The sequence below is a fragment of the Bactrocera tryoni genome, chromosome 5 (assembly GCF_016617805.1).
Source record: "Bactrocera tryoni isolate S06 chromosome 5, CSIRO_BtryS06_freeze2, whole genome shotgun sequence".
NCBI classification, from domain to species: Eukaryota; Metazoa; Arthropoda; class Insecta; order Diptera; family Tephritidae; genus Bactrocera; species Bactrocera tryoni.
Window position 1 is genome coordinate 1103648 of NC_052503.1, and position 142719 is coordinate 1246366.

General features: G+C 35.2%; 21 protein-coding genes and 2 pseudogenes across 25 annotated transcripts in view; 11 read left to right on the forward strand and 12 right to left on the reverse strand.

Annotated features, from left to right (window-relative positions):
• The window catches only part of LOC120778092 (DNA-binding protein D-ETS-3), an 87844-nt gene extending 83146 nt beyond the window's left edge, over window positions 1-4698 (forward strand). For 3 of the 4 annotated variants that reach the window (XM_040109791.1, XM_040109790.1, XM_040109788.1), the window contains 2 exons: window positions 4056-4264; window positions 4458-4616. In XM_040109791.1, coding sequence (XP_039965725.1) covers window positions 4056-4264; window positions 4458-4594 — 346 coding nt within the window. In that variant the 3' untranslated portion in view covers window positions 4595-4616. Of the gene's footprint in view, window positions 1-4055; window positions 4265-4457 lie in introns of all 4 variants that reach the window. The other variant, XM_040109792.1, reaches the window with a different exon arrangement.
• Window positions 4699-4708: 10 nt separating this feature from the next.
• LOC120776889 (keratin, type I cytoskeletal 9-like) lies at window positions 4709-5365 on the forward strand. The gene has a single exon (XM_040107947.1). It carries the CDS (start codon window positions 4709-4711, stop codon window positions 5363-5365), a length of 657 nt encoding a protein of 218 aa, XP_039963881.1.
• Window positions 5366-8383: 3018 nt separating this feature from the next.
• On the reverse strand, window positions 8384-20553 carry LOC120777792 (protein lethal(3)malignant blood neoplasm 1). 2 transcript variants are annotated; one of them, XM_040109323.1, is made up of 6 exons: window positions 20089-20553; window positions 19906-20014; window positions 10511-10648; window positions 10206-10439; window positions 9348-9440; window positions 8384-9269 (listed from the first exon to the last, which is right to left on the reverse strand). In XM_040109323.1, the coding sequence occupies exons 1-6, from the start codon at window positions 20128-20130 to the stop codon at window positions 8524-8526; spliced, it is 1362 nt and encodes a 453-aa protein (XP_039965257.1). In that variant the 5' UTR covers window positions 20131-20553; the 3' UTR covers window positions 8384-8523. The 2 variants fall into 2 exon arrangements, with proteins under 2 accessions (XP_039965257.1, XP_039965256.1); XM_040109322.1 differs by having other exon boundaries at window positions 9558-10439.
• Window positions 20554-31313: 10760 nt separating this feature from the next.
• On the reverse strand, window positions 31314-31725 carry LOC120777782 (larval cuticle protein 65Ag1-like). The gene is made up of 2 exons (XM_040109302.1): window positions 31604-31725; window positions 31314-31512 (listed from the first exon to the last, which is right to left on the reverse strand). Exons 1-2 carry the CDS (start codon window positions 31723-31725, stop codon window positions 31314-31316), a joined length of 321 nt encoding a protein of 106 aa, XP_039965236.1.
• A 3420-nt stretch (window positions 31726-35145) lies between these two features.
• Window positions 35146-35558, reverse strand: LOC120777802 (larval cuticle protein 65Ag1-like). Its single transcript, XM_040109335.1, has 2 exons — window positions 35434-35558; window positions 35146-35344 (listed from the first exon to the last, which is right to left on the reverse strand). Exons 1-2 carry the CDS (start codon window positions 35556-35558, stop codon window positions 35146-35148), a joined length of 324 nt encoding a protein of 107 aa, XP_039965269.1.
• Window positions 35559-43235: 7677 nt separating this feature from the next.
• LOC120777654 (endocuticle structural glycoprotein SgAbd-5) lies at window positions 43236-43620 on the reverse strand. Its single transcript, XM_040109105.1, has 2 exons — window positions 43481-43620; window positions 43236-43416 (listed from the first exon to the last, which is right to left on the reverse strand). The coding sequence occupies exons 1-2, from the start codon at window positions 43618-43620 to the stop codon at window positions 43236-43238; spliced, it is 321 nt and encodes a 106-aa protein (XP_039965039.1).
• A 3060-nt stretch (window positions 43621-46680) lies between these two features.
• On the reverse strand, window positions 46681-48417 carry LOC120777652 (endocuticle structural protein SgAbd-6). Its single transcript, XM_040109104.1, has 2 exons — window positions 48201-48417; window positions 46681-46882 (listed from the first exon to the last, which is right to left on the reverse strand). The coding sequence occupies exons 1-2, from the start codon at window positions 48332-48334 to the stop codon at window positions 46693-46695; spliced, it is 324 nt and encodes a 107-aa protein (XP_039965038.1). The 5' UTR covers window positions 48335-48417; the 3' UTR covers window positions 46681-46692.
• Window positions 48418-60204: 11787 nt separating this feature from the next.
• Window positions 60205-60718, forward strand: LOC120778849 (endocuticle structural protein SgAbd-6-like). The gene is made up of 2 exons (XM_040110875.1): window positions 60205-60395; window positions 60526-60718. The coding sequence occupies exons 1-2, from the start codon at window positions 60205-60207 to the stop codon at window positions 60716-60718; spliced, it is 384 nt and encodes a 127-aa protein (XP_039966809.1).
• A 4729-nt stretch (window positions 60719-65447) lies between these two features.
• Window positions 65448-66496, forward strand: LOC120777549 (larval cuticle protein 65Ag1-like). Its single transcript, XM_040108938.1, has 2 exons — window positions 65448-65790; window positions 66072-66496. The coding sequence occupies exons 1-2, from the start codon at window positions 65666-65668 to the stop codon at window positions 66259-66261; spliced, it is 315 nt and encodes a 104-aa protein (XP_039964872.1). The 5' UTR covers window positions 65448-65665; the 3' UTR covers window positions 66262-66496.
• A 1939-nt stretch (window positions 66497-68435) lies between these two features.
• On the reverse strand, window positions 68436-68834 carry LOC120777833 (larval cuticle protein 65Ag1-like). Its single transcript, XM_040109370.1, has 2 exons — window positions 68719-68834; window positions 68436-68625 (listed from the first exon to the last, which is right to left on the reverse strand). The coding sequence occupies exons 1-2, from the start codon at window positions 68832-68834 to the stop codon at window positions 68436-68438; spliced, it is 306 nt and encodes a 101-aa protein (XP_039965304.1).
• Window positions 68835-70396: 1562 nt separating this feature from the next.
• LOC120777929 (larval cuticle protein 65Ag1-like) lies at window positions 70397-70781 on the forward strand. The gene is made up of 2 exons (XM_040109512.1): window positions 70397-70512; window positions 70592-70781. Exons 1-2 carry the CDS (start codon window positions 70397-70399, stop codon window positions 70779-70781), a joined length of 306 nt encoding a protein of 101 aa, XP_039965446.1.
• Window positions 70782-74458: 3677 nt separating this feature from the next.
• LOC120777894 (larval cuticle protein 65Ag1-like) lies at window positions 74459-74850 on the forward strand. The gene is made up of 2 exons (XM_040109465.1): window positions 74459-74574; window positions 74661-74850. The coding sequence occupies exons 1-2, from the start codon at window positions 74459-74461 to the stop codon at window positions 74848-74850; spliced, it is 306 nt and encodes a 101-aa protein (XP_039965399.1).
• Window positions 74851-77384: 2534 nt separating this feature from the next.
• On the forward strand, window positions 77385-78086 carry LOC120777489 (larval cuticle protein 65Ag1-like). Its single transcript, XM_040108830.1, has 2 exons — window positions 77385-77617; window positions 77703-78086. Exons 1-2 carry the CDS (start codon window positions 77490-77492, stop codon window positions 77899-77901), a joined length of 327 nt encoding a protein of 108 aa, XP_039964764.1. The 5' UTR covers window positions 77385-77489; the 3' UTR covers window positions 77902-78086.
• Window positions 78087-79475: 1389 nt separating this feature from the next.
• LOC120778544 (larval cuticle protein 65Ab1-like) lies at window positions 79476-79871 on the reverse strand. Its single transcript, XM_040110393.1, has 2 exons — window positions 79762-79871; window positions 79476-79701 (listed from the first exon to the last, which is right to left on the reverse strand). Exons 1-2 carry the CDS (start codon window positions 79869-79871, stop codon window positions 79494-79496), a joined length of 318 nt encoding a protein of 105 aa, XP_039966327.1. The 3' UTR covers window positions 79476-79493.
• Window positions 79872-81708: 1837 nt separating this feature from the next.
• Window positions 81709-82107, reverse strand: LOC120778109 (larval cuticle protein 65Ab1-like). The gene is given in 1 exon segment (XM_040109812.1): window positions 81709-82107. A coding segment is annotated over 1 exon segment (399 nt).
• A 7038-nt stretch (window positions 82108-89145) lies between these two features.
• On the reverse strand, window positions 89146-89539 carry LOC120778147 (annotated as a pseudogene).
• A 3668-nt stretch (window positions 89540-93207) lies between these two features.
• Window positions 93208-93585, forward strand: LOC120777907 (larval cuticle protein 65Ab1-like). The gene has a single exon (XM_040109488.1). It carries the CDS (start codon window positions 93208-93210, stop codon window positions 93583-93585), a length of 378 nt encoding a protein of 125 aa, XP_039965422.1.
• Window positions 93586-95072: 1487 nt separating this feature from the next.
• LOC120777724 (larval cuticle protein 65Ag1-like) lies at window positions 95073-95516 on the forward strand. The gene is made up of 2 exons (XM_040109215.1): window positions 95073-95191; window positions 95318-95516. Exons 1-2 carry the CDS (start codon window positions 95073-95075, stop codon window positions 95514-95516), a joined length of 318 nt encoding a protein of 105 aa, XP_039965149.1.
• Window positions 95517-99443: 3927 nt separating this feature from the next.
• LOC120777274 (larval cuticle protein 65Ag1-like) lies at window positions 99444-99752 on the forward strand. The gene has a single exon (XM_040108478.1). The coding sequence runs from the start codon at window positions 99444-99446 to the stop codon at window positions 99750-99752; it is 309 nt and encodes a 102-aa protein (XP_039964412.1).
• Window positions 99753-102076: 2324 nt separating this feature from the next.
• Window positions 102077-102523, reverse strand: LOC120777275 (larval cuticle protein 65Ag1-like). The gene is made up of 2 exons (XM_040108479.1): window positions 102396-102523; window positions 102077-102275 (listed from the first exon to the last, which is right to left on the reverse strand). The coding sequence occupies exons 1-2, from the start codon at window positions 102512-102514 to the stop codon at window positions 102077-102079; spliced, it is 318 nt and encodes a 105-aa protein (XP_039964413.1). The 5' UTR covers window positions 102515-102523.
• Window positions 102524-104887: 2364 nt separating this feature from the next.
• Window positions 104888-105330, reverse strand: LOC120777771 (larval cuticle protein 65Ag1-like). The gene is made up of 2 exons (XM_040109285.1): window positions 105212-105330; window positions 104888-105086 (listed from the first exon to the last, which is right to left on the reverse strand). The coding sequence occupies exons 1-2, from the start codon at window positions 105328-105330 to the stop codon at window positions 104888-104890; spliced, it is 318 nt and encodes a 105-aa protein (XP_039965219.1).
• A 6628-nt stretch (window positions 105331-111958) lies between these two features.
• LOC120776890 lies at window positions 111959-117134 on the reverse strand (annotated as a pseudogene).
• LOC120777232 (larval cuticle protein 65Ag1-like) lies at window positions 114993-115423 on the forward strand. Its single transcript, XM_040108414.1, has one exon. It carries the CDS (start codon window positions 115041-115043, stop codon window positions 115362-115364), a length of 324 nt encoding a protein of 107 aa, XP_039964348.1. The 5' UTR covers window positions 114993-115040; the 3' UTR covers window positions 115365-115423.
• Window positions 117135-142719: the final 25585 nt, after the last annotated feature.

Consider the following 142719-nt stretch of genomic DNA (forward strand, 5'->3'; position numbering starts at 1 on the left):
AAAAGAAAAAAAATATTAACGAAGTTATAATACACTTTACAGGTGCATTTCTTATAGCACGAAAGTGTATAAAAAGATCTTTAAAGTCGTGTTCGACAATAGTTCATTTTAAATTTTATGAAAATAACTTGTCAAAGAAAAAAACTTTTCCATACAAGGACTTGAGTTTGAACACTCTGTTTGTATGGGAGCTTTGTCCTATTGTAGTCCATATTCGACAAATGAGCAGTTTCTTGAAATGAAAAGGATGTAGGCAAAAAAACAAAAAAAAGGGTGTCCGCAGTTTCCTTTTTGTTGTTACTTCGTGGCAAACTTAATATACTACGTCAGGGTATAAAACAGTGACTTTAAATATGACCAAAATACGTAGGTTGCCTTTTATATTTCGTGAAAAAACATAATCATAAATCGCTTTACAGTTTTTTAAAAATATTCTCCTTTGAGACTCAAAACACTGAAAAAATTTGCTTACAATCAAATCCTCAAAGAATATTGATTGTTTCACTAAATTCGTCTTGGAGGGATCTACGACCTCGATTGAATTAACCACTGTTCCTGAGATAGTCCTAGTCGATAGTTGCTAAAATAATTCGCTCGAAAATTCTCCTGTTTCAGTTCCATTTTTACCGAGATGAGCTTTTTAATTTACTGTAATTGTAATACAAATAGCGCTCGTATGTCAATATGTTCTGAGTACGCCAGAGGGCTACCAAATCCCGAAATATAAAAGGCAACTTACGTATTCAAAAATCTTAACAATAGATCATTCAAGTAAACTTAATCTTAAATTATCTTTTATGTATCGATTAACTAATTTCACTAAATATAGTTACCACGTGATATCAAAAGTTGTATTTAAGGTTACTATACGAAAAAAGAACAAAGGACGAAATAGACAAATTGTTTTCCATATTTTTTGTTGCCTTCGTGGGACGCCATTTGATTGCATTTTAACACCCTCTAGCAATTACAGAGAATTTTTATTACATTTCGTATTTGCAAAAACAATATTTACATAGTAACGGGATATGTGTGTGTAGAGATGAATGTGCTTGTGTGCACAGTAGTAATCTCGGTGACTTAATTACTTCGCACAAAAGTCAAGCAAATAAATTTGAAAATGGCCAAGGACGAGCCGCAGCGCACAAAAAGAGCGCAACTACATATGAAGAAAGGGGAGGCGTACAATTTTGCAATCAACAAAGGAATAGACATTTCCAAATATGTATAGATCCATTTATATGTGTATGTATATAATCATAAACATTATAGGAATATGTGAATGTAGAGAATAATATGGGACATAATACAGTCCCAGATACAAAGGGATGCATGCACATATTTATATAGATTACAAGATATACAAGTATAAATATTTAAATGTTATAAAAGTAACTAAGATTACGTAATTTTATAGCATTTTAAGTTTTTTTTATAATTACTTACTTTGGAAGAAAAGTGGTTTCATATTCTAATACGAAAGACGTTGATCGACACTCTCATTTTAGTCACCTTATTATTGGATAGCCGTCTTAGGCAGTGTTTTAGTTCGATATTTCAAATAATGATATTGCACAAACCAAACTGATAGATAAAATATTGAATAACTACTTATAGTATTGTGCAGAAAATATGGGAGGGGTGATGGAGTATAAAAAGCCAAATTTATTTCTTTTATATATGTAACTTAGTATATATTATACAACTTCTTCCGAAAACAACTCACGAAAATTGAAAGGTTCAAACAGTAAATAGCCACAATTCTTTTTGAAAATTAAAGGGTTTTATAACGGTATTAAAAATATTAGTCCTAATTTTTGTTAAAGGAAAACACACATAAAGATTTGTTTGTATGTCCAATAAAAGTATGAAAGTATGCAAACTTTCTTAAAAAATTTTTCTCAACATACTGGATTTTCAACTTTTGTTTTCTTATCAAATCAGATTTGAATAATTAATTAACATCACATTGTCTACATGCTACGCACACTACGTCTCGCCTTGCTTTATGCTAAACATCATATTTTTGCATAAAAGCTTATGTAAATTTTCGCAACAATTTATGTTTGGTCCACACTGCACGTTTTCGAAAAACAAAGTTGGAAATATTCTACCACTCCAGCTCTCGCTAATTAATTCTTAATTTCAATTAATTTTTTCCAGTTTTTGATTTTTTCCTGTTATACATATACTACATACATACTACGGCTCTTAAAATTATTCGAATAACCTCAAACCCGGTTATTCAAACATCCTGTTTGTAACCGTTCGTATGAATATAAACCGGTGGCATACTTTGAAGGAATTATTAGAGCAAAGTTGTATCTCGTTATATTAACTACTTCTTGATTTGTGTACCAGAAAGTGAAAGAATCAAGAGGATTTTAAAATTGTGTTATATGGGAAGTAGGCGTGGTTGTTGTCCGATGTCGCCAATTTTCACACTGTGACATAGGAATATGAGTGAAATGTTAAGTACTAACTTTAATCGAAATCGGTCGGTCGGGTTCCTCTCATACCATCTCGGAGGTAGAATTTTATGTCTCTGGCGTATTTAGTTATTGATTTATTGCGCTTTTAGTAGTTGTGAACAGTACCATTATATGAGGAGTGAGAGGGGTTATCTTCCGACTTCATTCATTTCCACACTGTCGCTAGGGGTTCTTATAATATTTGAGCTGAACAAGTTTGGTTGTTGAAGCTTTAGTAGCTTAGGAGATATATTGTATACATTAAACTTATTGGAGAGCGCGGCCACGCCTACTTTTTCGAAATTACTACAGGTGCCCCTTGCTACTGCGATCCCTTGTACTAAATTACAGCTTTATACAACCGTTAAGTGAACAAAACTATTATACTCGGTAGCAGCAGGTTGCAAGAGTATAAAAATGTGTAGAAGTCGAACACTTACTATTGGAATAGTCGACAACGAACGGTTAACCATGATTATTCGGATACCGCAAACCGAATATTAATATTCGAATAATGCTCTATCCGGTTAGTCGATTAGTCAAATACCAAGAGCTCTAGTACACACATAGTATATGTATGTAAGTATATGTACGTGTTCATATGTAAATTTATAACCAATTTTCGGCATTTTTAAATGGTTCGACAGGATTGTAGGTTGTAAACAGGTTTTGTCAAACTGAACTTGTAAGCGTGCCAAGCTGTGAAGGGTCACAAACCTTATATTTTAGTGACAATAAAAAGTTCGAAATTTGCCAAGAGCGAATTGTGGGAATTTTGTTAAGGTGTTTGAGCTAGAAATGATAGAAGAAGGCGCAAATATTCAAATATACAGAATATATTTATTAGGCGTGCGTCTGCAATTTAATTTTCTTAAAAAATTTCTACCACAAAAAGTTGTTTGTTCGTTTGAGAGGTCAATATGGAATTTGATGCACAACTGCAGGAGATTCCATATACGAATATTTTATTATTCTATTACAATCATACTGAAGGTATTGATGCTAATATTTAAACTTGGATGTCTTTATTTAATTTGAACAATTATTCAATAGTCGTTTTTCGTTCTGAATCCGCTCATATTTATCATAACTTAATCCAAATATCGGTGAGTCGTCAAAAGTTTCTAAAGTCATCAGGTTGTTAATAGTATCAGTTGGTGTTAACTTCTAAGTCACGTGTACTTATTCATTGAATAGTAAATATATTTCTTTTCAAGCAGATTACCTTGATTACCAAATTCGAATATCATAAACAGATCATAACTAGAGCTGCCACAGCTTCCCTTGCGACGAAATATTTCCTGTAGAAATAAATTCGATTTTATGTGAATGATTGAAAAATTAATATTCTCTGCCTTGTTAGTGAGTGAACCAGTTTAGTTTTAGCACTTTATTATGCGGAGGTAAGATTTTTAAAAGCGGCTCCCGCCTTAATTGGCTAAACGTTTATGAATCGATTAAATGAATATTAAACACGCCAAATAGTATAGTTTTTTATTATTGCAGCCTTGAGCATAACTCTAACACATACCGTTATAATGTTTTAGCATTACTAAATATAATACATTCTTATCTCACCAACAGATATTACTATGACAAGAATATTATGACAAAAGTGCATGGCAAACGTTATGCGTACAAGTTCGACTTTCAAGGCTTGGCCGCCGCCACACAACCCGCCGCCAGCGATCCCACCTACAAGTACCAGAGCGACTTGTTCATGACACCATATCATCATAGCGCCAAACTGAGCTCATTTATGAGTCCGCATCATGGTATGACATCGTCATCAGGTATTTTACACGCTTTACTTTCCTTCTCATTTTCCCAGCACCAATTATTGTTTACGTCTTTATTTTATTGCCTTTGAAATCGTAAACTTTTTATTACACTATACTGTTAGCAGAAGTTTTTTATAACCCCACTGATTTGAATTTCTAATAACACATACCCACTTCTCTATTTCTCTTTATTTCTCTATTACAGCATCGATATTCCCATCGGCCGCTTCGTGGGGCAATTGGGGCAACCCGGCCACAAATCTCTATCAGCCGCACTCGATGGGCCATGTGACGCCGTCGCATGTTGCGCCTCACCTCAGCTCCTATCCGCATTATGCATGACCATCATCGTCCGGCGGTGGCTTCTAATATGAGAGCAACGCCATCGTTAGCGGCAGCAGCGCCCATGCTGCCCACGCCGCGCATGCAGCTGCCACAGCCAGCAGTGTTGGTTCGATGAGTGGTGGAGGTGGCGGAGGCGTTAGTGTGGGCATCAGCAGCGGCAGTGGTAGCGGCAGCAGTAGTAGCAGCGCGGCTGCCATCAATGCCGCTGCCACATTGCATTGTCTCACCTCAGTGGGCAGTAGTCATAGCAGTGGCGGCAGCGGTAGCATTAATGGCAGTGGCAGCAGTGGTGGTGGTGGCGCCGGTGGCGTCGGCATTGGCGCTAGCAGTGGTGGCAGCGGTCTGGGTGGCGCTGGTGGTGTACATGCAAGTATAGGACTCACGGCGATGGGCATGGCAGCGGGCTGCGGCGGTGGTGGCGGTGGATTGAGTGCTTTCGGTAGTGGTGCTGGCAGTTTAGCGGCGTTTGGTGGCAGTGGCGCTAGTAGCAGCAGTTCCAATGGTAGTGGCGCAAATCATCACCATCATCATCACAATAGTGTAGTTGGTGGCATTGGCGGTGGCGGCAATAATTTGAATATAGCAACTGCAACCCTAACGGCTGCTCCAACGCATAGCGTCGGCGCGAGCAGTGGCTTTGGCAGTTTGGGCGGCATTAGTGTGGGTGTGGGTGTCGGTATGGGCATGGGTATGGGCGGTGGCAACCTCAACTCTCTTGTTGTTGGTAATCGATTAATGAACACAGGCTTACCGACGATATTGAAATGATGCCATTTCAATGCGGAAAGTTTTGCATAACGATGAGGCGAGCAGCGCGCCCAACCTGCCAGGCGTCGTCCCAACAAATGTGCGCAACAACAATGCTTATGCTCGTATACCGACCAGTAGGAATTGGAAGAAACAATGGCAAGCAAGCCACAGCTAACCGACCAGCAACCCCAATTCGCTTACCCCATATGTATGTGGGTGTATCTATATACAAGTATTATATTTATAAATCACAAACTGGAGACCCAATACCATTACACCATTTTACATTCATTTCGAGTACAAAACAAAAATCGTTCATGCTTAGATTAGCGGAAGAAGAAATATGTAAAATACGAACATTGAAAGTATTATCGTTAAGAAGAAGAAGGTAAAAACGAACAAGCAACAGATGTTAATAGTCTTTGATGTGTAAATGTTTCTACACATGCGACAAAAATATATAATCTACTGAATTTTTTTGCAAAATATTTTTTTATATGAGCATCCCTCTTTTGTCGTTAAGCTTCTTTAGCGCCATTATCATTGAAATATACCCCGATTTAAAGTTATATCAGAAACTATTAGATTTACTCGTGATTCGAATACTTTCATCATTCTTCGGCTTTGAAGCATATTTGAGAATACTTTAAGCATTAACCCCTGAAACAATGAAATTTGTTTTCCTATGGTAATTACTATAGAATTCCTTGAGAATGTAAATTTTGGCATACATTTTCAATAAATATTTGTACGTATGTATGCTTCGTGTATTTTCAGCAATATTAATTTCATTAAACGAAATTTATAAGCACAGTTTCTCGTGTGCTATTTTATTAATGAAGAATAGTTAAACAATAGCTGTAAGAAACCTTTAGCGTAAAAGACGCTTTTTAAAAATAAATACATTTGCCCATAGGTAATTTTAAGTTTAAAATTAACGAAAAATTTAAAAATTATTATAAAATGTAAATATGTTTGTAATGAGAAAAAGAGTTATGTAAAGTATTAATATTTTTTTATTATTTTCTGATTCCATTATGATATTAAAATGAATTCTTTTTTTCAATATTTCGTTGTAACGTTTGAGAAAAAATGTTTCAAAAATAATCAAACTAAGTATATATTTCAATAGCGATTTCTTTCAGAACACAGAGTCTGTCAATTTTAAAAATTTCCTCCTCAAAAGCAAAGTTTCTATAAAACACTTGGCGCAATTTTGCCAGATAGGCGGGTTTTTCTGGACGTCCGGGTCTTTCGATCCTGCAACAGGTTATGAGAATTTAAATCCGAAGTTTATGACAAAGATATTGAACCGATGTCGTTTTATATAGATCTCTCTACTCCAATGATTTCCCGTCGATGCACAGATTCACAGCAGCTTGGAGAGAATTCACTTTAGTGGTGTAAACTCTTTTTTAATCACTATATTATTTTTCTATGCTATTTGATTTGTATTAGTTGTTTGATCGATTCGCCACTTTCCAAGGGGTTGGGTACATTTTTTAAAGCTGTTGATCACATCAAGAATTGTTAAAAGGCAGGTTACTGTTTCAACTCCCGAGTTTTTTCTAACGCCATCAATAATTTCACTTTCACAAATCACTTACCAACGGTTGAGTTTTCGGAATTCTTAAATACAAGTTTCACAAAATATTGTTTAAATATATATCTCTGATATACTAAATTGTATAAATAAAATATATGATTATATAAATTGAACAAGGAAAAAACTCGTGTTTGAACCTCTGAAACCCAACTAACCTTTTAATAGTTTTGAATTTGAAAACAAAAATGGTCTGTTTAATTTTCAAATGTTGATGTTTTCCGTTTCTTTACTTTTTCGCTGCCAATTTTCGCATTCCTCTTCTTCCTGATTTCTAGCAGCTACTACTTAGCATTTCAGAAATAAACCTACTAAAGTTATAAGGCAGTGTGTGAGCTTCGATTGCCACTATGATAATTAATAATTTAAGGTTATTCAAATTGTATAACATTTTAGAACTTTTCGAAATAGTTTTTTCTCAATCAAAAACGATTATTTTGGTTGAAGAACTTTTAAAAACTACCTATTTACATAATTCTAATTACAAGTGTGTGCTTGTGTGTAGCTGTTAAATAAAAATATGTGTATACAGTATTTCATGTTTGTCTTAAAATGGTGGACTGTGATAGATGAATATGTACAGTTTAAATATAAATAAGTAAAAATAAAAAGTATTTTATTGATTTTAACAGACGAAAATGAACAAATAAAAGAAAAAAAAATATATATATATATAAATAAACAAAATCACGAAAAATATTACATATGTACTTTAAATGTATATTTAAAAATTAATGTTTAACGGTACTCATAAGTCTTAAAGAAAATAGAAAAGGAAGAGCATTAAGATTTCTGTGTGTATTAAATGTCTGTTCATATCTTGGTGTATGATATTATATGAAATAAATTATGATAACAGTAAATAACATGTATATCTACGTATGTGTGCGTCTAAGTGTATGTACAATTGACGGTAAAAAGAAAAATGTCAAAAAGCCACTTGCATTCTAATTAATTACTGTGTATTTGTCAATGTTGCAATTAAGAAATCGAATCGGATATGACAGCTGCATAAACAAAAACAAAATAAATGTATAAAATAATGAAAATGAAGTAAAAAGGCCAGTACTACAAATGTAGAAAAGAAATAAAGATTAGTAGCAATTCGCAGTAACATTTCTCTAATTGTATGTATTTACAAATTAATAACATTCATTATTATAAAAAATGTAATTTTAAAGTCATCTCGATGTGTATAAATGAATTAACGGAACTCCTCACATTTATTATACAAACGTAAGATTTAAAAAATGAAATAAACATAAATGTGCAAATTACCATTGATTGCAGTGTATTTGGAAAATTAAGTTTTAGTGTGATTAAGAAAGCAAAATAAATTATAAAGTAAATGAAGTTACAAAAATAATTAAAAATATATAAAAAATCAGAGTGGAAATAAAACGATTTCAAAATTCGAAATACGCTCTCTTTTTCATTGCATTTATTGAGTATTCTCTTTCAGCTGCCACTCCGCTCATACGCTCGCTGCTGCAACAGCAACTTCAGCATAAATAAATTAAACAAAAACAAGAATGTAATTATAAATTATTTAGCGACATCATTGTTCTGGCGCTTATGCCTTTTTGAACCACACGAACTCGTAATCTTTCAGCGTATTCTCTTTTGCTTGCACAGGCGCGTCCAATTTACGGAAACGCACACGCGGCTGGTAGCCGAATTCATTCGCGATATACTCAATGGTGCGTTCCACATTGTCATCGCCAATGGCGTAGAAGCTACCTTCCTTATTGCCACTATGCGAGCCGGTTTCCCGGTGACCATTGTAGTCCAGCAGATATTTGAAGCGGTACAAATCTCCCGCTTCGCCTAAAGCACTGTCAGATTTACTGCCAGCTGGACCGCCAACAAGGCCTGCAGCGCTGCCAGTTTTACTGCCAATCGAACTGCCGCCAAAACCTGCAGCACCACCAGCTTTACTGCCAGTTGAACCGCCACCAAAGCCGGCAGCGTTGCCAGCTTGGTTTCCAGGAGAACCGCCAGCAAAACCTGCAGCGCTGCCTGCTTTACCTCCAGGCACACCGCTGCCAAAACCAGCGGTACCACCTGCTTTAATGCCTGCAGCCCCTTTTGCTGCGCCGCTTCCACTATTTCCGCCAAAGTTATTGGCTCCACCAAAGCCGCTATTTCCACCATTAGCACCACCGATACCTGTACTTGCGCCGCCTGCGTTGCCTTTTCCGCCGCCAGTGCTGCCAGCATTGATCGCCGGAGCCGTAATTTGTGTGTTAGGGGTTGAAATACTACTGGTTGCACCCTTAACGCCGCCAGAGGGTTGATTGCTGGGAGCTTTGGGAGCTGCTGCGGTTGTAGAAATAGAAAATTTCAAGAATTTATAGCAAACAGAAATTACTGGTGTGTGCTCTTCACTATACTTACCGTTTGTACCGGTTTTACCGGGTGCTTGTGGTGCATTTGCGCCGGTGGTTGAGGTCTTCGCTTTTCCGGCATTTAAAGCGGTACCAGGTGGTGCTGTAAAAACAGCAATATTATAGTAACAATAATTCATCTAAAAAGTATTTTTGTAGCGAAAACGACGAAAATGCAACTCTGTGTATTGAAATATAAAGTTTGTTCTTGTGTACTCACTTGCTACGTTCGGCGCAATGACAGGGCTCAAATGGTTTGCGTTTGTGCTAAATGTTTCTAATGGTTTTGGCACTTTTATCTGAGCTTGTGTCGCGGGTGTTTTAGTATTTTGCGGAATTGCGACTGCCGAAGGAATTTTGGGTGCTTTGTTCTGTACAAAAGCCGGGTTCAAATGATGGCCGTTAGTGTTTAGTGTTTCTAACGGTTTGATTTGTGTTTGTGTCACGAGTGCTGAATTGTGTTGCGCAGGTTTTGAACCCTGTACTTTTTGTGTTGTTGTTAGTTGGGGTTTTCGTGTGATTGTGTGTGCATTGTCTGAAAGATTCAGGTGGTTAGTGTTTGTGCTAAGTCCTGCAATTGGCTTTCCGGCATTTATATTATTTGTTTGTGCCGTAAGTGGGGCAGCGGATTGTGAAGTTGGTGTTGTCTGTGCTTTGATTGTTGTTAGCTGAGGTTCCAGAAATCCAGTGTGTACTTTTTGTGTTGTTTGTTGTTGTCTATTCTTTTCTGATAATGCCAAATTAATAGCTGAGGTTATACCTGCAGTTACCCTAGGTACCACATTTGTGGTTGTTTGTTTCAATCTTGTTTCGACTAGTTGTACCTCTTGTATCACTTGCGGCAAAACTTGCGAAACAGTTTGCTTACCAATAAGAGGTGTCCCTTCTGGTGCAAGCGGCTTTGATAGGAGACTTATGTCATACTTTTTATCTTCAGGCTTTTGTGTTGTTTTTGGTGCGTTATTTTTAATAAAACAGCCGGAACAACCTTGTACACTGAAATTGTGTTTTTCGAAAGGTTTTGGTTTGGCGCGCTCTGTTGTCGTGCTAGGGGAAGGTGTAGTCGGCTTAGCCTTCGGCCGCACCACCATTTCGATTGTCTCTGTGAAAATAACACAAGTATATAGTTGTATTTCTAAAGATTGTTTGTGTACTTTAATCTTAAATACTCACTTGGATTCTCCTCATAGGGATAACTGCGCATAGCTAATATGCGAAATTTGCCCTCCTCATCAGTTGCATAGACTGTCACGTGATAAATGCCGTCGGCGGTTATGAAACCAAACTCTCCCATAACAATACCGCGCTCATCTAGTTGAATTTGATCATATTAAAGTTGGTGAAGCATTTAAAAATATGTATATTTGGGGTACTCACAACGTGTCATAAAGCATCGTAAAATCATAAAATCATAATTTTTTATACTAGTTTAAAAAATTTGTTGTTGGATTGCATACTAAAATAAGTTCACGCAAATACAACTCTGAACGCTATGTTTTCGGATCGTTATAACTTATAACTTTATGAGACTATGTGAAACCCCTAATTAAAATAAAATTAGGGTTGTGGCGGCTATTAGAATAAAGTCTACCTTTTTAAATTCCACTTTCGAATGCCAGCTTTTTTAGTTTCCAATAATGGTAATGGGCCAAAAGGCGAAAATTTTTTGCGTGAGAACTTGCGGAGAATACTAAAGGGTCTCAGAAATGTACTCAGTTGGATACAATCGGCGAAGATTTGAAGAGAATTTTTCTAGAGAAGGATGGATGGATTTAAACTAAGTTTGCTGCTTCTAGAGAAATATATGCTTTGAAAACCAAAGAAATGGAAAGTCTTATTGACTGCTTGACAGACAGATTGAAAGGCCTTTGGGATAACGACAACGTTGTGCGACGTTTGAAGCTCAAAGGTGAATTTGAATATTGGCAGTGTCATTGGGAGCAGAATCAAAAGTCAAAAGACAGCAAGTTATCGACTACTATTATAGTAGTGTTGCAGAACTGCGATGTAACCCTATATCTCATAATTCATAGTTTTATTCGCATATTCTGCACATCCTGTGACGAATGCGAGCTCTTAATGCTCTTTTTCGACACTTCGCCGCATGAAAACGTGACTGAGGACGCATATGCTTCAAGATAGATTGATCAGCATGGCCTTACATCGCACGCAAAATGACATTGAAGTCACTGCAGAAGAAGTTCTCGGAAGATTCTCAAAAGTTGGCCCACATCGTTTTGTTTTGTGAAATTTTTCTATTCAATAGACGAATTGATTACAGTATTATATATTGCAATAAAGTATGTCATCCGCACGTCTATGATTTATAATGTTTTTTTTTTTTAATTTAGTAGAATTTGATATTAGAAGGTCTATTAGAAATTTTTCCACCATATTAATATAAGAATCTTCATGTTTCAAGTAAATGTTTAATAACCAAATTAGGTTTAAACAAAATGTGTTTGATTTATTTCAAACGAAAGTCGTTAATAACATAATGCTAAATATTCAAATCAAATATGAATTGATATTTATTTTCAAGTTAAAAGAGAAGTAATAAATAATCTTATCAAATCTTTTCAAATATCCTCTATCAGATCTTCATAACCTATTGCAGCTTGAATGTTTACAAAAATGTCACACACCAAGGTACAAAGCAAATGGCATAGTTCTTCAATACGAGATTTTTGTACTACTTCCTTTTGCAATTTAGAAGTATGTCTATTATACCCAATATCAAAATACAGGAATGGAACTTGTTCAACAGCTACATGTTATCATATTTTTTATGTGTATATTATTATCGCATTATTTGCATTTATTATTTTTTGTTTTGTGTTCTGAGTATTTCGGTTCTGCAAAGTTTTGATGTTTCGCCTAATTAGCAATAGTCTGCTATTCATTGGAAATAAAGTGCTATTGTTCCTTGTTCAACTTGATTTTTGGACATGCGCAGATAGAAAGCCGTAGAAAACAGCGTCGATATTTATTACATAATAAGAGACTTTGTATGGATTGTGTTAAAAAGCACTTTCGCTGACAAATTTTGTGCATTTTGACTAGCGAATTCGGGTATCTAGTTTCTACTGTCGTGCATCAAGTTTATGCTGTTATACCAAACTATTTGCTTATGAAATTAACAATCAAAATTTTTTCTCTTATATCCAAATTACATATATACATACATGTGTATATCCAGAAGAGAACTTATCTTTAATACTACTTTTAGGTCCCGTCGGTGCTCACCATAACTTCAAAACTACAGCACCGATTGCTTTGCAACACTATTTCTATACAAAATTTTGGAGGTAATTGGAGAGTGTTTTTTAATTGGTTAATCTTTTTTATTTTATAGTAATCTTTTTGCAAAAAATCGCGTTTTCCCTTCAAAGTTCCCAAAGAGTAAAAAAATTTAAATCGAAACCCCTTTCTTCGACGTATTTTGAACAAAAACGATTATCTAACGATATAATATCGATTTCTTGATTTCAGATGATCCAGCACCGAGTTATGAGTGGCACTACAATTCAACTTTTTTCTGAGACGATCCAGATAATGGCTTCCATTGCCGTATTTTTTTTAAATATTTCTCCAAGAAAATTCAGCAGGATATTTTTCAAATTATGCATAATTAACGGATCATGACTGTTTCATAAAAAACCATTAATATGGGCGTTCCTTCACACGAATTAATCCTAGCTTTACTTTACGCCTACTTACCACAGAATACAATTTTAATTTCCATGTGGTTCATTTAGTTTTTAGCGTACAAATCAAGAACCAATCAATATATCCAGATAAAACTTTGTACAATTATTACCTATGGAATGTGTCTGAATGACTAAAAATTGTTCAAATCAAAGTATAACTATTCAAGCCCCAAAGAGGTTGGCTGACTTTTGCCGTAAATGTCGGCCAATATGTGAATTATCTTAATGTTAATAAAAGGTAGAAATGTCCAAAATAGATAACATCGAATCAACACTACATTTATATCCCTTATACCTATTAAACTAGACTTTCAATCTTCCGGGTGGCCTTATACCGTATATATGTATGTATTGTCAATTCCGATCTTCCTTGTTGACGTTTTGCATATTAACTCAATATACAAGTATTAAAATACAGTTATTAAACTACCAAATAAAAGTACCAAATTTGATTACAATTCGATCCGAATTCGATTTACTCGAATAATTAATATTGAATTATTAATACGGACGGAGACGTAAAAATGAAAAAAATATGAAAAAGGGTCGTCTTTCTTTTTGAATATATCTCATTAGAATTCAGAGGTAAACGACATTAAGATATTTGTTGCAATAACCGCTTTGTCTTCTGTTCTGAAACTAATAGCGTAATTATTAATTTGAATGTCTTTTTTAAAAATCTGTAAAGGCCGACAATATAAATTGGGCAATCGCTCTCTATATGACATATCAATTACTTAAAGGGCTTTGATAAAAAGCGTTTCCTTTATTGTTGAACCATAAACATTTCAATTTCATTAAAGTAAAATACTTGTAATATTTTTTTGTCGCACTGTTATGGCGCAGATAATCCAATTGTAGCGATTTCGTCAGCTGCTAATTTTAGATGTCAATATCTTTGAAAAAAATAAACACCGCAAACACCTGTTTCGATATAATGCAGTTACGCTTCTGATCGCATGTCCAGATTTTAGATTATTTTCTACTTGATATTCACAAATTTCACCAGCCAAAATGTCAACACCTCAAGATGATGGTGTGTTATCTAGCATTCTGCGTCTTGCTAATTGAATTCCCAATAATTGCGGCGTATGCCTGAAAGATCTATAACAATAACTGGTTTCGGAAATAATACAAAAACCAATTTATAGCGATACAATTTCATTTATGAGCGGCGCATTCGCAAATCCATATTTACTTTCCTCATACGCCATAAAAGGCTGTCTACTATTGATTTAATTAAAGAAAACGCGATGAGTTGTGCGTGAGCTAAATTTATTTGTATTATCTTTATTATTTAAAATTAAAATTTAATTCAAACTAGACATGCATAATTTTTTTTAATAAACGAATTAAAATGAGAAAAGATTAACCTTGTTTGCACTTAATTATTTGACACTAAATAATAAATTACGTCGAGAATTCAATTGTTCACAAATCTGCTACTTAGTGTCAATTGACAGTTCTTTAGCACAGCGAACGTCTTTCAAGCGCCAGTAATAATAAAATTTATCAATCAATCGGCAATTAAAAGGTGATTTATTGACACTCTCAAATTAGCCAAGTCAGTTTCATTACCGCCCAATTTGTCTATGGACGCCAAGTGTTGGAATGCTTACTGGTTTTTGCCGATTTTTGTGTGGAACGAAATGGTTTTATGCAAATTTCAATTCTAATCTGGGCATGAATTATTCGAAAAGCCAAATAAGTACGCAATTTGTTCATGTTTTTGTATAGCTTGTCGTTTGATTGTTTAATTGACAAATTTTGCAAAAGACAATAGCACACAAGTTGTAAATTTCATTCTTAAATAGAAAACATCTGCACAAAAAAGAGCATACAAATGATTTCAAAAATTTGTTAGACGAATTTGTCGGGTCTTCTTGACAAAATCCAAGAAGGGTAAAAGAGAGTTACATATACTTAAAAGGTAATCAATCTAGGTTGTTAAGTGCGCGTAAGTGATTTTCTTGAAACTGTGTTTTCACGGTCGGTTGTCAAGATTTTTTAAAGCCACTCAACCAATCTTATTGAAATACAAGTCACCGAGATATAATTTAGCAGGTATTGAATGAATAAATTTTTAATTACAACTATTTAAAAGGAAAGTCGAGAAATTTTCACCAAACTTTTGTAAAAACGCCTGCCAAAAAAAATGTTCACTGTTTTTCCTTCAACCAATTCTTACATATATTTGACAAAATCTTTGTAAAATACGTGTATTTGCAATAATACAAGTTTTGAATAAAACATTTCATTTTATATTTGAAAAAAAAAAAAAAAAATTATTGAAAATAGTAACCCCATGTAATCCATTAATGCAACTGCAGGAAGTTTTAGAAATGATCATTAAAATCTGCAGGCTTTAAATTTTTTCTATATAAAAAAAGTGATGCCGAAGAGTAACCTAGTAGCCTCCATTTTGCATCAAAATATCTATACAAAAAGTATTTTATACACTCAAATACATGTTTAAAGCGACATGAAAGAAATAAAATGCTTCTTCTTTCCATACTCTCAGAAAGAAGTAGCAACTTTAGGCGTTTTAAGCTCTCTAGATTGGCCCCTTATTTCTATGTACTATTACAATTTTTATTACAATAAGGTAAGCTGCCAACAGATGTTTAATATTAGCTTAACTATTGTCCAATTGAAATATTAAAGAAAGAAGTTTTTGAAGTTATATTAGTTCTATTTACAACTAATTGCTCTTCATATAAATTTGGTTTGTTTTGAAAGCAACCACTATGGTTTAAGTTATTGTATTTTCAAAAACTTTCAATACACAATTTTTTAATCCAAAAGTTTTCTTGAAAATTCTACTGAACGAGCTTAAAAATATGGCAGAGACTCCTAAAATATACAGTCAAACCTGGATAAGCGTGAGTTCAAGGGAGCACAATCTCATTTTAGCTTATAGAGGTTTCTCACTAGCCCAAACTTCTCGCTAATGCAGTTACATGGGTAGCGTTTCTCTATCACAGAGGTACGCAGTAATAACAAGCCACAGCAAGTACGAATGTAGTAAATGTGTAATATGTTAAAATTATGTGCTTAATATGCACAACATTTATTATGTACATTTTTATACTCTCGCAACAATGTTGCTAAGGAGAGTATTATAGTTTTGTTCACATAACGGTTGTTTGTAAGTCCTAAAACTAAAAGAGTCAGATATAGGGTTATATATACCAAAATGATCAGGGTGACGAGTAGAGTCGAAATCCGGATGTCTGTCTGTCCGTCCGTCCGTCTGTCCGTCCGTCCGTCCGTCCGTGCAAGCTGTAACTTGAGTAAAAATTGAGATATCATGATGAAACTTGGTACACGTATTTCTTGGTTCCATAAGAAGGTTAAGTTCGAAGATGGGCAAAATCGGCCCACTGCCACGCCCACAAAATGGCGGAAACCGAAAACCTATAAAGTGTCATAATTAAGCCACAAATAAAGATATTAAAGTGAAATTTGGCACAAAGGATCGCATTAAGGAGGGGCATATTTGGACGCAATTTTTTTGGAAAAGTGGGCGTGGCCTCGCCCCCTACTAAGTTTGTTGTACATATCTCGGAAACTACTATAGCTATCTCAACCAAACTCTACAGAGTCGTTTTTTTCAGGCATTTCCATATACAGTTCAAAAATGGAAGAAATCGGATAATAACCACGCCCACCTCCCATACAAAAGTTATGTTGAATCACTAAAAGTGCGTTAACCGACTAACAAAAAACGTCAGAAACACTAAATTTTACGGAAGAAATTGCAGAAGGAAGCTACACCCTGGCTTTTTTTTTAAATTGAAATGGGCGTGGCCTCGCCCACTTATGGACCAAAAACCATATCTCAGGAACTACTCGACCGATTTCAATGAAATTCGGTATATAATATTTTCTTAACACCCTGATGACATGTACGAAATATGGGTGAAATCGGTTTACAACCACGCCTTCTTCCAATATAACGCTATTTTGAATTCCATCTGATGCCTTTTCTGTATAATATATATGTACATTAGGAACCAATGATGATAGCGGTATAAAACTTTACAAAAATACGATATTTGAAAAATATGTAAATGACGTATAATGAAATCTCGATTATCACTTTATCATGCGAGAGTATAAAATGTTCGGTGACACCCGAACTTTGCCCTTCCTTACTTGTTTAATAGTGTGTATATGTTTTATGTATCTATGTATTTTATTGGAGCTATAGTTCTTCCTAAAAAATATACATAAATAAATAAAGCTCGACTGTCGCTCGTAGAGGTGTAGATAAGTTGCAGTCTCAATTAAGGACGTCCATGAGAGAAAAATGACTCTCTCTTGCAGTGGTTTCTGTTTCTCGCTAATAGAGGTTTTGTTAGGTTAAAATGACTGGTCCTGACTATTACTCTCACTTATAGAGTTTTCTCACTTATCCAGTTCTCACTTACCCAGGTTTGACTGTATACATATGTATATCTTTTTATGTACATCAAATTAAGCTTTTAAGAAACATTGATATCAATAAATATTTATCTGAGAAAATATGTATAAGTTTGTTAATATTACGCTATTATGTAGAAGATGTATTTCTGGATTATATTTTCTTTTTATATTCCTCATAAAGCCAATTTTGTAAATTTTTGTTAAGAAATCTTCAAGTCGAACTACTTTAACACCTTTAAAAAAAAATAGCAATTAATTGTAAGAGAATTCTCATTACAGTGTTACAGGGCAATGCTTCCTTTAAGTACAATAGCAACCTTAGCAGATTTTTTTATGGGGATAAATCTCATTGCGTTGAAACTAAAATCTATAACATGAATATTTTCATCTTTCGTTAACACCAATACGTGTAACTTAAAAACATGTATCTATTATGTAAAATAAAGAAAATTATGAATATGCATAAAAACACAAAACTTGGAAATTTCTGTGTCCTTTTTGGTAAGATCAGCTCTTCGTCTTATAAATAACCGGTAATCATTTCAAAATTTGCATTTAGTTTTTTATCGTACCAGTTTTTTATGGCGTTATTTCTTCGGTTTGTTTGCTCGTTCTTTGTAGTTCAAAATGTTGTATAAGGCTTTCGAAATGCTATAAAATTTCATGCCATAAATTACACCAACCTCCATGTTGCATAATGCCATTTCTAAATATTCTACACATTTTACTGACCTTTCAGCACTATTCTGAGCATAATGAGGCAATTAGTGTGCGCTCATACACGTACGTACACGTTTTTGACACCCACACACAGGCATAAGCAACCAACGAGATTGACTAACTGGTGTCTTTATAATGTTTTCAAGCTGACATCTCTGTGAATTATTGTTTGTCGTTTAAGCTTAGCGGTGTCGACTATACTTAGCCATAAGAAGATTGATGCTTTTCAAATGCACACATGCGAACGTATGTCGTTGTTTGTTGGTTTACTGCTGCAACAATTGTTGATTGCTGCATCGACAGACACAATGATGAGTTGCTAAATACTCGACCGCGTCGGTATCGAAAGGTTATCTAACTGCAAAAGTGCAAGTGCACGAATCCATACATATGTATATAGAATATATATAATATATGCGTGGCTATCTATTATACGAGTATTTTCATATAATGCATGTTTTTAAGAGTAACATGAATATAAGCGCAAACAGCTCACCGAGGTAATATTCCAAAATCATAAAGTTTTACACAATCAGCACTTTTATTAGTGGCATTTTACTAGCTAATTCGTAGTCACGGGCGTGCACATACAGACATACAAGTATACTTATATACTTACTGGAATGCATAAATATATGTAGTCAAGAGAGCTTACTTTAGCATCTAGAAATGATTTAAGCCATCATTTCAATATGACTTTGTGTTTATTTATATTGCTTAGTTATCTTTGTAACATTCAATCTATTGAAGTAAGATAAATATGTGACTAGCTGTAATTTTTATTTACACTTTTGTTGTAAAGAAGACATATAATATTTGTTCTTAGTCAGGACTGAACTTCGAAAGCATGTCGATGTGAGTTTACTCAGCGAAAAGCTAAAACAGCCGTGGGGAGAAAATACGAAAGAAATTTCCTTTGGAACAGGAGTCGTAAGCTTGTGCATTGGAAAATTCTAACTAAAAAACTTCTAGAATAGGGTGATTTAACTGTATAGCGTCTAAATCTGCTCAGGCCATTTATTTCTGGACCTGTGGGAAGTGTGAATAGTATTATCACTAAGTCGTTGATGATACCTACCTTGTCTTAATAAAAGACTTCTTTCGAATAACTGAAGACCCTCAAAAGAAGAGAACACCATAACTATGGTTGCACGGAAGCTAATACTTTTAACAACTGCTTTTTTTATGGGGATTATAGCATTATGTTTGGCAATAATCTATACCAAATTTCGTAAAGATATATTGTCAAATCAAAAACTTTTCCATACAATTATTTAATTTTGATCGATCAGTTTGTAAGCCAGCAGTACATTATAGTGGTTCTATATCGGCGTGTTCAGTAGGGTCTCCGAAGTTTCCCTCTTGTTTCCACAAACTCCATGACAAACTTAATATACCTTGTTCAGGGTATAAAAAATATAGAAGAACCGATTGCTCTAATTAACTCCAACTTTTGAATGTTCTTTTAAATGGTGTTTACTGTATGTATGTTAACAGTTAATATTATTATCTACATTGAAACTGTAAATTATGTCCAAAAAAAAAGTATCATACTTGAGGTTTGACTACTACTTTGAAAATTTTTAAGCAACTGAACTTTCTATCGCCTAGTTAACTACCACCAAAAAGTAGTAAACGAAGTAGAACACATTGCAACAACAAAACAATAGCGGCGCCACATCTTTAGCATGCCACCATTGTAATACGCACCTTTTTTCTCGTGACGATGCTGCTGCTTCTCGATTGTGAAACCAAACTCGTAAGGTCGTTGAGTTGAGGCAGCCTCTGTGCTGGGTAAGTAACCAAGCAGTACCGTTAACTTTAAGCAAAATAAAAATAAACATATTTAGTGCCAAAAAGTGCCAAAACTCGATGGGTGAAGAAACAACTTACGACCACCGCGCCAAGCAATGTCGACACTAAAGGCAACTGCATTTTTTCGGCTCGTCAATATTGATGAGCAGACAAGTGAACTATTGCGTAACGGTAATTATGTACGCACAAGTTAATTTATTTCTCTTATTTCAATATTGCAAGCAATAATTTAGCTTTTCTTACAACCTATTTATTTTTTTGCACACAAACTCAAATTATTTATTAAGATTTTGGCACACTTTAAGGTTAGGTACACTTGTTTAATTATTATGAATTAAATTTTTGTTGTGATTTTCTATATTTTTTGTGGACACGCACTGCACTGCACTCAGCCGACAATAGCACTTTGCTGCACTTCGTTCTACGCCTGCGCGTTCGTAACTATTGGCGCGTTCAATTGGGTGCTCGGTTTTGAATATTGTGTGTGAAGACGTTTTTAGCGAGTTTAGCAATAGCTGCGCGCCTGCCTGTCTGTACGCTTACTTAGAGCAACGTGTCTGGCCGCCGTTTTGAAACACACCTCGTTGTGTTCTGAGCGAAATTGACAAAGTTAATAATATTAAATAAATATTATAAAACATTAGAACAGCACAAACGAATGCGCAGCCGCAGACGCAACTTTATGATCTTCACTTGCCCTGGTGTTGGTGTTGGTGCTGATGCTGTTGCTTCCTTTCTTGCTTTGCTATAACCACCAACACACACAGGGATAGTAATGCTAGTAGACTTTACTTTACGCCTACTACATGGCGTGTGTGTATATGTAGATGTCACCTGCTCACATAGAACGCCAGCGACAGCGGCACTTTTACTCGCGCTGGCGGTGTTGGGTGGTTGCGCTCACAGACACAATGCAAAAACAACGTGCATGAGAACCTGTCATCTATTGTGAATGCGTCGCACGTGCCAAACGAAGCAATTCATTGAATTACTGTAAGCTCTCGGTGAGCATTTATATGTATGTGTTTGTGTGTGGCTACGTTTGTGAAGCTGCTTACTCAAAAGTCTGTGTTATCTTTTATCAGCATTTTTTAGCTTAGTGGTGCGAAGGTAAAACGTGCTTGTTTGCGGAACCGCAATTTGTTGTGCGCTTTTGAAAGCAAAAACAAAATAAATAATTAAAAAATTTAAATTGTTTGGCTTAGCAAACGTCTTAGTTCTCGCATTGTTAGTGTAAATTCATTATTTTATTGTAATGAATCATCTCGTCATATCTTGCGCCTTATGGGTGCTATCGGATGTGAACACAACCTTTTCGGTATTCTTGTTCGATGTAGGGAGAAGTGATTTTATTCGTCTCAAAACGTCAGTTATTTTTCTAATATATCACGAGATTTTTTAATTTTCTATTTTCTAAGTAATTTTTGTTTTATCTTAAGGGTCTCGAATTGTTCATATGATTTTCCCATGCGAGTTGTCCATTCACCTCTGACAGCAAACATAAAAGTAAGTCTAGCAAGGGTGCTCCTTATGGATCGAATGCAAATTATTTGTTTCTTTCTCTATAAGTCCGATATTCCGTAATTATTTCTTGCTCTTAAATATTCTGCCTGGGAAACATCCCTTTCATCGATTTAAATCGCCGAAAAGATAATTTGTGGTACTTAGTGGTACCAGTGTCTTGGCTTTTGAATTGATAAATATTGACAAGTTTGATTTGCAGCAGACGGAGAGGATAATAAAGATTTTTAGGTGTTGAAAAACTGAAAAGGCTTCAACCTCAATATTGCAAAGGATGGACAAAGAAGGATAAAGTGCTTAGTTGTTTCCACCTCAGTTTCCTTCATTAAACTTTGACAGTTAGCTTCCGACAAAATTTTAGTAAAGTAGTAAACCACTGCGGCAAGATGAATCCTATTGAATAGGAGTCTATACTTGAGAGAGAGCTCCTTACAGATATGGAGCACCGTAACGCTAAATGACTTTCGGTTTTCACGGCCTTAGGCTCCTACGGATTTTTCGATAATGCTCTCGTCAAATTGAATTTTGAATAAAAATGAATAAATGTGATTTTACAACAACAGCAATCAAATTACAGCAGCTAATATAATAATGTATTAGGCAAACATGAGAAAATAATTTTAAATAGCTGCAACATATGCTTAGCTCCTGTTGATTTTCCTCAAAAGAAGACACAATATATTGTGAAATCTGAAAGTCTGAGAACCAAAAGGCAAAAAGTGAGAATGGCATGTTTTTTATTTTGCTTTTTAATGTAAATACATGCATAAAACCTGCTTTTAAGATATGTTTTTGATAAACAATTAAGCTTTATTCTTCATTCAATTCAAACCATTTGCTGTAACAGTAAACTCTTTTCATATGAATAAGTCATTAGTTCTGATCAGACGTACTAAATGGCAACTATCTTTTACACTTAAAAATCATGAGAAAAATAGTTCTTATTCTTTCTCCTCTTCTTTTAATGCCGTCTGCTCATTCCCATATAAAGACTATAGAACATTGCAATATTGCCATTAAATTACAAAGCACACCACATAAATCTTTAGAATGTAAATAGTAAATTGGCGCCAAAGACAGATGTTGCAGATAATATGTTGTTGCGCAAGCGAAGTTGCCACATTGGTCATACTTTACAAGTAAATACCGGCGACTTGGTTCTACCTTAATTGGAAGTACAATCGGTACTCATACAATTATGCAAGTGGCTATTATAATTTGATTTTATAAATATATTTATTGTATATAAGCAATATTTTATATGTATCTATATAAATAATGTAAATTGTTATGTTAATTAATACATCCGCATTTTAAATGCATCATTGTAAAGAAATAATAAAATAATTTATAAGAAAAAGTAAAATACACTATCTACCACTATAGCATGCTGGACATGCTAGTATTTGAACTTACTTGAAAACGAAAGCATCGAATCAAAGACCTCTTCTGTACTAATTCATATGCAGAAACCATATTACTAGACTCTCAGTAGACAACTCGCTAAATATCATCAGGAACACAATTTCCCTAAGCTACTTCAAGGGTTGGACCCTTGGAACTCTGGATGAACCCCTCAGGCCTTGGAACACTAGCAACACATATGCCCCACAAAGGTATTTTGGGGTAGTGTTGCTAGTGGAGAGACAAAAAGCTCCTACTACATATTAGGCTTTTTAGTAATATTGAAGAAGTCATCACAGGCCACGTATTCATAAGATCTTACTTTCGAAAATTCTTAAAGTAGATTCGGCGACAACAAAGCATGTCTTTGCGAATGACCCGCCTAAACCCGGCCGAAGGGAATATCTTCCACGTCTCTCAATGCTTCGACTTAAGAGACATCAGGTATTTTAGTAAATTCACTTCGATAACGTTTATTTTTTTGTTTTTTATTAAGTTTAGAACACTTTTGGAGTTACCTATCAGTGCCCCTCTTTCAGTTTATTAAGATTCTATATTGATTATAAGTTTATAAGAAACTAGATATCGAAAAGACGAGGAAAACAACCGGTACCATTAATTTAATAGTGACCTAGTTTCCAACAATCTTTAAGTCAAACCGAAATTTCAACAGTAGAGAGAGACTAGTTTTGAACTCAAGCCAGATATTCGGCCTTCAGCCATTACCTGCGCAATTGCAACCGTTCTAAATGATTATTTGTTGTATTTCCTATGCAATTGTCTACAATAGTTTTGTCTGTGGAAATCCGCTAAGACTGGTGCACCTGTACTTTGGCAATTTATTTAAATAATTTCATTTAGCAGATTCTTTTCTGTACAAATGTTATTGCAGCATTTTGTGTTCACCTAAAAAGCAACCTGTCTTACAAGGCTACAAATGGCTTAAACACTGTCCTCACAACGGCTTAAAGGAAATTATTTTGTAATAGACTTTTAATCGCACTGCCCATCAACGAAGCAACAGCTAACTGCATTTAAAGCCGGATTGCCATTTTGCCACACCAACATACATACATACACAGCAGCCACATTTAAGTGCCATAAAATCAACGGCTTCAAAACTTCTGCTAAATGTTGTCGATATTAACATTGATTACTTTTTATTTGGTCAATGGCATTGGCGGTGTTGCTTGCGACTGACGATGCCCAAAATGCATTAACTGCATTATTCTCTTATGTCCGTCTATGAATATTTCATACGATTATGCACATTTAGCGAGTATCCATCGATTTAGCTGCGATATTATTTATTCTTTATTTTCTGTTTTGACTAACCCAACCGTGTCTTCAATTTACTTATGAATTAAAATATTTTGCTTGGATATATTACTGGGAGGTCGTGTCGATAATTGATATCGTAGCTAAATGACAATTATTGGCACATATAAGTAGATGTTAACAGACTGGTAAGTTAACATACTATAAATATAAATACACGAATTTGTCGATAATTTAATGGCAAAAAACACTTTTAGTAACACAAATAAGATACCCCAAGCTACTTAATTTTAGTTCGTCTTCAATATCACAAGGGTGTAACAAGAAAGATTTTTATGATGTCGATATAATATTAAATTTATACAGGGTTTTCCAATAAGAGTGATATTATTTCTTTTCAAAAACAGAAAATAGCATAATTGGAAATTCAAACGTTTTTTATTTGATACAATTTGAGTACAGTTTTCGACCACCTTTTCTACTAAATCAGATTGTATGCCATGAATAGCACATTCAATATTGACTTCTAAACCTTGAAGAGAGTCTAGTTTATTGCTAAACACCTAAATAACTCCACAAGAAGTAGTCAAACCGTATTAAATCAGAATTTCTTAGAGACCATTCAATGTCACAATTTCTTGAAATAAGCGAATCGCCAAACTTTTCTCGCAATAATGCGGTTATTGCACGTGCTGTGTGGCACGTTGTTCCTTCGTTTATCTTTCCATGATGAACTTATGAACATTACTGAATACAATAAAATATTACAGATCATGACATATTAAAAATCTTTACACTATCAAAAAAGACCAATGATTCCAAGTGGAATAGTCCCCCTTGTGCCAGCGCTTCTTCCAATCATCGAAACATTTCTGAAACTCGATTTTTGTGATAGCCTTTAGATCTTTCAGCGATTTTCATGAAACTTGTAAACCGACGGCCTCTTAAGATTCATATTGAATTTCTGGCTCTCATCTTTTACTTGTCAAGAATTTGTATGTAAAAAATGTTTTTGTATTAAAGTTTTTATATAAAATAGAGGCTTATTGATCTGAATTCTGAATCGTCTTTTTCAAGAGGACCTCGACTGGCAATTGGAACTACTGCGATCTGAAATATAATAAAAATATGATATTGTATATTTAAGGCTTGCTATTCATATACATACATACGTATGTTTTAATGTAATGCATCAAACTATTTATTAAAAGAAGTTGCAATAATAACCAAAAATCGAATTACACACAAGATAATGCTACTGACTACATTACAAACCTCAAGTGGATATGGGTAGTTTCCGAGTACGGTCGGAGCCCGATTTGAATAACCCGTTTTGAGAATCACGTGCTGCGACTGAAGTTGCCTGACCCGAAAGCTTTAACATTATAGCGGATTGGACAAGGAATTTTTTTGTAAAGGGACAGTAAAGATTACTTCATTGCCAAAAAAATTAACACATACACATATAAATTGGATGTATCTATGCAACGGGTATCCATTGAATATACTTGTAGTTAACATCCTCACCGTGTATGCGGGCTTAAGACGATTGAGTAACGATCCTCCGTTATTATATACCCCTTAAAAGCAACTATTCCGATCAAAATCATTCGGCATTAGCGCAAGTCGAGAATTGGAATGGTTATTTCGATTAACTGTTCTTTAAAAGTACAAGACTTCTTGTAATGGCGTTATATTTATATTTTTGGCCGCAGAACGAGCCATATAAGCTACGGGCCCAAATATGTTAGTCCCCGAGTTATCCCTCTATAAACTCTTAATTTCAAGGAAGAGCGTTTATTCATAGTTTAGTAAAAAATAGACACATCTGATTACATTTTCACATACATCATTCCTCCGCTAATTCACGAACCTTCACAACAGACGCTTCTGGTATTGCTCATTTTGTACTTCCTAATTCCAAGTGACGAGTCATTTTTGATAACATCAATATTTAGACATCATGACACCAACAACCGAAGCCATATCTCAAAATCACTTGCCCAATTACACTAATCCACGCAATATCGCAATAGACATACGAGTACTTAGCATTTGCGCATGCACAAAACAAGAATGCAGGAAATTCATTGAAAGAAACACGATTTGTCAAAAATGTTGTTTTCCTCCACGAATCTCTCACGACTCGTAAGTATACTCAAAGTTTGATGAGAGAAGTAAAGAAAAAACTTCACATGTGTGTAATTTTGCATTACTTTGCTAGTTACAAGCAAAAACTTATGAATGTGTGTGTGCGCAGATGCAGATACGAGCATGTTTGTATGTATGTATAGGTGTGAGGTAGTGATGAGCATATTTGTTTTCATATCAGCGAATAAGTTGATTTATGCAAAGCAAAATGCTGCCAGAGCGATTAACCAAACATTGTCGTTTGTCAATCGAACAGCAGAACGAGATGAGCCGGTGCGAAATCAAGTGGCAAGCTAAGCCAATGTGTCAATGGGCAAACATAAGCGAGCCGGATGCGCAAATAATTATAAAGTATAATATGTGAGAAGCACAAGTTTATGGTCATATGTGAGCGCATATGTGCTTCTCTTTTCATAGATGTATACTTAAACACATACGTGTATCTACATAGTGATAGCTGCAACAGGCAAGCAAAAAAAAATGTTGTGTAATAATTATGATGTAAACACTTTGCAGCTTTGCATATTAATTAAAAAGCTTGTGTTTAATTTAATGGCGACACATTGCCAGAAATAGAATATATTTTTTTTGATAATGGTAAACACTTTGAAATACCACAATTATGAAGAATCCCAGCTGTGATGAGGTAATGTCATATTTATTTTTCCCTTTTCGACCTGGCAATTTTCCAATACTGGTCCTGATGTTGCTGACAGTGCGCACAAGGTTAATAGAGGACTGTCTGACCTCTTTAGCAATAGCATCAAGTCACTTCGTTATCATCGCTAGAAACTTAATGAACTCGCACGAAAGGGCACTTAGGCTAATCTTATCCGGCTGAGAATCAGTCTCCGCTAGTAGATCTGTTGAGCATGTGTGAGTCGGTAAGGTTTAAGATTTTGAAGATTGCAAATTATCAAAGTTGTATGGAAGAAGGGGAGGTGGAAACATCAAAAGCACTTTTCTTCCACTGTCCATTTGAGAGCATGTCGGTAGTCATACCTTCTGCAAACCAAGTAAGATGGCTGAAATTAAATTATGTGACATAATGTAACTTTCCGACTACTTGCCAACCAGTCCACTTGGTTACAACCTCATTTAAATCTGCGGTTGAATGCATTTCATTGGCATTTTGAATTATCGCTGTTGCAATGACCTCGCAAAACAATTGCTTGTTCTTAACGTTCCGATCAAAATGCGATAACAATTGATTCGTCTCTGATTAATGTCGCTGTTTTGTATATAATTATGTATGTATGTTCGTATGCTAATTTAACAATGCTGTCAAGATGCAAAAACAACTGCAAGGAGATGTGTGCTTAAGTTTATGCTTATATCTAAATTATAGATATATTTTATTTTATTACTTAGTTATTACATAATAATAACAATACTTTTTAGCGATGCTTCTGCTACTCGATGTTATGAATGTAATCAGATATATTTTTCTCTGTCGTTTGCCGCAGGGCAACTGTAGTTGACTTTAATGTCATTGCAGCGCTTAAAATCCACGCGGTTGCAATTACCTTACAACTTTATCAAGCATAAATCCGTTATTCAAATGCATGTGCCACAGCATAAATATTTCCTGGTGTCAGTTTTCAAATGTTGACAGCTTGGGAAATGCAAATTAATAATAAATCTAACTGTAATTTAATAAGTGTTGTTGATGCAGATAATTGCTATTGATTGATGAGTACACTAATTTAACGTCGCTGTTGCCGTATACTGGTGAATATGTTTAAAATAAAAAATGTGCATAATAAGAATGCATACAACGGCAACGGCACTGTTTATAATCTTTTTCGGCTTCCTTGCTCTTTGATACTATTTGCAGATTTCTTTACATTTTATTTAAAGCCCCAGTTGAGTTTATAAATAAAAATTTTTTGGCTTTAAAGACCTAAGTCTAGTAATATATACATCCGCATAATAACGCTTCTATTAATATCAAAAACGAGAGCACTTATTTCTGTTATACTAAAAATACAGTATTATATCTGTATACGGTTTTTTGTATGAGACCTTTGAGCTTCAAAACTAAGTATTTGGAAAATTGTTTACATTTGTACCAAATAATACTTAGGTCTTAAGATGAAATTGTTAATCGCTATCTTTATTTTAAAATCTAAAATCTGTGTTCAATGGTATAAATACAATGGCTGTTCCTAAGAAGAGAAGATAAAGAGATATTGTGACTGCAAAGTACCCGGAAATTGTAATTTAACGTAAACTATTTCATTATTCATGAATTCCCACCAAATGTAATTCACTTATGCCAACGATTTTTCCAGTTCTCGAAACACTTTTCATAAGCACTTTTTGAATGGCCTTCAGCTCTTTCCGCGAATTTTGTGTATGGTATTCAGTGCATTTGTGGCTTTAAATTTAGTCGCAATCGTGGCTCAATGCAAAACAAAATCACTTTTATCGGGACGAGTGGACATTTTCATTAGTTGAAGAAGTCGAATGTCGTCTAGAACGAGACATGTCTTCAACGATCTCTCGACGGTCTTCGAAGGTTTTGTGCTATTCGTAGGCTTGTGTTTCTGATAAAACTGAGCCCTTAAGTCTTTTCGAACATTCGAAACGATTGCGCACACGAAATTTGGTTAGAAATACAAAATTTGAGAGAAATTCTTTGTTCGATATTTCACTCCATTCTAAAAATCACAATGCCCTACTGAGGTGTACCGACTTAAGCAGCTGCTGTAAACAAACTGGCTGACAGATCGCACTAATATTTGGCATACTAATTAAGGAAAGCCCTACCGGGCTTAGGAAAACATTTTTTTGAAATATCGTTTAGCCGGGGAATTTAATTACAATTTACGGGTGGTTTTTTGTCACAAGTATGAAGAAGACGGAAGAAGACTAGAAGAATTTATATACACATTTTTGGTTATTTTGGGATCCTTAAATTATAATTTAATCAAAAAATTGGTTTTCCGCCCTAGATTTGGTTTCTAGAAACAGTATATATCAAGCCAAGGTACGATGGTACTCGGAGTATATGGAAAGAATTCATAATAAAGTTATGCCTGCTTTTAAGGTATTACGGACCTAAACACTTAAAATAAAAGTTAAGTTAAGTTAGAAAAATGTTAAGCTAATAATATGAGCTTAACATTTTTCTAATTTACATTTTTTATTTTGTTGAAAATTAAAAACTTTCTCCAGTAATTACCGTTGATCAATTAAGAAAAAAATAAAATTAAATTGCGTTTGATAGGTCTGGTCTTTCTTTCGTTGTCTACTTTACTCCATTCGTATATAAATACTTCTTGACAACAATTAAATCCCTATACGAATTCTATTTAGTTTGTTAGTATAAAATAAGTATTTTTTTAAGTGTATATTTCACTAATCACAGCTTCAAGCTTTATAATGCCTAAATGTATACTATGATTCTACAGCTCCTGCTGTACAGTGAAACTTTTTGAAATCGTCACCCATGTATATGCCGCAAAGCTGTTTTCAGTTGTCTAAATTTGATTTCTATAGGCATAAAGCTGTTTTTATTTATGTAGTTGTATTAATTTCAAAGTTGATTGCGTAAATTTCACTATGATTTAATATACATACATACATATGTATGTATGTAAGTAGGTATAATCATATTTGATTTAAGTAAATATTAGAAATAAACCTCAAATTATAACTGTTTAGCTGAAATATTCTCGTTGTTGATAAGCATTTTTTTTCAAGACTTGGTACATATGAATAACAAAAAGCATGGAATAGACTATGCAAATAATTGTGCAATATGTACTAGTTAGACGAAGCTGGTTGAGCCATATACTCGGTATGAAGTCAACCAAAAGTTTGCAAATTCTTATATTGAGTATGTGCTAACCAGAGGAAGAAATCAATCGATTTCCTCTCATTTCGAATACCAGCTTAAGAATTTCTATACTTATTATTATGACTCGCCTGTTATTCCACATCTTTATATCAAGTTGGAATTGGCAGAGTTCTTGCTGAGGTATGAATGTCATATAAAAGTGAGCGCACCACAGTTGGTGACAATTTTTTATATGGGTTCTTATATAAGATTAGAATAGTTTTTGCACTTAACGGTTATTTGAATCACTTAAAACTAATCGAAATAGATATACGGTATTTATATAAATGATCAGGATGACGAGACGAGTAGAAATTCGAGTGACTGTCTGCAGTCCGACACGGCGATGACTTTAGTAAAAATTGAGATATAGCGATGAAACTTGGTACATATGTATGTTCCTTGGCACCCACGGAGGGTTGGTATTGCAGATGGGCGCGTTCAAAGTGACCTAACTAAGCACTAAATTAAGATACAATACTGTAATTTCATCCAGAGGAGAGGACATTTTTTCACATTTAGATATTACCCCATATCTGGCAATCTGTTCGGCCAATTTTAATAAAATGTGATACATATTTTGACCTTCCTATATTACACGCCTACTTTCTATACATATAACAAAAATTTAAGTTCCTTCGGACACGGAATGAATGCATCGAAACATAACTTTGCACGAAAGTTCCTTTAAGATGTGTCGCCTAATTTCCAAAAATTGCAAATATTGGGTTACAACAATACTTGCTCCCTGATACCGTATATGTGGTCCCCAATTTCTATTTAACCAAAATGCTATGTTAGGCATAGCCATTTCTCAAAATTTAAGTATCCCTTGCATTGTTTACAATAAAAAGTAAGTTTTTTTGGTGTAACTATTTTCTTTACTCTTGTTTTTTGTTTTGGTAGCTTACTCTAAGAACTAACAACTGATCACACTGACCCCATAGCGTTTAACAATAACAACACCTTGTTAATTGCAATCAGGGCAGTTGTTAGGGTAGGACGACTAGGATCAGGATTACAAGGAAGGGAAAAACAATAATTTTGGGAATTTGTACGGATTTGTAAAAAAAAATTAAACAATTGGTTTTAAATATTTAGCAACTTAAGCTTCTGGGGCAACGGGCAAATGAGCACCTTGGGGTTGGAAGCCGTTCTCATCAGCGATGTAGTTGACGGTGTAGGTTTGACCATCATCACCGACGAAAGAGTATGAGCCTTGGACAGAGATGGCTTCGGCATCTGAGCCTTCGTTCAAGAGCTTAGCTTGAGCTTGTTCGTTAATACCGTTGCTGGTCTCGTATCTGCAATGAAAAAATAAATATTGATAATTAGAAGCTTCATTGACTAAAAGATCATTTGATCCTTTCAGCTGACTTGGATAAATAAACTTACGCGTAGTTGAATCCATTGGGCTGCACGTCAGAGTCGAAACGCAAAACTTGGGCATCACCATCACCACCGGGGGCGGCGAAAGCAACAGCGAAGAGAGCAGCGAAAACAATGACGAATTTCATTTTGATTTTGATTTGAGGACTCTGCTCTTTGAGACTAGCAAATTGCGAATGTTGACATAGTGAGGGCGATTGTTACAATTTATACTGTTTTGGCCGCAACTATCTCGAATCATAGCAAAAACTAGTTAGTTAGTTTAAGTTTTTTCCTTTTAATCTAAAATGCAAATGTTCAACGCCTGTTCCATCACAACTCTGTTCACAAACAACAAAGCTTCTTTATTGTTATAGTATAATCAAAGCATTAAACTAACAAATTAACCAAAAAATGAATTAAAGATACGGTCGACATTAGTGAATATTTCTTGTTAGTTGAAGAGCTTAATAAGAATCGGCCAAAAACCGAAAAAACTCGAATATGGAAATCAACGCAACGATTTACGCACTCAAAAACATATACTTATGTATATCATTAAAGCATAAAGAAGACGGAACAGCGCTGGCTGTAGCTGTAGTTTGACCCCAATGATGTATGAAACGTAGGTGCTAAGTTGCCAAGCTTGGGGATCGAGAGCGAATCGAATCAAAGCAGAGGCGCATGTGGAAAACAAGCTATGACGGTCGTCAGTAAATCAACTAATTAAAGTTTTTTCTTTGTTGTTTAAGTACAAACCTGTGATACATTTTTTCGTTAGAATATTAAACTACAAGCATTTATATATTTAAACTCAATATTCAGATACTTGTAATGTGCGGATAAATTTATCCAGTGTACATAAACATAATTGCACATATCGACAACATAAATTTAAATATATAATGAGTATCATAAAGGGCTTGCAGAACTTTGAACAGCCCAAGAGTCGCGGTATATTTTTTATATGAAGCCAAGCGGATGTTTGAAAATCCAGATATTAGATATATGGGGTCTATTCTATTGTGATAACTCACAACTTTGCCGATGTATGCAGTATAAAGTTAGTCGGAACTTCGAAAATATTTCTAATCTGATCTGATTTATCCAATTTTTGACATATTCGAATTTTTATAGTATATCTCAAGGATTGAACTATATTTTCGGTAAAAAGTTAGGAATAGGAACTGGAGGGTATTTAAAATTGTGTTATATAGGAAGTAAGCGCAGTTTTTATCTGATTTCACCCAATTTCGACCTGAAATGATGGAACATAAGAATTTAGTTGAAATAGGTAGAGAAGGTCCAGATATATAGGCTTTAACCAAAACGTGATTTCCTGATTCTGACCTGATCGAATTTAGTTGTTGTATCTTAAATATAGCCATGCCCATTCCCTTGCGTCAAATTGCAGTTTTGTGTCCTAATTTATTGCTTAGTTATAACACTTTATAAGTTTTCTTCTATGGGTGGTCCGCAGACGTCAATCTAAGAACTTCAAACTCGTTATATCTTTTTTGTCGAAAAACCCTTGTGACAAGTTTCATTACGGTGTCTCAATTTTTTACTCATTTTATAGTTTGCGTAGACAGGCGGTTTGTATATATCCAAAAAATATACAAATATAAATTATCAGGATATGCAAACAACCGTTATGTGAACAAAACTATTATACCCCGTAGCAACACTCCATTGGGGAAAAACTGGCGCACCCTAGCACAACTCTCCACCCCTGAGAACAACATGCACTCATACTTCACACCAGGAATAATGGGATGCCCAACTTATTCCAGTGTGAGAGCGCCTCAAAATAAGCGTTTTTTATAACATTTTCCATTATGGCCAGATCGAACAAAATAACATTTTTTGGGCATTTATTAACCCATTACCCAACATTTAGTACGAATATAAATTACTAAACAGTGGTTATTTATTATATGGAGAAACTATTTAAATCTTTTTAAAGAATATTATAACAACTGACTTTTGTCCTTTCAATACCCAATAATAAGATTTAAGGTTTTTAGCTCTCAATCATTAAAAGTTTTTAATAATTTTCAATTGAAAATAATACTATGATGTTTCAAATTACAAAACATTTCATCAAATACCTTTAAATTTCACAAATTTATTTAATTTTCATTGTTTTGCATTTTTGATAAGAGGTCTTGAACGATGCAACAAATCCCTCCGTTTATATATTTCTTTGGTAAGATTTCAATCTGGCCATCGCTCGTTTCCAACTGCTAAACGTCAAAACCTCCCCAATCCAGTCAACTGTCAAAGTTTAGGTGGTTTTGACGTTTAGCAATTGTTCTCTCACTTCCAGCGAGAGAGGAGTTGGGCATCCCATTATTCCTGCTTCACACACAGGGCAACACTGCACACCTCAACATCGCGCATGTACACCACTTCACATAACAAAAGGGTGTAGATAATAGCCGCTACTCTACAATCGACCCTACGCGGCGCCACATTAATTTTGGTATTTTCGGTGTCGGCTCATATTCCTAAGATAAATTTCCCGACCTTCACTGAATGCTTAAATGGTCCACTCCAGGTGGAATGTAAATGCATAAATCACAAATTTGTTTCTGAAATTTTTACATCTAATACAGTAGTTTTCTCAACCAACAATAGTTTAGATATTTAACGATTTTGGCTTGTGAAAATCTTTTAAGAAAAAGTGAAAGGCTTCTCTTCAAATATCTTCGATGTTTAGAATCGAAGAGTAGATTAACGATCTATCATCTAGTAGAAGTATATGACGGCTAAATAAACCGAAAATTGTGTGAAACTGGGTTTTAAACTTATTATAATCCACATTTTTCATGTTTTGAAATTATGTTAATAATAAAGATGTAAATTATATTTTTTAGATATGTATATCTATAATCAAGACAACATTCCATTAAAATTCTACAGAAACTATAGCACAGTATACATTCCCTCCACTTGCCAAGTTACCAATTCAGTCTCGCATACTTAAAGCTGATCATTTCATCTTTCCGTTACTTTTAGTTTTTTTTCCGCTTTTAGAAAATGCTAGCATGACCCCTAGCAAAGTCTCAGTAGACGTGTACATCCAAATACAGTTTGTTTATATATGTATTATTTATATAGTTTTAGATGGAGTTAAACTCGATCGTCCGATCGTCTGAACGCAATTTGACTCTACGTTATACCAAAGCTATTCGCCAAGTAATTTGCAAGGGTTTGAAAATATGAACTTCAGGCTCTCTTAAGGAGTTAAGTAGATCACTAGCTCGAACTGGTATTATCACAAGCAAATATTCTTAAATGCCTTCGGCGTTTGCAGAACAGAACAATATAATCTTAACACTATTGGCCACTTTTTGAAATTAGAAGTTCTCAGATTAATATTTACAAATAAAAACATTTATCGGGTTATTTGTTGTTTCTCATTAATATTTTACATTTATTAAACCTCGATTACTTAAACAATTAACTAAGAATTGAATGAGGATTACTGGAGATGGACAACAATTCATTTTTCCTTTTTCGTTTTGTAAAATAACAATAAATTAGTCAGACATCAGATTAACAACTTAAGCTTCTGGGGCAACGGGCAAATGAGCACCTTGGGGTTGGAAACCGTTCTCATCGGCGATGTAGTTGACGGTGTAGGTTTGACCATCATCACCGACGAAAGAGTATGAACCTTGGACAGAGATGGCTTCGGCATCTGAACCTTCGTTCAAGAGCTTAGCTTGAGCTTGTTCGCTAATACCGTTGCTGGTCTCGTAGCTGCAATGAAAAATTATATATTGTTAATTAGAAGCTTCATTTACTAAAAGATCATGGGATCCTTTGAGGTGGCAGGAATAAGTACTTACGCGTAGTTGAATCCATTGGGCTGCACGTCGGAGTCGAAACGCAAAACCTGAGCTTCACCATCGATGTTGCCGGGAGCTGCGAGAGCAACGGCGAAGAGAGCAGCGAAAACAATGACGAATTTCATTATGGTTTTTTTTTAAGTTGAGGATTTACGCGTTGAGACGAGGACTAGCGAACTGCGAATGATGACATAGTGAGGGCGATTGTTACAATTTATACTATTTTGCCGCAACTATCGCAACTAACTAACTCGAATGATAGTAAAACTAGTTAGACGCCAATTTTTCCTGCATGCCGAAAAATTCAAATCAAAACTGTTTTTTTATTATTATGTTATTGTTTATACCCGTTTAAAATCATAATAGCGAGAATATAAAAATGGCTGATAACAAATCGACGGTCTAGGCCAATGAATATTTATTACTAGCGAACAGGTTTGGAAATATTAGGCCAAAGTTATGTTTAAGAAAATTAATGCATTTCCTAAGGCGCTAGAAAATATATGCGAGATATTTGCCATCAAAACTTTGCAATTTCTTCAGTCGCTAAAACCGCACTCGCGCCAAGTTTGTTCGCGTTTAAGCGTGTGTGGCGAGTATATGTTCATCATCTTCACAAGTTTTGTTTTGAATATGGTGTTTGTGCATAAATGAGTATAAAGATTTTTGATTGATTGTCTTACACAAGCATCATGAGGTTAAGCTCATAAATTTGTACCAGGGTTCTCTATTTTCCAAATTTACCGGGCCGTTTAAGCATATATGCCTGCTATTAAGAAAAATATGTAACGCGGTTAATATTTGCAGAACCAATAAATTTCTATTTAAGAAGCAATAAATTTCTTAAGTTCTAAAATATTTATCTCTAAATAAATATAGATTTTTATGCGTAAATATAATTTTGAAAAGAAATATATATAAAAAATGTATCAATTTAATTGTTGTATGATAAGCATAAATATTTTCTCTCCTGTGTGCAGTCGCATAATAAAAAACCCACGGCTTTACCTCCACCCACTCAAGCAATGCGTGGGCCCTCATGCCGGTACTTCAATACATATGTACCTATGTACATACATAAACAACACTGCAGTGTACATAAGTTCCGAAGTTATTGTATGTACATATGTATATACTTAATTAACATATGAAATATAACCAACAACAAAACATCGATTATAATACACTAACGCTAATACGTATAGCAACAAGAAGCCACAAGAAAATCAAAAGCAACTATACCACATGAAAACGCTTAAGAAAGACGTGTGTTTGTGCAGAGCATCTGCTTCTACCTATATTCATACAATGGCCTTCAAAATATCTACGTCGACCGCAGTTTGTGTGGCATCATTTTTTACTCCGCTGACGTCTTGGTCTTCGACTTTTTTCTCATCACTTTCGATAGTTACCCTTGAATTTATTTATTTATAAATGAATTTTTTTATCATCTTGTATTTTATATCTTCTCGTTTTTGTCGTTTTTATTTCTTTTATTTATTATTGTTGTTTTTGTTTTAGTTTTGCTTTATACAAAGATGACTTTTTACATATTCATATTAGCAGATTAGCAGCATGCCTGCCTTAATGTTTATAAATTTAATTTAAATATTATATTCTACACTGAGCAAAAATTTCACAGAAAAAAATTAAACTAAAACAGAAAAAACGTTAGGTTCAGCTACACCGTAGCTATATATTGTGATAAAAAGGTATAAAAAGATCGTTGTCTTGATTTTGTGCGGTCAGTCTGTATGGCACCTACATGCTGTAGTAGTCCCTTCAGAAACATTTCTTCGGAAACGTTATTGTTAAATTGAACGGTAATCCATAACAAATTTCGTGAAGATAATTTATCAAATAAAAAATTGTCCACACAAGGGCTGACTTTGATATGTTAGTTTGTATGGCAGCTATATGCTATAGTGGTCCAATTGGCGATTCTGACAAATGATCAGATTCTTTGGAAGAAAATAATTTGTGCAAAGCTTTAGATCGATATCTCAAAAACTGAAGGTCTGATTTGCGTAAGTATTCCGTAGGCAAACAAACGTCCATGACTAAATCGACCATTTACATATATATCTGGGCTATTTGCTATAGTGGCCCCTTCTGGGTATAATGAGACCATTAAGGAAAAGTGGGGATAGCGTGCAAGTTTCTAATATTAATTTAATTTTATTTTCTAACGGTTTGACCTTTCCTTTTAGTGGCGACTTCTGATGTCCCATATAATGTTATCCAAAAACCACTAGATATCATTTTGGAAATTTTATTAATATCTAAACATAATTAATAAAAACATTAAAATTTTCCAAGTTCCAAGTACCCGATTTCGGCCTTCCTCGTGAACGAGAACTAAAATACTACTAAAAAATTTCACTAGATTATATTTTCCCCAAAATACCCGAAGGTGGAAAAAATCAATAATTGACAAAATCTCTGCGTTTAAGCGTTTGAGGTATTGATTTAAAACTGTATAATATTATTTATAAAGGTATATCTCATCGAAGTGTAAAAAAAGGCGATTTCTTTTAATTTTCACACCCCTTAAACCTATTGCAGATGGAAGCTATTTTCACTTTTCAAAAATCACGCCAACTCGTGACCGCTTTATGTATATTTTAGTTATAAAGCAGATCAAACAGCATTAGTTGCAAAGAAATATTTACTCTGCTGAAACATTTTACGGCAGTACAAAAATAACTGTTTAGGAATGTGTTCATATTAAATATCACTAAATAGCCGAATCATTAGTAGAAATAAATATCTGCCCAAAAATACATTATTTTTGAATTTCTGTTTTTGTATTTTTTAACAACTTTTTCAATAATGAAAATAAAAATAAAAACTCAGATATAAAAAAATATTTTACATGAATAAAATAAAAATTGGCTAACTGAAGGTTGATCTGTTTCAGATTTAACCATAAATTGCCAACACATAAAAGCAAAAAAAAACAAAGGATGAAATGATCATGAAAAAAATTATTGGCAATAAAAAATTTGTTTTTGTTTTTTTTTTCACTGCATAGTTGATAATTCACGACATTTTGTTGTTTAAACAACAATTTTTGCTTCATCTTTCAGCTGTGCGCAGCAGCCGCTCTCATACACACACTCTCTTTCTTGCGCTTATGATCTGTCCTGCAGTTGTGTGCGTGGATTTGGCACACGCACTCGCCAACAGTTGGCAGTGACACAATTTTCGCGATGTTTTTTGGTACCTTACTTACTGTGTTTGAGATTTTAGTTTGTGTTTTATTGCCTCCCCAAATTCCATGCGGATGAGCTCACTTTCTGCCCTAATGCATAATTAAGGTTTCCAGTTATGCGCCACCCCGAGCATATAAAATGTATTTGCGGCAAATTTTATGCGCATTGCCAATCTAGCGGTGTTTCGAAATATAACTTGTTAGACTCGTGCCTATTGTTAATTGTAATAATTAATGGCGTGCCCACCGGTGATTATGCAATTATTGGAATTAGCTAACTGTTGTTTTTGCAATATTAGCTTGCACTTCAGCGAGCTGTTGTGTCACCCTTTATAATTCATCATTTGCATTTGTGGAATTTAGAATAATTAAATTACTGCCAATTATTTCATATCTTGGTTTTCTTAGTATTAGATGCCACAATGCCACTTAATCTTCAAAGATTCAACTATAAATTGACTATAAGTTAACAGATTTTCTAATAGAGATAATATGATAACTAAGTGTCGCTTCGGCCATTCTATTATGCATGTATGATCTGTAATTTTCTAATTGTATTCAGTAATGTTTACAATTTCATCATGGATAGATATACGCAAGAACAATTATTGAATTCTTCAATCATCTTCTCCGCTGAAGCTCACTTTCATCTGTGTGGTGCGGTAAATAAACAAAACTGTCGATTCTGGTGCGAAGAAAACCCACAAATTATTCATGAGCAAATATTAGATTCATCTAAAGTGACATTCACCTAAGTAATTCTTGTGGGGTTGTTTGAAGTCATAGGTCTTTAGTAATAAAGCAGACTCTCTTCAAGTTTAAGAAGTAAATATTGAACGGGCTTTTCATGACATATAACTGGATTTAGTGGAAAAGGTACTCGAATATTTGCTTCATTGAATTCGTTTCGGCAAAGAAGTCGTGGAAGCCATTTGTAAATATTTTTAAATGTATTCTAAAATATATAGTACTCGTATTTGCTTCCACAAGGCATACAACTGTCTGAAGAGCCAAAACTAGAGCCAAATTTAAGAATAAAGAAATATTCTCAGCTCAATTTGGGTATCAATTTTTAAACACTGAACACTGTTTAGTAAGTGTGCCACGAAGTAACACCGAGAAGGAAAATTCGGAGACCACACACTTTATATAAATAAATGACCAAAGTGACCAGTGGAGTCGATGAAGGCAGGTCCGTCTGTCTGAATATACACGAACTAATTCCTAAATACCACGATCTGAAATTTTGCACACGTCGCAAGCTTAAGCTTGCTCGCCGATTTTAATGCTAAACAACTAATCTTTAAATGAGGCTTAATGAAAGAGATCTTTCGTTGTTTTATGTAATAAAAAATAAATATAAATTTTCGGGACAAATGGCAGATGTCGCTGTTGAAGTTAAAGAAAATATTCCCGGAATTATTATCAAACGACTCAAGACAGGAACTTGATTACAAGACTCCAACGTTCGTTGTATTTAATTTTTGTTTTACTGAATGAGACGAGTAAAATAGCAAATTTCAAATTAAATTCTACTAAAAATGATACAAATAACCAGTAAAAAAAGAGCTAAATTTGGGTGCAACCGAACATTTGATACTCTTGCAACTTGCAGAAATCAAAGCCAGGGAAATACCTCAAGATGTAAAACATCAACCCTAGAGTCGGAATCTAAGCAATTTATATATATATATGTACACATACTATACATATAGTATACACTGACCTATTTATTCTCATGCCAAATTGTTATTTTTTGGGGCTAGATCAAGTTTTAACCCAATTGAATCCACATTAGGAACGGTGATATACTGTTATGATATATGTTATGAGTAAAATATGTTTTGAAATTTTCATTAAAATAACTCAAATATTAACCGCTATATCCAGCATAAAGTCACTAGGAAGTACGAAAATCTTTATATTAAATATATCTGGGCTCAGGGAAGTATTGACCCGATTCAACCCATTTTTGATACACAGAATCACTATTGTTAGGAAAGTATTCTGCCTGAATTTCATTTCTATCATGCTTAGTTTTAGGTGAACAAAACAATAATACGAGTACTATGTAGCAGCAGGTTGCAAGAGTATAAATATATGGAATAATTAGGGGCATGACCATGCGCAATTTTAAGTTTTGACGTCGATTAAATCTGCAAAGTAATAGGCATAATTTGCTTAATGAATTTAATATTTTATATTAATGGAATATTTACTAATTATGTGTGTGTTAGCTTCTAACTTCCGTTACTTCTTTGAGTTACCGTCATTTAATACATACATATGTTCATGTCAACTAATACTTAATGCGTTGCATGTGTTACAAAGTAGCTGCCCACCGAGCAGGAGTACTTTGCATCTTCGAAAATTGTGAAGCTTCTTTTTGCTTAGGATAGACATTTTCATTTTCTGTCAAAGTAAAATAAACATGTTTTTGGTTAGTTATTGGTGAGCATACCGGTTTCACTTTAGAGCTGAATTATTGACTAACATTTTTTTGGTGCGAATATGGACGTGTATTAAATCAAAGGAATATGCAAATCGCAAACGGTTGTTAAATAACTTTATGTTGCTTTATAAGTCATTATATTCCGTAGCTTTTTGCTAATATGCTGAAACTGAAGAAATATTATTATATTTTCGTTCTAATATTTAAAAAGAGTTGTGGTGCGGTCGTGACTTGCGCCTGACTGGTGTGAACTACCCAAAACTAGCCTAAGCTTCGCTTTTGTCCAAGAACAATGCAAGTCATCAATGAATTTAAGCGAATAAATCAAAAGATGTACAGAGCTGGGATGGAAAAGTGTACAAAACGGTTAATATAAGCGGAAATATGAGGCGAACAAAATACTTTTTCTTTCCACCCTTGCATCATGCATATTCTTCCACTTAAAAAAATCTCATGGCATGCAGCTAAGTAAGGATTGAATTGCGATTTCTCAAGCATACTGATTTAATGTGCAACGTGTTTTGTATAACTGAGTACATAAGCGTGTCAACAGTTATTTCAATTGAAATATTAAGTGTTGCTAACTGCATTAATCCAGATAATCCAAAATTTATTAAATTATGCATGAATGCAAATTTAAGAACGAGAAAGTTTAAAAAGAATAGAAGAAAACCAAACCGCATTTTATATGTTAAGAATTTGCTAAGTAATAGAAATTAATTAAACAACGAATATATTCAAATATAATATTTCGCTTACGTTAGATTGTTTTCCTTTACACTAACTTCAAGTCGATAGTGATAAGTACTATATGAAAACTTTAATATTAAGAAAAAGCTCTTATAATAGCATACAGATGACCTTGATAGGCATCCTCTATCATTTTTTGTACTGCATTAAGATATGCCTTGACCTTTAATTCTCTATTTCACTACTATTTGTGCATTACGCTAGAAAAAATTAAGCCATAAGCCAGCTACCAGAGTTTCATTGAGTTCACGTATTTTTTTTCCTAAAGACGCTTTGAAAATAAATTAAAAATTTGATCAAATGAGATTAGGCCATATCATCCCATAAGTTCAGTATAAGAAATTAAGTGTTTTCCGCCTATTTTTAACCTATATATGTATGTATACATTAAGGTGGGTCAAAAAGAGCGATTGTTTTTTTTCACCTGGTACTCTGCAAAATTGGTTGACAGACACCTCCAAGAAATGCTCTCCAAGTATGAGCTCCGCCTAAAGGCTTTCTATATTTTTCTTATTATCAGATAGAAAACTTTGTATCTCGCTTCCAACTGCTTGAAAAAGTATTTTGTTTTATGAATTTTGTTGGAAATCGATTGCTCTTCAAAAAAAGTCTATAATGATTTTTCGGAAACCGAACCGTTTAAAAGAATTAATGGTAAAAACTTGATTATTATAAACATTTTTTTTCTTATGAATTTTTTAACTCAATGAAAAAGTAATAATTTTAAATTGTAGAGCTCATAATCTTGTAGGAAATTATTTTGCTCTAGAAAACAAAGAATATGTAAATTTTCTTCAATTAAGCGATTACGAATAACTCGTAAAAGTCAGCGAAATATAAAAAATAAATATAAAAGTTTAAAAACACATAAAAATATAAAAAGTCAGTGGCCGTTTTTGTAGAGCAGAAAATTTCCTACAAAACAAAGAGTTATCAGGTTAGTATTATTTTCTTTCGAATTGCAAAAGAAGCTCGCTCCTGTTCCTAATTTATTTTACTGTATTATCGAATGAAAATGTTGTGTTTGATTCCTCAAGGACCTCCGTTTTCAGTCGCATTGCCAATTTAGCATATTTCCAGTATATACCACGCCTTTAATGACGCTGACTCTGGCTCCAATGGCCTAAATCCATCATACTTCACTTGAATATTTATTAGCTGGTTATCCAGAACAACCTCCAGAGCCTTTGTTGTGGTACAAACAGCTCAAATCAAAATATTGCTACCACCACGAAAGCATAAAAAATAAAACACACACATTTATATTTTCATATATGCATGCAATTTGATATTTATTCATATTCGAATATATTTACTAGGTACAATTTAAACACAGTTCCGGCGGCGAAATTTGCACAGTAAAGCTAAGTAACATAGGGTTATAATTTAGCTGACTAGTTTAATTGAGGGATGGTAGCCGAGTTCATCGGCTGTGAAAACAAGTTCGAATTTCTTGCCGTCCGGTGCCGTCCAAGAAGTAGAGCCATGGACAACGATGGCCGCATTATCGTCGATGGTCTTGAGTTCGCCTTCTTCGGTGCGTGAAATACCGTTGCTGGTATCGTAGCTGAAATGTGTAAGTAAAACCCCAAATACAATATCCCTCCTCTACATATGTCAGGTAAACTTACGCAAAGGAGTATTTATCGACGCCATTATTCTCGGCTTCCAGGCGCAGTGTCTCTGCCTTCTCATCAGCTTCATCGGGACGTGGCGCAGCCAAGCAGACAGCGGCAAAGCAAGCAAACAACAAAACTACTTGATATTTCATTTCGATATAAAATTAGTGATTCTCTGTAATTCCTGTAAAAGCCGAAGATATTGAATTAATCCTTAGTAATTGGTTGGTTGCACTGTGTAAGCACTAGCTGTACTGATATTGCACAAATCCACGCAAAGCCTTTTATACCAAATGGAAAGCTGAAGAAGAAGATCCGCTACACTTATTTTACGACGATTATTTCATTTTTATTATTATTAACTTTTTTTTTCAATTTTTGTGGTACACTCACCAATCGTAGGTAGTGTAAAAAATGAAACAAACATATTTAAAATGTCCTCATCGCAAAAAAATCCACTTGTACACACACACACATGCCTTTGTATGTATGCATATGTATAGCCACATCTTTGTTGAGCCGATGGACAGGCCGGTCGTTAATTCACAAAGCGGAACTTTGCGCCGCCACTCCTGCCTCACCATGTACCAATTGTCAAAAACTCTTTTAATTACACATTAACACACAATTTTTTCTTTTTCAATCTTTTCTACGCTTGTGGCCACAGTGAGTTATTTGTTTGCATCACTTTTTCAAAATCATTTTTTTTTTATTTTTTTTTCAAAAGATCTATGCATCATGTGTTTGTTTTCCCCCTGCTTTAGCTGAAGTATGTATTTCTACACTTGACTTGCATTTCGGCGTTGGCGTCTCCGAAATTTCTTTGTCCGGCTTCTGTTCAACATAGCCATGTCAAAAATTAATTAATGCTTTATTAAAGCATTTGTTCATAATACAATACCATATATTAATTAGTATTTTAGCGCAAAAATGATATTGATAGATGATGATGCCAGCAATTAGAAGCTCGGCGAGCGAAACAAGAACAAACACAATACAAATATTCACACATACATATGTATGTTTACATGCAAGAATATTGCATGCAGTTCTTATATATTTGGTCCGGTCGTAAGATTCTTTTTTTGGCATGACATCCTACTAAATTTATAGAAATGATCAAGATGAGTAGACCGGAATTTCTTTTTTTGTCGCTTGATACGTCTCGGCAATGATTTAATATAATTGATAGATAAAATAACATATACCATAAATAACAGAATTCGTTTAATGACAGTAATGTGTTACTCATCAGTGGTTTCGGTGCAGCACAGCACGCTTTTGAGAGCGTTACCGCCGACAGAAATTTTTTCTATTAAAACTATAATATAAATATCTGCTGAAATTACTGAAATTTTAAAGCTATGAAAGTTTGAAAGAAGCTAGAAAATTAGTCTCAAAATCGAGCGGAAAAACTAATGAAAGGAAGCAAAGAAACCAAATATATACATATATGTATGTACACACACAAACTACCACCAGGCTTTAACGTATCATCTTTTGTTGATTAAGAGCGGCACTGAAACAAATATAGAGATATTTAAAGACAGATAATTCTAACCGAAATCCCTCTTAAGACACAAAATTAGCCATTATGAAAGTATATTTCAAAATATCGGATAAAATGTGCATTTCTATTTTTATTAGAAGACATTTTTTGACTTTCCTGAGTTTTTAAAAAATAGTGAAAAAATTGCAACTTATATAAGCCTATAGCGGGTAGTCGAAAAAGTCTTTTCGTATATTGTCCATAGATGTCGTTGTAGTCGCATATCTCCAGTACTACCAATCACATTATGTCATACCATAAAGTGTTGGAATAGTGAGATTTTGGGCTTCATTTAATCAAAACTTAAATTCGGGGAAGTTACAAAAAAGTTACAGCTGTTCAAAAATGTGTGAAAGTAATGAAGAAATTCGCTATATATTGACGCATGTTTCGCTCGCTTCCGTTTTGGAAATTTCGATGTGAAAGATGCACCTCGCTCTAGTCGTCTGGTCTGGTGTTGAACAAGTAGATGAAATTATGGAAAAGATTGACCAGGATAGTCATATAAGCAATGTTATCGCTAAGGAACTTAGCGTTCATCATCAAATGGTTTTGAAGCATTTATAAAAGGCTGCCTTCAAAAAAAAGCTCTATGTTTGGATACCAGACCATTTTCTGTTCCCATATACCCATAGAATTAATGTAGAAACCCACTTTACCATTGGAAGGTTTCGAAAATGGCCCAAAAATTATAATACCGCTCGACGTTCGGAGCGCTCGGAGTGCACACCTCAAACCTTAAACGCGTTTTTCTCAAAACACACTTTTTTAAACTGGCGGACATGATTCCCGTCGAACTACGTTCACAAAACGCTTGGCTATCGTCCCTACTAGATTCATAATTTTTTATAATTTATTGACAATGTTATGACAAAATTTATGTAAAAAAACATGGGGAGAAATTAAAAAAAAAAAACGATAATTACTTTTTTCCCTCCCTCGTTTTTTCATGATTCTAGTAGGGACGATAACCATTTACGTTCTTTTTATGAATAAATCGGGTTTTGTGTTTCAGATGATCCAAACATGAGAAATCGTGTCCGCCAATGACAAAACGCATCTCTCAGTCACCCAGTCATTTCTCCAACAGATGTCATCAAAAAATTCCAAAAAAATTTGTTTATACACTCCACGATATACCTCATGATATGTGAAAAACTTAAATTTGACCTTATCTTTGAAATTCACTTCAGAAGAGTGAGCAAAAACTGAAGACTTAAGCAACGAACTTGAACATTTTTACTTATTTGTTGACTTTAAATATAGTATGCTTTTAATATTTTTTATAAGAGAATAGCTTGAAATGAGCTCACGGAGAATTTATTCTATATTGAAGCAATCGAACGTAATAAAAGATATATATTTTCCACAAAATTCTTAGTGCTTAACATTCGGTTAAAATTAAGTTAGAATTTTTAACTATAGCTATTAAAACACATGTCATTTAAACCATAACTCTAAAATCTTTAAGGTTCTAAATACAAACACGAACATTTTTTTTTCAACATTTTCACTATATAATCAAATAAAAGTAAAGTATTGAAGAATTGTAATAAGCCAATTTAATACTGTTTCTTTCTTATATAACAATTCATATTTTTGTATATTTACACTATAACTACAAGCATATATGTATAAACGATTAATTTCAAAGTATCTCCTCTACAGCGCAACATTAAACATGCGGCAAATGATCGCCCTGTGGTTGGAAACCGTTCTCATCGGCGATATAATTTAATGTGTATGTCTGTCCGTCTGGTGCCACCCAACTGACTGATCCGCGCACTGAAATGGCCTCCTGTTCGGTGCCGGCGTTCTTTAGTTCAGCCTCCTCCTGGCGTGACACACCATCACTAGTCTCATAGCTGTAAATTGGTATATTACAATTTAATTTTTGTTTGATAATAATTATTTTTTAGAAATAATATTATAGAATAACTTTGGAAAAAGAAATTTTAATGCAATGAACGTACAGAAATAGCGGAGATAGAAGACGAATCTGCTGAGTTAGTTTGAAAATGAGTGAGCTATTTGAATAATAATAAGTCAATAATATTTTCTGAACCACGTTTTTCTGGTGAAGGAGGACTGAGAATACTAGGATTGAACACAACAATTAAAATTTTTTGGCAATATATGTACATTCCAGCAAAAAACCGTCGAGTATTCGAAAGTTTTATATAAAATGTCTTCAAGGATATAAAGTTACTTTAAGAATATATCTGAAGTTCAATCGTGACCGTTATATATTTGTAGTATTAGTGATAAGACATCCTAAAATAGAATAATTTATCACCAAAAACAACTTATTGCAGTGTAGCCTTTTTTCAAACCAATAACCTCATAAAATTAGAATCGTTTAGATGTACTTAATAATGTTGAACCCTGAAAGTTTAAAAAGATTTATATTCGAAGTAGACAAACGATAAGCATCTTTTTTCTACAAAATTTCTCCTTGTAAATCTTCAAATCTTTCTATAGTTTGTAGTTTGCAAAGTTTATAGTTTTTGGCATTTAATAATTGATCTAACGTAATGCCACTAAGATTAGAAAAAAAATTTAATAGCTCACAACTGTAAATAGCTTGCAGCTTTAATAAAAATATTTTACCATATATAGGAATAATTATTAAGGTGTTGAAAAAAAAAATCAATTAAAACACATAAGGTGTTTCCGAGCTCAAAGAAGTCTAGAGCAATATTTTGTAGAAGCAGAAAAATTTTGAAGTTTCTATAATGAGATCAGCAGGGTAAACCTGGAAAATTTCTTAATTCTTATATTTACGCAATTTTCGGAAAACGTATAGAAATAATAGATAAGATATAAGTTAGTTTTAAATTCCCAGCAATTTATAAAATGTAAATTGGTATAATATATTTTCAAGCTAAAATAAAAGTCTTTGATTTTTCTGGGAAAGGACCTTAAAATATAAACAAATAATATTGAAGCAAAAACAGCTTTGCCTCACTGCTTATTTTATTAAATAGATGATCAAATTTTCCATTTCCTTATTTGAAATATTAAAAAGTAATTACTTTACTACACGCCATCGTATGTTTTGTAAATTCAATTTTCGTTCGAAATTGCGAAAAACACATTTTTTGATTCTTCTATTTGTATCATAACCTCAACTTCTCACGCAAATGAAACACTTTTGATTTCACTTTTTTTTTACGAACTCACCCGAATTTGTAACCATCAGCGGCGTTCTCGTTATCATAGCGTAGAATCTGGGCAGTAGCTGGGTCATCGAGCGGCGCAGCACAGGCGAAGGCGATTAATCCACACAGTGCCAGGATGCTCAAAGTAAACTTCATTTTGGTGAGAGATTTTGTATATTTTACTTTCTGAGATAATATTTTTAATATTTCTTGAACTTCAGCTGCTGCTGCCGCGCTTGTCGTTATCCCAATTACGTTTGCTAACTAATGCAGTGTAATTACCAAAGTCAGTCGCTATTTATACGTATGTCTTACAGAAAATCCAATAAAGTACAATAATGAGCATGGTTATACGCACTTGCTGAGAGTACCTACATACTTACATACCCACATATTTACCTATTAATGTGCGAAGTATGCGCTTTGCGCTGTGCATTACGCTCATAGGCAAATAAATTAACACAAGTAAACTAATAATAATTGCGCCAACAACAATAGCAATAAAGCGATAAAAGAGCATGATGAGTGTGTACTTCATTTGTACATCCAGGCACACCATATGCAACATATGGTTACAAGCATGCCAGTGTATGTATGTAAGTGTGCGTAAGTGCTTGCGAAGGTAAATACGAGGGAGATATCAATAAAACATTCTTCGAATGAAACTGAAAATCCAAATAGTTAGAGAGCGCATTGCAGCATCCATCAATAAAATCGAAAAATGGCAATAATGAACTGCCAAACACATTCAACATAACCGCCTGCAAATCATTTTAGGCAAGCATGCACGCACATATGTACATACATTCATATTTCAGCGCAACTACGAGCATGCGTACATAACGGCTGAATAATGAAACGCAAATTATGTAATTCAACGGATTATCTAGGTTTTGGAGATCATCACTTCGACTCGGGTGTATGTGTGTGCGTTGCATATGCTCGTTGCGGTCATTAACCGCAAGACAGCACAAACCCATTAACAGCACTGACGTTTTGAACTTCACCACGCTGCTGATTAGCGTTTGACAATTGAGCTATGCCGATTCGCCTTGCCTTGTTGCTATTATTGTTTTTTTTACTTTGCCAAAGCGCATCTAAGTGCTTCCATTCAATGTTACACCACGCACACACACACACGCAAGCGTTTGTACTTTTGAGTAGGTGCTTGAATTGAGTTTCTGTGTTGTTGATAATTTGTGTGAAAGCAATTGATCTTCAATGGTTGTTAGAAAATTTGTGGTGTAATTTATGAGCTACTCGGTGCGTTTTGGCAAATGTGTGAAGTGGCCAACACGTTGAATTTCAACTTCTATGCGCTCTGGCCCCCTTTGTGTTGACCATTTTTCTATTGTTCTACAGAAAACCATTCAATTTAAAAAACTTTTAAACACTTTTTGTGAGAGTGCTTTGTTAGACATTGGATGGTAATAGAAGTTGGACACTCGTTGCTGTATATGTAATAATAATTTCAGATATTTTAAAGGATTAACAGCATTCCACATCCAGGTATTATCAAATCCTTAATGTAAACTAAAAGCCCAATTATTAATTTTCCCTGTACCTTTATTTACAGTGAAAACTCCCATAATCTTCTTTTGAATATCATATCGGTCGAATTGTTCACTACTTTTGTCATATGACTAATTAGTAGATCTTTTTTATACTCTTACAACAGGTTTCACAGATAATTAGAGCTTCGTTCTCATAATGGTTTTCTTAGTCTAGAATTTAGATAACTTAATTCAGTTTTCCGTAATTACTATGCCAAATATGAGCGCGATCTCTGAACCAGTATGTTTACAGCAGCTGTCGTTGCGATTTTTACAATGTATAAAATTATCGAACAAAGACTTTGTCTCAAATTTTGTATTTCTAACCAGATTTAGTATGCGGAATTGCTTCGAATGTTCGAAAAAACTTTCGATTATTAATTTTCCTTCGAGAGATCGTGGAAGATGCCTCGTTCTGGATGGCCTTCTACCTCTTCAACTGATGAAAATATTAAAAACGTAAAGAATATGGTTAGTAATGTTAGAAAGATAGCAAGTGAACTCGTTGCTGAGTCGCCGTTACAATCTCAAAAAGTCCCTTTTTGGTGTGAAATCTTTAACGAGCACATTATCTCGTGTCGTAAGTATCCAAAATCGTTCAATTTAACACCCCTAGAACGTTTTTAGGCAGAAAAGCTCGAGACGATTGATACCTTCAAAGAGCCTTGTTGCTGAGATACGGACCCAATCTGCAAAAAATGGTTCAAAATTAACCCTCTCGGCTCGGAGGTCACTTGCCCAAAATTATTTTTTTAACATAATAGCAAACTCTTATCTTTATAATAAAATTAAATTCTTGGCCATCACATTAAAATATATGAGTTTCACTTTTTCTTGGAAACCACAGGTCTGAAAAAGACATAAAGGATATTGTTCGGTCAACGTGTTAATCATATACATATATCATAATTAGGTGTAAGCATTTCCTAGAGCATACCTTCTTGAGGACAATGAGATATTGAGCCAAACATGAATGGAATTGGTTTAGATCCTTCTCGATACTATAATATAACCCATTCTGGGTGCAAGAAAGATTGAAAATTTGTTCAGTATTTGAAAAATTTTAGGCATATTTTTTGGTATACCCTAAAAAGATTTAGGCATGTTCACCTGTTTGTAAATAAGCAAACTAGCACCTCAGTTTTTAAAATATGAGTTTTTAGTCGTTTCTCTTAAAGAAGCTCCTCATTTGTCGGATTGCCAAATGATATAGCTTTCATACAAACAGACAGATAAAGATCATAGTCATTGTATGGAAAATTGTTCATTTGTCTATATACCTTCACGCGATTTGGCATAGACTAGCATCACTATGTATAATCTCAGAACGAATTGTTCAGATCAGACCACTATAACATATAGCTGTCATTCTAATCAAAATCCAGATAAAGATCTTACCAAAAGATATTTTTTCTTTATTTACTACTTTAACCTTGTTTATATCGAACAAGGTGACTGAAAAGAGAAATCAAACCTTTAACAATGGATACAAACCGCTGACAGCTTCGGTGCTTGTGAAGTAAGTATTTTTTCTTGTTTTACACACCCACTAATCCAAAAATCGCCACCCATAACACCCTATACTCACATAAGTACATACATATAAAAAATACAAGTTTAAAAGTCACTAATGTTAATCTTTCCACTAAACATACATATTTCTGACTTCCCACTTCGCGTGAAATTTCGAAGTTACTGCTAAAGTACACTGAAACATACAACACCTTAAATGCCTACCTTTCTGGCGTTCCTCGTCATGCGGTATTGATTTCAATGATGTTTTTGTTAACCTCGAAAATCACGACAGTTTTGTCTGTGCCTTTATTAATTGATGTTCCTGAAGAACTACAGCTGCAATATACATACACATATACAAAAGTATGTGAAGTTTAGATTAATATGAATAAATTAACCGAAAATCAAGCATGGATGTAATGCAAGAGTAGCTTAAAATTAATTAATTAAAAAGAAACAGCATTGAAGCCGTGAATGGTAATAAAGAATTCCGCCCTTTTATCGTGGTAGTAGTTGTCATTGTACAAGTAAATATGTACAGTGTATTATTTAGTACTATTTGCGAGCGTATCTCGGTATCTCATCCACTTCACACTTGAACTCGCACCTTAAAAAAATATACGAATGCTGTTGATGGCATAAAAGATTTGCTCGCAAATAAGAAACTACTTGCTTCCTTCTTGGCAATGAGTTGTGATAGATATGGGCAACAACAAAAACAAAATGCGTGTCTTAGGCAACTCAAGACGCCAACGCTTAAGAAGTTAACAGCTCAATTTGTTGGTGCACTGCTCGCAAGCATCAATTTCGGTTAGCGGCAATTTGTTGCTGCTTTAGTTTTCTTACTAAAACGGCTGATCATAGCGTGCTGATGACCTTAGTAAATAGCGTATGGAAGTTGAAATGTTTAATTTGGTTGAAGAAAAATCTTAATGAACAGAAGATGAGCTGTACTATATCATTGTTAACGGCAGAATTAAGCAAAATTAAAAAAAAAAATTGTCGATATTTACGAGCGACAGCTCGAGGCTTTTATCTTTAAGCGAACACTTCATAAACATTTCAATTAATATCGATTTTCTTAAATATTTGTATAAGCACGTATGCACTAAATTGGCCAGTGAATTAACACCTCCGATGATGATCGAGAGCACTGCTTCTCGAACTGGAATGATTAAAAGTTTTTAAAAGTAATTAAAACAAGAAAAAGTGAGGAATGGCAAAATTCGGGTGCAACCGAATATTTATATCTTCAGGTGTTGGCAATGTTGGAAAATGTAGTGAACGGGTTCTAAAATCTTCCTCAATCGATTTTATACAAAATAATCAAATGCTCTCTGGGTTTCATTAAGATACCTCATATACCATCAACAATCTATATGGAGTAAAGTCAGCCGGAAATTCTCTTATTAGTTATACATATAGGGGCAAGGTTAAGTTTCCACTCGGTTTATACATTTTAGGCACAAAGGTATACGGGAAGGGCTAAGGGAAGTACTGACTCGATTCAGTTGATGATAATTAGACATATTGTTATCAGGAAAGATATATCACATATTGATCAATATTTTCTGTAAAACGTCAACTACAGGCACTGGAGTACACATATTGGATACTTAGGGGATTGAACAGTTTCGGTCATAAAGTGGCACCCTGGAAGGAAAATTAAAATTTTGTTACAGGGGAAATAGATAGTCCCCTATTTTTGTGCTCGACCGTAGGAATACTAGAAGAATGTAATGTACCGAATTCTGGTTGGTATTAAATGTAGGCGAGGCCACACCTATAAAGCCTTCTTGTGCCATTATGGGTGTAAGATTTCATGTATCCGATGCATTTAGTTATTGATTTATTGCACTTTTAGTTTAGTTTTCAAGAAATCATCAGTCAGTAGGCTTTATGTAGGTTGAAATCTGTACTTTCTTTCTAAAAAATATTTCTCAGAAAAAGTTAAAAAAAAAATACTCTAAAAAGGAACATTAGGTCAAATAAAAAAAAACAGCTTTGAACTTTTTATTGACTTTCGGACTGAAATGCTTTTTTAGAATCCCTCAGTCACAGACAATCTATTGTTCATTTAACAACACCTGGCAACACTGTTTTACTCCCCTTGGAGATGATTTCCACCGCTGTTAAGCTTGTCAGCGCTGCAGCTAGTAATGGAAGCAACACTTTGGTTAGTAAACGTTTGCGGCTTTAATGGAGAATATAGGTATAATACATACACACAAATATGTAAAGATATAATTACTTATTGTTTTGCAGCTCTGCAGGAGGCTCGATCTCAGTAGGTGTTCAATGAATTTGACTAAAACAAGTGCTGGTCTTTAATTGTTTAAATTAATTTCTCATTTTGAACTTTATTATTCATTAATAAATTTATTTTAATTTTATTTTAAATTATTAAGAGTATTAGTTTTAATTTGTTTAACAACTTAGTTGTTAAAAAAGTTCTTTAAAAATTTTCCTCTGCTCTTATAACCTGATTTCAGCTTTAGAATGAAATATGTATTATAAATAAACATAAAGTGCCGTTCTGCATACATTTATTTATATAAATGTGCATAAATCTTCTTCATATGTATGGTATCAATATACAATATATAAGTTTGAGTTAAAATAGTTTCTCAAACTCAAAAACAGCTGAGCGCTTCATCATTTCAACTTCCGCAGCGGTTTCAAAATACCGCAAAGTGCATTATTCATTATCAACATTCCGTGTACTCATCGCCCCTCTGCCATTGGAACATCAGTTCACAATTTTAAACAGCTATGGGCGTTTGTTTGTACTTTTGGTTGTTTATTATTTGATTGCCATATTACAGATGCATCAAGGTGAGTCAACTAATTATGTAGTTTATACGTCCGCAAACATACATTTACTTATATATATATATATACCGAAAATATATATAAATATATGTATGTGCAATAGGTAAACACATATAGCAATAGATATATGTATTAACTTACCGGTTTTATATTCATTATTTCATATATTTTTTTGTTTTATCATATTATTATTAAAATAGTTTTAAGAAAAATCGGAAATTCCTATGGCAAAGCAAATTTATCTACGTGATGTATGTATGCTTTACCCTATCACATACTCACCCTGCACTAAAACATCAAAAAACTCGGAAAAATATCAGTTTACTACTATAATTTTCTGACTTATACCGACCTGGTTAAAGAGTCAATCCTTCTGCATCTCAAATCTCTTTGATTTCACTAACTTATATTGTTCTGCAACTATTTTTCAGAAACTCGATGGTTTTCGCATGTTTTCGAAACAAAAATCTTCAGATGAGCCCGTGCAGAGGGTCTCGGCTATAATCGCGTAAGCGGTGTCTACGCCAATTAAGAAGAAGAAGAGCCCGTGCAGGATAGTGGCTTCTTGTATCTCTAATTTAGCGTAATCTGATGGTGAGCCTAAGTAAATATTGTTCTGTTTGTAAGAAATAAAAAGCAAGATAAAATTTGGCTTTATTTTTTAAAGATATCGATTTTCCATTATGTTTTCAAAATTATTTCGGGCAAGTAAACAAATCAGCTGGCTCGTAGAAATTCCGGCCAAAAAACCCAATTTTCAACTAATTTTTCACAATTGGGGCTTGAGACCTCCCAGGCGTAAATCATTCCGTGGTTATTTTGCGTAAACAAGCGACTTCACATAAGATCACAAAAAATAGTCCATGGGTGTTAAATCGCATGATCTTGCAGGTTATGGCATAGGCCCACGCCGCGAAATAATGTGTTTTCCAAATTCTTTCCTTAAATTTAATGTTGGCTCTATGACATCTTGCGTCAAAGACGCAAAAATGGCACAAAAAATAATTCCATAGCGTGCCATTGATGGTAGCACAATAGCCTTCTTGAATTCCGAAAAAAGTAGTCCCTCATTGAAAACCACACTTTAAAAAAAGAAGACCCTTTAGAACGACCTCAAATTCCATAAGACTAAAACTTATTTAGAAAGAGCTCGGAACAGGAAGCATTAAAAAAATATGTTAAAAAACGCAAAATTAACTAACTGCTAGGAAGTCATCCATAAGTAGAATGGCCACGTTGATTGTAAAGAAAAAGGCAGTCGACTGAACTGCTAGTTGCTCTGCAGTTATACTATGCAATATTTACTAGTTTAAGTAAGTGTTTTGCTGTAATAACTAATATTCATGTTTTTCATACGAAGGTACTATCTTTTGCTCCATTTTAAAACGTTTTAAGTTTTCTCTAACAATTTTTATACTCTCGCAACAATGTTGCAATGTTTGTTCACATAACGGTTGTTTGTAAGTCCTAAAACTAAAAGAGTCAGATATAGGGTTATATATACCAAAGTGATCAGGGTGACGAGTAGAGTCGAAATCCGGATGTCTGTCTGTCCGTCCGTCCATCTGTCCGTCCGTGCAAGCTGTAACTTGAGTAAAAATTGAGATATCATTATGAAACTTGGTACACGTATTTCTTGGCTCTATAAGAAGGTTAAGTTCGAAGATGGGCAAAATCGGCTAACTGCCACGCCCACAAAATGGTGAAAACCGAAAACCTATAAAGTGTCATAACTAAGCCATAAATAAAGATATTAAAGTGAAATTTGGCACAAAGGATCACATTAGGGAGGGGCATATTTCGACGTAATTTTTTTGGAAAAGTGGGTGTGGCACCGCCCCCTACTAAGTTTTTTGTACATATCTCGGAAAATACTATAGCTACATATGTCAACCAAACCCTATAGAGTCGTTTCCTTCAGACATTATCACATACAGTTCAAAAATGGAAGAAATCGGATAATAACCACGCCCACCTCCCATACAAAGGTTATGTTGAAAATCACTAAAAGTGCGTTAACCGACTAACAAAAAGCGTCTGAAACACTACATTTTACGGAAGAAATGGCAGAAGGAAGCTGCACCCAGGCTTTTTTTAAAAATTGAAAATGGGCGTGGCCTCGCCCACTTATGGACCAAAAACCATATCTCAGGAACTACTAGACCGATTTCAATGAAATTCGGTACATAATATTTTCTTAACACCCTGATGACATGTACGAAATATGGGTGAAATCGGTTGACAACTACGCCTTCTTCCAATATAACGCTATTTTGAATTCCATCTGATGCCTTTTCTATATAATACGAGTATATACATTAGGAACCAATGATGATAGCGGAATAAAACTTTACAAAAATACGGTATTTGAAAAATATGTAAATGACTGATAATGGAGTCTCGATTATCACTTTATCATGCGAGAGTATAAAATGTTCGGTGACACCCGAACTTAGTCCTTCCCTACTTGTTTTACTACTGTTTATTTCTTGCAAATTAATAACTTGCCATCTTCTAAATAAAGTAGTAAACAGTGCCCATACACATATGATGATATGCTAAACTTAAAACTAACTGCTCGAATTAACATTTTTTCATTCTTTTCTGCCTGCGGTATCAACTGCTATAGTTTTAATGGTATTATTGACCTTAAGAAGTCATAAGAGTTCGCATTGATTAACAATATTGCATAACAAATTTATGTAAACAAATCTTAAACCGTTAATATACTGTTGCGTGCATGCTTGTCGATCATAGGAAACGCTTGTGCGAAAATCTTCGCATTAGTTGGTGAGCTTGTAGATTGGAGTTGGCTAAAATTAGCAAAGTAGCCTTAAAATTGTCTGACGTCAAAAATACAACTTTACTCATATATATCAATAACAAATAAGATAAACTATAACAGATTTTAATGACTTGCGATAGTGTTGCCTGACAAATTTATTCTTGCAAAATGCATTTTGCTAAACAAGTTGGTTAAGCAAAGGAGAATATATGGAAAAATAAAATCAATAACGCTTGCTTCCTTTCATCAAATACAAAAATTATTTCGCATGTACCTTGAATTTTACAACAAATTAATCAAACGTGAATAACGCACTAATCATCTTCTAATTAATCATTACACAATTACTCCGAGGAATGTGTGTTAGTATGCCAATCGGAAATCATTAGCACGAGAGTAAAAGATAATTGAGCTGTGGCACTAAATGAATGTGTTCGTAAGCAAACTCGTTAATGCACATGCGCACACACACATGCATGGATATAAAATCGTGATCACGTTTAAGCGTTTGCTTGTAATTAAGTTGATATTATAAAATCTGTTATGAAGTACTAGGTGCACAACTATGTATATATCTGAGAGTTTGTATTGGTTGGTGATATATCAAATTTAATTAACATTTGGCACACTCCGCTTGGCAGCAATCAATGCAATAACTGTAGCCAGTATGACATATATACGTATAAAAGGGAAGTACGATTATCATCAGATCAAATTCGACTCCTCCGACATAAAATGACATTTTCACATATATTAATAAAAATTAATATAATCATCCTCAAAATAGGCTTCTAAGCCAATACAAGCATGCCACCGGTCAATGCCGGTCAGGACCAGCGGTGGATGGACGGCTCGCATGAGGCCAGTTTTCGATGACTTCACGACCTTCACCGAATGCTATGCGCCATATTTGATTAACATATGTTCGTGATTAAGTAGACAGCCCAAAACTCTTCTGCAATGATTCCTTAGCTTTGTTCGGGTCAAATCTGCTCAGATATACATATGTATATAAAGTTCGATCTAATGGCAGCTTAAAATGAATTATGTTTTTCTTATTCCCCAGGTAGAACAAGATCCTCCTGCATTCATTTGAATTAATTTCGAAACATTTTGTCGAATGAGAAAACTTCAGATCGTTGCATGCAACCGTTATTTATTCTTCATATGAATCTGAGATCTGAAAATTTAAAGTCAGAGAATGTTTTTATTACCTTAGTAAAAAATAATTATTTTTCTGCTTTTGTTCCTCTTGTGGATTTCGCCACATATTCGATACTCAAATAGTTATGTACTCTATAGAATTAACTGCTTTATGTTTCTCAACTCTCTGAAAATCCAAGTGACTAATTACCTCTTCAGCTTCGGCAACGAACATTTGAATATATGTAGCTTGCAGCATTCTATTTGACTTCAAACCGTGAGTCATGATTCTCACCTTTTTAGGTATTAGGTATGTTTTTCTTATTATTTGAAATAAACTACTGAAATTATATAACAGTTGATTCTAGTTGTTTAGCATGCTGGACTTTTTACTGTCGGCGGTCATTTCGACGGAAGTGCACAGATCAAGTTAAAAAGAATTTTGTTTGACTATGTGGTTCAGGATACTTTTATGATCTTCAATAACGTGAAAAGGTATTCCAACTTTTCTAGAGTACTTGTAAGTAAAGGAAAATAATTTTCTATATTTCGAACACTATTTAAATATCCAACTATAAAAGGCCAACTATTAGACGCATTCACAATATCAATATTCTTTTTTCAATATTTTTCCTCACAAATGTAACCTAAAACAAGAAAAAATGTTAACTTCGGCTGCACCGAAGCTAATATACTCTTCACATGTGCATTTCTTTTAGTAATTATGTGTTCAGTTTGTATGGAGGCTGTATGCTATAGTAATCCGATCTGAACAATTTTTTCGGAGATTACATTGTTATTAGATTAGAAAATAATCCATACCAAATTTTGTGAATATATCTTGTCAAATATGAAAGTTTTCCATACAAGAACTTGATCCCGATCGTTCAATTTATATGGCAGCTATATGTTATAGTAGTCCGATATCGGCATTTGTCGGAAATGAGCAGCTTCTTGAAGAGAAAATGACGTTTGTAAAATTAAAAACGATATCTTAAAAACTGAGGGACTAGTTCGTATATATACAGAAGGACGGACGTGGCTAAATCGACTCAGCTCAACATACTGATCATTTATATATATACTTTATTGAGTTCCGACGCTTAGTTCTGGGTGTTACAAACTTCGTGGCAAACTTAATATACTCTGTTCAGGGTATAAAAATCTATAAAAAGTATAAATCGCGTCAAAAGAAAATTTCTTTCGATATATTTTTCCGGTGTATTCTCTGTTATTTTCGTTGGACTTCATATGTAGCGTCTGTATCAGAACGACACAAGAAGGCTAGTAAAATTTAGTCTTTACCTTCAACTTTCATTTTCGTCATTCTTGCTGCTCTTGCTGGCTTGTCGTTTTATTTGCTCCAGTCCTCGGTGACTTTTTTATTGCCTCGCTTTTGGTGAGCTAAACGCATTCGCACAGCAGCCGGCACAACGGCAAAAACCCCGCAGCAGAGCCAACCTACACACTGCAAAACAATAAACATCAACATCACCTTGTGTCACAGCAGCTACGCGAGACAAGAAACAGCGGCGGTGACAGCAACAACAAGCCAACTGTTGATTCGTGTGTGATTTGCTTTTGATCGACTTCAAAACAAACGTTACTCGACTTGATGCTAAATTAGTTTGGATCTAAATTTCAATTGCGGCTATTCTAGCGTTTTAATATATTAGCAGCTCGAAGCCGTACGATTGTTGCTATTGTTGTTTATTTGATTTCATGTTATATTCATGTTATTGCTGTTGCTTTTTTGGCTTTTTGGTTTTTATTAGATGCTCTTATTTGCGTATTTTATTGTACACGTCTACAAATTGTCGGCTATTTTGGGACAAAAGTTAGAAAACTTCTTTCTTCTCCCATGAATCGTGTGTGTTTCAAGAGTGGCTGGCATTGTTTGTGTATTACCATTTAGTAGTATATAAAGCTATTGCGCAGCGCATTTGGTTGCGCAGTTGTCGGCTTTGAACAGTCCCGAAAAAACGTTTGCACCGGTTTCGTGTACTGGTAGACAGGTCGACAGACCGGCCGAAAACACGAGATCAAGAGTTTAGACGAGACGACGCGACCAACCAACTTTATAGGAGCGTAAAATACAAAAGACTTAAGCGACAAACTTCATTTAAAAGTCATAAATCAAAGCTAGAGCCCAACTAACGCTAGTCGTGTACTATTATCAGGCGCGCGCTTACCGTGAAATGATACGCTTTGGTGTGCTGTTGGCGCTGCTGTGCGCTGGCGCATGCGTGATCAACGCCAGCCCTGTGCCAGATTCCACACCCGCCACAACACCAACAACAGCAGCCACAACGACAACATACAGTGATGACGATGTGCAGATTGTTAACTATTCCAATGATAATGTCGGCGCCAATGGCTATAACTTTGCGTATGTATTTGATAAATTATATTTTAAACGCTTGATTAACTATATATTATACTTTTTCAACTCATTTCCACCAACTCACCACTTCACACGCACTCTCTCTCTCACTCTCTTCTTGGCACACTTCAAACAGCTTTGAGACCAGTGATGGCGTGTCACGCAAGGAAACGGCCACGGTGAAGCATGCTGGCGCGATATCGGTCGAGGGCACAGTCAGCTGGACGGGGCCGGATGGTGTGCAATATACACTCAATTATGTCGCCGATGAGCATGGCTTCCAGGCACAAGGCACACATCTGCCCGTGGGCCCCGAGCCAGCATCATAAGTGTTTATTTTTTTAGGTTATGAGCGTCTATAACTAGATTCGGCAGCAGAATATGGTTTTATTAGTTGTACGTGTATTGTGATGTTAAATTTTAGTTCAATTGTATATATTTTCTAAGCTAATGAAGCAATTTACGAGTATTGTACGAATTATGTGGATAGTCTAGTCGTTGTTGATACTGTTAATAAATAGCGCTGCATCGAAGTAAAGTGTTTTATTGAATTCTGTACAATCACACCAGGCTTAGACTTTTTAGCTTTACTCTTTTGCATGTGTGTCATTCGTAGCAGTAATAGCGGATTAACTTCATTTAGATTTTAATTCGCCCATTACTTTTATGCGCATGCGTCATACTCCATTGAATGTATTTTAAGATTCAAGTTTATAATTTTGCCTTCATGCTAGTTTGTTTACTTTTGTAGAATATAGAACTGCAAAGCTCACAAGCATGCGATCGTTTTTAATTTCAAAAAATAAATGTAAATTAAAATCGATCAATTATTTCTAAAATTACTATTTATTCAGAAGTTTTTGATGTATAGAAAGTCTTATTGAACCAGTCACTTTGTATACAATTTTCACATATCAAAACGAATATAATTGAAACTCAGAGAGACTCCTTTCCTAAACTAAATGGTCCCTATTTAAAGATTTTCGAACTTTCGGGTAACTTTATATCGCATAAATCGGCCAATATGTGAGTTATGTTAATGAAAATGAGAGAGCGTGTTTTTCTTATAACGGGGCATAGAACCCTAATGACTAACAAGCCTTATGTACCTGAAGGTATTTCCCTGGCTTTAATCCTTGAAAGTTGCTCGGTTATACCCGAACTTAGCTCTTTCCTTACTAATTCTCCTAATGTTTGCTATTTTGTATTTAATTTCCGTTGACTTTTATCATGCTAAGATTTTTTATTTGTTTTGAAAAATTATTTCAAATCAGCTTTTTCACTGGATTCATTCACTAGGTCTTATCAAATGCTTGCTTCGCCGTGACACCATAACCCTGATCAAACCTTTTTTTTACAACCAGATATTTCTTATAAATACATACATGAAATTCTTTCCATTTTTATAAATCTGTTATCCAACATATAATAAATTGTTCAAAAGCTTTGTATATGAGTTTATAAATTTGTCTTTTGGAGGTAGTATTTAACTAAAGGTCACTATCATAGAAACTTTTCAGCACGCCTGCTACCATTGAACCAACCATTAAAATAACTATAGTAAATATTCATAAAGCATGAAAAGCATATTTCGGACTGAACACCGTTATTTCTGCAAGTTCTCACAAATTTCACCAAAACAATAAGTGGTATCTTCCACGAATGATGATACCTAAAGCATAAAGCCACTAACATTAAAAGTTTGACAAAGTTAAAATGTATGAAAATGTGTGAATGTATGTATGTATGAATATAGATGTTTCAAAACAGCCTGCAAAAATCACAACGTGGATTACAAACTTAACCGAACGTAACAACCCACGTACAAGCACTTATAAATCGGTAAGTACGTACATATGTATGTACGTACAAGTATGTAAGTGCACTCGCAATAAGCGTGAGCATGACACGCATACACACACATACAAATATATACAAAGTAAATGAACAAATAGTTACATACAAGTAAGTAAACTTGCGATTATGAGCTTGAGCATGCAAATTTCAACTTCTACGCACATACATACAAACATTCAAACAAGATATGTATATATGTATGTGCCTATCTTGTATTCGTATGATAGAAGTAGGTTAGCGTGCAATGGGATGCTGCTATTGTGACTATCGCCGGTGGCCTGTCTGGCCTGCCTGAATGACTAACTGACTGACACCTCAAGATTAGTGCCGCAAAGTAGCAATCGAAGACATAAACAAACAAACTAAACTAAAACGAAACAAAACTTTATATTCGACCAATTGGCTCAGCAGTCAGCAGGCTGAGTGACCGTCCGCTGCCGTTGAGGTTGCCGATGGTGCTGATGATGTGGATGATGCTGCTGCTGCCCAACCTATTTGACCGCCACAAATACGCCAATTCACTTCGCGCATTTGCCAACGTTCGCCTCGGTATGGCTAGGAATGTATGTAGGTTTGCGTTCAATCACTCATCAAGTGCAAACAATAATTTGGCCTTTTGACATCTGGCAAATAAATAGATAAAGGCATGCGAATGCATGTATATGCATGTGTAGCAGCATTACATGATTTTGATGATCTATGTATATATGTATTGTCGGTTAATGTGTGTGCCGCGACCATCACACTTTCGATGCTGCATTTGAGTATTTCAAAGTTTAAGTAGTGCTACGCTATGCTGACGTCAAGATTATGGCAATCATTTTTTCGGGGATCGTAGATAATATTTTCTTGTTTACGTTTTAGTTAGGATACGGCTGCCATGTACATAAAAAATTAAATGGTGGCAAGAATTTGGTCAGATTACTACAAGAGTGGGCAGATTAACGTTTAGAATATTTAAGTGTTCGTGGTACCTCCAATATCAATAAAGTATAGTACAATATACATAAGTATTAGGTGCGCAACTAAGGTACCGCTGTTTGTCAATAAATGGCTCCAGCTGTTAGTGGTGATCGATTTGGATTTATTCGAAACATAATAAATTTAACATAGTCATTTGAAAAATAAACTGCATTTCCACATTAGTGTCTCTGTTTATGTGACGACGATTTCGATGTTAACCACCGTCTATGTGAAGGAAGACCAAACACCTTCGACGAAGGTTAGTAGACGTTGTTCCATGAGTCATCCTTCAAGCCATTTCAAAGTGACTGCATGCACTGGAAATGACTCAGAAATAAGAAACTTGGGTTCCTTATGACCTCAATACCAAGAGAAGCACGAAAAAGTGATTTTGCTGCATAATAACGCTCGGCCACACGTTGCCAAGCTCATTCGAATTTTCAAAGCACTTTTGCCTCACTGATTGAGGTTTATTCAAAATATGTGTTCTGAGAGCGTCAACCGACTCTTCAGGTGTCGTAAAACGTTAACCTCTTAATTTATCTTTTACCTACTGGAAAAGAAATCATGCGGTATCAAGTCAGGACTATACGATGTATGTCTCATCAAATTGATGTTTTGAGTACTTAAAAATGCAGTTGTCAGTCAATTTGTGAGAGTTTGCATTGTCGTGGTGAAGAGTGATCCATCTTCGGCAGTTTGTTTTATTTATTTATAGAAAAACTACTGCATTCGAATTTTGTCAATATTTCTCCCGACAAAACGACTAGAGCTTATTTTTTTGGACGATCAACAAACTGTGTGGGGTCCAACGTGAAAAAAATTACAGCGAAATATTCATGCAATATCTACTGGTGCCTTTATCTCATCTGGCAATATCACTTTGCGCAGAGCATTAATAGTTTCCGTAACAACAACTGATTTTGGACGACCTTCACCAAATCCGTCTTTGAGTGATCTACGACCTCGACTGAATGCACCATACCTACGATGAACACTAGCCCTTGATGGAGCTTCGTCGCCAAAAGCATAATTAAGTATATCGATGCACCGTTACTGACATAATCTACGTCGAAAGTTGTAAAAATTAACCGCTCGAAAATTTCCGCGATTTCATTTAATTTTTTGGCCTAGATGAATATTTCAAGTTACTGTAAGCAACACAAAAGCTGTAATGTGTCAAAAATTTCTGAGTATATATAACATCAAAAATGTCGGACTTTACGATAAAGTTGTGATTTGCCGGATTGAAACATTAGGGCTGTCAAATCCCTAAATATAAAAGCAATATTCGAGTTTTGCCAGAAAGATGGGAAAAAGTTGTCAGTTAGGCTATACTTAGAATAATTCATTCCTAACCATTTCCTCACAATAAAATTGGATTCTCATCACAAAAAAGCGAGAACTTAGTCGCACGTCTTATACGTAAGGAGCAAGTTATTCTGACCTTCAGGGAAACATCAATTTTATAGACCGACAGCCTTAGGAAAAGCAAACATGCATTTCCTAAAATATAAGTGATAAAATTATACTAAAACTAAGGCAACTCAAATATTCTAGCAATAAAAAAATACTGAAAAATTAGCCAATCCGCAAAATTCAAAATGTGACCCACGTAAAATTTAGGCAGTGTGAAAAATTTGCATACGAAACTTCAATGAAAAGCAAAATTGGATGGACTAAAGAAATGCCAACCATTTCTTACACATATGAGGCAGCAAAGGTTCGGTCAGAGCGTGTAGTCCCAAGTGTCGTGCAGCCACAACGTGCTTTAGTACACTTATGCCAGCAATTTTTTTTTTGCTTAAGAAACAGGAAAACAAGTTTTCGAAATTTTTTCTACATTTCAATAAATTCGCGTGAATGTTCCTGCTGCTGCTGCGGCCGCCGCTGTGGAAAATTGCAAAATTCACACACCTCAAAAAACAGCAACAACACACGATTGCATCTTCTTTGCGACGCTTTAAGCAGTGGCGTCCGCTGGGTGCTACACACATACCTATACGTGACCGTTTGTATGTTTATATTTATGTAAGTAAGTGCATATATTTTTACAATTAGCTGTAAGTATTGTCAGTTTGCTTGTTGACGCTTCGTCTGTATTGCCAGCGTATCGAGTATCGAGCTGCCATCCATTACGAATAGGAGTACTTACAGTTATGAGTATTTCGCCGGTCTTTAAAACGTGCACACGCGACGAGTATAAAATGTCTGTAATAAAAGGTTGTGGCAAGCATTAATTGTTCAGTACTTCGACGAGTCGCAACTAACCGAGCGGCCAGTCCCACCAAGAAACCAACCATCCATCCAGCATCGCAAAACGAATCCGCTAGGTCGCCAACTAAAAAAACGTTACTCAACCCGTGATATACGCGTGTGTTTGTGTGAAGTAAGAAGCAGCAGCTTGAAACCGTGTCCCATTTACACCAAAAAGATTGCATAATCTCTCATTAAAGATGAAGTTTGTTATTGTATTTGTTGTTGTTTGCATTGTCTCCGTCATGGCTGCGCCAGCACCTCAGCAAGAAGTACAGGTTTTACGATACGATTCCGATGTGGAGCCTGAGGGATATAAATTTCTGTAAGTGTTAATGAACATGAACGTCTGGTATATTCATACATACATACACACACATAATGGAAAGTGTGCATATGTATCGCATACATGCGTGCTAAATTGGCTGCCATTCACTTGCGTTCGCGTCAGGTCGCAAGGTCAACCGCTTGCATAATTCCACGACGATTAAACCCAAACACTTACCCAAAATTGTTTTTGTTCTTTTTCATTTTCTCCTTCACACTACTTCCTTGGCGTTGTGCCGCTGACCCACATATCGGTACCGGTAACTGCAACGGTTCCAGTGTTGAGACCAGCGATGGTAAATTACACGAGGAGGAGGGTAAACTGAAGGACGTCGGCACCGATCATGAGGCAATAGTTGTACGTGGTTCCTTCTCTTATGTCGGCGATGATGGTCAAACCTACACTGTCAATTACATAGCTGATGAGAATGGCTTCCAGCCGGAGGGCGCTCATTTGCCACGTGTCTGAGACGGTTGCATTGTTCGTAGGCGTTCCTTTTCTATCACAAATCCCATCTGATCTGTACGAGTACTGAGTTTCAAACGAGCGGGCATATCCAGCGATTTTATATTCATTGTGTTAACTAGGTTTAAGCTACATACACACAGATACTATTTACATAAGTGAACAAAAAGAACACAAAACATTGAAGTGCGAGCATGAGCAAATAAATACGAGTACACAATGTTAATGACTTCAAATATCTGAACTTGGTGTTAATTTTCACGGCAAAAAAAATTTCATAAAATTACAGCAAAAGGTTCTATGGTTAAGTCGAACAAGTTTTATTACTTCGATTCCACCAAGCATTTTTATCTAACCCGAAGAAAACCTGAGAAAAGAAAGCTATTTCATTTTTCATGACTCTGGAAAGGAATCAACCCGGAAATAACAGTGGAACAGCTGACCTCTGCCATAAAAAACTAACAAGTGAGAAATGCGTGGATCGCTTTGGGTTACACAAAACGGGTCTTCGAGCCTTCAGCTCTTAAGAATAAATACACGAGTCAAGAATCCAGTATTTAAGTGTTAAAATATGCGCATAGTACATCTTCATGTGCATAGAAAAGCAGTCAGCTGTATGAGATAAAGATAAAAATTGGTATGCAATGAGTTTTTGTTATTGCTCTGCTAATACTTAACCGTTTATATCGATGTTTCTTAGAGTCCATGAGAAAGACATGCTTAAAATATGACTTTCCGATTGCCAAAGTTTTATCTAACACAAACAATTACGAAAAAAGAATTGGTTTTCATATGTATGACACTATATAATTTAGAAGATTCATATGGCTTTATTTTATTTCATCTCCGGCACCACTTGCTCGATAAATATTGTTTTACCTGTAAAGGTAAAGGGTCTAACTATGAACTAGAAATAAAATGGCAAATATGGTTATTTTTTGGGAATTTTTCCTTTTTTAGAAATTAAAATTAGAACACGTGTTTGATCATAACTCGGACTCTTCTCGTCGAATAGCAAAAAAATATTTTGACTCTGAACATGTCTTCAGATTTATTACATATTTGTATAGATGATTTTTAGAAATCTTAAAAGATGAATGTATATAAATCATATCTGAACTAGAATAGGTTAGCTTGGTCTGGTAGGCTAGTGAGATACGCGTAGATCAGTTTTGATCCTTTGCAATGCCAAATGCAGTGCTGTTACATAATTCATGACAATTTTTAAAAGATATTGCGGCCTTACTATCGATACTTTTTCAGCGTCTCATAGCGTGGGGCTCCAGATGCTTGAAGTTTTGCCTTGCTAAACAGGACAAGGGCAAACAGATTCTCCATTGTTTCCTTTGTGCTTTCCCTGTAGTCATCTCGATCTGTTAGCTCTATTCAGCAGACGTGTGCCGCCACCAGACTGTGACCAGTAAATATTCCAATCATGTTCCTACCGTCCCTTCTATCAAGAATGAGTACGAACTTTGTGTATTTTTGAACTACCGCTTTGTACATGACTTTTGCAGTTTTGCACTCCGGTAGATTATTCCATCACGTTTTAACCTTCCTTTTCTTGATATTGTCCAGATCGTCGTAAAGACAATAGATGTATTAACCAATGTCTACGTTTTCCGGTACGAACCTGCCATTCAGTAGAAGGGACGTCCCTTCTGACGAAATCTCGATTTCTGCCCAGCTTCTCAATACACTTCTGACCCTGCTGCTTGGCCGTCTGCGCAGATGTTAACTCTGGAGTTTGCTGCTGTTATATTAGAGGCTCTGTGGTCTCCCAATATTTTAGAATTAAATATTATTATAGTAATCGTACGCATTATATATGTATATCGAGTTCATTATATCGAACTAACCAATTATTTCCAACTCTTTCTTCTCTACCTACCCTTTGTAAAATTACTACAAAGGTTTGAACCTTTATGCCTTCAGGCGAGTGCAATTACCATAAATAGGATAGTTTTCTTTTAGTTCTCCAACTGCTTTGATATGTTTTATTGGTAGGAACGTCGATAATATTCAAAATTGCTCATATTTTCTAAGCCACTTAAAAAGTTGTTAATAAAAAATATGTTTCTTTGGTTTTTCTTAACAATCGATTATTTTATATTTATTTTTTCAACTATTTACAACTAGGCAACAACGTGTCAGCTTTTTGCTAATTTTGAAACAAATTAAGCAACTGGAATATGGGCACCTTGGGGTTGGAAACCGTTCTCATCAGCGATGTAGTTGACGGTGTAAACTTGACCATCATCACCGGTGTAAGAGTATGAGCCTTGGACGGAGATAGCTTCCTGTTCGGTGCCCAAGTTCTTGATCTTTCCAGATTCTTCTGATCTGATGCCATTGCTGGTTTCTTGGCTGCAATAAGCAATACAATTTGTTTATTAATGATTGTTCTTACATAAGTAGAACACAATTACAAAACAAAAATATTTTCTTAGTTCAACTTACGCATATTCGTAGTTCAGTGGCTCTACATTCGAGTCCAAACGCACGATCTGGGCATCTTGGTCGGAGTTGGCCATGGCGACGGCGAAGAGAGCAACGAAAACAATGACGAATTTCATTTTGGCAAAAGATAAATGTGGAGCGATTTGAAGAGCTACTAAAACGCTGTTGACTGCTGGTAAGCTAATAATGACAATTTGATGATGTGACAGAGTATTTATAACAGCCCAAAGCCACGTACGGTCTTCTGCATTGTTGTTATACGATTTGGTCTTGTTTTAGTTTCATTTGGTTTATTTGTGGATCTTGAATATCGCAGCGGACATTGCAACAATTTTCTGGGTGTTGTTAATTTTATTTATCATTTTGTCTTTCTAGTAGTTTTACTAATTTTTGTTGTTTTCATTTTAAATCGAGGCATTTTGTCTTCGCTTTGGCTGGACACTGCTTTAAGGGCGTTCCGTTGCAGCTTCATATGTGCGGAATGTTGAAATGCATTAACTGGCCGCGACTAAAGGTGACGTTCATCTTTTGGGAACCCGTTTTCTTATGCGCTCATTTCCTTTTGTTCAATAACAATACCGTTTTCGTAACCAACAACCTACTCCAACAAAGTAAACACACACACATACTCACGCATTTAAACAGGCACACAAACGAGTAAGGCAGCAATGCTAATGCCGGCACTTCAAAGGTTGAGCTGAGGGCAGGCATGGCAGAGCATGAAATTCGCAAATTACAAATGTTTTGTGCATGTGTGTGTACCCGATCTTATGTTGGCCATATATTACATAAATATGTATGTACCATCGATGTTTCAAATACATATGTAGGTGTGGTATTACAACTCAAAGCTGATGTGGTTAGTTAATATGCGAATAATTAATTATATATAAATAAATTAAACTGAATGTGGGTGATTAGTTAACACACAACATGCATATAAATTAGTTTTGATAAGTTAAGTGCATAATTTTATTTCGCCAAACTTCGCATTTTCGCAGAATTTCTTTATTACAACAAATTTATAGGTAAACAAACATAACTGTAGTTCTGGCTGCTGTAATACCCTTCAAAGGCGTATTTCTTAAAATCAGGGACTAGTTTGCGTCTATACAGACGGACGGTTAGACAAATGGTCGGTGTTAAACCGACTCAGCTCGTCACGTTTATCATTTATATATGATATATACCTATAGGATCTCCGGCGCTTACTGTTATTTGTTACAAACTTTTTCAATAAGAATTTTTCGGAAGAATTACTTTTAAGCCTTTGAACCTATTACTGGTCCGTAAGAAATTATGTTATTATTTTCCTTAAACTACTCTTCTCCAGCAGCATATTTTGGATCGCACAACAATATAAAATATTCCGGCCATTACCTCGTCACATAATCACCTTTCATATGGATATATGTATTTAAAGTAATTTATATGTATACAAGTAACAATTCAAATTTTGTTTTATCGCAGAAAGCTTAAGCAGCATTGCCGGTAGTATGGGTCTTTCTTTATTTAGTTTGTCGAACAAATTTGCATGACGTATCTCTCTCAACTCCTACCACAAATATTTGATTTTTGCAGTTCGATCACGATTATAAAACTAGCGCTTGCAGACGCATTTTATTCATTCACAAACTCAACGTTGTTTATAGCGCTCAGCATTCACACATCAGATAAGATGAAATTCGTTATTGTGTTTTTCGCTTTATTCGCTATTGCCTTCGCAGCTCCACAAAAGGATGCCGAGACATTGCGTTATGACTCGCAGGTCGAACCATTGAACTACCAATACAAGTAAGTCACGAACTTCTTCTGAAACACAATTTGCAAATATTCATATTCTCCTCTTTTTCTTTCTTCTTTAACTATAAAGCGTTGAGACCAGTGATGGAAAAGCTGCCCAAGAACAGGGTGTAGTGCAAGATTTGGGCTCTGAAGACGAGGCTATCGCTGTCCGCGGCTTCTACTCGTACATCGGAGATGATGGTCAGACCTACAGAGTGGACTACATTGCCGACAAAAATGGTTTCCAACCTCAAGGCGCCCATATCCCTGTTGCCTAAATGACTGTGATGAAACTACTTATTGTTCCTTGTTAACTAGTTTTAGCTAGTATTAAAAAAAACACCAAAAAAACATTCGTCAAAAAATGTATTTGATTTCTTCAATATTTGCTGTGAATGTGGGATATATTTGGCTTAACTCTTTTAGTTTTGTTGGGCCAGCTGAACTTTCTTCTTGTGAATTTGTTACACTTGTACATATATCTTGAGTAATTCGATGACGTTGGATTATTATTTCGAATGAGGCTCTAATAACTGTAACAGTGCTTTTTGTATCATATAATCACATAACATCTCACAATACCAATGCTACCGCTACCCTTCGAACTTTAGAACAAATACGATTTCTACAAAGCATAAGGTTTCCGGTGCTATTTCCATCAACTAAAAAACCCTGCGCTCAAATGCAATGTCAATATCCGAACATATTCTGCAATGAAAGAAGCTATTCAATGAAAACAATAGCGCTTCGAAGTGGACTTAACAATTGTAGCTCCCTCCATTTCTTAAATATTATCAAGGCACACTTAATAAACGACAAAATAATCTTCTTTAAAATTAAATGTCTGATAATAATTGACTATCAAAACTGTAGGAAGTTAAATTCTTTGAGGTATAGATTTTCTTCAGGTTACGTAATTTATAGTAATACTAAAAAGAAAGATTAAACCAGCAGGGTAAAGAGAGAGAGAGAGAGAGAAAAAAGCCATTCAACTCAATACAATCTGATGCAGTGTGAGAAAGTGATCACACATGGAATTCTTTTGTCGGCCAAATAGGTTTTTAGTAGACGAGGACAAGTGAAGAGACCGTGCCTCGCAAGCTTGGGAGAGGGGCACTCTTTGTAATATTGTTCGTAACAGATCTCTGCTCCGCAATTCGACATCCCCTTTCATTTTAAAAATATTTTCGTGGTTGCAATAGCGCTCGGTTTCAAATGAATATTAACATTATATTTTTTTTGTTATTGAAATATGAAATAACGCTTTCTATAAAAAACTATTTTAGTAAAAGATCAATAAGAACAAAAATTACTTATTCAAAAGTATATTTGTCCACCGCGCACAAAAATTTGACAATTTGAAATGAAAAATATGCAAAATATTGGGCGTCTAAAGTAATCGGACTAGTGTCGCTCGTGTGAATGCAATGCGCGTCTACAAACGATTTTAAAAATAATATAGTACTGAGACTGTGCAACTTTTTCGAATGCGATCTAATCTCTTGAGGAATTAAACCGTTGGTTTCCGTTGGTTTTCTAATTGGATAAATAAATTAATAAAACTGTGCTATAATGAAATTTGAGATTTATTTAGACTTTTATACATAATCACAACCGAATTTTTTATGAATATTACTCAAACAAATTGGTAATTCTCACGAATGTGCCGCTTCTACCAAAATCTTAACCGATAACAGACACAGTTAAGTAACTGCAAAACCAAAATATTCTTATCAGTATAGTATAAAAATGTTCCATAGCCTTCCGCGCTACTGAAGCTTTGAATAGTCAGATTTTATAAATGTTGAACTCGATTGATTTATAGTTACAACAAACGATTTAGCTACAGACGGATTCTGTATATTAGATGTTGATAACCGATTCTGCCTATAAATTCACAAATTCGAATCTTAGTTACAGCCGCAGATGAATTATTTTGTGAACAGTTCCAGCCCCAGAGGTAAAGGTTGAAGGAATCCCCGGTTATTAATTTAATTTCATAAAAAGTTTTGAGTTGCCTATGAATCGTCGCAGACAAGCTAATGAAATTATTGACAAATTATTTAAATTAGATAATAAAAGTGTGTGAGAGAATTTAAGTAAGGTTACAGGAATTTGTAATTTCCTTCTAATTAACCTCAAGGTGTTAATTTTTATTAATAATATTACTGATTTATAGTAAGCGTGGGTTTCAAAGTTGTAGTTTAAAATATATTAAACTGTATTTTTCAAGTTTTTGAATGAGAAAAAGCTGCAGATATACATCTGCTCTACGTAGTTATATTTTTGACCTTCGTCAGTTTGGAAAGACGTGCAAATAAATTGTGAATCATATCAAATGCTTCACAAAAATTGTTTTCACTGCCTTTAAGCATATATAGAATTTTAAAACTATTTCCAAGGCTGCACGCAATAGAAATAAACCGCAAAATTAATACTACCTCGCGAAAAGACCCAAAAAAGACTTCCAATGACATACTGCATGAAATTCAAGGAGAAAACAATGTCCAAATATCCAAGAGAATCCGGAGTTTGGTCAAATCTGGACTTCACGGCAGGGCAGCACGCAGGAACCCATTTCCAACTAAAATTCGTAGAACCGACGCGTAGAATTTGCCAACTCATATTGTCACCAAATCGACGGAGGAGTGTCGTTTGGAACAATGTAATAAAAATTAATCGCGTAGGTCCTGATGGTCGAAGGTATGTTCGCGTGGTTGAGTATGGTGGAGGATCAATCAAGATGTGGGGATGTTTTATCTGGAATGTTGTTGGTCCACTCCATTAGATTGATGGAATTTTAAACAAGGAGAAATTCGTCGAAATCCTAAAAAATGTCAAGTTGCCATGGACTGAAGATAATTTGCCTGTTATAAGGAAGATAACAATTCAAAGTATACGTCTAAGTTGAAACAAAAGTTTTTTAATGAAAATTCAATCAATGTTTTAGAGTGAGACTTAAACTCTCTATAACATCTCTGGGTTATGTTTTAAAGAGCTATATGCACCAAAAATATCCTAAATATGGATGTTCTTTGTGACGAAATTAGAACTGCTGCCATTGGTGCGCTGTCAGAGTCTTTTAACGTCAATTCGCAATATGAAGGCATATTAAAATATAAAGGTCAAGCAGCAAAATACTTACTGAAAGTAAACAAATTTTTGTAAGTTGTCGCATCCAAATCGTTGATTCCACATATTTCTGTTAAAATTTTCAAAACAAAAACGAACTTTAAAAAAACTTTTTATTATTAGAGACTAAGTTTATCATAGGTTTCAATAAAATGAGTGAAAACACAATAATTATACCTGATTTACTGGGAATTAACATCATTTACTTCAAAATAGGTGTCGTTTCTAATTAGCTGACAATAGCTGTATGTATGAAAATGTAGAAATTCGTAATTCAACTCATGTGGCTTGCTGAAATCGTTTTACAGTATTTAAAACAAAATTTATAAATAGGCCGATAATATTAATTTGTTGTTGTTTTGTGGAGTAGTAAATCCAAAAACTTATTGCCAGACCAGAAAGATTCAACTATTTTTATACACACATGCACAAATCTGTAAAAATACGATATTGATTTATAATCACGTCTATTTGATAACTCAAAAATGTTGTCTGTCGGCATGTGGTTTGCCTCCAGGCCGCATAAGCCTGTTTGACACTAAAATATCTTTCGGCTATATACAAAAGTTTGCATGTGATTTGCATTCATTTTCCAAAAACAAACCCATGTTGCAGCATTAGCTTGGGTCTTCCACTAAGTAGCTTGTCGCCCTAATTAGCATGACATATCTCTTGCAACTCCTACGACACACTTTTGATGTTAACATTAGCGATTACATTTAGACGCTATAAAACTAATGCTTTGCAGACGTATTTCATTCATTCACAAACTCGACGTCGTTCACAACGATTGCGCACGCCCAGCACTCACACTTCAGATAAAATGAAATTCGTTATTGTGTTTTTTGCTTTATTCGCTGTTGCCTTCGCAGCTCCACAAAAGGATGCCGAGACATTGCGTTATGACTCGCAGGTCGAACCATTGAACTATCAATACAAGTAAGTCTCGAAGTGCGGACTTCTTTCTACTTCTACAGCACAATATGCAAATATTTGTAACCTCCTCTTCTTCTTTAACTATAAAGCGTTGAGACGAGTGATGGTAAAGCTGCCCAGGAGCAGGGTGAGGTACAAGATTTGGGCTCTGAAGATGAGGCTATCGTTGTGCGTGGCTTCTACTCGTACATCGGAGATGATGGTCAGACCTACAGAGTGGACTACATTGCCGACAAAAATGGTTTCCAACCCCAAGGTGCCCATATTCCTGTCGCCTAAATTACTGTGATTACGCTACTTCTTGTTACTTGTTGACTAGTTTAAGTTAGTATTAAATTAATAAAGAAGAGACGAATATAAATTTAATATTTGCTTTGAAGTTTAATAAACCTTATGGGTTGTAATTGAAAACGCCAGCACGAGATCTGAACAACGAGTCCTTTTTGACATTGAACGACCTCCTCACACGTTATCTTATTTTGCGAACTCAAAGCGTAAGTTTGCCTGATATATGTATGTATGTTAATAATCTCTTCAGCTGCAAGATACATAACGTGATCACAATTACGTATTACTCGAATATAAAGGTAACATCTTGCCAGCGTTATGAAAACGTTATGAAAAGGATAAAATAAAAACAGCACAATGAAGGTGCAAAACCGAAATAAATTTTCATAAATTGAATGAAGGAAAATAAAACTTTGAGGTACCTTGGTGAGATTACATGAGGTTTCGGCTACGTCTCCTGGTTCACCGAAAGTAAGACTGCCGAGATGTTTCAACCTTGGTCTTGCAAAGGCAGGACAATGGAGAAAAAAGTGAAAGTTTCCATTTCCCATTGGTCCATACAACTTTGATAATTCTACACTGCTCTAGTCTAGGTCGAGAGGATTTCGCAGTCTCACAGAAGCTGGTCGTAGACCAACGCCAGCTAAACGCACGCGAGGTGAACAAGTTAAAAGTAAAGATGACAAGGGAGATCCATATCGGTCCCATTCCATTATGAGAGAGACAAGGGTGTCCCTCGTGGCTAGCTTATCGGCTTTGCAGTTAATAGCGATTCCTCTATGACCCGGCACTCAAACGGGTCTGATAATGAAGTAGCTTAATGGTATATTATAGCCCTCTCCCTGTAGAGGCATTTGTGAAAAAAATATCGTAAAATTTTATAAAGAAGGTTTTAATATATTTTTAACTATTTTAATCAAAATTTACCTTAAAAGGCTTCTATGTACCGACACAGTTCGAAAATATGTCAAAAAAATATATACTATATTCCAAATATTATTAAAATAAATTTTTTTGACATTTTTAAATTTCCGAATAATGAAGTCATTAATTAATTAGTCAAATCGCTTGCTTGCTCATACATATGGATGTATGTATATTGCTATAAGTACGTATGTAGTAGTAATATTTCTAAAATAATAAATAATTTGACGAAGAAACAGAGTTATAGGAATCTAGAAATGAGATATGCCAAATTAAAATGATTAATTCGGTAAAAATGCTAATAACCGATTTTTAGACAAAACCCCATCTTCAATAGCTGCTTGAGTTGCATGCAAAGCAACGGCATGTCGTATACTCGTGTGTTTGTGTATGAATGTGTAGGTTAATGAACAAAAAATTAATTTTACTACCGCCACTAATATGACGGCTTTATCTACAACAAGCACTTTGAACTGAGGATGACAAATAGGGTTTTTGTTTACACTTTTATGTGTACATAAGTGTACGCCTGCAAAACTAAGGTCTTCAAGGCTGCGTTACGGAAACGGTTGCGCCGTAATAAAATTTATAATACTCTAAAACTCCGCAGAACAGATTTATATATTTTATGTTCAAGATATATATATATATATAGATTTAGATTTAGATATAGATATAGATATAGATATAGATATAGATATAGATATAGATATAGATATAGATATAGATATAGATATAGATATAGATATACAGATGTATATAGATATAGGGTATACAACTAATCCATCTCGATTTTACTATATAAGATACATAGGATCTAGGATTTAAAGTAACATAGACCACTATAGATATAGATATAGATATAGAAGATATAGATATAGATATAGATATAGATATAGATATAGATATAGATATAGATATAGATATAGATATATATAGATAGATATAGATATAGATATAGATATTACATTAAACATAAAGTTATTTGTTAATTTTTTTTCTCAACAGTAATTCTAATTTGACTTCTACTCGAAATATCTCATTACTGTTGCCTACATTTCGGCGCCGTGTTGTATGTATTAGAGAAACAATTTTGAAAAGTTTAAATATTTTGAAACCCATAAAAACTAAATAAAAATTTTTACAAAATGCGAGGCACCAAATATGTAATGAATTACTTTATTTTTCAGACACAGAAGCGAAAAACCGAAGCTGAGTTGCATGCGCCATCAGCAATACACGCAAAATCCATTGCGTTTTTTCCAAACAGTTTGTGTGTGTGTGTGCTTGGGTTTAATGCGCGTTTGGCTCACCTGATGAGTGTATTAATTATAGAAAAAATATAAAACTTGTCAGCTTATATAGTTTTCGGGGACCAGTAATTATACTTACTAGTTATTATTATTATTATTGAGATTTCGCCGCTCATCTATGCAAACACTACATTTTACACGGTTTACTCTTAGTTGTTTGTTTTGTTTTTGTTATTTAGCTAAATAATAGTCTATTATAGTATAATTCTATCATTGTTTTGGCCTAGTCGTCGAAACGCTATAAATTGGTGTTGCGTAGTTGGTCAGCAATCATAAGTCATCAACTTGGTCAAGCGTGTGTACGGCCCGTGTAGTTTAGTGCGCAATAACAGAATCTTTTGGAAATATCCTACAAATCAGTATACTCGAATATTTATAAATATCAAAACAAAAATGAAAATCGCTATTGTGTTCGCCGCATTTTTCATTGCCGTCGTCGTGGCTGTGCCCATCGATGATCCATCGCAGGCGCAAATTTTGCGCTTGGATTCGGATGTGAAGCCTGATGGTTACTCGTTCGCGTAAGTGCTGGACGAAAACGTGGGCAAATGCCCAACGAACCCCACATTAGCAACTGATTAACTAAAGTGAATATTTTTCTTCCAGTTTGGAAACCAGCGATGGTAAGACTCACAATGAGGAAGGTCAATTGAAAAACATCGGCGCCGAGGATGAGACAATTGTTGTGCGCGGTTCATATTCATTTGTCGCTGATGATGGCCAAACATATACCGTTAACTATATTGCCGATGAGAATGGCTTCCAGCCCGAAGGTGCTCATTTACCCAATGTGGGTATTCACTAAAAATCCTTTGAGTCCCCAAGGCATAACGGAAGAGTTCATAGAATTGTCCACAGAATTAGTAGCTAGAGAAATCCAAGAGTTATATATTTTTGTACGGGTATTTTACATGTAGTCATAGAAGAAATAATATAAGTATTAGAAAGTCAAACGCAACAGTATGAAATATACAAAAAAGCTAAACAAAATTATGAATTTTAATTATTTTAACAGCTATCGATTATTTTGATTCAGTGAGACTGTTGATGTAAGCATTGAAAGAAAGGTGTATAAAACAACGCGGAGTAATTTATATGGAAATATGTACGTACGTATATTTACTAACATACAGTCTTCTAGTGGATTTTTGGCGAATGGTGGCGATAGACGAACAGCTACGAAGTGCAGCCTCTTTCAGAGACGTGAGGATTCACTCCGACAGCAAAGCGGCAATACTGGTGCTCGGCTCGCTAATTGTGCGCTCAAAGCTGATTAAGAAATGTCTGTCCTCTCTGGAAATAACATGAAGCTACTTCATTATTAGTCTCACTTGGGTGCCTGGTCATAGAAGAATCGTTGGCAACTGCAGAGCCGACGACGAGGTAGCCTTTGTCTTTTCACATTGGAATGGGAGTGAGGTGAATCTCCATTGGCAAAAGTTCAAATACTAGATCAATGGACCTCGCCTGTGGTTAGCAGGCAGTCGGCGAAAACCCGCTCCTCTGTGACTGCAAGAAAGTGTTTGAACTTTCTTTTCAATTTGGAAGAATCTATAATATACAGGAGATAACACAATCGACTGATTTTCTAAGTTGTCCAAGTGAGATCTCTGATAATATTGAAGTCGTAACTTAACGTAATGGATTTACAAAAACATTCGTACTTCATTTGTTTACATTTTTACCGAAATGATGGAATGGGTGCAGTATGATACTCATATATGTATATTAGGGTGTTTTGTTTTTTTAAACTATTATTTTTTTTCAGTCCCGTCACGAAATTTCCTTGCAAATTCCCTGAAAATTTTAGCTCTTAATATTAACATTAAGTACTGGACCAAGGCATGTAAACATTTTCCACAGAAAATACACTACAATCGTGAAAAAATTAATAGTTCAAAAAAAAAACACCCTAATGTATATGTTATAAAACAATATAAGAATTTCCCCACCTCGTTCAATTTTGATTACGGTTATATTGATCCATTTCGATTACAATATTTGAGGTTCAAAGACAAAACGCCAACTGTTGTGCAGCGGATTCAATCGAACCCTTCGAATTATTGACCAGAGCCGACAGAACGCAAAGAGAGTTCCTCAAGATACCTATATGATACCATATTTAGTACATAATAAGTAGGGAAGACAGGTTTTTTGAGTGGTGTCCTTCGAATCACTGAAAGCGCGTATTTCCCAAAAGTGTCCATAAACATGTACATTCAATGGGTTATGGTGACAGACGAATAGATTGCAATCTTCTATTGAAGTTGGGTATTGTTCTCAAATAAAATTGCGTTTATTGCATTTTTTGCTGCTGATTTATTTAACTGCAATTATTGCTAAAGAAAGAGAAAAAGTAGTAAATTCAAGTTGATATGTTTTGCTTGAAATATCAGTTCAATGCTGGATTGCAGGCAATGGTGGGAGATGTTCGCCGGTCGGTTGGAAACCGTTCTCGTCGGCGATGTAGCTAACGGAATATTGTTTACCGTCCTTTTCATCTTTATAACTGAAGGAGCCTTGTACGCTTATAGCTGCATGATCGGTGCCAGCATCCTTAACGACGCCCTCTTCGTGTCTGCTAGTGCCATCGCTGGTCTCCAAGCTAGATTTTTAAAATTAAATATAATACGCGTCGGCAAAGCCATACTAGTATTTTACTTACTCAAAGGTATAATGATCAGGTTGTACATCAGACTCAGATTTGATGATTTCCACATCAGGCCGTGCTGAGACCAATACGAAAATGGCAACACACAAAATTACGAACTTCATTATAACAGATTACTTTCGAAGTCAAAGCGTTGCTTGTAAACTTGTCGAAAGCTTAGAACTTTTTGAATGCAATTAAAACTCCGCCGCTTTTATTTATACTCGACTTTTCTGCTACCGAATTTCTTTTAGTAAGCGAGGGATTCTAAAAGATGCAACTATATGCCAATACTCTTATGTACATTTATTTAATTTTATATCAAGCTAATTGCGCTGGAACTTAATTTTTGTTTACTTACACCGGAGTTTCAATTAATTTTGAATTTGTTGTTAATTAACTTGATGCAAATGTCTACAGGAGAAAACAAAAAGGTTTATTGTTCTATTGAAAACTCGTTTCTTCTTAGAAAGTTCTGTTGTATTAAAATTCCTAAAAGCTGTCAGTTCATTTCTTTTAATGCGTTAAAAGCTAACAGTAATAAATATTAGCGTATGCCAATTTTTTTAAAGGAAATCTTAAATGAGAACGGTTTCTCTTCATTTTGATTTCTTTATTCAAATATACAAACAAAAGATATGTAAAAATAAATGCAAATCTTAAGGTAGTATTATCTGTGTGCGTTCCGATAAACACTTCGCGTCGACAAAAGTGTTAGAATCTGCTATCTTTATCGATTGTCCAGTGAGAATTCATTGATTGGAATGCATTGATTGGAAGTTTTAGCGTTGTCGCAGATTGAGTGGCGTAAGTCCAGAATTTCGTATTGAATGCTGCTGAAAAAGTACCACATTTGGCTAAGAAAAAAGTGCTCCTCCTGCTCACCTTTCCGCAGTTGTTACTGCCAATTTTTACGAATAGAGGCATGAATCGCATCCCATTCACCATGTTCTTCAGATCTGGGCTAGTGCGAGTTCTTTTCTTTCCAAACTTGAAAAAGTCAGTCGCAGTATTTGGCTCACAGGAGGAAGTTTCAAGCGGTTTGAAGAAGTTCGGGCATCACTGAGCCAAGTTTAAAAAACTAAAATTAAAGAAATGGCCATTACCTAACGAATGAATCGGATGACTCAGCATCGAGTTATAAGGAGTAACGAAAGTGTACTTTTTTCATTCCTCATTCCAATACCTGCTAGCATTGGCATATTTTTTAATATTTCTCCAAGAAAATTTAACAGAATATTCTTCAAATGTCATATTGGTTTGACTATTGACAATATATGTAATAAATATTATAATGTACCATTGGTGAATATATTTTAACTGCTTCACAAAAAGAAATCATAAGAATTGGTTTTGTTTTATACGAATTAACTCTACTCCCCCTTAAAAGGATATTGTTCTACGAGGCAAACTTTCTGCATATCTAAAAAGCTAACGTATTTTTAGAACGAGCAAATTTTTGGAGACTTTTTACGCGCCCTTGCAACCAGACAAAATTACTATGTGGGGTGATTGGGTGATTTATGAAAGGTGTTCCTAACGAAGTTCTTTGATAGCTGAAAACACAAATAGAAATGCCGAAGAGTTCATTGCGGTCGCTAAAATGCACGGTTGGACTCCCATGAGAATAAGAGCAGTTACATATATTCTGTTTCAACCTGCTGAAGGCTGTTAACTCACCAATGTAATATTTTAGCATTTCAGTAACCTCCGCCCATGTTTTCCCTTCTGCCAATGCCGATTGCTAGTGTCTTATTATTACCACCTAACATTTTATAAAGTTCACAATTGCTCGATTATAAACAGTAAACATGATGTAAATATATATTTTTAGATACCTCTCTTGCACTCAAGCAAAAATCTAGAATTAAAGTATTTCGATTTTCAAAAATTGCATTCAATTTATTTACAGTATAAAAAACCCTACATTAGAATAAACATTAACTTCGTCACGTCAACAATTTAAACAACTGGGGGAACGGGCAAATGAGCGCCTGAAGGTTGGAAACCGTTCTCGTTAGCAACGTAGGTGACGGTGAATTTCTCGCCAGTCTTCTCATCAACCCATGAGTAGCTGCCAGTAACATCGATAGCCTCGTTTTCACTGCCAACGTTCTTCAATTTTCCAGCTTCGCTCTTTTGGGTACCATCACTGGTCTGGACATCGAATGAGTAGCTCTCGGGTCCGACATCGGAATCTTGTTTGACGATCTCAGCTTCAGGACGAGCGAAGGCAACGGCCAAAAGGCAAGCGAAGATGATAGCGGCTTTCATGGTGATTGGTTTGTTTTGCGGTGGAGCTATGTTGCTGCGATAAACGTTGTCAACTTAGTGGATAACTTTCTCAACTCATTCGGGCATTTTATATTATTCCAGCTGCATAAATTTCTCTAATCAGCACTCAAGAAATTATATTTTATATTTATTTTTAACCAATTCTAAATCTGGTTTTAATCATGAACCCGTTATATTGACCAGATTGTATCGGTGGGATTGCATAAGCTGCATAATGCATACTAGAAGCGCTCATATTTCCAGTTTTATTCTCTTATTTTATTATGGCATCTTTCACTGTGTTCTCGCATCATTCTTCTGAAATAATAAAATTGTCTAAATATAAAATTATTTACCGTTTATTTCAAACATTTTATGCAAATTCGCTTCAATTGCTATAAAAAATTAACGTATTCCACCAGGCCATGAGCAATCGGTTATAACATTTATATCGCAGGAGCAGTTTTCAAAATCGTTCGTTAGAAAGTTTTACATTTTTTTATTTAATTTTTTAATACGTTATTTTTTCCATATTAAACCCCATTTGGAATTATGATTCTCAGCAGTCCTGGAACTGTTAATCGTAATAATTCCCAATATTCGCGGGAAACTGTCTAACGAAGAATGTCAGCAGCTTGCCTTCTTGTTGGTTAAATTTAATACCTCGGGAACTACTTCTACAACTTGTACAGATTTGGAATTAGATATTACGACACATATCAATTCTTGTAAAAATACTGTTTTGCAACCTGGTATTGTCTCTTTTTAAGGTCTCATACTATATAACTTATATATATAAGAACGGCTATCATTGTTATTTTTTGACATATACCAGTATATTGATCATTATATATTAGTCCATATATAGTAAAAATCTATTTCACGGTTCACCAATAATCCAATCCTCATTATATCGTGTAGATAGCAGTCAATTGGTCTAGCTCCCACGTACATACATTTCTCTAAACATCGTATAGCTAGTATAACTACATCGCTCTTCTTCTCTTCTTCTTCATGTACCCAATATACTATATTTCTTCCTTTTGATTGAACTTTTATTACATATACAAGTGCCGCTTTTTATATTTCGGGACCAGAAAACAAAAAAAAATTATATTCATTGAAAATCGTTTTAATGTTTTTCAAAATATTCTCTTTAAGATCTATTTTCTTTCTTCGAAAGTTGTAAAAATTAATATGCACTGTAAACAACGCTCGAATGTCAAAACGTCCTGACTATGCATAACATCAAAAATGATAAACTTTATGATAAAGTCAAACAACTTGGCTAGAAAGAACCAGCAAAGCGCTTTCCGTTGCTTGCTAACTGTTAAGCGGTTACGTTTTAGGTTTGATATATAGTACATATACTAGCTGTAATAAACAATTAAAATTTAGATGAAATTTGGTATGCGGGTTCCTTAGTACAAAAAGACATTCCATTAGCAAGGGACACCGTTGGGCAAAAAAATCAGAAAAAGTTGTCGTGGTCTCGACCTCTAATAAGTATAATGCACATAGGTATCTCCTATACCACTAAAGATACAACAACCAGGTTTGCTTAGAGTAAATATTGTAGGAACTCCCACCATCAGTGTGAAAATGGATGAAATCGGAAGATAACCCTGCTTCCTCCCCATTAAACGGTATAGTTAAAAACTACTAAACAGTGAAAAATCAGTCCCTAAATACGCCAGAGACATTAAATTTTACATACAAAATTGGACAATGGGCGTAGCACCGCCCACTTTTTGGTAAAAGCACATACATATATCGGCATCCGCTTAACCGATTGCGACTAAATTAATGGAACCAATTGTTACAATTCTTTAAAAACTGTCAAAACATTGAAGGCGTAACGGAAGGCATTCTCCGGATTGGCCTTGGGAGCCGAGGTACATGCTGCTTGGATCCCTCTGTCGTCACAAAATGCTTGCCTTTCATCGGCCTTTTCAGGCAAGGAAACAGAGAAGAAATCAAAGATCCACCTCGTCACCTGTGATTAGGTTATTCAAAATTTGGGGGTCGCTTTCACAATGACATAATGACATGAACCACAGATTTTTATAAAATTACCGGGTTTCATACAGAATTTAATCGCGTACCTCTGTTCTAACGAACACTCCATTTTCAGCTTGCACCACCACTCACAGAAACAAGCCGCGCGAAAATGTGTGTCCTGACTCTCCAGGTGCCCTACATACTACCATAATATGTCTTACTACATATGTATAATGATTTTCGTTTTTCCAACAAACCGTATGCCGAATATATATGTAGATCAGTGTATAATTTATATATAGTGTGTATATACATATATATAAAATTGCTTGGACTCTGATCGTTTGGTTGACTTTTTATACCTTAAAGTATTTCCCTGGTTTCAATTTTTGCAAGTTGCAAGAGTATAAAGTGTTTGGTTGCACCTGAACTTAGCTCTTCTTTAAATAAGCTTGCTTCATGTAGACTACAATTTCAATTTTTGGTTTTGTTATCAAATTTGCTTATTATTTACTAAAATAGATTGCAAATAAAATGTATTTAACAAAAAAAAAATATCTTCTTATACATACATACATATGAATATAAAAATTAATCGCAAAATGTGTTGCTAAGCGCATAACTCAACAACGCCTGGACCAATTTTGCCAATTCTTTTTTTTAAAGCTTCGTTGAGGTTCAAGGATGATTTTAACGGCAAGAAAAATTCAAATAATTACCGGAGAACCCCTAAAAACAGCCCTTTTATTTTTCCCATACAAGCGAATGAATGCTTGTTTGTTAGTAACGCTAAGAGAACGGCTGCACCAATCTTGATGAAAGTTTAAAAATTAAAATACTTTAAACTTTTCATGAGAAAAAGCCGGAAAATTGGGTGTTTCCAAAAAGTCATTTTTTTTCCGTACACATTTTTTTTCAATTTTTGTTTGTTTTGTTTTCCAATATTTTGATTTGTAAATTATTTGATTCATTCAGTTTCGGTCGCATGCTTTTTTATTCCGGCTATTCAAAAGAAAAATTATTGAAAATTATTCAGTGAAAACTTTACTTGTTTTTCACACAAAGAGATCAATTGCATATTGAAATTTGTTACGAAGCCACGAAGAGGTCGCGCTTATATTGGTCGGCGTTCTTTTTGCCATCAACGTATGTCAGCCCAAGAAAAGGCAACTCCCAAAACGCAATGACATACGTGCGGAATTATGGATCTCGGTCAATCAGCAAGCGATCGTCATGATGTCACAGCACGACTTTTCAAACAACAGTTACGATGTTTGATGGACTTTATCTTGAAGCAACGTATATGTGGTGCTGTTAGATGCTAGATGTACTCTGTTGAGTGGCAAAAGAGAGGTTTGCCGCGCGCACACATTCTTCTTTGAATGGTGGTTACACCAGATAAAATTGATGAACTCATTTCTGCGGAAATTCCTGATGCAATCCAATATGGTTCATGGACTTTGCGGACACTACAATCCCACTTCGGTTTGTATGTCTGACAATAAATGCACGAAACACTATCTACGTGCTTTTCTTTTGGAAACAGAAACTAGAAATGATAGATATCCACTCTATCGGCGTCGCTCACCAGATGACAATGGCAGAACATTCAGCATTAAATTTAGGATAGTGAATATCGAAGTTGACAACCCACGGATCGTACTGTATTCACCATTATTGTATAATTCACATTCAAAACTCATATCAATGTTGAGTATTGCAGTTTGGTGTAATCGATAAAATACGTTTGTAATTACGTCACCAAAGGAAGCAACATGGCGGTTATTGGTCTTGAACGATACGGTCGATACCTGAACTGCAATAAAGCGCTTTGAAGGACATTTACTTTTGCAATTCATGAACGTTTTCCGACTGTTGTGCGTCTCGCAGTTAATTTGGCCAAAGAGTGTATTTCAACCTAGAGAATACAGCACAGCCAGTTGATACACCGCCAGCAACAAAATTAACATTTACGAGTTTTTTCTCAACTTTTGTCAGTAATCCGTTTGCGAGAACATTGTTCTATTCGAAAATACATTGAATAGTTGCGTAGAAAGCAAGGCCAACCAGTAGATTGACATCAAGGTGTGTTCTCCACTAATGCCTTCGAACGAATTTACACAATCCACCCGAAAAACGACGACCGCTTCTACCTTCGGTTGCTATTGATTAATGTACGCGGTTCAACTTTATTTGATTCATTGCGTACTGTGAATGGTACGGTGTGTGCAAGTTTTGGAGAAGTAAGCCAGCAATTACAATTGTTGGAACATGTTAATCACTGGAATGAAAATGAAGTCCGCACACTTTTCGCGAAGATCATTTCGACATATCAGCCTTCAAATCCGCGTCAATTATTATGACATTGCCGAAGACATTTTACATCGTCTTCACTAAAAATTGGAAATGGGTTAATTCCGGTTGATACTACCGGTGGTTTGATATCAATGCCATCCGCCGTTTATTAATTCGCGAAAGATGTACTCATCACGAATGATCGGACATTGGGCAAATTATCGTAACTACGATTCCTTAAGTGCACGCGCAATGTTAGCTACCAAAAATGCCGATGTTGACTTAAACTGGAAGATTCAAAGTCAAATTCCGGGAGACGTGCGTTCCTACAAATCGATCGATCGTCCTGCCAATGAAGACGACGCCGTGAATTATCCAGTGGAATTTCTAAATTCCTTGAAGAGGCTTGGTATGCCTCCACATCATTTGCGTCTCAAAGTTGGATCTGTCGTTATTATGTTTCGCAATCTGCGCTATCGAATACAAGGGGGCAGAATGCTTGATTCTACGAATTCCTTTGAGTTCTAACGATTTGCCATTTCAATTCAAACGTATTCCGTTTCCAGTGAAAATTGCATTTGAGATGACAATCAACAGGACACAGGATAGTCTTTTCTGTACACCGGAACTTCTTCTTCTTCTTCTTAATTGGCGTAGACACCGCTTACGCGATTATAGCCGAGTTAACAACAGCGCGCCAGTCGTTTCTTCTTTTCGCTACGTGGCGCCAATTGGATATTCCAAGCGAAGTCAGGTCCTTCTCCACTTGGTCCTTCCAACGGAGTGGACGTCTTCCTCTTCCTCTACTTCCCCCGGCGGGGGGGTAGGGGGGTTCTACCGGAACAGAAACCAAACAATTTTATTTATCAAGCAACGTTACATTGAAAAACATATGAAATGATAAATTAAATTTTCTTTTCATTTTAAAACACATAATTTTACGCAGGAGAACGGCTGTGGAGTCAGCTGGTATTTCCATAAATTGATGTACGTAATTCAAGCAAAAAAACTCAAAATTTATTTGGAACATAATTTTTATAAAATAAACATAAACAAATCTTTGTTCCCGACACTGTGGAAACGATATTGTACTTAACACTGGTGATGCTACAGTTTTGCAATTACATATTTTTGAATTATATTCTGTATCTATTTCACATTTTCTCTACAAAATAGTTCGAAACAGATCGTGATGGACGAAACCTTTAATTATTCCTTAATAATACTTAAAATATACTAACAACAATTTTTATTTAATAATTTTCTGCTCATCCCTCAATTAATTTCACTATTTCGATGTTAAATACAGTTAATCAGTAGGCGTTTTCATTTTCTTCAAGTGGAGGCAGCAAGAGATCTTCACCGGCAGCATAACCCTCATCCGCGGGGCCTTGCGATTGAAAACCTGGCCCAAACTCTAAATTATCGGGACTCGAATCGTAATTTATTTGTGCCAAAACCACAGCCAGCAGGCAGAAAAATACGAATAAAAGTTTCATGATAGCTTATAATTTGATTATTTGCTTCTCCGGCTTTTATGTGTTCTTACAAATCACGTTGCTGGCTCTCTGTAGAACTCATTAAAAGCCTTGTGCTATTTTATACTGATCTAAGAGATATTTTGTTTAATTTTTTTGACATTTGCAACCGGCACTTCCTGCCTCTGTCTGCAACTATTATTTATACTATATACATATATATACATATGTATCCGTATAATAAAATTTACTAATAGTTCCAGTTTTACTTTAATATCGTTTAACATATTATTCACAAAAACTAAGCCGGTTTTGTTTATAATATTGTATGTATCTGCCATGTTGGTGTATATGGCTGATCAATTTAGACGCTTGCGAACTAACAACATTTTTACACGGCGACTTTTAATAAGTTCTTCAGTTTATTTTAAATATATACAATTTTTCTCAATACAAAAAAATACCAGCATAGGTAAGACATAGCCCTTGTACTCGTCTAAATTGAGAAGGACCTGAAGGGGCCTATAACAATAAGTTGATTCATTTTGACTTCGATAGAATTGTGTAACTATTTAATGAAATTTTAATACTTTTTATAAAAGAAGAATTACGAACTCGATAAGAGTTGAACTACCTTTAATTCTGACTTTATTCATTAACTCTATCAGATGCACCATGTTGAAATAAATTAATGACGATTTAACAGTAAATATCACATTTTTTTTAACTGTTGTTGCTTTCTCCATAAACCGAAACTATGGTTATCAATAATTTTCTTCTTCATTATGTAGAATCCTATTTAGTTGAAACAGTACGATAGTTTTTGGTATACTTATCCAAACTCATTTCAGACACGACAGCAGTAAGCGACGCGATACGAAAACAAGATAAAACTGCCCCACCGCCAGGTAGCGCATAGTTGACATATCACTCTATTCTATATCTATGTATGTACAACTAAATGGAGAGACCTATCAAAATAAGTTAAAAGCTGTGCTACTTCTCAGTGCGGTATACGAAAAAAAAATGACGTGCGTATTTCTGTTGGCTAGACTATAGTTGGAAATAGAAAAATTTCGGGTTCGCTACTTTCTCATCAGCAAAAGGCACACAGCTTGAGTTATCAACATCAGATTATTACAATTTAGTTCATTCTATTCTATGATTTTATATATTTTTTATATTCTTGAAGCCTGAGCCATTTTGAATTATATATATATTAAAAGATATACATATGTATGTATATATAATTCCTAAATATGTATAGAATAATAAAAAACCAGAGTTCAAATTTAAAATATAATTTATTTATTTTCCATTAACAAAACTTTAACTTCCTTTGATCACAAATTTAAGCAACTGGAGCAACTGGCAAATGAGCACCTTGTGGTTGGAAACCGTTCTCATCGGCAATATAGGTGAGGGTGAATTTCTCACCAGTCTTCTCATCCACCCACGAGTAGGAACCCTTTACGGCGATGGCTTCGTGATCTGAGCCAACATTTTGCAAGACACCAGATGAAGCATGTTGGGTTCCATCACTAGTTTCAACATCGAAGTTGTAGCTTTCTGGCTGAACATCAGAGTCCTGACGAACGATGGAGACATCGGGGCGAGCGAAGGCAACAGCCAAGAGGCAGGCGAAGATGATGGCGGCTTTCATGTTGACTAGTTTGTGGTGGAGCTGTGCTGCTACGATAAAAGTTGTCAAATTTGTGGATACTTTTGCTCAACCGCTGTGCCATTTTATATTATTTCCGATGTTCACATGTTTACTTCCACAATTGTTGTCAAATCTGGTTTTAGCGGTCATCAAAATCCAAAGTGTGATATAAGTTAATATCACAAGTAATAATATATAATATTTCCAGTTAGCTTAGCTGATATTTTTTAACATATGCAAACATATTTACAGTTTCAAATGCAAATGCATGTATTTGAAATGCGTTCAGCTAAACGATGTAGAATAGGGCATTATTGTTATCTTTTTTTCTGCGAGCTACTTCTCGATGGCAGCTATAATTGTAATTATATAAACCGTTATGAAGGTACTGAGAAAACATCGGAAGTGGGGGATGAATATTCAAATATTCATAAAACGTCAGTATTGAGGACTTTTATTGTAATAATATTAAATATATATTGTTTTATTAGACTAGTTTTATTGCAAAATTTATTTGACGTAGTTTAACAGTCTTCTTCAACTAGAAGAAGATTATGACACACTCGAGAGTCGATGGCTTTCAAGTATGATCAACTTGGATTTTATCATTTTGACTAACAAAAAAATGAATCCGACCTTAAGAAAGTGTCAGAGATAGGATATTCTTGGTTTAAAATTTGAAGTCTTTTCATCGAAAATCCCTCAAATTTTCAAATTTATTATTCTATTAAATGTTAAGTTGCAGCCTACTTTATATAACAGCTAATACATATTGTTATGTATCCATTTATTCACCACACCTTATTCGTCATATTACATAGGCTTTCCAATACATAACCTTCATAATCTCTATTTCTCATTACCTTCCTTATCCTTTTATCTTAAACATTATTTTATCTCCCACTCCACTCGCCATTAGCGAACGCTTTTGTAACAATCATCTCGGAAAACAGAAAATTATGTCAAGGAAAATAAATATATCGACCAGACTTATTCGAGATGATCTCCACATGGGAGCCTGCCGTCGGACAATTTCCGACAACGCGTCTGAAACAAATTAAAAGTGCCTCTACAGTGGCACACAACAAAAGCCAGGAAAATACCCTTTTTATGGATGAAAAAATGTTCACTGTTTGTAATAAGCAAAACCAAAAAAATCTACGCAGAAACTCCCAACGTGGTCACCATCCAATTAGGTAAGGTTTTTGTGTGAAGTCTTCTTTAAAAGCGACAAAATCGGAAAAGTCTATTTGCATTTGGTTGAGGAAATAATAAAAAAGCCAAGTTCTACTAATTTGTCTCCTTTATTGATTTGTGACATGCTGACTCCATTAAAGGTGAGCTCGCGTGGCGTAGAGAGAGTTTTTTAAACCAAAATTATTTATGTTACAGTTTGCATGTTTTTCAATTCTTTAAATATGGCAACAAGTTCATTATTGTTTATTCATACCTTACAAATTATTCGGTAGATGCAAAAAACTATTTGTAATATATTAACATCAGAGTAGATAATAATGCTATGATTATCCGAAAAATAATTTTTAAACTTTTAATCGAGAAGATGGGATAGCAAAAGCATTTTATTAATGCCGCAATGAAAAATTAAGACCAGAAATGTAATTTCAAAAATACGATTAAAATTTATTTTTAATGTTTAATTAGAAAAATTCAGTCGCAAGCTTATAATTGAAAATATAAGAAAAAAATTATTTTAGAATTTATCATGTGTATCTCCTGAAAAGAAGCTTATTTTTAATAAAATATAAACGTAATTTAGCTCTTTTTGGTTTTATTTATATTTATGAAGTTGCTTATAATTATAGTGTTTCGCTTGGGAATATGTAAATCTTTCATTTTTTATTGAATGTCATTCCAGCTTTTAATTTGAAAATATTATTATTTAGTTTAGTATTAGTTTAATACTTAAAAACTTTTTTGTTTACTTGTTTAATCCATAATGATTGAAATTGAAAATTAAAATTTTATTTTTAATCCTAAAATAGGAACTAAAAATTGGAATCGTATATGGAATCATCTTTTTAATAAGAAAACTCCCAACTCCGATCAACATACATATATTCACCCAACAATAAAAAAATTATAATTTCAGTCTAGACGAAACCGTTAATTTTCGGTTTATTCTAATTTTTATTGCACAATATTGAAGTATATTTCATCATTCAAGACCTTTGTTTCTAAAGGACATAAGTAGAAGCTGGGCCTAAGGCTGTCAACGTATAACGGTGTCATTTTAATAACTGTTTCTACACCTTTAAAATTTACATAACATGCCCATTTGGCAGTTTAATTAATTAACACAGATTTCAATGACGTAAAGAAGAAATTATAAATGCAAAGAGAAGTTCAGCTAAAGCAGAAGTATATATGTGCGTGTGCATATGTATGTGAAATATATAAGCATGCGTAAAGCTTAGCATATTGAGCAGCTAATAAGCCAGAAAAGGTAGCAGTACTTTTTGACCAAAGTTTTTCTCAAGAAAGTCATGAGTTTGTAGTTTTCGGACTGCGAATTAGCAGTTAACCTTTCTCAAATATATAAATATTAGTATATATGAATATGTATTTAAGCACTGTAGTATATAAGTAAGACTCGTTTATCACTTTGCCATCTTAGCAACTAAAATTTGCAAAAAATTACGAAAGTGAATTTGCTGAGCCATTGTTTCGGGCTAAAAAATAATGTCATGGAGGAGTATTTCTAGCTAATATAAGTTTGTACGTATGCAGACACAGAAGAATCAAACCGGTCATCATAAAATAAGATTTGACAATTTCGAGCTGAATTGAGAGTTGCACAAATATATGTATATACATAGTAAATATATTTTAAAATTAAATAAAAATAACAGCAACTGAAGAGCTCTGTGCACATATATACATACATATGTATATGTGCGAGTGTATGCCTTATGCATTGCTGCCAAACAGGTCAATGAAAGTGTTTCTATTTTATAACTCATGAATTATGCAAAAGAACCGGCGAAAATTATTATAGAAGAATTCGTATATTAGCTAATCCAATGCCAAAAACTTGATAGCAATTAAGTTGGTAAAAAAATTTGAAATATACATATCTACAAAACACACTTAAGAGTAGGATCTCATGTGTGTAGACATACATATACATATGGGCGTTTATTTGATGAGCCAAAGTGGCTGCCTGGAACTTGTCTTCTAATTAGCAACATGCTCGCACAAGTTTGAACAAGAAGCTGCCACCAAAAATAAAAATATTAAAAATATACTGAATTTTTGTCAGGTCTGTATGTCTGTTGCTTAGCAAAGCGTAGAGTTTGGCAAAATTTAATTACCTAACATAAATATGCATTAGCTAAACTCTCCAGCAGGTTTGAAACTGCTGCTAGAGTACATTAAAGAAATTAAATTCTAGAGCTAAAGCGAAATATTCCGCGCTTATCTAACACCAACTAGAATTCTTATAGCACTGTATGCATTTAGCTGAAAGTCAAGATGCTAAAAACAACAAATTATACTTTAAATGTACTTTGTTTATTTTAATTTCGGCAATAAAATGCATGTATGTATGTATGCATTTCAGTTTTTGGCAATTCCGTTTTATCAAACTTAGAATATTCAGAAATTTTAGTTAAACAGGAAACTAATCACCCATAGAAGTGCTTACTTCTACAAATATAGAGTAAAAAAAGTAACCTACATTGCTGAAAATTGCTCGCGGGCGTGCATATAAAATGGCATGGAACACTTGCAATGACATCCACTAAGTTTTCTAACCACAACGGAAGAACAACACACAAAATCAAAACAAACATGAAAGCCGTATTCATCTTCGCCTGTCTGTTGGCTGTTGCCTTCGCTCGCCCCAACCCTGAAGCCGAGATTGTGCGTCTGGACTCCGATGTCGGTCCTGAGTCCTACACATACAACCTTGAGACCAGCGATGGTACAAAGAAGGAAGAAGCTGGAAAATTGAAGAACGTTGGCAGTGAAAACGAGGCTATCGCCGTTAGCGGCAGCTTCTCGTGGGTGGATGAGAAGACTGGTGAGAAATTCACCGTCACCTATGTTGCTGATGAGAACGGTTTCCAACCACAAGGTGCTCATTTGCCAGTTGCCCCAGAAGCTTAAGTGAATGAATTGATTTACTTACGTTCAATAACGAATTCTGTAATAAATAAAAAAATGGTTGGCTACCGTTAACAAAAAGCTAAAAGAAGGTGTGGTTTGAATTATTAGGTTACGTTAAATGATGTTTTTGTAAAAAAATAGATGGTCAAATGTTCTATAATTCTGCAAAGGAAAATATAATCATAGCATCAGTACAATTGTTAAAAGCACAATCAACTAATTCGGCAAGTCGAAATTAATGTAAGCTGTAGCAATAGAGCCTAAATATCATTGTGAAGATTGAACTAGTATCATACATAAATAGGTAATTAAGTTAAACCAAGAAAATATAAAACAATGTTATTAGAAAAATTCTCCAGAAGATAAGGTAGGCTCATCGGAGAAAATTTTATAGTAAATTTTTCGAGGATGTAGAGGAAGGTGGATGTCTGACGACGTACCTAAGCCTTTAGTGGATATAGAGATAAATGTGAATAATATACTTTAGATTATAAAAAGTATTAAATTTAATTGATTTTAGCACAAAAATATAAAGCCAATGATAAAAGAAATATTAAATTTATGAGAATATGTAGATAAAGCATATTATTTTTATCTACTTCATCTTAAAACTATCAGTTCAGAAATTTGTTTAATAAATTATAGACAAGTACTAGAATTTTACTTTCAACAAATTTAACTTTCACAAAAGAAGAAGAAGAGTAATGTAATTTTTTTATGTTTAAGTTTCAACCAACAGACAACGATATCGAAAAAAATACTTTTTTTGTTATTATTATATTAAAGTACAGAAAACTAAAGTCAATGACAGAAAAACAAGCAAAGCAAGAAAGTAAAATTTTTATAACATTCTTAAGAAAAAAATATACCAAAACCTTTAACAAGACTTAAGAAGCCAAACAAATGTACATATGCATAAACACAAAGAACTGATATAGACATACATATACCAATAATGGCGCATTCGCATATGGTATTAGAGCGAGTTGCAATTAATATGATTTTTAAGCAAATTTTTTACTGAATATGTACATATGTATATTTTAGCAGATGTACTAGATTCCTTTGGTTTATGGTTCATGATCATAAGCAAATATAGCCGAATAAAAAGAGCATCACCAAAATTTATATCGTATTAAAGTATCAATGATCCCTACGCACCATATACCATACATATGTGTCTACTCATATGTTTAAGCCTATGCTACTAGCACATGCATACAAACATATATACACGTAATGATACACTATTTAGTTACGCCGGTTCGTCTAGTTAATTAGCATATAAACAACAAAAATATATAGCGACCAATCAAGTTTAAGAATTAATAAAACTCATTTGATAGTTATATTTTATGAATTCGGCAAACCTAATATGTCGCCGCAATGCGTATAAAAGCAAAGAATCAGCCTACAGATTACAACACTCAGTAGTCTGATTCCGGCATTTGCACATCCAGCAAAACCCAAAACAAACAAATATCAACATGAAATTCGTTATTGTTTTCGTCGCTCTCTTCGCTTTGGCCTACGCTGCCCCAGCTGCTCCTGAAGCCGAAATCGTCGAATTGAGATCCGATGTTGAGCCCGAGAAATACAGCTACGCGTAAGTTATTAATTAATAGTGTAGCAAAAGTCCTTATCTTCGAGGCATCGCATAGAGAATCAAATGTATTGAATTGGTTCCTTGGAAATATTAAGTAAATAACCTATTTTCGTTTGTGCTTTATAGCTTAAAGACCAGCGATGGTACATCAAAGGACGAAGAAGGTCACTTGGTCAATGTTGGTGCTGAAGATGAACACATTGTTGCCCGCGGTTCTTACTCTTTCGTCGCTGATGATGGTCAAACCTACACCGTCACCTATGTTGCTGATGAGAACGGTTTCCAACCTTCAGGTGCTCATTTGCCCGTTGCCCCTGAGGCTTAAGTTTCATTCTCATTAGTTGAGTTTGATTGGTGAAAGTGTTATTAGATTATAAGTAAAATGATGTTGAATAAATGATTAACGAAAAAAATAACTTTTTTTATTCGTGGTAAGAATGTTTCTACCGTTTTTATAAATTCCTTGATATGGCCAAAAATTTCACTATCGATAACGCAGCAAATAATTATGTCTAACAAGTAAGGAGGGGCTAAGTTCGGGTGCAGCCGAACATTTTATACTATTGCAACTTGCAAGAATCAAAGACAGGGAAATATTTTAAGGTGTAAAATGTCAACCAGAAGATCGAAATCCAAGCAATTTTATACATTCGTAAATTATATATATGTAACTCATATACTGACAGACACATAAGGCTTGTTAGAAAGCCGAAAGTCATTATACATAGTATATTGTATATCTATTTTTCCCAATACCACTTACTATTAAAATGCCACATACTAAAAATCCAATCATAAGAGTAAAGTCAGCCAGATGTTCGAAAATCCTGATATATATAATCAATGGAGGCTAGGTCAAGTTTTCGTTCAAATTTATCTAGTTTAGGTAGGAAGATAGACTGTTATGAAAAAACTTTTGCCTAATTCGCGCTATGCGTGGCGCGAATCGAACTATTACTTTTATAATAACTTCAACCGAGTTCAAATGACAACCAAAGTGAGTATAAATCAAATAACAGTAATCAAAAGGACAACGTTTTTGTTCAAAACTACTAAAGGTGTGATAACTCTTAAACGAACAAGTAAGGAAGGGCTAAGTTCGGGTGTCACCGAACATTTTATACTCTCGCATGATAAAGTGATAATCGAGATTTCATTATCCGTCATTTACATATTTTTTTTTATTTTGCTGTAAAATTAATTAGATTAGTAGTTCCTGAGATATGGTTTTTGGTCCATAAGTGGCGACGCCACGCCCATTTTCAATTTTAAAAAAGCCTGGGTGAAGCTTCCTTCTGCCATTTCTTCCGTAAAATTTAGTGTTTCTGACGTTTTTTGTTAGTCGGTTAACGCACTTTTAGTGATTTTCAACATAACCTTTGCATGGGTTATATGGGAGGTGGGTGTGGTTATTATCCGATTTCTTCCATTTTTGAACTGTATATGGAAATGCCCGAAGGAAACGACTCTATAGAGTATGGTTAACATATAACCCTATATCTGACTTTTTTAGTTTTAGGACTTACAAACAACCGTTATGTGAACAAAACTATAATACTCTCCTTTGCAACTTTGTTGCGAGAGTATAAAAATTCAGAAGGAGTAAATCAAAATTCCAACCGATTCTTTTCCTATACTCTCTCCAAGAGTATTCTAAATCTTTTCAAAGAATTGCCCTTAAACTATAAAGTGCAATAACTATTTCACAAATTAGATTAGAAAAATTGTATTCGAGGCAGAATCTGTCCATTGTTCAAAATTTGTGAAAAGTTGAAGTGGCCACGAAATTCCGAAAGATTTAATACCTTCCAAAGTATGACATTTCTATGTATGAACTTTTTTCTTGTCATTTGTTGGTGTGACCAAGAATTTAGCTTCATTATAGAAATAAGTTTTAAAACTGACTTCATGCAAGTAACCGCTGCGGCACGTTGTAATCAATTCGTACTATTTTGTCGGCCACGCCAAAGGCCTACCACGTAAAATAATGTGCCCACAAAACTTTTATTCAATAAATTGACTGTTTGGTTGGATGTGTGGCGTGTAGCGCCGTCTTGTTGAATTCAAAGTTCGTTCACATCAACACCCTACAATTCTGGCACGAAAAAGACCCATAGAGCACACTAAACAATGACTTTTTGAAGATGTAACGGCGTCTTACAATAATATGAGAATTTTAAATATTAATGTACCAAAAGAGAATGTTCATCGCTGAACCAAATTTTCATATGGAAATTGAAATGGTCAGCGATCTCGTTTTGGTCTGATTCATCGACGTGCGACGCGCTCTATGATGGTTCGGCTTCAATTCTTTTATTACTTAGATTTTTTAAGCCCGCATACTACGTTCCTTCCGCAAAATCGTCCATAAAGTACATGACAAAAGCTCCAATTATTGGGCACGTTTGTGAACGGACTTATTAGAGTCTCTTCGAAACTCTGCTCCAGAGCAGCAATAGTGTCTTCGGTGCGCATTCCGTGAGGTCTCTGAAAATACGCATTATCACTGGAGTAAACCGTTCCGTAGTTACTCTAATAACCGACTCTGCTGGGCGTTTATGTCATCCAGATATTTGAAGCATTGCACTATGCGTTGCGCGAATCGAACTATTACTTTTATAATAACTTCAACCGATACTTTTATAATAACTATTACTTTTATGAGAACTTCAACCGAGTTCAAATGACAACCAAAGTGAGTATAAATCAAATAACAGTAAGCAAAAGGACAACGTTTTTGTTCAAAACTATTAAAAGTGTGATAACTCTTAAACGAAAAACACAGAAGGAGTAAATCAAAATTCCAACCGATTCTTTTTCTATACTCTCTCCAAAAGTCTTCTAAATCTTTTCAAAGAATAATTATATCTGTCAATTTACGAGATATTTTACTGAAATGAAAACAAAATCGATTCGATACTTCCCATAGCCTAATATAACATACACGTAACGGAACGGAACGGAACTTGAATAATCTTTACTTGTTTATTACTGATTAAAATGTGAAATTATCTTACCGAAAGCTGATCGATGTTACTACCGAGGTTAAAGTAGATTAGACTTAGAAACAATATGATTTCTGTGAAACTTCTTCTAATATCGTAGAAATATAAAACCTGAATAATGGTCATAATATGAAACGAGAAATTTTTAGGTATTTTTTTGATAAAAATAATAAAATGCTTTTCAATTCTCACATATTAAAAAAAAATAAACTCCAACGATATAATTAATTATATTCATATTCAGAATTTCAGTTAAACCAAAATCAACGTCGGAGACCCTTCAGAGCTTATACAAAGTATATTCCCTAATATTTCGAGATATCGACCTAAAAGTTTGCACACAACCTTTCCCTCCCAAGAAACTGCTCAAACAAACTTACTTTTCTAACCCTAGTTCTTATATAGAAAACTATTTTATGTCAAAAGGTAATTTATCATAGATTATTATTCAAGTCATAACTGTAATCTCCCAAAAAACTGAGCAGAAGCTAAAACATTTTAAATACAAATGTTTTTATACTCTTTTATACTATATAAATTGCATTTTTGAAGGGTATTATAGCTGTACAATGTTTAACTATTTGAACATGTTTCTTAACAAACCATTACCGGCATACGCCTCGTCATTCAACGCCTTCCAAACACTACAAATTGCATAGCCTTGCAGAGCCATGAAGGCGTGAATTAAGATTTCATAAAGTAAACAGTATTTAGCACTGCAACCTGCACATAGCAACACAAATTCCGATTTGGAAGAGTTTTTAATTATTAATATTTTTTTTTCGTTATTAGGTATTGTTATAAAAGAATAAATGAAAAATAGACTTCGTTCAAAACTCAAATCAAAAAGAACAACAAATAAAGCGTTATCTGTAAAAAGTAAAAACTTCGCGCACAGAAGAAGATCTATCTGACTTAAACTTGTTTACAATACAAAAGCTGCAACGCTGGAGCAACCAATCCAACAGACCATAAAGCGTCAATAGTAAGCATGCCAAGAGTCAATGAAAACCTGCGTAAGCATAGAAGAGATATGGTAAGAAAAAAATTAAAAACGCTATTAATTTAAACTCAACAAAACCTAGGAAATAGATGCATTAAAGCCGATTGAGAAGATAAACTTCAAATTATTATTTAGTAATTGTATAAATAGCATGCCAGCGAATATGAATATGTCATTCAATCGTCATCAGTTGATAAAGCACAGCATCGCTGCCAAAAACCCACACTATACAAAATAAATCAAAATGAAATTCGTCATTGTGTTCGTTGCCCTCTTCGCCGTGGCTTTGGCTGCTCCTCCCGCACAGCAAGTTGAGATTGTGCGTCAGGACTCCGATGTCCAACCTGACGGTTACCGCTTCGGTTACGAGACCAGTGATGGTTCCAAGCACGAAGAACAAGGGCAGCTGAACAACATCGGCACGGAGCAGGAATCGATTTCCGTACGCGGTTCATACAGTTTCGTTGCCGACGATGGCCAAGTCTACACTGTCAACTACATTGCCGATGAAAATGGTTTCCAACCACAAGGTGCTCATTTGCCTGTTGCTTAAATATTCAAATAGGAATCAACGAGTCGAAGGAATTTTCGTTTTTACATTATTTGTGAGAGTATTATTGAGAGATAAAATTAAATAAAATACGCTTTATTATATTTTTTATACAAGAAACAAAAATGTATTTTAAATTTTCTGGAGATAAATTTTTTAGCATATATGTTCGAGTATAAGCTTCGAAAGCATTTGAATCAGAATTATTGGAATACTGAGTTATCACATAGACTCTAAACTGCTCTGTATTAACGCGCTTTCTGCATTATATAAGGTGCATCAGGTGGTAAACGATGACATGATTAAATATTAATTTAAAATCAGTTTACTTACTATTGCTTCCACACCGTCATTTATTCTTGTTACTTTAAATTTTCCGACCATTTAAGAAAGGTCTAAACAAAGGCTACAATTAAATTAATTTATAAATCAACAACAGCGCGCCAGTCGTTTCTTCTTTTCGCTACGTGGCGCCAATTGTATATTCCAAGCGAAGCCAGGTCCTTCTCCACTTGGTCCTTCCAACGGAGTGGAGGTCTTCCTCTTCCTCTGCTTCCCCCCGGTGCTGCGTCGAATACTTTCAGAGCTGGAGTGTTTTCATCCATCCGGACAACATGACCTAGCCAGCGTAGCCGCTGTCTTTTAATTCGCTGAACTATGTCAATGTCGTCGTATATCTCGTACAGCTCATCGTTCCATCGAATGCGATATTCGCCGTGGCCAACGCGCAAAGGACCATAAATCTTTCGCAGAATTTTTCTCTCAAAAACTCGCAACGTCGACTCATCCGTTGTTGACATCGTCCAAGCCTCTGCACCGTATAGCAGAACGGGAATTATGAGTGATTTATAGAGTTTGGTTTTTGTTCGTCGAGAGAGGACTTTACTTTTCAATTGCCTACTCAGTCCGAAGTAGCACCTGTTGGCAAGAGCAATCCTGCGTTGGATTTCCAGGCTGACATTGTTGATGGTGTTATCTACACCTTCAAAGTTATGACTGTCAGCAGTGACGTGAGAGCCAAGTCGCGAGTGCGACGTCTGTTTGTTTGATGACAGGAGATATTTCGTTTTGCCCTCGTTCACTGCCAGACCCATTTTCTGTGCTTTATAATTAATAATTTAATTAATAATCATTCATTTTATTTTCTAACATGAAGAAACTCTCAGTTTATTAGGTTCATAAATGTTTCAATCATCATGTTCTAAAATAAAGAAGGATTTTCTAACCACTTATGAAAGTTGAAGTCCAATCGATCCAATAACAGAAAGTAATAATCTTTATTGATAGTTGCAAATTATTTCTTTGGAATCCCGAAAAATACATACTAACTAAAATCTAGTTGGCCGACTGTTGAGTTTTCGGGCGCTTTGGAAGAGTCGTCTGAGTTTCACCAGCAACAATCATTCAGCGAACTGCCGACTGGGCCCAGAATGATATATCCAAGTTTTATTAATTTCCATTAACCGACGCAGAAACTTATTTTTTTGTGTCCATATCTTCGAAAGTGGAACTTGTTTTCTGTGTGATTGATGTTCATTTGCAGAAGTCTTTATTTTTTGTCTCTTATCATTAATCAGCATAAATTCGGTTACGATGACACCAGCCAAATCAGTCGTTGAAGAAGCTGGGATACACTTGCCGTAACAGCCAACAAGCTATAGCTTTGCATCAACGTCGACTTTTCCCATCATAAAATAATGGCTTATCAAAATACGACGACTTCTACTTTTTTCTGTGGTAGTGTCCCTTAGACTTGTGAAAAATTGGATGAAGTCTCTAGTTCAGTTGTGAACAAGAAATTTTAATTTAGAGCTGCATGACAACATCAATAAAAATTACAACAACATTGCAAGCATAGCATAACAATATTTCGATACTAACTGTATTTCTATTAAAATATGTAAATGTGTTAGTAGTAAATGGAAGTCACAGTAAGTCAAGTGAATTACGACGCGAGCACCCCTCCTCTATTTAATGTCACTGGTGCATGGACTTTACAGCACATGTAGTATTTTCAAACAACTTTTTCTCCGCTTTTTGTCATCTTTCCGCTAACACAACCTTGATCTTTCATCAAGCCTTTCATCACAGTCATACACTAAAATCGCAAAATGTTCCAAAAGCAATTTTACCTATTAAATTAGCATGTTTTCAATCCACAAGTGGAGAATTAAAAATATTTCGGGCTTTTCTGACTTTGGCTACATCAAGTTAGTTAAAAAAAAACAGAAAAAAAACAAATGTGTTCAATTGTTCAACAATCAAAACGATTTCTTTTATTTATATCAAAACAAACAACAGATCACATCCAATTAAGATGTAATAGTTTATGCCTCAGGGGCAACGGGCAAATGAGCACCTTGTGGTTGGAAACCGTTCTCATCGGCGATGTAGGTGACTGTGTAGGTTTGACCATCATCAGCGACGAAAGAGTAAGATCCACGGGCAACAATGTGTTCATCTTCAGCACCAACATTGACCAAGTGACCTTCTTCGTCCTTTGATGTACCATCGCTGGTCTTCAAGCTGAAAAATACAAAGGAAAGTAGTTATTTTCTTAATCCTTGCATGCAGTGGAGCAATCCATGTGATTGTCTGTACGATGTCTCGCTGATAAGGACTTTTGTCACAGTATTAATAACTTACGCGAAGCTGTATTTCTCGGGCTCAACATCGGATCTCAATTCGACGATTTCGGCTTCTGGAGCAGCTGGGGCAGCGTAGGCCAAAGCGAAGAGAGCGACGAAAACAATAACGAATTTCATGGTGATTTTGTGTTTTTGAATTTTGTGCTGGTTGTGCAGATTGCGAGATCAGACGACTAACTGTTGATCTTCAAAATTTCCAAGATGTTTTTATACAAAAGTTTTATCAAAGCAAATTAATAACCACAAAGGGCATGCGCGCATACATTTATTTAGTAATTCTTCAACACGCGTGTAATCATTTTGACGGTCTGGTGGGACAAAAAAAAATAGTGTGAAACAAGTTTAGCTGGAATTAAAGAAAAATTTGCATCAGCAACTTTATGCAAATATGTTTTGTCTAAAATTAGCAAAAGCCTACCAATGTTAATCAGTGACGTTTAGTATGCAAATGGGAAGAAAAAAGGTGAAAAAGCAATATGAAGCGAAGAGTAAGAGAATTTAATAGTAGAATGAATTCATATTTATATCGCCAATAAATTATAAATTTGAAAAATGACATAAAATTAAAAATGATTTGACGTCATTTCTGGTGCGTGTGTTTGGCAAACCCACGCATGAATACAGCTGATAGCTCGCCCTGAATTAATTTACCGAATTTTCAAGAGAATACTAAGCAACTTGAGAAAAAGTCAAATTTATTAAGAGCGCTGACGTAGGTTAGGTTAGATAAGGTTAAAGGATCGAAGTTGTCACAAATTTCCTGAAGGATCCTACGTGGGCAACTTAGAACCGGTCCCTTGTGATACACTAAAAACTTCTCTTTATTGACTGATCAAACTTTATGAACGTAATCGGACCACTGCCACGGCCACAAATCGCCATTAATAAAAACCTATAAAGTGCCATAACTAAGCACTAAATTAAGATATAGAACTGTAATTTGGGACAGGGGATTGCAGCAGAAGAGGGCATCTTTGGGCAAAAAATTTTGAAAAATTGGAGGTAGCCTCGCCCTCTAATAAGCTCAATGTCAATATCTCTTCAACTACTTAAGCTACAACAACCAAATTTTTAGAGTGCAAACATTATAAGCAATCTTATCCACAGTGTGAAATAGAGAATGAGATTGGCTGTTAACCCCGCTCACTCCCCATATATCGGTACTGTTAAAAACTACTAAAAGCGCAATAAATTAATAACTAATTTCGAGATGGTACGTGAGGGCTTTAGACGATAATCGTGGCATCGCCCACTTTTTTGGTGAAACCACAAATCTTGGGACTTGACCAAATCGTTTCAGCACATAGCATTCTCCTCATATTCCTACATATGTCACAGTGTGAAAATGGGTGAAATCGGACTACAGCCGGCCTACCTGCTATATAATCCAATTTTACATTCCACTTGATTCTCTCACATTTCAGTCCATAAATCAAAATACTAATAATTCCTTTAAGGTATGCCCCCTTATGAATAAAAATTGTCAAAATCGAAACAAAACTGTTCAAATCCATAGGTACCGAGTATGTGGACCCCAGTATCTATAGTTGAATGTAGACAGAAAATATCGTTCAATGTGTGAGATATACAATTGAAATTCCGACAGAAGCTTTCGTGACAATAGTAATTCTTTGTATCAAAAATTTATTGAATCGGGTCAATACTTCTCTGAACCCCCATATACCTAATATAAAGATTTTCGAAACTTAAGGTGACCTTATAATGCATATACTCGTATCGGTCAATTTCAAAATTATCTCAATGAAATTTACAGAGCATGTTTTAATTATAACAGTGTATCAGTGGGATTAGAATCCATAAAATCCGGTTAAAACTTGACCTAGCCCCACATAACTAACATCAAGATTTCCGAATAACCGGCTGACTTTTCTCTATTTGATTGTTGATGGTATGTGAGGTACTTTAATGGAACCCAGGATAGAATTGATAAATGGTGCTTAGCTGGGTCTCATCTGATAGCACAATGGATGACATTTTATGTATATCAGTACTATTTTCAATTTAATTGACATTTGCATACATACTTAAAATTCAGCTCAATATTTGTTACTATCAATGCTGGTTAAAAGTTCCTTCATTTCTATATTTACAAATATGGTGATTATGTAAAATACGGGATGTACCCACTAACAGTTCTTTGCTACCAGGTGAAGTGAGTAAAAGTATTATATGACTAAGTTTATCTGACAATAATGGAAACGAACTCATTTTTAAAAACAAAATTGTACACAACCCCCGAAAGAAGGGAACAAATAGTTATTATGTGGTTAGCTGGTTATAAAAATAACCCTGCAAAAGTTGAACTTAATCAGCACCATACGCAGCAACTGTATAAAGACTGCATTCCAGGAATAACATAAGAGAAAAAAATTCGATTTTTAAATAATATATTTTTTTTATTTCAACATCTTTTCACACTTAAACGCTAACAACAGACCCAAGGAAATCACTTCGCTAAAAGAAGTTGACTTATGCCTCAGGGGCAACGGGCAAATGAGCGCCTTGTGGTTGGAAACCGTTCTCATCGGCGATGTAGGTGACTGTGTAGGTTTGACCATCATCAGCGACGAAAGAGTAAGATCCACGGGCAACAATGTGTTCATCCTCAGCACCAACATTGACCAAGTGACCTTCTTCGTCCTTTGATGTACCATCGCTGGTCTTCAAGCTATAAACCATAAACAAAAATAGATTATTTTCTTAATCCTTGCATGCAGTGGTGCAATCCATGTGATTGTCTGTACGATGTCTCGCTGATAAGGACTTTTGTCACAGTATTAATTAATAACTTACGCGAAGCTGTATTTCTCGGGGTCGACATCGGATCTCAATTCAACGATTTCGGCTTCAGGCGCAGCTGGGGCAGCATAGGCGAGAGCGAAGAGGGCAACGAAAACAATGACGAATTTCATGTTGGTAATTGTTTGTTTGCTGGTTGTGCAGACTACGGAATCAGACTACTAACTGTGTTAGTTGACAAAATCACTGCGTGCTTTTATGCAAAAATTCGGCGATTAGCAGCGTCGATCTGCAATGCCAAAAGAAGTGTGTAGAGACAAAAATAAAACAAATATTGATTCTTAAATTTGATTAACCATTTGTTGAAAGCCGGCAAATGAAGAAAAAACTAGTTTTACTAAAAGAGAATTGTTAAAGGCTTTTTATACTCTCGCAACAATGTTGCTAACGAGAGTATTATAGTTTTGTTCACATAACGGTTGTTTGTAAGTCCTAAAACTAAAAGAGTCAGATATAGGGTTATATATACCAAAGTGATCAGGGCGACGAGTAGAGTCGAAATCCGGATGTCTGTCTGTCCGTCCGTCCGTCTGTCCGTCCGTCCGTGCAAGCTGTAACTTGAGTAAAAATTGAGATATCATGATGAAAGTCGGTACACGTATTCCTTGGCTCCATAAGAAGGTTAAGTTCGAAGATGGGAAAAATCGGCCCACTGCCACGCCCACAAAATGGCGGCAGCCGAAAACCTATAAAGTGTCATAACTAAGCCATAAATAAAGATATTAAAGTGAAATTTGGCACAAAGGATCGCATTAGGGAGGGGCATATTTGGACGTAATTTTTTTGGAAAAGTGGGCGTGGCCCCGCCCCCTACTAAGTTTTTTGTACATATCTCGGAAACTACTATAGCTATGTCAGCCAAACTCTACAGAGCCGTTTTTTTCAGGCATTTCCATATACAGTTTCAAAAATGGAAGAAATCGGATAATAACCACGCCCACCTCCCATACAAAGGTTATGTTGAAAATCACTAAAAGTGCGTTAACCGACTCATAAAAAACGTCAGAAACACTAAATTTTACGGAAGAAGTGGCAGAAGGAAGCTGCACCCAGGCTTTTTTTAAAAATTGAAAATGGGCGTGGCGCCGCCCACTTATGGACCAAGAACCATATCTCAGGAATTACTAGACCGATTTCAATGAAATTCGGTATATAATATTTTCTTAACACCCTGATGACATGTACGAAATATGGGTGAAATCGGTTCACAACCACGCCTTCTACCAATATAAAGCTATTTTGAATTCCATCTGATGCCTTCTCTGTATAATACGAGTATAAACATTAGGAACCAATGATGATAGCGGATTAAAACTTTACAAACATACGGTATTTGAAAAATATTTAAATGACGGATAATGAAATCTCGATTATCACTTTACCATGCGAGAGTATAAAATATTCGGTGACACCCGAACTTAGCCCTTCCTTACTTGTTATGAATAGATTTTTGCTTAATTTCTTCTGAATGTGTGGTATTTAAACGCATTAGAAGGTAGCGAATAAGAAAGAGCAAAAGCAAACTAAATGCAATGACGTCTGTGGAGAGCTTACTATTCTAAAAAGACTTTTCACTAACGCTACTAGTACTAATATTGACTTGTTTGATTTACTCAAAATTATTGCTATATCTTTTTACGCCCTAAACAGGAAGATATTGAGTTATCATGAAGTTTTTAACACCCAGGAAGAAGCGTTTGGGACCGTATGAACAGCGTGAAGAGTTGAGTAGATTTAGACATGTCCGTCCATCCGTCTATCCGTCAGTTTTTCAAATAACGATTTCAATATCCGTCCGTTCATACGACCTCTTCTCGACACGAAGCTGTTGAATTGTTGGAATCCAAAACCGACGACTCTAACTTACAGCTGCGTCCAAACATATCGAACAAATCAAATTCTTGTCTGAAATATTTTTTTATTTGCCAATTTAGCTACCAAACCAACAAACCAATGAAAATCAATATATGTACGTACAAATATTTAGGCTACATATAAGAAACCTACATATAAAGGTTATTATAGCTTCGGTGCAACCGATAAAAAATATTTCGACGCGATACCATATTTCTGCTAAACCTACAACAATGCAATATTTTCTATCACAAGATGAATGCGAGCCAATTTCTGCCAGCAATAAATGAATGACGACTATACTGTTAGTTTCGATTGAGCCATTGCTAAGCAGACGGCATCAGCGCAAACTGTGTGTTTTAGGATTTGTTCTAATATAGATCATGAAGTTATAATATATATACTTGTATATCATTGCCTATATCGCGTATTATTCCTTTCTTGCCTTTTATGGCTATTAAGTATATTTTCACTTTGATAGATTGACGGTATAAACGCCTATACGGCGAGTGTCGAGACGTAACAACGTTCAATTGACATTACATTGAACTTTTTGGGAACTTAATGTGAAAACATTCTGATGCACTCGAATACCTGTAAAACAGAATAAAAATGATTTTCTAGCGTTTTTAAAAAGCCACTTTTTGATGGTCATAAAAAAATTAGGGGTCATGCAAGCTCTCAAGCGACTAAAACCAACAAATAGTAACAAGTTCAACTGAACAATATTTAGAGCCATTCAATCATAACAAACACCAATGCTTGAGTCAGACTGTCATAACTGATAAGACAAATCTTCGCACTTACACTCCAGCGTTGAAACGAATCTAAAACTAATTTTGAAAAAAAACCTATCAACGATTACCATGTAACCTTATTGATATGCTCGATGAAAAATATCTGCTTCCTCCGTTTTCTTCGCATCAAATCCAATCACTGTTTTTAATCCATAGAAAGTGTAAGTAAGAAATACTCGAGAGTGAGGCCAGTTTGGATCAAAAAACCAATGGCACTACAGAAACGGCATAGAAAAGTTGAACTATCACTATTAACGGTGTACCCTCCTCGATTGCAACTATGTTTTTTAACGATAACGAAAAAAACTGAAATCACGTTGAGAATAAATCTAGTGAAATAAATATGAAACGGTAGACCAAGAACCCCTTGATAGCCGTATAAATTTTTCGGAGGACTTAAATTCCCTTATAATGGTGAAGAGAAAATGCATATTTCTTGCTGTCAAACAGATTTGCTTAGCTGCAGCTTGCTATCGATTAATACGATCTGGAAACAATCTTTAAAGAGCTACTCATCTCTGTATTTAAAACATCGTATACCTGGTAATAAAGCCAAGAGATCCATAAAGCACTACCTGAAGGTTAGCCGAGACATTACTACTACTGTAATGCTGCCAACACGCTTCAATTTTGATTAATGCCAACTAACGCATAAGAAAACTTATAAGCCTAAAATAACAAAAACCCCACTGAGCAGAATATTGTCACTACAAACCCTAAAATTAAGAAAAGAGATAAGTGTGTGTGTGGAATTCTGCTTCATAGCCTATATTACTTTTTAAAAAGTGTCAAATCGGAAAGTTGTCAGAACTGAATTTATAATTGAGAAAAAAAATACATATATATATTATATAAATAATATATAATATGTATATAATATACATACATTATGATATGCTAAACATCTATGTTATAAATTAATTAAGAAAGATACCTGTGTTAATAATCTTAAGAGGATAAACTTTAAGCTAGGTGTGTCCCCGTCTTTTTTAATGCCGTTTTCTCCTCTTCAGTGTGGCCTTCTGGCATTAAGCTGCGTCCCTTTAAGTTTTTTCCAAAGGGAGGGGGAAACAGCGCTGCAGATTAGTTGATGCGCCTGTTAATCGCAATTCTACTCATGCGTTTTCGGCACCTTCCTCAACTGGTTCCTGTCTTAAGATCTACTACCAAAACTTATCGGGTATTAGGTGTAAATCAAATATTATTCGCAATTTTTCCTCACGTTTGTATTTCGATATTATCGTTATTGTTGAGACTTGGCTGAATTCTAGTTATTTCGATAGCGAATACTTTGACTCAAATCTCTATTATGTCTTCCGCAAGGACAGAGATCACGAAAAAACTGGCTGTCTAAGAGGGGGTGGAGTTCTCTTAGCAGTTCATCGCAAATTTCGTCCTCGCTTAATTATGCTTGAGAATGAAGATTCTATCCTGGACCAACTATGTATCTGTGTCAATGATGCTCTGTTCATTGCAGTCCCATACATCCCTCCTAATAGTCCGCTAGAGTTGTACAAGTTGCACGCAAATAATATTTCCTCGCTGGTACTAAACAAGGTGAAAGAGAATAATATTTGTGTTTTGGGCGATTTTAATCTAAGCAATATCGTCTGGTCTGGTTGTTCCTGCTCTTATTCCTTCAAATTTTTCGTCTTCTCAGGAGTTATTTCTCATTGATAGCTTGCTTGGTCTCAATCTGATTCAAATCAACTCATATTCAAATAGTCTCGATCGATTTCTTGACTTAGTCTTTCTCAGTGATAATGTAAAATTTAGGTTTCTTGATGGATTCTCTTCAATTACTCCAGCCACCATCCATCATTCACCGCTAGCGTTTGAGGTGGATACTTATCTTTTCGCTCCTGTTAAACCAATTGATGGGCTTGGTTTTAATTTTGCATTTTGTGACTTTGAACGACTCAACAATCAGCTCTTTAAAATAAAATGGGATGATTTACTTTCGGGACTTGATACAGCTAATAGTTTCTCCATTTTTAAGAAATCAATCCAGAAGTTTTGTCATTATAATATCCCGCTCAAACACATACAACCATATAAGTTGCCTTGGTACACTAAGGACCTTAAACGTCTAAAAAATCTTAGAAATAAGTATTATAGAAAATTCTCTTCAACTTCAAACATGAGATTATGTTTCTTTTGTTCAATATCAGCACTACACAAAACTGTTTAATGAATTGGATAAGTTCCTCTATAAAAGGTTTATTAATAATACGGAGTCTACAATTAGGGTGATAAGTCGGCATGCACTCCGGTCGAAATCTCCAATTTGTTCGCTGAATTTTTCAAATCGAACTATGTTCAAGATGATCCTGGTATTAGTTCCACTTTTTCAGCTGATAACTTCCCATCCATAAATTTTGGCTCACTGTGTCTTTCACAGGACGATATTGCCAAGGCTATTTGTGACATTAAGTCTTCGTCCAAATTGGATTTGGACGGGCTTCCGCCCGTATTTATAAAAAATTGTACTGCCTTATTATATCCTCTCATGCTAATCTTCAATAAGTCTCTCGCCACCGGGGATTTTATTTCTGACTGGAAACTGACATGCATTACCCCTATTCATAAAGGTGGTAGAAAGGATGATGTCTCCAATTAAAGGCCTATTTCTAAACTTTCTACTATTTCGAAAATTTTTGAGTGTCCTGTTAAAAATAAATTATTTTTTTGCAGTAAAATCAATAATTAATGTCAATCAGCATGGGTTTGTCCCTGGGCGCTCCACCGTGTCAAACTTAGCAGTTTTTAGGGATTATTGTATGTCTGCATTCTCCGCTGGATTTCAGGTAGATTGTGTATACACAGCTTTCTCTAGAGCCTTTGATAAAGTATCACACAATATTCTAATTAAAAAATTATCATCTCTAGGATTTCACTCGGTCTTCTTGAAGTGGATTAAATCACATCTGCAAAACAGACGATGCGTAGTCACTGTCGATGAAGTGTCATCTGATTCATTCATTGCGTCTTCGGGAGTCCCACAAGGAAGCGTCTTGGGTCCACTTCTCTTTGTGCTGTTTATCAATGATATCTCCTGTTGCTTCTCTTTCGCCAACTTTCTGTTCTAACTTAACTTCTGTTCTGACTTAAAAATTTTTGCATTAACAATATCACACAAGATGTACTCAAACTTCAATGTGATATTGATTCTTTTCATAATTGGTGCCTGAAATCGAAACTTTTTCTGATTGTAGATAAATGCTCACAGATCTCCTATGGTAGGGGACGCAACATCTTATCTTTTAGATCGAGCGTGTTCAAAAGATCTTTCTTAAATATGCTCTCCGCTCCTTAAAGTTTGCTGACCCAACACCATCGTATACATCGCGTTTATTGCTTTTACATCTTAAATCACTGGAAGGTCCGTTCTCTCACTTTCATTTGTCTACAATATAATTAACGGGGAAATTGACTGTCCCTACTTATTAGGGAAACTTAATACTCCCCAGCGTTGTCTCAGATCCATTTCGCCATTTTATTACAAAAAGGAAAGTACTAATTTTGCTGAATATGCTCCCATCTAGAGGGCTATGCGGGAGTCTAACTCGATTTCCGAGAAAGTTCTACTTGATTTTTCTCAGTCAGGGTATCCTTCATTAATACCCTCAATTCTGTTTTTTAGTTTAAGTTATCTACTCATGTTATTGTAATTTAATTATTTTAGAATTCTAATATGTATCCTAGTTTTTCATTAGTCTGTAAGAATCATTGTTCATAGACTTTACTAAATAAATAAACAATTGCATGGTTGGAGTATTTCTATAGGCCATAAAGAGAGCTTGAAAGATTATTCACGCACCAACTTCCCTTTCCGTTTTCATATAAAAATTATTCTTTCATATGGATAGAAATAGAATCAGTTAAAATTCCTAAATATGTATGTATATAAAAACACTTTTATAATTCTGTACCTCAAGAGATATGCATGTGTCAGACCCTCTATAGAAAAGGCAAAGTACACAAAATTAATTAAAACAATTATTTTCGACTTGTTCACTTTTTTAATTTTATTTAACATTCATTCCTAAAATCTAATAACAGTTCCACACTCAGTTCACGATTATCGCACTTAAGCTTCAGGGGCAACAGGCAAATGAGCACCCGAAGGTTGGAAACCGTTCTCATCAGCAACATAGGTGACGGTGTAGGTTTGACCATCATCAGCGACGAAAGAGTAAGAACCACGGGCAACAATGTGTTCATCTTCAGCACCAACATTGACCAAGTGACCTTCTTCGTCCTTTGATGTACCATCGCTGGTCTTCAAGCTATAAAACACAAACGAAAATAGGTTATTTTCTTAATCCTTCCAAGGAACTAGTTCAATCCATTTGATTCTATATGCGATGCCTCGAAGATAAGGACTTTTGTCACAGAATTAATTAATAACTTACGCGAAGCTGTATTTCTCGGGGTCGACATCGGATCTCAATTCGACGATTTCGGCTTCAGGCGCAGCTGGGGCAGCATAGGCGAGAGCGAAGAGGGCGACGAAAACAATAACGAATTTCATGTTGATAGTTTTTTGTTTGCTGGTTGTGCAGACTACTGAATCAAATTACTGTGTGATGATCGTTTTAGATCGAACTGTCGCTTTTATACACGATTCTGCAATTCATTTCACTTTGCCGAGAAACAATATAAAAATTTAATATAATTTTAATTTATTCTAAACTAGATTTTTCACTTTTGGGCTAAATATGTTCTGCTGATTCATTGCAAAAGCTTTGCATATATGTATGCGTGTCTTCTTAACTAAAATTAACATAAAATATGCTAGCGTTATTTTTTGCTTATAAAGGCGTTTTGGAACCTGTTTATTTTAATTTACATAAAAGACTTCGTTTCATGTGACAAAATTATGCACATACACGTGCGATTTAACGTTAGCATCTGTAAATTTATTTTATTATGGTTTGCCATCTTAGCCGCTGGTCATCGAACTGTAAAAATTATGCAATTATTGACGTCACAGCATTTGAAGCAAATTGTAATTAAAGGTTAGAAAAACTAAACTACTTTTTTGTGCGTTTTGAACTCTCGCTAATATCTTCGACTCTTCTTACGGCACAACAACTGACGGGAGGATAGTCCCAAATATGAGTAAACTACTTTATGCACTATTAAAGGGGAAGTTTAAAGCTCTCGAAAAGCATAAAAAGCTCTATAGAAATTAAACAGCTCAAAAAGATCTCAGAGACATTTTCCTTCACATTTTAGGTGTCATTAACTTTTACTAACCACTTAGCTTAGCCAAGAAAAACTTGTAAGATCTTTTAATTTAAATTTCGCACAAAAACCAAATCGAAATATTTTTTTTGGATTGGTATGACTGTCGGTGATACATATCTGTGCCAACTGTCACATCAAAATAATCATTAGTGTTTAGTATAAGCTTGTCTTTCTGAAGTTCATAAAGTACATTCGACGATGCTTACGATAAGTGAAATTATTCAAAAAAAAAATTCCATAAAACTTTGTGTGCGGAATCAAATTACTGTTGCCGAAACGTTCAGAATGTTCACCGAAAAGCTGATAATTGTTTGTCGCGAGCAAATGATTTTGATTGGTGTAAATTTCAAAGAGGGTTAAGAACACATTGACGACAAACCACGTCCAGGACGTCTAACAACATCAACTGATGATCAACACGTCAATAAAATAAAGGAATTGGTGCTTAAGAATAGAATCGACTGTTAAAAGTTCGACATCTTACTGAATTCGTTTAGGAAAAGTGATTGGTTCCAAAATAAAACATCTGCAAAAGAATGATTTCCAACTATCAGGATGTCAGAAAACGTTTCATTACTGGCGAAGAGTCTTGAATCTATGCTTACGACTTGAAAACAGATGATCAAAACTGAATTCCTTCCGACCGACCAAACTGTTAACAAGGAATAATTTTTGAGTGTTATGTGTCGTTTGCGTGAAGCTATTCGTAAAAAATTAAATTATGATTCAGCTCCATGTGCTTCTGGCTATTCAGCAAACTCAAATGACCACTAAGGGAAAGCCCTTTTGAGTCATTTGAAGACATGAAACGTTAACCGCATCACGCATTAACACAACTGTTTCAAGGGTTGGAAAGAATGTTGGCACAAGTGTATTGGGGCCAAGGTGGATTACTTTGAGGGAGACGACATAGATTTTGAAGAATAAGTTAATAGTTTTAAAATTATCAACAAATTTTCACTATAAATTGAAAGATTGGTATTGATGAAGAAAATATAACATACCGAATTTCATTGAAATCGGTCTAGTAGTTCCCGAGATATGGTTTTTGGTCCATAAGTGGGCGACGCCACGCCCATTTTCAATTTAAAAAAAAAAGCCTGGGTGCAGCTTTCTTCTGCCATTTCTTCCGTTTTCGGTTTCCGCCATTTTGTGGGCGTGGCAGTGAGCCGATTTTGCCCATCTTAGAACTTAACCTTCTTATGGAGCCAAGAAATACGTGTACTAAGTTTCATCACGATACCTCAATTTTTACTCAAGTTACAGCTTGCACGGACGGACAGACAGACATCCGGATTTCAACTCTACTCGTCGCCCTGATCACTTTGGTATATATAACCCTATATCTGACTCTTTTAGTTTTAGGACTTACAAACAACCGTTATGTGAACAAAACTATAATACTCTCCTTAGCAACTTTGTTGCGAGAGTATAAAAAAGTGTTTATGATGCCACTGAAAAAGCTAGCGTGAAGATTCTTACACTATACAACTTTGTGATAACTCCAGAAAAACAAAGTGTACATAATTTAGAAAAATTGTCTAAAAGCAAAACTTATAAGTATTCCTCTCTCTGCTATTTCACCTACTCTAAAGCTTTTCACTAACACTATGTATTTCACTTTCGTTTTCTCATTAAACCCTCATTAGCTGGTTCAGTTTATTTACGTTGTAATTAGTAAAATTATTTATTAGAGTTAACATCTCGTATATTTATTTCGTTTGTTTATTTTGCTAGTTTTTCAGAAATTAACACCTTTGCCAAAATTTTCCCGCTTTTTCATATAAAGAGCCGGACTTGGCTTCATTTTAACAGTCACGAATTATCTCAACATTTGACAGTTGGAATTTATTAAAACAACGGCAGTAGAAATATAAAAATCTATTCCAAAAACAAGTTAAATAAAAGAAAAGATCAGAATGATGAAATTCAATATCCTTTGCGCATTCGTTGTACTTTTGGTTGCACATGCCGCGACAACCGCACCAGTCGAGAAACATGTGGAAATTGTACGCCAGGACGCCGATGTGGCGCCAGAGAGCTACAAATTCGGTTTTGAGACAAGCGATGGCACACAACATGACGAGGAAGGTCAGCTGAAAAATGTTGGAACCGACGATGAGGCAATCGCCGTGAAGGGCTCCTACAAATATGTGGGCGATGACGGCGTCACCTATCACGTAAGCTATACAGCCGATGAGCACGGCTTCCAGCCGGTAGGCGATCATTTGCCGAAAGCATAAGTGCATAATATCGATTGAGTACGATAATTATATAATAATAATTAATTTGTTACTATTGTTGGCTGAGTATGCAAAAAAATACAAAAAAAAAATTATATAAAATGTTTCGAAATAAAAGTCTTGTTTTTGACACTGACTGAGACCGTTACAATTTTTGTATTTATTAATTTAATAAGATTTTCACACACACATAACATCTTCTACAACTTGTACGTATTTACAACCTCTCCAACCGGCAAGTGTTTCATCCATAAATCACTTATGAATGCACAACTTTACCGTATTATTTATTAATGAGTTTTACTATGATTTCGTTCCATGCCGTATACCTTAATGTGGATGCTGTGACGTCAGCTTACTTCGGTATGTGTGCACCTTCGGGTTGGAAGCCGTTTTCATCGGCCACAAAGTTAATAGTATAAGTTATTCCGTCGGGCGCCACCCAGGAAACGCTGCCGCGCACAGAAAGTGATTCGTTGTCGGTGCCGGCATTGTTGAGAACAGCCTCTTCGGTGCGAGTTGTGCCATCACTCAGTTTGTAGCTAAATTTGAATTTGATTAGTACAAATATATTTTTATATAACCTGGTTTTTTGTTTATAAATGATATACATATATGGCAGCACTTGGAGTTTTCACTAATAGTGCAGTCAATGTATGAGCAAAATGGTGAATTCATATGTACTTTGCATATTAGACGGAGTCTCAGACTCAATTAAGCATTTCTTTTCGCAAATAAAGAATTAAAGTTGTTGAATTACATAATCGAACTTCCACGAAAAACTAGAGAACCTATATACATATATATATGGTGTAGTGGGGAGTATTTGAACCGAAACTAGGGACTTTCCAATTATATTAAACAAGAAAATACGATAATTTCGGCTACACCGCAAGGGTAAAAACATGCTATAGGGATCTGATCTGAACAATTTGTTTGGAGATTGTAACGTTGCCTCGGACAATAATCTGCGGCAAATTTTATGAAAATGCTGGATTGAATTAAAGATTTCCTAACAAATAAATCAGTTTTCTATGCAAGAACTTAGTTTTACTCGATCAGATTGTATGGCAGCTACATCCCGTGGTGGTACGAGATCGGTGGTCCTGACAATTAAGCAGATATGTGCACTTGGATCTCTGACGGTTCCCGAGTGTGTGTGTCCCTACAATGCGAACCTTCATTTATTGCTTGGAGTCTTCATAGTTTAACTTTAATCATTTTCAGGAGTGAAGTGCTTTTCAAACAAATTTCAGTGAAAAGCAGCGAAAACGCCAATAGTTCGAGAGCTTATCAAAGTCCTACCCCTTTTCCGAGTACTTGAATTTAATGCTGCTTATTCTCTGTGCTTATGATCTTATTAAACTAAGGTTATGCCAAACTTAGTAAAATAAAGTAACCATATAGCACAGATGAATGATTTGGTTATCCTGGCACTTTATGAACCGATCTTCATGCATCAAACTTGACCGCAGTTAGAACTCGTAAATCGGATTTAACTCACCTGAACTTATAGCCATTGATGCCGATATTATCCACATCCTGTTCTAAAATCTCAACAGGAGCTTGTGGGGCAGCCAAACTGCAACTGAGCAGGCACAAAACACTCAAGACTAGCATCTATTGGAGGAGAGGAAAAAAGGCGCACGTTAACAACATCTGTAACCAGTTGCTCGAGGCAACTATTGTCCTTGCAATTACATTTATGTCCTTCACAAACACTTTCACTTACCAATTTCATATTGGCAAAGAATAAGTTAAACTTATAACACGAAACAAAAATGTCACGGATAATGTTAAGCGATTGCGTGCGAATTTTTGTATTCGAAACTTTTTAGCGCTACCGATTTAATGCGGTAATTGCACGTCTTGCTCGCTCGAAGGTAGACAAGAATAATTTTTGCAGTGCACTGCAAATGCATTTTATAGTCTTGACTGATCAATGCACGCCATGGCACGCGTCAACGCATCCGCCACAGCGACCATTTAGAATCAGCAAATATCATATGAGCTTACCAATAAGGCAGTGCCAGAGAGAAGAAGCGCCAACATTTTCATTTACATTTACATTAGCTAGCTTAGCAACAACAAATGCAAAAGGCGCTAAATGCATAAAAAATGCAACGACCAAAACTGACTTGACGTACCATTGCAAATTGGCAATCGCAAATAGTGTAGCCAGCATGCTCATTGCGGTCCACAGCGGCGTCATGCCATAATGCCGAATGCACACGCGCACACTCATACGCCGTGGTGTCCACTTTGCGCACGTAGCAACTGCTGCAACATCTAATTTGCAAAACAGCAGCAGCAACAGCAGCAACTGCTGCAGCGACGGTGACTTTGGCAGTCTAACTTGTTTGCACGCTTTGTTTTATTTATTGCCAATCCAAGCAGGCTCGCGGGTGGGGCGCTCTTGCACAAGAGCACTCATACCCCCAGCTCATATGTAAATGCTTGTACTTAGTTCGTTATTAATAACTAATCGTTGGCTTGCGCTGATTTACGCAAATAATGTAGAAATTTTTACTATCGCCGCATTGTCATAATTTTGCCGACTGACCGGCGATGCCAAACATGTGACAGCATGAAGACATGCGCCTGCGCAATACAAGCCTCGCTGCGGTTTTCTGCAATTCTAATATATCTTAGTAGCAACAACAAACAAAGCTGCATTGGTAATCGCTTAGAATAAAACTTATTTTATTTGTATGGCAAAAGACGCACTAACGCAATGTTAAACGCTCGCCGGTGGCCTTCATTTCATTTTCATTTAAAAAACGCGTTAAAGAAGTTAGCAATTTAAATAAATGACTAATTTGAAAAAAAAATAAGCAAAACGATGTGCATGCGTGAACTGAATTATTTATTTTATATTTACATATACCCTGGTTGATGATTAGCGGATGTAAAAAATACGAAAAAATTCAATGTGGTAAAAAAGGTTAAGTTCAGGTTCAATCAAACATTAGGTATTCTTACAAATTCTTTCCGTATCAATGTACTGGATGCCGATTAATTCGCTTATATGTCCAGCATATACTAAGGTCTTAAAAAAGCATTAAATATCCTTTACCTATGAAGAGAGAAAGTTGTTAAATTCATTGTATTTCAATCCCGACCGAGGTCATGTGATACATCCAAACAAAATCTTGTCAAATAAAAAAGTTTTCTGTACAAGGACGTGATTTTGCTCAAACAGTTTTTACGGCAGTCATATGCAATATTGTCCGTTCTGAACACTTTTTTGAGAGATTGTAGCGTTGTTTTAGACAATAAAAGATTTGCATACAAAGGCTTGAGCTATATACATTAAGGATCCGATATCGGTGATTTAAACAAATAAGCAGCTTCTTGGGGAACCAGACGTTTGCAAAAATTCAGACGAAATCTCAAGAACATGGATCGACCAATCGACTCAGTTGGTCACGAAAAATTTTTGTCTAATTTGGTTAAAATCAAGTGATTGTACGGACATCGTTCTTTTATGTATAAGCGTAAATTATAGGCAAATATGTACATGTTTCTGGTTTCGGTTTGGTTTTCGAGCTATGAAAAATTTGGCTAAAAGTTGGCTGTGTATGCCCGTACTTCGATTTTGAACTGATGTGGGTTACATGTCCTCAATCATCATTCTAACTGCCTTATTTTAAAGAATTACGTTTTTAAAAAATGTTTAACAAAATTTCTTAAAATAAAAAATTTGTGTAGTAAATAGAAATAATAGTAAGAATAATTGTATTCATAAACGAAAGAAAATCAGGATCGGCACCTAAATTCAAAAAGTGAATCTTACTTGAAAAAAATGTGAGAGTAGGCGGAATACGAAAATTGTACAATTAAAAGATTTTGATATTATTCTGGACGTTTCTTTTATAAACACGATTTAAGGATTACCTCAGAAGTCTACAACTAAGAAATTTAACATATTTTACTTTCAGTTTAAAATTTCAAACACACCATTTTAGCCTGCGTACGACTAGCAGAGCTGACTCGACTAAACTGCCTGCATAATTGCCAAAGTTAAAGTTATTAAATATTTATAATACGCACTCATTGTCTTAGAGCCGTGTGGGCAATTACAAATAGCTGATGTGAGGCACTTATGTTTGGGGTATAAAAGTCCAAATATTCTCATAAAATTTGCATTCTTCACCAAATTTAATTTAAGCATCTGCAATTGACTTTTGCGCAGTTTTCGCTATGCAAGCTAACGACCGGCTCTCAGCAAGCGAATGCGAAGAATGCCCAAATCGTTCTTGCCGAAATTAAAATAATGCAATTTAAGTATCGGTAATTATTAGTTAGCGCTATTCGGGTGCGTTTTTAACTACAATGTTGAACTTCAGTTTAAGTTGTTTACTTTGTATTTGTTGTCCTAAATAGTTGTATGTTATTGGAATATGAAAACTGTTTCCAAATGATTGGAATATAAATTTTTCAGTTTCAGAAATTCATCGAAAATATGATAATTTTTCGAAACTTTAACACACAGGTTAACTTGAAGTGGTTTTCGTATTTATGATTGAAATTATGACCTCCAAAATCCAAATAATACCCTTTTTTAAATATATACTTTCGTTTTCTTCAATATAATTCAGGATAGTATCCTTTCAGCTTCAGTTATGCCCTGGATTAATACTATAATTTTTATTATTACAGAAGTACAGGAGTTTTTTTATGTTATCCCGTATCACAATGTTAACTGCATTTCCGATGCTGAAGTGGAGTTAAAGCTTATATCCCACACCTGCAGGCAAGTGGCAGTATTCGAGACGACTTATTGATATAAGTAGGTCCGAGATCCTGCATTAACTGATCGCCTTCATCAATAAAAGCTACTAAAAATCTTCAAGTGTAAATACTTAAGAAAAGCTCCTAGGGAATTGCTGCTTTTAAGAATATATGTATAGTAACTAAAAAGGATACTATTTATAGCTAGATGAAGACAACACTGGCGGTTAACAATATTTTATGTTAATAACTCGTTATACCATATATGCAACAGTGAAACAAAAACTGGTTAATTTATGCACTTATCTTAAGACCCAAAGTTAATCCAACTTAACCGGAATCACAGATTGATGCACGTTGATTTCTCCGATACCAGCAAGTACCAACTAATAATGAGATGCAAAGAATTTTCGTTGGCACTTAAGAAGTTATTTTAAAGCAAAGCTATACTTATTTAACTTTTAAAAATGAGAAGACTGCTGATGTATGCTCAAATCTTAAATTTGCTTGCACCTCATGACATTACATTTTCTAACGGTTAATAGACATATATACAATGTTTGTGGTATCGGAATCATGAATCGTATCGTATGGGTCAGTTGGCGCTGATGAGGTGATGTGCCGAACCTCACATTAAATAATGATTTTTCGAAAATTTAATGTGCCATGAAATAAACATTTAGCTAATTCTTCTTCATGGCACAGCTAGCACGCAGTCACTGAGTGACGCCGAAGCCGCTGTTGCAAGCAACCACGGCACCCGCAACCAACATAGCGGTAACAAAATTTAACGATCTATGTTTTTTTCTCACAAGCAAGTATGTACAACTAGAATCTCATCACTGACTAGACTTTGGCACACTTACACACACACATACATACGCATATTTTTAGCCGCTCATCAAGTCAATGACCATTTGCGTAATTAGCACAAAAGTAGGAGTCAATCGTCGAACGGTGATTTTACGATCAAAAAAATGTACGCTGCATGAAAGCCACTCACAGTGATGGTATCCGCGGCCATGTAGCCAAATTTATGCAGAAACATTAAAAAATTGTCGATAAAAAACCCAAGATTTATTAGAGTTGCTCGCGCTGATGTGTTGAGAATGTGTTTACAAATGTTTTGTAATGACTTTTATTGTTATTGCTTGCATTGTTGTGGACTACTGTGTACTTGTAAATACCCCCTTTAAATAACAGCATTCCATGACCAAAATAATGAGTACTTCTGTGTTGCAGATATGTTATTAGTTAACGGTTACTTATTCGGCCTTGACGCTTTGAGACCTTGTATGGCAAAGCGCGGATTCCTCAAATTGTCAGTAATCAAGAGGAACTCATGAACTTTACAAAAAGTTTATTTGCATAAATTAAAATCAATAGCATATTTTTGTAAATGTGTAAATAATATGTATGCGAAAAATGAAATTTAATTTATTTAGGACATTATAGCGAACCTGTAAATATAACTGAATAAGTAGTTCTATTTAGCTTTTTCAAAGATTACATCGACTTTTATTTATTTTATAGCATTACTTGAAAGTGCTCATAAACTAAAATTAAAAGAAATATGGAGAAGAAAATTATTTTTTTTTTGACAAAATTCGATTTTATTATTTCGTCCTCAAGGGAGATACACCTTCGATCCTTCAAATTTTCGATTCCTTGGCCTCGGTTTCGATGAGTTCTTTTCTTCAAGCATTCCTTTGAGTCCCGAAGAGAAAAAAATTTAATTAAAACCAAAGCTTGTACGTTACAGATTCTCGCATACTGAAATATGTGTGAACAATTTGTTTGCTACATTTTTTGTAAGTTATCACTTTGAACAGTCATTATTTCTAAGAAACTCTTCTCCACGATAGGTAAAAAAACGGATTGTACGAAATCCATGCAACCACTTACGAGTCGCCACTTCACCGAGTCAATTATTTGACAAGTGTGTTTTCATTTAAACACAAACTATATTGATTCAATTTCCAACGATTTAGAAAAGGTTGTCCAGGATATGTTTGATTTCGTTGTCGTAAGTCTAGCGTCGAACTCGCATTCATCTTTTTGAAAAAAATTCAGCTTTATCGGAACAAGTCGAAAAAGAACGCGTTTCATACCCAAAATATTTATCAAAAACCGAACCTTCACTTTTTTAATATTTTCATTAATTAAAAAGGTCGAAGGTTGTCCAGAACGAGGCATGTTTTCAACGATCTCTTAACTGTCTTTGAAAGCTTTGTACCACTCGTAGGTTTATAGTTTTGAACGACCCAAAGACTTTTTCAACATTCGAAACGATACCGCAAACGAATTTCCGTGAGAAATACAAAATAAGAGAAAAAAAATTTCATCTGAAATCGATCTGAAATTTTTTACATGTCCTTTTCTATCCAAGAAACTGCTTTGTCGAAACCGCCCATATCGAACCACTATAGCTCAACTATTTGATGAGATATCTTCACGGCATGAGGGATTGTCCAAGGCAAGGCTGATGTTCACTGCAAGACCCACTTGCTTCCCTGCATTGTCCAACCTAGAGAAAGCAGAACTAATGGCACGGTTGTTGATAATAATATCACCATCATCGGCGTATGCCATCAGCTGTACACTCTTATAGAAGATTGTATCTTCGCTATTTAGCTCTGCAACTCGAATTCTTGTCTCCAACAGTAGTAAATTGAAGAAGTCGCACTATAGGGAGTCGACTTGTCTGAAACCTCGTTTGATATCGCGCAGCTCGGGGAGGTCCTTCCCAATCCTGACGGAGCTTTTGGTATTGCTCAACTTCAGTTAACACAGCCGTATTAGTTTTGCGGAGATACCAAATTCAGACGTCGCGGCATAAAGGCAGCTCCTTTTAGTGCTGTCAAAAGCAGCTTTGAAATCGACGGTGGTGTGAGACAATCCTCTTTTCAAGGGTTCTTTTCCAAGCTTGGCGCATAGTAAATATCTGGTCAGTTGTTGATTTTCCAGACCTAAAGCCACACTGATAAAGTCCAATCGGCTTGTTAACGGTATCCTTTAATCTTTCACACAATACGCTTGCTAAAACCTTATATGCGGTATTAAGAATCCTTATTGGCGTAAAATGTGGGTTGGACAAAGCACCCTTAAAACACGGGTTACTACTATTCGAACATCTTCATGGTCGGGCACTGGAGTGTCTGATCCATTTTCATTGATTTGGGAATCATGTTCACCATCTCCTGATATTTTGATTTCACTACTTTTCAGCAAGCTGGACAAATTTTCCCTCAATAATTTTAGTATCCTGTACGTAAGGATCTTTGAAATGCAGTCCACGTTTGCCGTATACCGAGTTGTTGATGATCAGATCGGTTCACTATGGCATACAAACTGACCGATCAAAATCAGGTTTATGTTTTTTGTATTTGTGAAGTGTATTATAGCTTCGTTGTAATCGAAGTTAACGTTTTTTCTATTTCTTATTTCCTTTTGTACCAATATGATGATTTTGGGACATAATCATGACTAGTTTTGTTATTACATACTTTGAACTGAGACTGGTATAGTTTTGCCTCAAATTTGATAATTTACACTATATGGAAACACGCATTTTTATCTAACAATTCTTATTGAGAATAATCCGAGTTTTAGCCCAACATCTTCCTATTAAAAATAACTAAACATACAAAAAGACTTTAAAACTTATGTGGTCAACTTTATGTAACACTTTCGATAGAAAGATGCGGAAAAATTAAAGAGAAAAAGTAATACTAAATCTTAAAACACCCTGACTCGGAATAATAATTCACATTAAATATTCAAGAGATATATTTTATCTACTAATTCGCATGATCATTGCAATTTGTATTTATTTTTAATCCATCACAAAAGTAGTTTGTGTTGGCACAGATTGGCCTGGCAGGGAGTACCGAATGACCAGCACCTGCGAATGACGCACGAAAAAGTGCAAAACAGAGGCAAACAAAGTTGAAGATGAAAACGCAGAAATATTTCATATAAAATACTAATTTATGTGTGCAAAGCTTTACACTGAGCGCGTGCAATGGTCGCAGAAGATTACCATTTTAATATTTCTGTTTTCAGTCTTTTTTCAGATTGACAAGCTTCACTCATGACCAACGCGCGCTAACCAGTCGTTTGGCTAGAACCACGTACCGGCCAATACACCCAACGATTTGTTGGTGCTCGAGAGCAAATGTTGCCGTGTGACATAGAATTGACGAAAGGTCAACTACAATTCATGACGTGAAGTTTTTGTTGTTATTTTGCGGAGTTATGGAAAATTAACATGGTTATGACAAAGTTGCTTACAAGCAAGTGGTTGCTAACTTTGAATGGTAACTTTAAATTTAATATTAGTATTAACTTTATGGCTATTTTAATGATGTTGCTGGCTTCTTTAGCTTAGCAACAAATTGCTTGAAGACACAGATACGCACACAACAATGTATTTGTGTGTGGTAAAATATTAAATTAATATTATGTAAAATAGTAGTAGTGAGCTGCGGAATGTTGTAGCGCCTCTTTTGGCTACAAATGGTGCCGAATTGTTGAAATATTAGTTAATGAGAGGGACTAAAGGAGGTTCTTAAGGCTGTGTGAAGTAAATGTGTGAATTATTTTATTACTAACGTTAGTTCTCATATATATCTTCGAGGGCGTTTTCACGCATACAATTTAATGTCGTTATATACATACTATTGTATGTAGTAGTTATTAGGAAAATATTTCAGCATAATAACTTTTATGTATATTTATAATAGAGTTACTTCAATCGTTGTATAAATGGAGTAAGAGAATTTTTGGTTTTCCATTTGGCATAAAAATGTGTTTTTTTTTATTTTGTAATTAGCTCATACTCGTAACTAAAATAAATTTCACTTAAGGTGTTATATTTTCTTGTAAATTAAAAAAAAATGTATTTTTGTGTATATAGTATATCGAATGGATGTACATACATTGCGTATTTGTAAGAACTTTTAAACATAATGTTGGAACGGGTCGACTTGAATTTTTTCACGATCTTCTTTGATATAATTGTCAGTTAATGCTCGAAAAAAAATTTAGACCATATTTTAAATTTTAATCTGATTTAATATTTAAGCTATTCTCAGGTGTAACTTTTTCACAAAATCCCCTTTTTTGGAAGCCGTCATTTTATCATAAATAATAGCTTTGATTAGTCCTTCGGTCAGTACCTATGTATGTATATTCATCCAATTAAATATATATTTATTTGCTTTTTAAATTTGGATAATTTTTCCGGAGGTCGTTGTTGTGGTAGTGGCAGAATTCTGCAAAGTTGACAGTACTTGATAAGATAAAATAATCCGGGTCCGCTCTGGTTTCGTAGACTCGACTGTTGTTGGACTTGGAACGGTTTCGGAGGTCGTCCTCGAGGCCGGCAACGGGCCAACAAAAACCAAAATTTTCCGAAATGAATGTTATTAAAAACTTTAAATTCTGTAAAGGTACATTGCTTTTATTTATTTATTAAATAAAATGTCTCTTCAAAACTATGTACCAAAAATTTTTATTGACTTGCAAGTGACTTAAAATACATTTGACGATATTATCTTCACAATTTTTAAAATTCTTATGAAATATTTCCTGTCATCGAACAAACTGTCGTCGCACTCCCGTCACTGTTGACAACGTCCGGTGTGTTTAACGTGGGTACCTGCTGACAACAGCCTTACCCCGCGGCGTTCAAAAGCACAGCGAATCAAATCAATGCGTTCATCAGCGCCCTGAAAATGCTAGGCAGTGTGGAATGGACACACTAACCACCTTGGTCAGGTTCGAGGACCCTACGGCACCCGGTTGCAATGCAACTCCATTTTCAACTGACAAAGTCAGTTCTTCTCGCATTTGGGTTTTAACTACAACCATCACGATACTCACCGAGGGGCCAGTTCGCATGAGCAGGTTGAAGTAAACTCTAAGGGCTACTGCTCCTCGTGGTACCAGAATTAAGTCTCCGGTCTGACCTCGTAGCCGAACCTACTACCAGTTGAGCTTCCATTCAGCTCTGGACTGGTGGCTAGGGGTTGGACCCCGTACACACACCACACATACTAAATGTAACCCTAATTCCCAGCTAAACGCCTTCGCCGCTTAAACAACTCACCTGCAAACGACCCTAACTTTTCGATATTCCAACCAGTGGAGATCACACCACTAACAACTAATCGTCCATCAGTCCAGCTAATTACCATACCATCTAGATCTCCAATGTCCGAGTACATCGGGCATTCTGTCAATATACTTTTATGCACCCAATTCTCTGCCTCCCCCCAGAAGGTTTATGGTCTTTTGCTTTTTGACAACGGCGAATACCGCAGTCGATGTAACGATGTGCGAGGTTTTCGAAGACGGTGGCTAAGTCATGTCATCCGAATAGAGAGTATTCGTCGCAGTACCCGCCGGAAGAAGCAGAGGAAAAGGAACACATCCATTCCGTTGGAGAGCTCAGGTTGAGAAGGACCTGGCTACACTTAGAATCTCCAATTATCGACAAACAGTGAAAAGTAAGAGCGCTTGGCGCGCGTGAACTCGGCCTTAACCGCACAAGTGGTGTCTGCGCTAATAAAGAAGGATATATGAAGCTCAACACAGCTCATTCAGTTGACAATTTCATGCATTTATGGTGTTTGCTTATCTCCCTTATGGTTGCACTATAGGAGCTTTCTTGCTTAATAACATTTACTCCCAACAATTACTCAAAATCTATAATTTTACAGTTTTTCCCGTACTCAAAGTCAATGCAATTGATTGCAAAATAGAAAAAATTGCAAGCGCTACACCAAAAGCGTTACATTTAATTAGCGCAGTTAGCGTGCAGTCAAGCCAAGTAAATATAAAAAAATAAATAAATTGCATAATAAAACAAAACCAACAACAAGGACACTTATAAAAATCAAATTTCACAGAGTTTTTGTCAGCTACCTAAACAATCTCATCAGCAATTACTCATTCGCGCCACTGAAATAATATCAACCGCCACTCATCTATTCAACTGCTCACACCACCTTTGGTGCTTCATGCAACCACGCGCTTGCTGAATGCTGCCATCGTGGATGCGCTGCTGCCGCTTAGTTGCCGCTGGCGCTGTCATAGTCGCTTTTCCATTGCAGTTGTATGTTGGCCCTGACATTCAATGTAACAACACGATTTATTGTTTCAGTTTTGATGTCTGTAGCACTTTTTGTGCACTAAAAGCACTTGTAGTTGTTGCTAATTTATATGTATCCAATTCTTTTTTCTGTGGTTTTCTGCCTCATCATCTAACAAGTTTTTGGATAATCGGCTTTGCATCTAGCATTATCAGCTCTGAGCATCGTTTTTCTTCGTTTTGCTGTATGAACTCATCTTCTCACCTGCTAACTCACCAACTCGCTCAAAACACCGTTTCGCTGGCACATTGGTGTGCGTGGCCCTTGACTTTTTGCTTTGGTTTTTCTATGGAATTTCGCTTTTGGTTTTAATTTGACTTTTTTTCTTAATGCCATTATTATTTTTTTTTTTTGATGAACATCATTTTGATGCGATTTACATTGGCTCGGCTTGCCTAGTTTTGGCTTAACGCGTATTGACTTCAGTTGACTTGAATTGATCTTGTTTCTTTTTTTGGCTTTGTCTCGATTGCTGTTGGCTTAGTAATATGTTTCCATTGTTTGTCTTGTTATTAGCTTGATTTGTTGTTTTAATTAAATTGCCTCGAATACCTTAGCTATAATTAGCTCTTTTCGAGGGCGTCGGCATCAGGTTGCATTCGAAATGGCAGGCAATACAACAACTAGTCCAGCTGAAAATCAAATAAGTGTGCAATGAAATATTTTAAAATTCATAAATAAAATATTTTTGAGATGCGCATATATGTAGGTACATACATATATGTATATAATATAGTATAATCACTGAATTTTGCTTACGTATACACATGTTTATGCACATATTATTTATGGTCAATGCATTGAGCTATTTCCGCTGAGCACTGAGTGTTCTTTTAGGTTTGGCAACTATAAGTTCAGCATAAATAGTGACATAAGCATAAACAGCTTTATAATTCGGTGGCAGGTATGCTGCTTAAGTCTTTTGTTCTACCATAAACACATAAAACACCTGGTATGTATGTACATATGTACATTTGAACATTTGGCGATTGATTTTTGAGACAAGCTAGGAAGCTATAAAACTCGTTTAATAAAACCAACACTTAATTTTACCCTATTAAGCAATTTTTATTGACAAATTTGGCAATGATAAATTATTACTGTTAGTCATGCCAGTGATTTGCAAAAGAGAATCAAAAATCAAGTTTTTACTACATTGTTGCATATAATTCATGTTTTATTTGAAATACAGAAATTCAGATAGATAACTAAAAAGTGGTTGTTGCTAATATGGACATTACTTAAAGCACCGCTAATCAAATGTACTTTAGAATTAAACGAGGTCGTGCAGTAATAAGCATAGACAAAACGATGAGCACTATAGCAAAATGCAGCAATATGCAAAATGTAATGAATATTTTTTGAAGAGGATTTTTTTTGAATAAATAAACGAAAAAAAAAATAAATTTTTCGGATTTAATGTAATAGTTAGTGGTGTATAAATTCCCTTGATCGCAGTTCCTAGTTAAGACGGCTTTTTTGTGAAAGAAATTACACTTAAGTGGATTAAAAAATGGAATAATTACCAAAAATTTAATTATCTTATCACATCATTACTTGATATTAATTTATATAAGAAGGTCGTGTGAAAATTTCAAGCCAATTTGTGTAGACGTTTCAGTGCAACTTTTCCTTTGGTAGCCTCTTACAACAATTCTTGGAAACTCCAATTTTCAGAGAATATTCTGAAATATATGTACATTACTCGTATATGACAAATCAGCAAGAAAAAATCGTTACTATGAAATTCGCAAACATAACCCCTTTTGTTTTTGGACTGGCATTTTCGATCCAAACGCAGTAATAGATTGGGAACCTCATATTCAAATTACATATTATGGATGTCATGACAATAATAATGCAACAAATCTCGTGCAAATTGGTCAAATAGTATTCAATGTATAAAATTTTACCTCATATTTAGTCTTCATGAGGAATTCAACAAATTTTCGCCAAGGCTATAATTAATACGTAATGTTCGTCTAGCAACAAGACAACAAGTATCCATTAATTTCTGATAAATCCGTTAATGTAACGAAGGGTAGCACTGGCTCTCCAATTCATCCCGAAGCATTTCACGTTTTCCTAATTTTGACTTAGCTACTGCTAACTTACTCTAATCTATATGTACATATAAAATACGTATATACTTTTTTATGTATAAATAAAGTTTGAAGTTCTTGGTATAAAGTAATATAAGCGAAATGCCATAAAACCCGTACAATTAAGAATCTTCTCTAACTTTAGTGATTCTTTGCCTTTTTTGTGTTTTATCTAAATTTCCATCTGTTTCTTATGGTAGATCGCTATAAAACATTATAAATTAAGAATCTTCTCTAACTTTAGTGATTCTTTGCCTTTTTTGTGTTTTATCTAAATTTCCATCTGTTTCTTATGGTAGATCGCTATAAAACATTATAAAACCTTTATAGTTCTGTTGTTGTGCTACTCAACTTGAAGCACGTGTTTATTACCGTGGTTTGGCCCGAGGTGGTTTCAATGATAAATCACCTAAGTTCAGCAGCATTATACACTACGATTTGTTTCATCTGTTAAGCACTTGTTGTAGCTGTTTGGTACCTAATACTAGCATATGTCGGTTGTTGATAACTATTACTAGTTGGTTGTTGGTCATCACAACAAGTTGCTCACATTTATTGCAGAAAAATACATTACTTTTTGTCTAGCTAAAAAAGTGGTTAAGTGGCAATTTGGAAATTTTATAAATTTTTATAACAGTGTCAAACAAATGTGTGAGTAAACTTGAAATTGCAAACACCGCAAAAGCGGTACTAGTAGTGCTTTAGCCAAATATGTAGTTAATCACATATTACAACATGCCCAAATGTGATATAAAGAAACTAAAAAGAATGAGGCAAACATGAAAAAGATGCTCAAAACTGAGAAAAAAATCTATATTTAAACAAAAACTTCACCAACAAAGAATATATTCATATCGTCAAGCAATTTATGTACAAATGTATATTTGGATAATCATAAAAAGTTTTGTTCAGCTTCCTCTTGAACAATCAACATGTTCGACTGGTTTTACTAGTGTTCTCTTAACACAAAACACTAATCGCTCGCGGCTCTATGCATATATACACATGTGTGTGTGTGTGCGTGTGTCTAATCGCACATATTCTATTAGCAAAGGCAAACATCTTCTTCGTTAGCACCTCGCAAGAATGACATGCAAATAGCCTTCATTTAAGCGCCTTTATGCTAATGCTGCGACTGGCTAATAAAAGAAGTTGTCTGGTATGACGTCCAATTCACTTTCTACACTTCGACACACATAATATATGTGACAGTGCCTTATCGGATTGCCAAGAAATTTTATCGCTCTATACACAAAGGGTCCGTACAAAAGACTTACGCAACGAGCTCGGTGTGGTATAACCATAACTTAATAAAATATTAGATTTACTTTGCAGTCCAGTAATATAAAATTTTCGTAAATGTTTTTAGTCGTTTATTAATGCCTTAAAATGAGGTAATGAAAATAAAAGTTGAACTTTTCGATTTCTTTCTAATTTTTATTTCCTATTTCGCAATATGATATAATTCAGCTTTTATGAATTTTTAGATATGAATAACAAATACTCGGTCATTAGCATACTGACAAAGTATTTTATTTTAGCTCCAATGTTGTTAAAATAAGCTTGGAGCGCATCTAATTTTTGGAGTTGTTAATTCACGCAACAACTATTTTTAAGGGCACACCACGTGGGAAGTTTAAAAACACTTTTTTTTATATTTCGGTAGGTTATACTTTTAAAAAGAACATACTATAATTTTACAATAATATCTCCAATAGATTTTGAGTTATAGCCTTCTAGTTTGTGTTCGCTCAGGCCAATCAGCACCATCAGTTCATATTTAGGCGCGTTGCTCACATTACTACATTTGCTTGAGTGACGACTCGGAGGCAAAAGATCCGATAAATTTCAAACTTTCTCTACATGTTCTGTATCAATTGAAACAAGCCGAATTTTGACAGGCTAAAAACTAAGAAAATTTTTGGTTAAATGATATTTTTATTATGCTATTTCCTGGTTTTTTGGTAAGGACAAAAGGACAATATATTCTTGTAGAAAATATTTATTTGTTTCATCTATGGAGTATGCCTGAACCACTGCAGCTATGGAGGACTTTTTTTAACGCCATCGGAGATCTCTCGCGAAAATATTTAAGGTTTTACTTCAAACATTTTTTAGTGTGTATACATAAATATCACGTTAAAATTTTACAACAATTCATTCAGTACAATTTTTTAAGATATCCCACTAGGTGTGCCCCTTAGTTTTATCCGCGACTTGTTACTAGGTATGGCGATAAAAAATTAAAGGTATTGATTGTGTCTGTTAGAAACACATTTTCATTATATGCAGACAAAAACTTTAAAAGAGATAGCATATTGAACACAAAGTAGTTCTACTAATTCTGAGTGTAATTACGTTGAACAATAGGGTTTCGAAATTTAATCCCGTAATTTTCTTTAAGATTGTGTCTCTATTCAAAATAGTCCCAAAAGAATAATGCTACCAACAATTTCGATTATTAATTTTACTATATTGTTTAGATATCAGACCCCCTTATAATAAAAACTGACGGCACATAAAATATTTTGGAAACAAAACCCTTGCAAAATGAACTGAGCCGACAAGACAAAATTTAATAACAATATATTAAAAAGCAAACACAAAATTCCGACAGATATAATTAGCGAATTTGCACAGACAACACTTTCGATTTTGTTCATTAAAATAAATTTCGCAATGTATGTATGTGTGTGTATTTTATTCACATTTCCATCACTCATCTTCAGTTTCGCTCATATTTGTTAATACTTTTATGGTGTTTATTTTAATTTGGTAGAACCAGCTTCGGCTGATGGCATTCAACCAAAAACTTCCTCACTGTAATGACGTAACTATAGACGTAAGTACTTGAAGCTGCGCACAAGCAAAGGTGTAGCAAAATATACATATACATATGTATATATAGTATATGTATATAATAAATTAAAGTATGCAAAGCCGCCACTAATCCGCAGCAGCCATCGATAAAGGCAAGAAAACTATCAATACCAACATCATTGTCTGGCGTGCCAACATTCCCCACAAGATTCGGCCGCCATTGCTGCAACCACATGTGCTGTAGAGGTTCTTGGCGTCTGGAGGACGCTTAAAGGCTGGCATATTTTTTCAGCTTCTGTCATAAATTCGATACTTTACGCCAACTTGACGACGTTTTTATTTTCAGCTCATAACAACAAAAATAAAATTAAACAAAACAAGTAAGGAGGGGCTAAGTTCGGGTGCAACCGAACATTTAATACTCCTGCAACTTGCAGGAATCAATGCCAGGGAAATACCAGAATTACAGAATCCAAGCAATTTTATATTATATTTAACCCACATATTGACCAACAAATTCGACATAAGATTGGTTAGAAAAACGAAGTTGGGGTTAGTTAATGGAAGTTGGGGTAGTATCGACCCGATTTTATCTACTCACTATTATCATACCACATACTAACAAAATGTTCCCTGGGTTTCATTAAGGTACCTTACATACAATCACCAATCATGTGGAATAAAATCAGCCAGAAAATCCTCATATACATACATATATGGGGGTTTTGGTCAAGTTTTCGCCCAATTTTATCTGTTTTGGACAACAAGATACACTGTTATGAGCAAAACACGCTCTCTAATTTTCGTTGTGATAACGATATATGCAGTATAAAGTTACCCGGAGGTTCGAAAAATAAACGTTTCGCTCAGAAAAGTTTGGTCATATGGTGACATACTCTACTCTGCTTTTCTCCCACACCAACTCGGAGGTAAAATTTATTGTCTCGAGCGTATTTAGTTTTTGATTTATTGTGCTTTTAGTAGTTTTTAAGATTACCGTTATATGGGGAGCGGGCATCTTCTGGAGTGGTTTATCTTCTAATATTTTTCAAACTGTCGGTAGGAATTCTTATAATATTTGCGCTGGAGAAATTTGGTTGTTGCAGCTTTAGTGGCTTAGGAGATATGTGTATTCAACTTTTTAAAAATTTTTTGTCCACGGATGCCATATACTTCTGCGGTCTCCTGTGCCAAATTAAAGTTTTATATTTATACTCTCGCAACAAGTTGCTATGGAGAGTATTATAGTTTTGTTCACATAACGGTTGTTTGTAAGTCCTAAAACTAAAAGAGTCAGATATGGGGTTATATATACCAAAGTGATCAGGGTGACGAGTAGAGTTGAAATCCGGATGTCTGTCAGTCCGTCCGTCCGTCCGTCCGTCTGTCCGTCTGTCCGTCCGTCCGTGCAAGCTGTAACTTGAGTAAAAATTGAGATATTTGGCTGAAACTTGGTACACGTATTTGTTGGCTCCATAAGAAGGTTAAGTTCGAAGATGGGCAAAATCGGACAACTGCCACGCCCACAAAATGGCGAAAACCGAAAACCTATAAAGTGTCATAACTAAGCCATAAATAAAGATATTAAAGTGAAATTTGGCACAAAGGATCGCATTAAGGAGGGGCATATGTGGACGTAATTTTTTTGGAAAAGTGGGCGTGGCCCCGCCCCCTGCTAAGTTTTTTGTATATATCTCAGAAACTACTATAGCTATGTCAACCAAACTCTAAAATGGAAGAAATCGGATAATAACCACGCCCACTTCCCATACAAAGGTTATGTTGAAAATCACTAAAAGTGCGTTAACCCAATAACAAAAAACGTCAGAAACACTAAATTTTACGGAAAAAATGGCAGAAAGAAGCTGCACCCAAGCTATTTTTAAAAATTGAAAATGGGCGTGGCGTCGCCCACTTATGGACCTAAAACCATATCTCAGGAACTCCTCGACCGATTTCAATGAAATTCGGTATATTATGTTTTCTTAACACCTTGATGACGTGTACGAAATAGGGGTGAAATCGGTTCACAACCACGCCTTCTTCCAATATAACGCTATTTTGAGTTCCATCTGATGCCTTCTCTGTATAATATATAGTACATTAGGAACCAATGATGATAGCGGAATAAAACTTTACACAAATACGGTATTTGAGAAATATGTAAATGACGTATAATGAAATCTCGATTATCACTTTATCATGCGAGAGTATAAAATGTTCGGTGACACCCGAACTTAGCCCTTCCTTACTTGTTTAAATTACTGTTTGTTTACGGCTCTATATAAATTTTTGATTAATGGCGTTTTGTGGGCGCGGCTTTTTTACTAAGAAACCCGCATACCAGATATCTCAATTTTTACTCAATTTACAGCTTGCACGGACCGTCCGGATAGACAGAAAGTCAACCGGATTTCAACTTTTCTCGTCATCCTGTTCATATCCTCTATATAACATATCCCTATATCTCTCTAGATTATTTTTAAGTGATTACAACCGTTAGGTGAACAAAACTAGTATACTCTGTAGCTACAGGTTGCAAGAGTATAAAAACCAAAAATCTTGCATAGCATTTTTGTTGTTGTTTGTCGGCCTGTTGCTTTTGTCTGCCTGATCACTTCTGGTTACAGCGATGGGCAATTAATTTTTGGTGTCAACTTCTGGCTGTTTCTCCACCTCCCGCCGCTGCTGTGCTGTGGCATTTTCCTCTTCACATACCACAAAATCCAGTTTTCGTTGGCATTGTATTCATTCGCTGTTGCTGAGGCAACTTTTTTAATATGTACATATAAATGTGTTGTTGTTGTTTTTTCTTGTCTTCCTTTCTTTGCTTTAATGTTGCTGTAACATTTACGATTTCAAGGTCGTCAGACTACCAGTGCACGTTGGCTATCAAACGTTTATCTTCCCCACTACTGCAACAGCAGTTTCATTCTTCGATTTTTTCCACAAACCAAATTCACTTTAATCTCTTGCTTTCGTTTTCATCGGTTTCATCTATCGCCAACATCACAACAACCGTGCTGCTGACCGTTTTTCGCATTGTTTGTCGTACTCGTTTTTTGATTGTTGTTGCCGTTTTTCGTTTGGGTTTTCTGTTCACAAGTATTGGGGTTTAATGTTTACCCGCTGTGTGTTGTTGACGTTGTTCTCGCCTTTGCAAAATTAACACCCAAATACTAATTGGCGGTTTCATATTTTTTACTGTTATCTTCACACCACCCATAGCGAGTGTATGATATATGAACATCTACGTACAAATATATATTTTTTCCGCCAATTCAGTAAATTATTTGTGCATTGTTTGTCCCAGATGTTGAAATTGACAGAATATTTCTCAATGTTCACATTTTGGATTTGAATTGAAAAAGGATCAGGGATATGGCTTTGAAGGAGATTGGGCTTGGTAACATCATTTTTTTTATATTCTTGTATTCCAAACTAGCTGACCCCGCAGCCGTTGTCCTGCGTGAAATTATATGCTTTGAAATGAAAAAAGTTGAAATTATATTGTGTCGAAAATGATTTATTTTCGATTTTTCTACATTTTTTTAATGTAGCGCAGCTTAATAAACATAATTTTTTCGATTTCTGTTCTGGTGCGTAAATATACAGAGAAGATGGGTTTCCAACTCGTCAATACGCCACATATGTATATATGTCCCGATTTCCTTGTGTCCAGTTGATTGTCAACGCAAAGGCAATTTTCCCTGGAAATTGAATACGTTTGAAATGAAATGGATGTCCCTTGTATTCGATAACTGCGTCATAATCAGTCGGGTTCCATTACACAGTTTCGGCGCATGAAGATTGTGAAACATAATAATGACAGATCCAACTTTGAGACGCAAATGATGCTGGGGCATACCAAGGCTCTCCAAAGAATTTAGAAATTCCACTGGATAATTTACGGTTTCGTCTTTCTTGTCAAGACGATCGATCGATTTATATGAGCGCAAACCTCCCGAAATTTGACTTTGAATCTTCCAGTTTAAGTCATTAACATCGGTATTTTTGGCAACTAAAATTGCGCGTGCACTCAAGCAATTGCAGTTACGATTATTTTGCCAATGTGCAGATAAACATTCGTGATGAGTTCATCTTCCGTTGAAATGAATTGACAAAAGGGATGTGAAATTGATATCAAACCACCGGTAGTATCAACCGGAATTAACCCATTTCCAATTTTTAGTGAAGACGATGTAAAATGTCATCGGCAATGTCATTTTTTCGTATCCCATAATTAACGCAAATTTGAAGGCTGATATGTCGAAATGATCTTCGCGAAAAGTATGCGAACTAAGTAGGCATGCGAAGTAACTATCGCATTGTCCTTCGTCTGTTTCCAGTGATTATCATGTTCCAGCAAATGCAACTGCTGGCATGCTTCTCAAAAAGTTGCACACACTGTACCATTCAACTTCGATGTGTTGTTAACGTCGATATTCACGCCTCTAAATGCTAAATGTTCTGCCATTTTCGTCTGGTGAGCGACGCCGATACAGTGAATATCCATCATTTCCCATTTCCGTTTCCGAAAGAAAAGCACATGAGTAGTGTTTCGTGCATTTATTGTCAGACATACAAACCAAAGTGGGATTGTAAGGTTCCCAAAGTCCATGAACCATATTGGTTTTCACCACTTCGTATAATTCTGGATCTACATATCTCTGAATCAGGAATTTCCGCTGAAATGAGTTCATCAATTTGATCTGGTGTAATCACCATCTGCATCCAAGGAAGAATGTGTGCGTGCGGCAACACGCAACAGAATACATTCAGCATCTAACAGCACCATATATACCATAGGTTGCTTCAAGATAAAGACCGTCAAACATCGCAGCTATTGTTTAAAAAGTCGTGCTGTGACATCGTGACGATCGCTTGCTAATTGACCGCGATCCATAATTCCGCACGTACATATGTCATCGCATTTTGGGAGTACTTTTTGCCTTTCTATGGGCTGCCATACGTTGATGGCAAAAAGAACGCCGACAAATATTAGCGCGACCTCTTCGTGGCTTCGTAACAAAGTTTCAATCAGTAATTGATCACTTCGTCTGAAACACACATAAAGTTTTCACTGAATAATTTTCAATAATTTTTCCTTTGGATAGCCGGAATAAAAAAGCCGCAATTGAACGATTCAAATAATTTACAAATCAAAATATTGAAAAACAAAACAAACAAAAATTGAAAAAAATGTGTATGAAAAATGTTAATTTTTGGAATTGTCCAAATTTCCGACTTCTGCCCAAGAAAAGTATAAGGTATTTGTTTCTAAACCTTTCCCGATCCACAACAAACAACCTTTAAAAATTTCATCACTAACAAACAAACATTCATTTTTATATATGTATGTACATACATATGTATGTAAATTGGCCAAATTGGTCCAGGCGTTATTGATTCATTTTTATTTACATATATAGATTTTGATATAATTTTAAAACTTTGTGCAATTAGGAAAAAAATATTAAAACTTGTCTTCAGCGAATGACTGTTAATGGCTTCATTCAACTCATGGCGTAATCCCGAAGCGTTTTTTTCTGTTATGAAAATAAAAAGACAGAGGGAACCAAATCTGGTAAATACGGTGACTGAGCGAAAAGATTGTTTCCCGTAGACCAAATCGAATTCATGATGATCCACAGCACGGTTATCAAAAAAAAAAAAAAAACAATTAGCAACGCCTTGATATTTAAAGGGCCTTAGCATGGTTTTTTTCAGTTTTGCCACATTTTCGGATCGCCATTCGCTCGATTGTCACCGTCATCAGTCATGATGGTCTGGATAAGTGAAGGGTCCCCAGTTACGTTGTCAAGCAATTCTTTTACCCGATAATGTAGGTCTTTTGGCAAGAGTCTATCTCTTGCCAATTTCATACCTGAAATATTAACCAAAATGGCTTAGTCGAGCCATTTTTTTAACTTTTTCAATGTTTCCATCATTAATTGGATGGACGAGCCACATGAGGTAAGCTTTCGATGATCATGCAGACGGACTAAAACACTTTTGCAACATTTTTACCGATTGCGTAGCTCCTTAAGAACTGAGGTAGTATCAAGATGAAACTCTATTTTTTGACGGTCACCAAAGCAGAAAAGTAACGTATATGCTGTCGAAGCGCTCTTTCATATGATTTCACTGTAGAATTGCTGTTCCAAAATCAATAATCAAATCACCGATCCAACCTACTTCATTTCCATTTTTCTACGAAAACGTAATTGTTTAATTAGGCTAAACAATAATATTGCCTGTAAATTTGTTCACAGTTATAAAATTATTTAAAGAAAACATATAGTATTTAAAGTATAAAATTATATAAAATACCGAAAGATACCATGAAATAATAACACATACGTATAACATAGTTTTAGGCGGTCAAAGTTATAAAGCTCAAATTTATAAAATGTACTAAACTTAACTTCCACATCCACTTGCTAATAATCTTAGCTTAAAAGCTCCCAAAGCTCTTTTCTAATTAAATGTTAACGTTGGTCTCCTTTACTATTTTTTAACAGCCGTTGGCATTAGCTTACTGTTAGAAACACGATTGAAGCTTAAAAGCTTAACCCAAATCGCTTTCGGATACAATGTATGCTAATCTATGCAAATAATATGCGCCCAGACAACATTAATCAGTGGCATGTGATTTTGAATGATAAAAATATTCAAATAGGTCTACGGTATTTTTATGAAAGCAAAACATAGCAAACAGTTAGTTTTGTTTTCGCAGATTCGTTAACACTATTCTACACCAAATAATTTCGTAATACTGGTAATCATCAATATATGTATTTGCTCCTTAAAGCATCAAAAGACTAGAAATATAGTATCAATATTTCAATTTACTATGAGAGCACGGGACTAAAAATTCTATATTTTATAAAAATATAAAGTATATACATACAGCTGTTGACAACTAATAAGAAACGCTACGTATTTAGTTTGAAGTAAATGGTATTATTTTCCAATAATCCACTTATTTTTATTATTTTTTCACTCATTTTATTGAAACTTACGTTAAACTTAAACTCTAATAGTACATTTTTTAATTAAAAATCCTTTTTTTTGAAGATTTTTACAAAAATGTGTAGAACCAACGATTTGAGTGCGACAGCTAATTACCAACGAAAATATTTTATAAGCAAAAAATACTGTTATTAAAAAAAATGCTTACTTTCAGTTAGGATTCTGTTACTTAAACCTTTTACTTTAATACTGCCTCACGATTGCGAATTGACGTTATAAGACTCTGACATCGCACCAGTATGGTCCTAATTTCATCAAAAAGAACATCTATATTGATGACATTTTTGGTACCTACAGCTTTTTTGACATCAACCCAGATGTGTTCTCTTCAGGACACTCCAAAACATTCATGGAGTTTCAACAAAAAACTTTTGTGTCAACTTTCCCGCATGCTTTGGATTGTTATTTTGTTGGAAACCTACACCATTTCAGGAAAAACATTCCCATACCATGATTGATCCTCCACCATGCTCCACCACGCGTGAAACATAGCGAGGATCAAATTATTGATAGATTGGTCGGCGAATATACCTTCAACCATCAGGAACTATGCGATTAATTTGCCATTGATTTGTTGTCCAAGATCTACGCGTTGTTTACTTTGAATTTTAGTCAGAAGTGGTTTCCTGCGTGCTGCCCTACCGTGAAGTCCAAATTCGACCAAACGCCGGGAAACTGTTTTCTTAGATATATTCGTCTTGAGCAGCATTTTCTCATTAAAAAACTTGAATAATACACTTTAATATATTTTATGCCACAACTTTGAAATACATCCTTACCAGAAATCAATAATATTACTAATAAAAATTAGCACTAGAAGAAATTTTAATTTTTTAAACACCTGTTTCTAATTAGCTTTCGCACTTAATTCACCTTCGATATTGTACCGCATTTACTATTTGGAAAAGAATTAACAGAACTTCAACTGCGCAACTACAAAACTGAGCAAATTTAGTAGTACTCGTACATAAAGTAACACAAACAATGCAAGGCTTTTGGGAATATAAATAACGGTATACCAAAAAATTTAATCATTATACTCATCAGCACCTTATAAAAAGGGAGCGTTTCGAATTAGCTGTCAACAGCTGTATATATACCTTAAATTATCCTTGGTTATTTTTTCCTGGTTTACCCTAAAGACACTTATGTTTTGAAGTATTAAATAAGACACGTTGTGTCCCATCTTAAAGAGCTCGAACTCCTGCATTCCTATTAGAATTTCTAAATTGTATATGTTCCGTTCCTTCTTGTTGCAAACCCGGATATGTCTATTTAGCTATAAACCGACTTTAAGTCCATTCTGTCCTATGAGACATGTTAACCGTTGAATTTGACTTAAATAATTTCTGGGTTACACGACCACGTTAAAAATCACTGCCAAAAAGATTCTTCTTCTTCTTAATTGGCGTAGACACCGCTTACGCGATTACAGGCGAGTTAACAACAGCGCGCCAGTCGTTTCTGCTTTTCGCTAAGTGGCGCCAATTGGATATTCCAAGCGAAGTCAGATCCTTCTCCACTTGGTCCTTCCAACGGAGTGGAGGTCTTCCTCTTTCTCTGCTTCTCCCGGCGGGTACTGCGTCGAATACTTTCAGAGCTGGAGTGTTTTCATCCATCCGGACAACATGACCTAGCCAGCGTAGCCGCTGTCTTTTAATTCGCTGAACTATGTCAATGTCGTCGAATATCTCGTACAGTTCATCGTTCCATAGAATGCGATATTCCCCGTGGCCAATGCGCAAAGAACCATAAATCTTTCGCAGAATTTTTCTCTCGAAAACTCGTAACGTCGACTCATCGGTTGTTGTCATCGCCCAAGCCTCTGCACCATACAGCAGGACGGGAATTATGAGCGACTTATACAGTTTAGCTTTTGTTCGTCGAGAGAGGACTTTACTTTTCAATTGCCTACTCAGTCCGAAGTAGCACCTGTTGGCAAGAGCAATCCTGCGTTGGATTTCCAGGCTGACATTGTTGGTGGTGTTATCTACACTTTCAAAGTTATGACTGTCAGCAGTGTCGTGAGAGCCAAGTCGCGAGTGCGACGACAGTTTGTTTGATGACAGGAGATATTTCGTTTTGCCCTCGTTCACTGCCAGACCAATGTTCTGTGCTTCCTTGTCCAGCCTGGAGAAAGCAGAACTAACGGCGCGGGTATTGAGGCCGATAATATCAATATCATCAGCATACGCCAGCAGCTGTACACTCTTATAGAAGATGGTACCTTCTCTATTTAGTTCTGCAGCTCGAACTATTTTTTCCAGAAGCAGGTTGAAGAAGTCGCACGATAGGGAGTCGCCTTGTCGGAAACCTCGTTTGGTATCGAACAGCTCGAAGAGGTCTTTCCCAATCCTGACGGAGCTTTTGGTGTTACTCAACGTCAGTTTACACAGCCGTATTAGTTTTGCAGGGATACCAAATTCAGACATCGCGGCATAAAGGCAGCTCTTTTTCGTGCTGTCGAAAGCAGCTTTGAAATCGACGAATAGGTGGTGTGTGTCGATTCTTCTTTCACGGGTCTTTTCCAAGATTTGGCGCATGGTGAATATCTGGTCGGTTGTTGATTTTCCAGGTCTGAAGCCACACTGATAAGGTCCAATCAGTTTGTTGACGGTGGGCTTTAATCTTTCACACAATACACTCGATATAACCTTATATGCGATGTTGAGGAGGCTAATCCCACGGTAGTTGGCGCAGATTGTGGGGTCTCCTTTTTTATGGATTGGGCATAGCACACTTAAATTCCAATCGTTGGGCATGCTTTCGTCCGACCATATTTTACAAAGAAGCTGATGCATGCTCCTTACCAGTTCTTCGCCTCCGTGTTTGAATAGCTCGGCCGACAATCCGTCGGCCCCTGCCGCTTTGTTGTTCTTCAGGCGGGCAATTGCAATTCGAACTTCTTCATGGTCGGGCAATGGAACGTCTGCTCCAACGTCATCGATTGGGGAATCGGGTTCTCCTTCTCCTGTAGTTGTGCGTTCACTGCCATTCAGCAGGCTAGAGTAGTGTTCCCTCCGTAATTTAAGTATACTCTGGGCATCGGTCACTACATCACCTTTGGGGGTTCTACAAGAGTATGCTCCGGTCTTGAAACCTTCTGTAAACCGCCGCATTTTCTCGTACAATTTTCGAGCATTACCCCTGTCTACAAATGGATCTCGCTTCCCTTTTCAACTCTCATTATCTATCCCATCCCGCACGTGTTGTGGTCGATCGTAAGGTTGCGAGGTAGGCAGCCTGTTTTCTCTCCGCTGCGACACGGCACCTCGTCGTACCAGCTGTCCTTTTACACTTTCCGAGAACCAATGGCTTCGGTTGCAGCTGTACGTAAGGAATTTGAAATGCCGTCCCACAGTTCCCTTATACCGAGTTGTTGACGAGTGCTCTCAGAGAGCAGGAGTGCAAGCCGAGTAGAAAATCGATCGGCTGTCTGTTGTGATTGCAGCTTCTCGAAGTCGAACCTTCCTTGTGTTTCTTAGCGTGCGTTTTTTGCTGCACAAA

What these genes read in the sequence shown, in the direction of transcription:
- LOC120776889 (XM_040107947.1), top strand. Translation starts at nt 4,709, where the DNA reads ATGAGTGGTGGAGGTGGCGGAGGCGTTAGTGTGGGCATCAGCAGCGGC.
- LOC120777792 (XM_040109322.1), bottom strand. Translation starts at nt 20,130, where the DNA reads ATGCAGTTGCCTTTAGTGTCGACATTGCTTGGCGCGGTGGTC. An exon ending in GCATCGTCACGAGAAAAAAG is followed by an intron (nt 10,649 to 19,905) that starts GTGCGTATTACA and finishes AAATTCAACTAG; the next exon opens with ATGAGCGCGGTATTGTTATG. An exon ending in CGGTAAAACCGGTACAAACG is followed by an intron (nt 9,270 to 9,347) that starts GTAAGTATAGTG and finishes CTACAACCGCAG; the next exon opens with CAGCTCCCAAAGCTCCCAGC.
- LOC120777782 (XM_040109302.1), bottom strand. Translation starts at nt 31,725, where the DNA reads ATGAAATTCGTCATTGTTTTCGCTGCTCTCTTCGCTGTTGCTTTCGCC. An exon ending in CCCAATGGATTCAACTACGC is followed by an intron (nt 31,513 to 31,603) that starts GTAAGTTTATTT and finishes TTTTCATTGCAG; the next exon opens with ATACGAGACCAGCAACGGTA.
- LOC120777802 (XM_040109335.1), bottom strand. Translation starts at nt 35,558, where the DNA reads ATGAAATTCGTCATTGTTTTCGCTGCTCTCTTCGCCGTTGCTCTCGCA. An exon ending in CCCAATGGATTCAACTACGC is followed by an intron (nt 35,345 to 35,433) that starts GTAAGTACTTAT and finishes TTTTCATTGCAG; the next exon opens with CTACGAGACCAGCAACGGTA.
- LOC120777654 (XM_040109105.1), bottom strand. Translation starts at nt 43,620, where the DNA reads ATGAAATATCAAGTAGTTTTGTTGTTTGCTTGCTTTGCCGCTGTCTGC. An exon ending in GTCGATAAATACTCCTTTGC is followed by an intron (nt 43,417 to 43,480) that starts GTAAGTTTACCT and finishes TACACATTTCAG; the next exon opens with CTACGATACCAGCAACGGTA.
- LOC120777652 (XM_040109104.1), bottom strand. Translation starts at nt 48,334, where the DNA reads ATGAAGTTTACTTTGAGCATCCTGGCACTGTGTGGATTAATCGCCTTC. An exon ending in GCTGATGGTTACAAATTCGG is followed by an intron (nt 46,883 to 48,200) that starts GTGAGTTCGTAA and finishes ACCAATTTACAG; the next exon opens with CTATGAGACTAGTGATGGTG.
- LOC120778849 (XM_040110875.1), top strand. Translation starts at nt 60,205, where the DNA reads ATGATACGCTTTGGTGTGCTGTTGGCGCTGCTGTGCGCTGGCGCATGC. An exon ending in GCCAATGGCTATAACTTTGC is followed by an intron (nt 60,396 to 60,525) that starts GTATGTATTTGA and finishes CACTTCAAACAG; the next exon opens with CTTTGAGACCAGTGATGGCG.
- LOC120777549 (XM_040108938.1), top strand. Translation starts at nt 65,666, where the DNA reads ATGAAGTTTGTTATTGTATTTGTTGTTGTTTGCATTGTCTCCGTCATG. An exon ending in CCTGAGGGATATAAATTTCT is followed by an intron (nt 65,791 to 66,071) that starts GTAAGTGTTAAT and finishes CAACGGTTCCAG; the next exon opens with TGTTGAGACCAGCGATGGTA.
- LOC120777833 (XM_040109370.1), bottom strand. Translation starts at nt 68,834, where the DNA reads ATGAAATTCGTCATTGTTTTCGTTGCTCTCTTCGCCGTCGCCATGGCC. An exon ending in CCACTGAACTACGAATATGC is followed by an intron (nt 68,626 to 68,718) that starts GTAAGTTGAACT and finishes TGCTTATTGCAG; the next exon opens with CCAAGAAACCAGCAATGGCA.
- LOC120777929 (XM_040109512.1), top strand. Translation starts at nt 70,397, where the DNA reads ATGAAATTCGTTATTGTGTTTTTCGCTTTATTCGCTATTGCCTTCGCA. An exon ending in CCATTGAACTACCAATACAA is followed by an intron (nt 70,513 to 70,591) that starts GTAAGTCACGAA and finishes TTAACTATAAAG; the next exon opens with CGTTGAGACCAGTGATGGAA.
- LOC120777894 (XM_040109465.1), top strand. Translation starts at nt 74,459, where the DNA reads ATGAAATTCGTTATTGTGTTTTTTGCTTTATTCGCTGTTGCCTTCGCA. An exon ending in CCATTGAACTATCAATACAA is followed by an intron (nt 74,575 to 74,660) that starts GTAAGTCTCGAA and finishes TTAACTATAAAG; the next exon opens with CGTTGAGACGAGTGATGGTA.
- LOC120777489 (XM_040108830.1), top strand. Translation starts at nt 77,490, where the DNA reads ATGAAAATCGCTATTGTGTTCGCCGCATTTTTCATTGCCGTCGTCGTG. An exon ending in CCTGATGGTTACTCGTTCGC is followed by an intron (nt 77,618 to 77,702) that starts GTAAGTGCTGGA and finishes TTTTTCTTCCAG; the next exon opens with TTTGGAAACCAGCGATGGTA.
- LOC120778544 (XM_040110393.1), bottom strand. Translation starts at nt 79,871, where the DNA reads ATGAAGTTCGTAATTTTGTGTGTTGCCATTTTCGTATTGGTCTCAGCA. An exon ending in CCTGATCATTATACCTTTGA is followed by an intron (nt 79,702 to 79,761) that starts GTAAGTAAAATA and finishes TTAAAAATCTAG; the next exon opens with CTTGGAGACCAGCGATGGCA.
- LOC120777907 (XM_040109488.1), top strand. Translation starts at nt 93,208, where the DNA reads ATGACATCCACTAAGTTTTCTAACCACAACGGAAGAACAACACACAAA.
- LOC120777724 (XM_040109215.1), top strand. Translation starts at nt 95,073, where the DNA reads ATGAAATTCGTTATTGTTTTCGTCGCTCTCTTCGCTTTGGCCTACGCT. An exon ending in CCCGAGAAATACAGCTACGC is followed by an intron (nt 95,192 to 95,317) that starts GTAAGTTATTAA and finishes TGTGCTTTATAG; the next exon opens with CTTAAAGACCAGCGATGGTA.
- LOC120777274 (XM_040108478.1), top strand. Translation starts at nt 99,444, where the DNA reads ATGAAATTCGTCATTGTGTTCGTTGCCCTCTTCGCCGTGGCTTTGGCT.
- LOC120777275 (XM_040108479.1), bottom strand. Translation starts at nt 102,514, where the DNA reads ATGAAATTCGTTATTGTTTTCGTCGCTCTCTTCGCTTTGGCCTACGCT. An exon ending in CCCGAGAAATACAGCTTCGC is followed by an intron (nt 102,276 to 102,395) that starts GTAAGTTATTAA and finishes TGTATTTTTCAG; the next exon opens with CTTGAAGACCAGCGATGGTA.
- LOC120777771 (XM_040109285.1), bottom strand. Translation starts at nt 105,330, where the DNA reads ATGAAATTCGTCATTGTTTTCGTTGCCCTCTTCGCTCTCGCCTATGCT. An exon ending in CCCGAGAAATACAGCTTCGC is followed by an intron (nt 105,087 to 105,211) that starts GTAAGTTATTAA and finishes TATGGTTTATAG; the next exon opens with CTTGAAGACCAGCGATGGTA.
- LOC120777232 (XM_040108414.1), top strand. Translation starts at nt 115,041, where the DNA reads ATGATGAAATTCAATATCCTTTGCGCATTCGTTGTACTTTTGGTTGCA.